The sequence below is a fragment of the Pogona vitticeps genome, chromosome 2 (genome assembly GCF_051106095.1).
Source record: "Pogona vitticeps strain Pit_001003342236 chromosome 2, PviZW2.1, whole genome shotgun sequence".
NCBI classification, from domain to species: domain Eukaryota; kingdom Metazoa; phylum Chordata; class Lepidosauria; order Squamata; family Agamidae; genus Pogona; species Pogona vitticeps.
The window spans coordinates 88,880,076-89,024,254 of NC_135784.1; the positions used below are offsets into that span (position 1 = coordinate 88,880,076).

The 144,179-nt window shown below is 41.4% G+C and overlaps 1 long non-coding RNA gene across 4 annotated transcripts; it reads right to left on the reverse strand.

The window, feature by feature from the left end:
* Positions 1–58,348: 58,348 nt before the first annotated feature.
* LOC140704444 (uncharacterized) lies at positions 58,349–108,483 on the reverse strand. 4 transcript variants are annotated; one of them, XR_013541815.1, is made up of 6 exons: positions 75,289–84,975; positions 72,368–74,786; positions 70,844–71,152; positions 70,119–70,153; positions 68,002–68,104; positions 58,349–59,408 (listed from the first exon to the last, which is right to left on the reverse strand). It is a non-coding gene; the product is annotated as an uncharacterized LOC140704444 (long non-coding RNA). The 4 variants fall into 4 exon arrangements; XR_013541816.1 differs by having other exon boundaries at positions 70,119–70,157; XR_013541817.1 differs by lacking the exons at positions 72,368–74,786; positions 75,289–84,975 and adding an exon at positions 105,582–108,483.
* Positions 108,484–144,179: the final 35,696 nt, after the last annotated feature.

The window sequence follows — 144,179 nt, forward strand, 5'->3', positions numbered from 1 at the left end:
GTGAAAAACAACAGTTTTTAAAACTGTTCCCTTCCCAGAAAGATCTACAGGATCTACAAGTTTCTGAGGTACAAACAACAAAAATAAACTTCCATCAATGAGTTTTGAGATCCCTCCCTTCACAACAACATTTCAAATTTGATATAACTCATTTTTGAGAAAATAATCTGCCGACTCTTACTTTGAGAAGACATTATCAAGCATATTAAATACAATAAAAACTATTATTGTTTTGTTTTGTTTGAAATATTTTATTTGTAAAGAATACTACAAAAGGAGGGGATGGGACAGAAAGTCATTATTTGTCCTAGAGAAAGCAGCACCATGTCCTTCACTGAGATTCAGGGTGAAAACCTGAGATCAAAGACCACTGCCTTCTGATGTTACACTGGTAGGGCAGTCAAGGATAGGAGGAGGAGAACTGGGGCTGGGCCAATGGAACCAATGGAACCAACTGGCCCAGGAGGTGGTGAGTGTGTTCCAAGGCTTGCGGCATTCAAAAGAAAATTGGACAGCCCTCTGTCAGATCTGCTTTGACTTGGATTCACGCATTGAACAGGGAGTTGGAATGGATGGCCTTATAGGCCCCTTCCAACTCTACATTCTATTATTCTAACCAGATAACATGCCAATGAAGAGCTAGAAAGTGGGCTTTTCCCCCTGCATGCAGACATATAGGAATATAGCAACTATAGCAGTTGTTATCATTCCTGTAGGGTTTACATCTCATGCAACCTTCCCTACAGCACTCTCATGTCTGGGGAATTTTGCCAGGCCCTACGCTGCTGCCAGATATTGCTCAAGGCTCATCAGTAGCCCATAGTTTTTGTCTTTTCCCCCCAGGGCCTGCATCATTGTCAGCTGGTACTGTACAGTGAGAAGGCTCATTAATTGTGGTGCTAGTCCTCCTCTCCTTGCCAGGCTGCAAATGGCACTCTGGCCCATGTGCATGAACCCACACATTCTCTCCACAGTCTCTTCTCCATGCTCCTGACTTTTTGGCATACCAACACTGTGCAAGTGCAACACATTTACAGACATGTTTTCACTGATCTAGTGAACCTGGTGGCACCTGAGAACAGATGGAAATTGATAGCCAAACTTTAGAGCATCTTACATGCCAAAATCATAGTTTCGCCTCCTACAGTGCTGCTTGGCATGTGATCTTCTCTCCACCTGCAGACTTGAAGAAGCAAACCAGTTCCTTGACACCTCAGCTAATGCCTTGACACTTGACAACTTAAAGGCCAATTCTGAGAAAGTGTCCTAGTTCCCAATGTGTTTGGATTTGGAACTGTTGCCTAAAAATGAAATGTGACCCCAAAAAAGAGCTGTGGCCCAGATGGCATTATGAAAGAAAGGTAATAGAACCCTCTGGCATGGTCTGGCAAGCAGCTCACTTATGTAAATCTTTTATTATTGATATTATGTATACACCTATGTGTATATATACATGCACTTTCAGAGCAATTGGAATCCTATTGGGCACCAACAGAGTGTAGGGCCCTAATGGCACATGTGGAGAATTTCCTGCTTGCACAACCAGAAATCCACCTTAAGAACAACAATTTTAAATTTGTGCTAATTGTGCTAGCAATATAAAGTAAAAAATGACCCCACAATTGTTTTTCTCTGGGCAATTTCATTGAAAAAGATTGCAGCCTCTTAACTCCTGCAGCTGGAGAAGTCCACAGTCCCACTGTAAACATGAACTAGTAGTGAGATGCTGGGAAAAACTGAAGGCAGCAGGAAAAGAGTAAGGCCAAGCATGATACGAATTTACTCAATAAAAGAAGCCACAGTTCTGACAGCTCTCTTCAAACAGGCCCCTGAATTTCCATCTGTATATTATGATGGAAGTCAAGACAAGTAGAGAAAGCTTCCTGCCTCAGATGTTTTCCCTCCCATGTTTGAGGAGTGACAACTAGGGAGGAAGAACTATCATGCACATCATTTCTGCCCTCCATACATTGACTTTATGTAGTAGTAATGTACTGTAGCTAGCAATGGATCAATAGATGGATGTAAAAACAGACAGGCAACTAGATTATAGAATCATAGAATCATAGAAAAGTGAAGTTGGAAGGGGCCTACAAGGCCATTGAGCCCAACCCCCAGATCAACGCAGGAATACAATCAAAGCATATCTCCCAGGTGATTATCAAAGTTTTTCTTGAATGCCTCTGGTGTTGGAGCACTCACCAACTCCCGAGGTAACTGGTTCCACTGTCATACTGTTCTAAATGTTAGGAATTTTTTCCTGATATTCAACTGAAATCTGGCTTCCTTTGACTTGAGTCCATTGTTGCATGTCACCAACCATCACACGAGGGAACAGTAATGCTAGACACTGAACTATCAAATTCACTATGAGATTTCTTTAACATGAGAAGAAAAGCATGTAATTTCTGGGAAGCAATGGCAGAAAAGAGCTACTACTGTGATGTCCTACTTCTGGGCTTCCTAGAGGTGTATTGTTGGCTATTATGGAAAGTAACAAGCTGGACTCTATGAACCTTTGGTGTGATCCACCAGGCATTTTCTCATACTCTTTTTATGTTATTGAAAAATAGCATAGGAATTCACCCTCAAACTTGTCCTTTGGTGCTTCTCCATGGAAAAGCATTTCTACAGCTGTGAAGCTGAAAACTCCTTTGTACCTACTTGCACAGAATTGGTGCTAAGATAGCACAGTCAAGAAAATGCTGCATGTTGACCTTAGAGACATGTGGAAATTAATGGGTGTTGCCTATCCTTTCCTTAATGTGAGAGCTAGACCATGAATGCAGCGTGTTCATGGACAGTGTGGGTCATCATTTGGAGTCTTCACTGTTTCAAGCTTGATCAGCATCTCCTGCTTGCAGCTGACATTTTTTCTTTAACAATATTCATATTATTCACATGAGGAAAAAAATGGAAATGTAGAAGATGTGCAAGTTTGCCCCCTTGATGTAACAAGCTGCAAATGAAGTGACACTTTCTCATCTGGTCTAAGTGCTTGGGAAGTCTCGGTGCTAACAGGTACATGTTAACAAGGAACATGTTCATGTCACGTTGCTAAGTATTTTTGGGTGGCCGGTCAAGCATAGCTGCCTTTCAAGCTGCTTCAAAAAGGAGAAATATTAATAAACTCCTGGCAGCATGCAGATTTGATTGAATTTCTTATGGATCACAGCCTGCCCGCAGCAGTGTGGCGTACCTGTCAAACAAAGACACTGTTCCATAATTGTTCTTGATGCATTGTGTGCTAATTACCATTGCTGAAAATAATCTCCAAAGATTATGGCAGGCATCATAAATAACAAGTCGGCAGTTCGACACTGCATTATGACAGAACCTCAATCGCTCTTATCTTTTACTGGAGTGGAGCTTAGGCATTAGTGTTACTAATGAATCTTTTTCATTTGTACAAGTGATGTTTCCATTTGACAATGACATGAACATAAAGTGTAGGTTAATTTACTCTGTTCCGAAAGGTTCATTATTTAACCTGACGCTGAGGACAAAACAATGTAGTGTAATAGATGGCAAATAGAAATTAGTGGTGATGAATTTTGCCTTTTAATGCTCTTGAATTTAGTGGCATAAGCATGGCAGGAAAACAGTATGCCAATTTGCCAGCTCAGCCACCTTATCTGGTCATGTCGTGAGGGAAAATGTCCTACCCTTTCACAAACTTGCCCTGATAACTTGTAAAACTGCAACGGATTTACAGTAACATAAAAGGCTGCTCTGTACTAACAGCCAGACACTGTCACTGTGTCAATTTTTATCAGATTAGCTGGCATTAACACTGTATCACCAATTGCTTTACAAGACAGTGGATTGAATTGGATTCAGGTAGCTATTAGAATTGCCAATTTAAACACTCCATTGTGTCTAAGCTTTCAGCTACCGATACAGAAGAGTTGGTCACACTCCTGGCAATCTTCGATGCATGTACTTCTTGCAGCTATGGGAGTATCCAGGCACTGTAGCTCAAACTGTAGACTAGAACTATACAATAAATTACGGGAACTGGGTTGAGGACTGGAACATACCAGAAAGGGTGACACTTTTCTACATAGTCTCCTTGAGACATGTGTAGAATGGTTGTTAATTAATTCTGGAAGCTCTGAAACCAGAGCAGGTGAACCTTTGGTAAATATCCCCCTTCTTCACAATTATTGGCTTGGTGGATGACCTACACCAGGAACTGGACAAGAAAAGTGTGTCCCTGTTGGTTCTGCTGGACCTCTCTGCAGCTGTTGATACTATCAACCATGGCATCCCTCAGACTCATCTCTCTGAGGTGGGACTTGGAGGCATTGTTTTACGGTAGCTCTCGTTCTTCCTGGAGGAGAGAACTCAGAAGGTTGTGCTGAAGGACTCCTGTTTGACACCCTGGCCACTGTCCTGTCCTTCAGCGTTCTGTTTTGTCTCCTATATTATTTAAGATTTACATGAAACTGCTGGGAGAGTTTGTCAAGAGTTTTGGGTTTTGCTGCCGCCAGTATAAATATTATCTTTTAATTATGCAAGCCACCTTGTTTCCTTTCAAAGGAGAAAGGTGGGGTAAAATAGTTTAAATAAATAAGTAAGCAGTAAATAAGAGTAAACAAGAGCTTCTTTCCTTTTTTCCTCTCATCTTGCTATCTTTGGGGGGGGGGGTGGAGGAGTCTTGCCCTGTAACACTTCCTGGCCATGGGAAAAGGATCTGTGACAATCCCCAGGAAATGACAGACAAGCTCCAGGCTTACTTACAAGGAGACATATTGTTAGCAACATACAATAATATCTGCCTCCAGATTCCTTTGTGTTCCCAACCCATAATGCAGCTTCCACATCTTTTGTCCATCTCTGAAGTGTGGGAACACTGGAACAGGTTTAACTACACAACATGGAAGACGGCAAAATGGAAGACAGACAGCTTCTCTGATTACCTGACACAAGATGCCCACAGAGAAGAGAAGCTGTGAAAAAGGAGGAGGAGAGTCTTTTTCATGAAGTGAATTTCACTAGGCCACAATATGATAATATATGAAGCACTTCTACATGACTGATTGATTGATCTTTATTATGGTCACTGACCAGCAGATGTATTTGAATATTAGTATAACAGAAAAATACATTTCAAATATACAACCTGTTGCAATGTGATGCAATTTTATAGAATCTTCATAGTTTCACAGGACTGAAGAGATCAATAAACTTTGTACCACCTCCAGGTTCATCCTAAGTAGTATGGCATGTAAAGTATAAGATGGCCAATACACAACATTTTTAAATAGCTGCCATTGCTTTAATCAGTGCAAGGAGGGAATAGCGACACTTCATTGCTGCCACACAGAACTTCACCACCGATTTAGTTATATCAGATTTCTTATTAGAGAGTGAGAGCACAACATAAAATTCTCTGGAGCTCCCTTAAAATTGTTGCAGTATGGGCTGGAGCAGATCCCTTCGAATATCTCGATAGAAGGAGCATTTTAAGAGGACATGATCAACACTTTCAATCTTTGCCTCGTTGCAAGGGCATGCCCAATTAGTGACTGGCAAACCTTGGTATCTACCTTCTAATAGTCTAGACAGAAGTACATTAAACATAGCTGACATAAAAGCTTTCTTAAATTTGGGGATTGTTATTTTGATAGATAATGGGGCATTCCAAAGGTACTATTTCTAAATACACTAAGTTTGTCCAGCGCTGCTAAATGTTCTTGGAGCTCGACATCCCAGATCCTCTTTTTGATGGCTGCCTTTGCATTAGCATGGCCTGTCACTAACAGGGGCCCTGGGGAGAAGCCTAGGTGCCAAACATGTTGGAGCAAAAATAGGTTTCAAAAAGTAATTACAGATGTGGGCCAAGGCATATGATTTGATCGAAACTAACCCTGCTTCCAAGTATAGTATTCAAGACACACAGAGGTGCTGCAAAAAAAAAAAAAAAACCCTCTCAAAAACTTTGTACTATTTCCAAGGGCTTCAGATTAGAATATGCAAATAGTTGAGCCCCATAAAGCATTTGGGCTATAATTTTAGCTTTGAAGACCTGGATCGCTGACGGTACATATTGTCCACCCTTAGTGTAGGAGAACCTCAATAGCACTTCTACATGCAAAAAGTGCCTTTCATTTAACTAATAATAAGAGTACAGCAATGGGGGAGCAACTAGGAGGTATGCTTCTTGTTTGGGATGTAAATAGAAGCCCCAACAGTGGAGGGGAAAACAACAGAGCTTGAAGACTATGCCGTAGCTGCAAAATTCCTATTGGCTCATGAGTTGCAGCTAAAATTTTGGAAGGGCAACATGTTTCTTTCATGTATTTCTTCACTGTGTGGATTCACAGTTGTCAATGATTTGAGCCCTTAAATCCTGCAGCAGTAAAAGATAGATACATGTTTTAAACAAAAGCTTTGTATCAAATCACTGATTAAGGAAAATGCTTAATTCATGTGATTGTTAATGTCTTTCTCGCCAAGCAAGCAATCCCTTTAAAGCACAGTTACAGTACCTGGAAATGAAACCCGTGTTTGCCTCTCAATGACCAATCCTAAAATAAACATAAGCTAAACAGCACAATGTTGTACAATGTGGTAAGTTTTTGCTAGGACAGTCTCACTTTTTTTAACATGTAGAGTATCACATTTCTGTTGGCTTTCTATAGGGCATAAAAATGTTGAAAGTCTCTATCTAGATTGTGTGAAACACTTCTCATCACTTAGAAAGTGTGCTGTACATGCATTTTCATTTATTCAATTGCACCTGTGAATATTGGTAGGAAAGTCATAAAAATATAGTTATCAACATACACTATTTAAATACTAGTTAATACACTATCATCAATATGGTTTGAATCAAGCAAATATTTTCCCTGTTTGTTGCAGGAGCGCATTCTGCTGTTTTCAAGCTGTGTTATTTATAGTTTGTAGTAAATTAGCTGAGCAATTTGCCATAAATTATGGAGTCATATTTTTAGCAGTGACATATTGTACTGGACAAAAATTGACCTTTCCCATGCCATAAGCAGAGGGAAGGGCCCGTGGGCGCATCCATCATAACCCTGCCTTTTGTGATTTCGTATCACCATTGCATCAGCTTCTCACAGACCATAAACTGCATCTACTCTTGACATGCTATTTAAAAAAACACAAAAAAGACATATCCAACTGATTGTGTTATCTAAACTTCTATCTTCATGTATTCTGGCCTGATAAAACCACAGTAGTTTGTCGTACAGATTCTTATGACATACAGGAAATGTTACAAGAAATATTTATCTTATAGTCACAAGAAGCCTATAGGCATTCTGGGGTACTTGGAGCTTCCTGGCCATTCTATACATGCCTAACAAGTAATCTTCCTGCAGTCCTATACAGTATATGACTAACAAGGAAGACGTCTCTCTGGGAACTCTGTGGAGATTACTCCCAGGCAAGTGGGCATTAAATTGCAGTCTGTTGTTTTCAGTGTATTAGTCTATACCAGGGACACCTCAGATTGGGTGGGCGGTGGGCTAGGTCTAGCCCAGAAGGGCTGTCCCCAGTTCCCATCACTATTTGGCACATTGAAATTGGGCTTATCATGTCATTTGGAGCAAAGTGGGGAGTGGAGCATCAGTATTCCCAGCTCATAAATCATCTTGTTGCACAAAAAGGAGAGGCACAAAGCCTTGAGGGGGGGGAGATTAATCCTCCCCTCCCAACCCTTGCCTTCCCCAGCTCTAGGACAGCACAAGAGCCCTTCATGTAAAATCAGGAGCCACCTGTTAATTGCAGGGTTTGGCCATGAAATCTTAGGCAATGTACCACTGTCAAGCTCTTCACCCTCATATGTGTGTGTTTAGTCGTTTAGTCGTGTCCGACTCTTCGTGACCCCATGGACCAGAGCACGCCAGGCCCTCCTGTCTTCTACTGCCTCCCGGAGTTGTGTCAGATTCATGTTGGTTGCTTCGCAGACACTGTCCAGCCATCTCATCCTCGGTCGTCCCCTTCTCCTCTTGCCATCACACCTTCCTAACATCAAGGTTTTTTCCAAGGACTCTTTTCTTCTCATGAGATGGCCAAAGTGCTGGAGCCTCAGCTTCAGGATCTGTCCTTCAAGTGAGCATTCAGGGTTGATTTCCTTTAGAACTGATAGGTTTGTTCTCCTTGCAGTCCAGGGGATTCTCAAGAGCCTCCTCCAGCACCACAATTCAAAGGCATCAATTCTTCGGCGGTCTGCTTTCTTTATGGTCCAGCTCTCACTTCCATACATCACGACAGGGAAAACCATAGCTTTGACTATTCGGACTTTTGTTGGCAAAGTGATGTCTCTGCTTTTCAAGATGCTGTCAAGATTTGTCATCGCTTTCCTCCCAAGAAGAAGGCGTCTTTTAATTTCAGGGCTGCTGTCTCCATCTGAAGTAATCATGGAGCCCAGGAAGATAAAATTTGACACTGCCTCCATATCTTCCCCTTCTATTTCCCAGGAGGTGATGGGACCAGTGGCCATGATCTTAGTTTTTTTGATGTTGAGTTTCAGACCGTTTTTTGCACTCTCCTCTTTCACTCTCATTACAAGGTTCTTTAATTCCTCCTCACTTTCTGCCATCAGAGTGGTATCATCTGCATATCGGAGGTTGTTGATATTTCTTCCGGCAATCTTAATTCCGGCTTGGGTTTAAGTTGTACCTCATATAGTACAACTTAAAGCTGCACAGCACCATTTCCTGCTGGGAACTTAGATTAATCTTCTGTTCTTCAACATTTCCTGTATCATCTAAGAATTTCCTGTATACACCAAAACTACTAGATTTGGAAATACTATGCATATCACTTTCTTCTTCTAGCTGATCTTTCTGCCTTGTTGTAATGGAAAGAGAAATGCATCCCTTATGACTAAATTGTAAGCTACAAACAATGGCTAAAATCTTGTTTCTGTGGGTTAGGTCTGATGATGTCATCAGTCAGGTAATTTTCTTGAAGCTAAACATTTCCTCCTTCCAATCACAAGGCCTTATGGATCCCAAATAATCTCCTTCATTATCAGGAACCCAATGAGGGCTATGGGATAGAAGGGCAAGTCTTTAAATACTAAAAATCACCAATAGCAAAGTCCTTAGATAGTAAGCAAAAAAAGAGGCATAATCAAAACACTGGTAGACTGTGCAAATCAGAACTGTGAAGCTCAGTTTCTCAGAACTGAACTCAACCATCTGAATTGGCAAATGGCTACTCCAAAAATGAAATCACAAGAGCCATCAAACAAGTAAACAACACCAAATTGAAGAAGAAAAACAGTATTTCTGCCTGATTATTCTTTATTCCTTTTCTTTGCTACCAATCTGGCTACATAGTAATGCAGGGTGTTGAGTGGTCTATGTTAGCTTGGGCACGCCGTGAAAATGGCTGATGGTTGGATTCCAAAAGATCTCTTGTATGGAGAATCAGTGCAGGGAAATCACCCCAGAGGGAGACCACAGCTGCGATACAAGGACATCTACAAGTGGGATCTGAAGGCCTTAGGAATAGACCTCAACAGATGGGAAACCTTGACGTCTGAGCATTCAGCCTGGAGGCAGGCAGTGCATCGTGGCCTCTCCCAATTTGAAGAGACACTTGTACAGCAGGCCGAGGCAAAGAGGCAGTCCCAAAACAAGCAAAACCTGGACAGGGGACAGATTGTATTTGTCTTCAATGTGGAAGTGATTGTCACTCTCGAATCGGCCTTCTCAGCCACACTAGATGCTGTTCCAAGACCTCCATACAGAGCATGTTACCATGGTCTCTTGAGACTGAAGGATGCCTACTAGAGCGGTGGCCTGGGTTACTCCACCTTGGGTAACCCAGGCTTCTTGAACTGCAGCTTTATGAGCCTGCTTACATGTTAAGATCATCTGGAGCGACCTTCCCCTTGGTCCCACCACCTTCACAGATGTGTTTGGTGGGGCCACAAAAGAGGGCCTTTTCTGTTGCTGTTCCAGGTTCTGGAGCAACCTCCCACAAGAGGCTATGCTGGCTCTATCTTTACCGTTCTGCAAGCAGGCAAAGACCTTTCTCTTCAGGCAGGCAGGCAGGCAGGCAGGCAGGCAGGCTTTTCCTTAGTGACTGGCAACCTGAGAGGATTTTTTAAAAAATGGATTGTCGTTCCTTAGTGCATTGAATGTGCATTGGTGTTGTATTCATTGATCCTTTTAGTTTTGTATGCTCATGGGTGTTAGCCTAAATACTATCTTTTACTTGCTGTAAGCCACATTGCATTCTTTTTATGGAGAAAGTTGGGTTAAGAATATTTTAAATAAATAACTCCCAGAACAGAGTGCTGTCCTCTGAAGATGCTGGCCACAGAGACTGGTGAAATGCTAGGAAGAACAACTTTCAGAACATGTCCAAACAGCCTGAAAACCCCCCAACAACTCCCAGAAAGTTGGTTGTTGTAGGTTTTTCGGGCTGTCTGGCCGTGTTCTTGAGGTTTTTCTTCCTAATGTTTCGCCAGTCTCTGTGGCCGGCAACTTCACAGGACAGGAGTTAGAACTCTATCTGTGCTCCTGTCCTCTGTGTCCTGTGTCCTAACCCCTATCCTTTGAAGATGCCAGCCACAGAGGCTGGCGAAACATTAGGAAGAAAAACTTCAAGAACATGGTCAGACAGGCAAAAAAACCTACAACAACCATCAGATCCCAGCCATGAAAGCCTTCAAGAATACAACTCCCAGAAACCTTCACCACTAGGTGTATAGGCCAGGGTTTCTAAGGATTGTTGTCCAAGAACACCAGGACTACCCACGGTTGGGAACCACTGGCATAAAGAATCACAACCACAGGATTTCAACACACTAGATTTAGTACTAAAGGCACAGGGAATTGCTATGTATTTATGCACTTCTTCTGGCACTTCCTGCTTTCCATCGATCACCAGTACTAATTGACCTGGCCTATGGAATTTCATTTCCTTCTTCATCTCTCTTTTCCTTGTTCCAGGTAAAGAGAGTGTATTGCCAGCCTGCTGTGAATTCTGTGACTTGACAAGACGACACCAATGAATCAGAAAATCTAGTGAAATGATTCTTTTCCTTGATGTAAGATGGAAGGACTGGCAATATAGCCAGAATTATGTTGAGCAATCATATAGGGCAAATATACAGTTCCAGAGTCATGTGAAAAATGTACTGCACTGCACCACTACACATCACAACAATGCAAAAGAAACCACAAGACAGTGGCACATATTGCACAAGGCTTGCACTCATTCTCCCATAGTTGCCCAGTGTCCAGGCAAGAGGTACCAAGACATTAAATTATGGGTAATGCAGACCCCTGACCACTAGTCTCCCCCTTCCACCAAACCCAAAGGAGTAAAGAAATGAAGGAGAAGATAAGGCATGAAGGAGTGGAGAAGCAGGACTAGATGACAGCGCAGAGAAGTACAGCTGAAGTGCAAGAGAGAAGCAGAAGCAGAGGGAAAGGCCAGAAGGGACCTACAAAAACAGAGAGACCATCTCATGGAATTAAAGATACAAAATATAAGATTTATTTCAAAATGTCAGTGCAATTTTTGTATAACTATGAAGCAGGAGACTCATCTCCATTCCATTGGAGGCTGCCTTCCTCTGCATGCTCAACCCATGGGATTCCACCTGTGTGCTCGCTGTGAAAACGCCACCGCTGGCACACACAGTGCTATTGGGCAGTGTTGTACTGGGCAGCACCTGTGTGCAGTTCCCAAAAATGCACCACCGTTTGTACTACACTGTCTACCTGCACCCGTCCGCCAGTGGACATTGTATGCAACGTGTAATTAGTACAGAAACAGCATGTGCTGCAACAGGCTGTTTAAAGTCACATATGTGGAGGCTTGTTGTCATTAACAATCTTGTATATAAATTCCATTTCAAAGGGCTTTTGTACCTTCTCATTCTGTAGTTTCCTCAAGCGAATGAATAATGTTTCACACACAGAAAGCAATCTTCTGTTTTATCCTCTGATGAACAGTTCTGAAGATATCTCTAGCCCTCCTTTATCCATCTGTCTATTCCTGAATATTGGGAGAATATACGCATGTACACTCTTTCACTCATAAACAGAAATGAAATAATGCATAAACTGGGAGCCCAAACTTTTCCTGATCAAGGACATAAAAAAGATCTTTAGTGTTTCTAGAGCCCTACTAATAGACTGTCCTGTCTCCAAAGGGAGTCCTGAGATGGTAAAGCTACAATCCATTGTTTGTTTTTGGAGCAAGGTAGAAGAGAGAGCGCCACCTACTGAACAGGAAAGGAAACCTATCAAGGTGATTGCAGTGGAGGCAAAGAAGGAGTAAAATTTAACTTCCATGAATAAAAAAAAAAAGTATCATAGAAAGAAAAGGCATCATTCCAGGACTGATTTGGGCAGCATTTCTACTATGCCTTATTTTTTACTGTGTATTATTCTAACATTACATTCATACCTAAAGGTCAGCTGCCATTTCCTGATGTTTATAACTTGCCTATTTTAATTAGCATCAGGCTGAAACTTTGGTAGGGGAGGTAGGGTCAGCCCAGATGTTAATAGCATGCTAAGAATGCCTTGTATCGGTTAAACTATTCAAAAATATATTAGCTACTAAACACATCGGGATGTGGTTTTGGACACAGCTTTCGATATGAAAGTAAGGAAGAAACTTGTTCTAGGATCAGGGTAGGCTTAAGATGGTATTTGACTCCTGTAAAATTGAATATAATAAACTCAGATTACTCCAAAGCTTGTTGGAAATGTGGTGAAAAACCTGGCACGTATTATCATGTGTGGTGGGATTGTAAATTTGTTAAGAAATTTTGGAAACTGATTTTTAAGGAAATGTGTGATATATTTGGGAAAGATATTGAATGTAATGCTAAAATTGCTTTGTTGTCAATTTTTGATAACATTGATCTTGATTATTACTTGAAGGAATTGATTACTAACTTTATGACAAGTGCTAGAATATTAATAGCTAGGTTTTGGAAAGTCAAAAATGATATTAAATTACAAGATTGGTATGACGAAGTATGGGACATTGCATTAAATGATAAATTGACTATTGAACTCAAGATGAAAAGAGGGGAAATAAGTTCTAATATTTTTATGCTATTTGGGGTAGATTTGTTGAATTTATATTAGTGAAAGGAAAGGGTTAAGCCTCTGAACAATAATCTATACAATTTTGGAAAGTAAGTTTGGAATAAAAATATTGTTCAATGGGGTCCTGTGGGTATAGTGTGCACGGCAGAATTTACTGTATAGCAAGCACTATTATTTGTAGTTTTGTATATTTTTGTTGCTGTATTTGTTTGTAAAATAATTTTTTAAAAAAAGGATCAGGGTAGGGTAGGAATTTGGGGAAGTTACTTTTTTGAACTACAATTTGCAAACCTTAGAGCCAGTAGAGTCCAGATCCATTCTAACTGGGAGATTATGGAGGTTATTGTCCAACCCAGCAATTTTGTCAAGCTCTTGCATAGAATAATGCCCGTGTATTTCCTTTTTTATGAATTGGTTATGGGTAGGCAGGCTGGAAGCAAGAGCAGTAGCATGACTAGATAGAAACACCTTTTAATATGTTTTTAATTGACTTTAAATATGGTGCATAACTAATTGCTAAATTATCCAGTGAATTTTGATTGTATGGAGATGAGCTGATGTGCTTGAAAGTGTATCACAGACTTGGGATCACACCATCATGCTAATGAGATGCTTTCATGACATTGCACATAGAACAAAGGACAACTTAAGTCTCCCATATAATGTACTATATAAACAACTCAAGTGAGTTTGTTCAAGAGACATAATTAATACTGGCATAATCCAATGTCATGCAAGGGAACTTCTGCTACCACCACAAAATTTTCCTTTTCTCTCTTCCTATTCCTGCCTCCCCCAATCTGCTCCCAACCTATCCCCGAATCCATAAAGGTACTTCTGGGAGACAGCAAATCACCCCTTTCTCTGTATTGCTGATGGAACCCATCCTATCCTCACCATAAGGGCCCCTTGTTGGGAGAAATGTGGCATATAAATAATACTAATACTAATATGATTCTACTAAAACAAAAAAAAAATTCAGTGCAGCTATCACGGTTTTGCACTGTTTGCACTATGTGTGCAAAAGCTGTTCTCACAATGTGAACATTCCAGCTGAAATCAGTATTTTGTCACAGGTGTGGGGAAAAAAACATTTTGTTCTCATGAAACTAGCAAGGATTTACTTCTCCATATGTTATAAATCAGGGTGGGCAATTTTGAAGAGTCTGGGGATCCATTTTGGTCTCTATGTCTGGGGCTTCCCAGACTGCCAAGAATGCCCCCAAAATTAAAAAAAGAAAGAAAGAAAACAGGAAGTAAGTAAAAGTCACTTCCTCTTTGGAAAGAACTAGGTATTTGAGAGTGTTAAACAAGACAGGGAGCGTCTGTGACCCATTTAAACTGTGAATTGCCACTCCTGCAAGCTTCCAGGAGCTGCTGTTCTCCTTTTTGGCCAGAAAAAAGAGGGACCGGGGAAGGATTAAAGCTACAAAAGCAGCTCTGCATATGGGCTCTGTGCTACACTTTGCCTACCCTTGCTATAAATAAACATGTTATCGCATGAATACCTTCACAAGGTGGCCATCCTCTCTGGCAAGCAAATATGTCAATAATCAGCTGTAACAGAGCTTATCACACTATTGGCTCCAGCATGCTTTGTGTGTGTGTTGGGGGGGGGGCAGTATTTGTCTTGGCATGAAAAAAATATATCTGAAGCATTATGCAAACTGCTGTATGTACACAGCTTGGAAAACAGACCATGACACATGCACAAGCTTTTAGACAATTGGTATCTTCTCCCATCTCTCAACTCCTGTGCTGCCCTGCTTACCCTTGTCCACTTTAGGCCATGTCATCTCTGCAGCCCTAGTGCATACCACCTACTTCTTCTGTGCAACCTTCTTTTCTGCTTGACTTTCAGCACTGAACTAGAATTTAATTGATTTCCCAGAGGATAGGACCCAGAAGGCTTTGCAAAATACCCCTGATTGACTTAAGGACTCAATCTGGTGATTTGTATTTGGGACTGATTCAGCTTGGGCCACTGTGGACCCAAATACAAACAGAAATTCAGAGTCTTTTAAAACTTCCTTTTTCACCTCGTAGGAACTCCCCCCCCCGCCCAGCTAAGTACATGAAGATTGTCAGCTGAGTCCCTTCCGAGTTGACAATGCTTGATAAATAGCATACAAATAAGACCCAAGGGTTAATATTGAAATTACTACTCAAATAAATAAATTAACAAGAAAAGTAAAAATAGGATTAGGCTAAATTGTTTAAATCAGTGGTTCCCAACTTTTATAATAGCCAAGTAATCTGTCACTCACTCACTCACTCACTCACTCACTCACTCACTCACTCACTCACTCACTCACACACACACACACACACACCATGTCTGCATTTTAATAAGATAAAGCCATCCCTTCTCAGAAAATAGAGGCTTCTTTCTTCCCCAAAGGGCTTGTTTCTCATAAATGCACATAGAAGCTAACTTCAATATTTCTGTCTGAAAGGTCAAGGAAGAAATTTGTTAACAAGGGCTATGAAACATATAAGGTGACCCGTGACTCTCAGAAAACACTTTGCAACCTCTTCGGAAACACTGATTTCAATGGAGAAGACAAATGGTTTAGAACAGTGGTTCTTAACCTTGGGTTACTCAGGTGTTTTTGGACTGCAACTCCCAGAAGCCTTCACCACCAGATGTGCTGGCTGGGGTTTCTGGGAATTGCAGTTCAAAAACACCTGAGTAACCCAAGGTTAAGAACCATTGGTTTAGAAGTGACAGAGACCCAGACTATTTAGAATACTAAAAGTGAAGACCAGCATCTTGAATTGGCTCCTGAAACAGACAGGCAGCTAGTAAAGGTGTTTCAAAATAAGTATCGTTCATTCATGTTGGAAGGGGGGAATGTTTGGCCCTCCTGATAGTGTCATACTCCAATTCTTGCTGGAGCTAGAGAGCTTGGTCAATATTTATTTTATTTTATTTTATTTGTCTAATTTATAAGCAGTCTTTTTCCCCAAAAGAGGGCTCAAGGTAGCTCACAAAGTTAAAAGAGTAAAAATTAAAACACAATAAACAGGACATTTTTTTAAAACCCTGTCATAATCAAATATGCGAAGTGATTAAAAGCATTCACTTTAAAAACAAAGTAACAGCCTGAAAAGCTAAAATCAGCACCCAGGGAATCACTTTAAAAGTTACTTTTAATGTTGAAAGTTAGAACCCTGCCTGAAAAGATGGGTCTTCAGCTGTCGGCGGAAGGATGAAAAGGAAGAGGCCAACCTAATCTCCTGACGGAGAGCATGCCACAGTCTGGGAGCGACCACAGAGACAGCCCTCCCCGTATCCCAATCAGAGGTACCTGTGATAGCAATGGGACTGAGAAGACGGTCTCCTTTGTGGATTTTAAGAGCCAAGAAGGTTCATATGGGGAGATACGGTCTTTCAGATAGCTTGGACCCAAGCCGTATAGTAGCCAAGAATTACAGGAGGCATAGTCCAACAGTGTCCGAAACAGCACAGCTTCTCCAATCCTGACCCTTGTTTCCAGAGCACATCTACTACAAATCACTGTACAGTAGTACCATTTCTGTTTGCCACCCGTATGCTTCTGATAATATGAGTCCTGGCAGATTAAATTATTCAAACTCTGTAAACAGAGACATATTTGCATGATTTATTCAGAGAATGGGTTCTGGAGGGCCCTGTCATGCAATCTGCATGTCTGGAGGCAGTAAATATGCACCAGTTTCAGAACAAAGCTACTTAGATGCTGCTAACTCATCTGACAAGTGAGTGAAACAAAAACAAGATTTAATAAATAAATAAAAATGAAGGCCAGGAACCCTGGTGTCCATACATTCCTTCCAGTTGTAGAAGAAAGTGTTGCTTAAAAGATAGTCAATTGGGAACCAGGAGGTGACTTGAACAGCTGTGCTCCACTTTGCAGATCCCTTAAGGGCAAAATAATAGCAATAAAATAAAATAAATCTCTTACGTTAATGAAAAATGTAACCTTCCACCTGGTTCCTTTAATTTCCATTGGCTCTTTTTTTTCCAGAAGCAAAGCTTTCACTCAAATTAAGACTAAAAGTATAACATTTGCTCTGCTCCTCTCATTAAAGAACAGCAGGACACACATGCAGAGACTCACTGAATTGCTTGGTGCTCCAGCTTGTCTCACAGTCAAGTAATGGCCACAATCCTCACAATCCAAGTTGCCACAGCTTTACACAGAGCAGACAAAACTTCACCATTGCTAGTTTTCCCCATGCTTTTTGGCATACTTTAGTTTTCAAAAGCAGCTAGATATAACCCTATCCATGGATATTGTTGCCCATTTCTTCAGAGTCACACCCATATCAAAGGATGTTGTGGCATCCTAAAGACTTAAGAGGGTGCTCATGGACCTTGGTGGGAGGGTACCTCCTGCCCTGTTGTTCTCAAGCTGTCTGTCTTGAGTAATAAGTATTATACACCTTTGTAGTAGGCAATTTACAAAATATATGAAGGAATGTGAGGCTCAATAGAAGAAAAGAGTTGTCCATCTTTGCTTTATAAATGTGCACAAGCTATTAACCGTGTATACTTATATATTTTAGTATTTCTCCTGAGCAAATCCCAGTCCAGACATAGATATCTGCATGACTTCAAATCTGCAAAAAGCAGTTCTTAGCTATTTTTCCCATGAAGGGATGGAACTGCCATCCTTTTAACTGGTCTGAAGTTGGGTCCTTATCCATGCCAGGCACATGCAGCAGTGAGATTACCTCTTGCCCTCCCCACAAACATGAACCACTTATGACACCAAGGAAATTTGTCAGGGTCAGGAACAGCATATTATACAGCCGGATTAGGCAGTTAAGTTATGGAGACAATTTTTTAAAAAGTCCACTGCTTCAACATGGAAGATGAACTAGGCCCTTCCACTTGCAACCGTTGGAAAATTCTGATACAAAACAAAATGATATGATTACTGCACCAGAAATATCTAGTGGTGCAGGAAGTAGAATTATGGTGTTTGACAGCAAGGCCAAATTTGGTACCCTACAGACCATGAATGTAGCTGGCTGGATAGCTGAATGAGTTGGAATGTTGTTGTTGTTGTTGTTGTTGTTGTTGTTGTTGTTGTTGTTGTTGTCGTCGTCGTCGTCGTCGTCGTCGTCGTCGTCGTCGTTGTTGTTGTTGTTGTTGTTGTTGTTGTCATTGTTATGTGCCATCAAGTTGCCTCTTGAATGAGTCCTGTTGTTAACAGCCCTCTTTGCCTCTTGCAACCTCAAGGCCATGACGTCCTGTACTAGACTTCCTCTCTTCCTGTTGCCTTCAGCATTTCGTAGTATTATTGCCTTTTCTAGCATATCCTGCCTTCATGATGTGTCCAAAGAAAGACAGCTTCAGTTTCATCATTTTTGCTTCTGGAGATTATTGAGCATGATTTGATCGGGGACCCATTGTTTCTGCATGGTGTCTGCAAAGCTGTGTACGTCTTGGGTAAGTTGTGCAGTCCTACAAAAGCACCAGGAAAGGATAGTAAACCACTTTTGAATATTTTAACCTAGGAAACTCTAGAAGGCCCACCAGAAGTCAAAATTAATTTGGTGGCACCTAAGTATTTATTACAATAAATATACAGCTAGATTGTGGTGTTGGTTTATTTTCAATTTTGTTTAATTTGTACATTTGGTGAATGGATCATCTGTACTGACAGACAATCCAAAAATCTAGATAATCAGCACATTGTAATCAATATATTTCATTCTCTTGTGCTGGGAATTCCTTAATTTTATGGAGCCGTTTTTGCTGCACACCGAATGTTGACCTTTGTGAAGCGTCACAGAGGAGTATAGACAATGTGATCACTGACTTACACTGTCTATGAGTGTTTCCCTGTCATTGAGATATGAATGTTGTACGCATCTCCACCTGCAAAAAAGAGAGACGTCACAACCTTTGTCTCATCTTCTACTAATACCTTCTTTGTGCCTTTGTGTCTTGCACAAGTAAAGAGACAAAGCATGAAAAAGAACTATTAGGCATGCTTGCAAATCAGGGAAGAGTTCTGCTCCCCCACCAGCACCACCTCTCTGCTAGCATCCTCTCTGAAATCCGCATGTCACAGCAGAGGGCTCAGCCCTGAGTTATTGCCAAGAGCAACATTTCCCTCCAGACTGTGGGAAGGAAAGCAACCATATTAGAAAATTTATCGAGTATTTCGTTAGATCAATATAAGGCATGATTTAGGAATCTCTGCCCAGGCTCTTTAAATCTATTTAATCAAACCAATTAATAAAAAAATTGCAGAAAGTTGAAGTGTCTCCTCTAAGGTGCATCATAAATATACTCCCTTTACTTAGGCTTTTGATCGTAGCCAGGTAATTAACGGCTTTAGTTAAGTTCAAGTCATTCCCTCATGCTTGCTCCTGGTCATAAAATGCCCAGGGCTACATGTAGCTCATGGATTTATGATGTTTTTCTTGCAGCAAAAGCTTCTCTCATTCCTTCTTCTTTTCTTTAACTTTATGTATCCATTGCTTTTGTAGCTGTCTTGTCAGCCACAATGGCTGACAGGCTTTGTGTTCAATGCAAGATTGACTTTCCGGTTTAGCAATAAGCACCCACCCCATCTCTTTTTTAGACAATACCTAACACCCATTGCTTTCTCTTCCATCCCCATAAATATCAATGAAAGGATGTGAGATGCTTTCCCAGAATGCTCTAGTAGTGGAACCATAGTACAAACCGGGCTTGGCCAAGTGTTGTTAATCAGTGGGGGGGGGGGGGACATCCTCACATCAAAGAGAGTGAACTCAATGGATCATTCTCTACCTTCCTGACCCAGAAGCAAAGGGGAAGAAATGGTATTCCCCAAGAGACCACAAAGGTTTGTAAGTCTTCAGATGTAGTATTTCCAGCCTGACAAGAAAACAAACATGGACATTGCCAGCCCATCAAGGGGAGGTTGTGGGGCTGGGAGAGTTAAATGTGTTTCAGGCTAGGGACAGACAGGAAGAGCAAGAGAGAGCATTCCTTCCCAGAGTATTTAAAGTCAAGATAGCAGTTTTATCGCATTTTGCAATCAAGGAAATCCAGGCTTAGAGAGAGGCAAGGCAGATGAATAGTTTCCCTCCAAACTCTTGTAATATATATCAATATGTGTAGAATGTTGGCCATAACTCTTGGTATTCAGTGCAACAAAATAAATAATAGAGAACAGCAGGAACTGGTTAGTTTGTAGGAATGAGTGAACTGAAACTGAAAATGTTAACAATGAGGAGGCCCCTCTCTCTGCTTCCAATAAAGAGTCAATACTGTTTTACTGGAAGAGAGGTGGAAAAATGAGAATTTAAAGCTAATTTGATTCATTGTTCATCAAGCTGACATCACAGATGGCTGGACTAAGACAATTCTCACCAACTGAGTATGAGGCTTATTTTGCCCCAAGATACAGATGTAAATAACAGGAGATAATGAACTGTTTTCAGGCAAAAAGAATGATTAGAGCTATTTTTATATACAGTCAAAGAAGCAAGGCTTTTGTTGTTGTTGTTGTTTTTTAAAAAAACTCTTATGATATAACATCAGATGTGTGACTTTTCTAGTGTGATGATGAAAGATTGGTGGCCCAGAAAAATGTTGGTTTCTGTGATTCATGGCACCAAGAATCTGTTATTTGAGAGGCCTACTATTCTATCTTGATCCACAGGCTATCAGAATAGACGGATCTAATTAGATAAATGGAAGATAAAGCCTTATCATGGACTTCATTCATTAATTAAACTATTTCTATCATGCCTTATATCTGAACGTCTTGGAGGCATGATACAATTGATAAGGCAGCTGTTATGATAATTAAAAATAATATTTTAAAACTGTCTACATAATCAAACATTCAACATAATCAAAATGATATCCTCCGTCCATCACATAAAATTAAGGCCTCATGTTTGCTGAGGGCGAAAGGAAGGGCCTTCCTGGTGGTTGCTCCCAGGCTATAGAACTTCTTTCTGAGGGAAGCTAGGCTTCTCATTTTCATCCTGCCATAAGGCAAATACATGTCCATTTAGAAATGCTTTAACCACTTACTGACTGGTGAGGAAGGGCCCTTTAATGGTGGGTGTTGTTCTGTTTGTTGTTGCTTTTAAATGGCCTTTAACCTGTTTTAATGTACAGGGGGTGGGTTTTTGTGATGTCACAGAAATGGAGTAGTCCAAAGGGACCACCTGATTGTGGAAACAGGCAAGAGGGTGTAAAATCAATGAATAAGTTCAGAGTCCAAGTGAAAAATGGCTAGCCAGGTAATCTGGCCATTCTGAGGCAGGGAGAAAAATATTTTCTGGCAGTCAGTCAGTCAGGCCGCAGAATGCACTTGTCAGATACATAGCACTTGCTGCAATTCCAGCTAGGGCTTGCATGCTGTGTGACTGTACCCAACTCCATAATACATGGGCAATTTTTCTAGCCCTTACATTGTGGGAGGCGCCCTGCTTTCTCGTGCTGTTATTATGGGAACCATTTTTTTCAGGCTCTGTGCTTCCGGCACTAGGGCAATAAGAGGATGAGTCACAATGGAGGCAGTGCCAAGGGCCTGCTTCAGGCTAGCTGCGTGATTTCCCAAAGAGTTGATAAGTATTATAAGTGGCCAGATCTGTATAAAGGCTGCACTGAATTTGGTCATGGTGTTGATGCCCTTTTTCTTTTCTTTTTTTTCCAAATGTCACCACCTGGTTCTGGTTACTGAATGCATGAGAGGACTTTAAGAAATGCTGTACATTTATATATATGGATAGGAAAGGCCATTTCACGAATCTGTTGGATGGTGGGACAATGAGGGTGGAAGACCACAGGGCATGGCAATGGAAATAAATAAGGAATACTCCAACCGGGAGGGGGTGGAGTAAGAAATGGGTTGCCCGAGATGTTTTGCAATACACAACAATGCCCACTTTGAGGCAGGAAATCTTGGGAAACTCCCTGATCCAGTAAGCTAAGGCAGTTTCAGCTTCTCAGTGTACACTACACACAGGGATCAGATTCAATCTGAAGCTCCCCTGCAAATAAGCAATATATTCATGGCAAGCAAACCAAGAAAAAAAATTACACCAGGTTGTTCTTGTGTGTTATGTGAAGCACTGAATAGAGGGCATAAAGTAAACTCAGTGTTTGTCCTTGGCACAGATCTTGGTGCTTGATCTGTCTTTCCAAGTTCTTTACCAATGTATTCGCGAAGGCTTTCACGGCCGGGATCTGATTCGGGCTCTTTGGCCGTGTTCTGAAGATTGTTCTTCCTAACATTTCGCCAGTCTCTGTGGCCAGAGTGCTGTCCTTTGAAGATGCTGGCCACAGAGAGTGGCGAAACGTTAGGAAGAACAACCTTCAGAACACGGCCAAAGAGCCTGAAAAACCCACAACAACCATTCTTTACCAATAATAATAAAGATATACCATCAGGTCTGAGTCTGGGTGACCCTTTCCAGGGCATAGTAGTCAGAAAAGGTTGTACACTCCTTTCTTCTGGGGGCACTCTGGGATTGTACAGCTTCCACAAGACTCCACAGGCTGGCTCATCTCCTACAAGACACAGAGTGGAATCAAACTCTTGATCTTTGCTGCTCTAACTGTTAGCTAGCCAATTCCTTTAAGGATTACTTAAATATTAGTTAGAACTAAAAAAAGTCATCCGTGGTGATTTTCTGAATTTCACCATGCCAAGAATCCTCACTGATACTTCCCACAAAACCAAGACCATGATTTCATTTTCCCTTTTTTACCCTGCAGGTTTTACACCTACTTTTCTGTACAAGAAAATACAAGCTTCTGTGAATGCCCTTTCTGGTTGATCCTACACAAGATTTCTGCGCAGGATTTGTAACGATCCTACACAGCTTCTTGTTTCTTCTGCCCTTTCCAACGAATCCTAAGAAGGAACAAAGCCATTCTGTATAGGAATGACAATACCTTTGTGCTGTTTGGCATTTTTTGCAGAAAAAAAAATACCACAAGAGATCCTTTGATGAGATCCTTTCCCTTGAGGTTTCTTAGAATTAAAACTAACAAACAAACAAACAAACACTCACATAGAGAAGCCTCAATGTGAAGGGAAAAAAAAGAAATTTTTCTTGGTTTCTCTTCAATATAAGACATTGCAAGATTCACTTTCCAACTGAAAACTTTCAAGCACCTAAGCAAACATATAAGCACCAAATATTAATCTTACTTACTGCAACCTAAAATCTCAGTACAATATTTTTCTCAATTTGGTCTAAACATTTGGTATAATTTCATTATCTTTCACCTGCAAACATCAGGTTTAAATATATGTGTGAGTCTGATGGCAATTTTTAGAGTATATATTTTAATTGCATTTTAATTATTTTGCCTTTTTATTGTACTTTAAATGTTGTAAGCCGCCCAGAGACCTTTGGGTAGTGTGGGCGGCATATAAGTTAAATAAATAAATAAATAAATAAATAAATAAATAAATAAATAAATAAATAAATAAATAAATAAAATAAAATAAAATAAAATAAAATAAAATTAAATTAAATTAAATTAAATTAAATTAAATTAAATTAAATTAAATTAAATTAAATTAAAATAAATAAATAAATAAATAAATAAATAAATAAATAAATAAATAAATAAATAAATAAATAAATAAATAAATAAATAAATAAATAAATAAATAAATAAATGATCTCCCGCTGTCTTCAGGCAATCAAAAGACTTCCGTACTACTGAGGTATTTCAACTAACTGCAGCATATTCCTGCATTAAAACTGGTGTTGAATCTTGATAAAACAGCGGATAGACAAATAACTCATGAAATATTTACCCATAAACCCAGTAATATCTGAATTGAACTATGAAACATCTAGCCAAAATTGGCAGCTGTGGCCAGGTTGTCATCCCTATCATATAAACTGAGATAGTAGAAAAATCTGTTAGTTTCTATACTCTGATCTAAGCCCCAGATGTGCTTTCATCTCTTTCCATATCCAGGAACAGGTAGCTCTTGTTCTACATTTATTGTTATAGGCCCATGGCTAGGCTGAACGTTAGGACACCATTCAATAAACATCACCCACAAAGGCATTCACATTGCCAGTAAAAATGCCTTGCAACATGAACGCCTGGCAAGCGGTGACAGCTCAGCTCTATAGCATTAAAGCCTTGGAAGAGACCTTTATTCTGCTTTTCTTGAATAGCCACTAGTAAATCTGAGGTTTTTTAGTGGGTTACATTCCAAAGGGAAGCCTGTCACCTTCCTTCTGTTCTGACCAGCAGATGATGATGATGATGATGATGATGATGATGATGATGATGATGATGATGATGATGATGATGATATTCCTCCATAGCAGGATGTGTGGTGATATGTTCAGTGCTGATGTCTGAGCTCAACTCTGGCTTCCTCTTGCCCAGCTCATCGTGGAGACCTCGAAACATTGCCCCTTACAAAATCCTCCACTACAATCTATGCCCAGCAACAGGGACAGAGGAGAAGAGCCTTCTGAAAGCAAGGCAACAAATCCATAGCTTTTAAATTATACATAGCTCTTCTCCCACAATTAGTTTCTAATTCAGAAAGACTGCAGACACTGCGACTCCTATATAATAATCCATGAGATCGGATTCACATTTGAACTGACAGACTTTGAAGAACAACATAAAGGGAATGTAAGGAAATCGCCAGTCTTTAACCTTCATCAATACACACTAAGAGAGGATTCCTTTTCCTATTCATCTTTTATTGGCATTTTCCTCAGAAACCATTCACACATTTTTTTCACAATGAGATGGCATAATGATGCCAACTCATGCTGAACTTGACCGTTTTTGTTATGTTGGGTTTTTCTTCACAGTGAGCTGACAGGGTAGAACAATGAGTTGTTCTACTGAGGTTCCTGCAAGCAGAGCCAACTTGTGTGACCCTGGGCAAGTTGCATAGTCCCAGGATGCCCTCAGAAGAAGAGAATAGTAAATCCTGTCTACCTTGAAAGCCGTGAAGAGGGTTGCCTTAAATCAGAGTTAACGTGACTGCATGCACTTTTTACTATTTTCTTCACAATAATTCTGTGCTTACTCAGTGGAAGATTACACTGGCCATTTGCCCCATTACCTATGTCACACTGAACACTGACTAATTCAAATTCAACCCTAGTGACTACACAATGTAAAGATCAATGTGAGGAAGCTCGCTGTGGAATCATCTTTTCTGAGTAGGAGAAATACATGTGTGTTTGTGTGTCTGTTCAACTGGCATCATTTTTGCCTGCTTTCTGTCAGTGCGCAAAGGGATGCTCCAAATGGTATCAGTTCCCCTCACCCAAGTCTACAAACCATATCTTTAAAAAAAAAAAGTTTAAAATTAGTGCAGGAACAGAGTTTTTCTAGAGCACATAGAAGAGCAATTTTAAAAGAGAAAGAAGAGAACATAACACCTTGTTGAGGCAGCTTCTGCTGTTAGAACAAAGTGCCACCTGAGCTCTCTGCCTCTGCCCCTGTCCTGCAGATCTGGACAGCTACCACTACCATGGTTTCCACAGATGATAATCACAGCAAACAGTATTTGCCACTGTGTGTCGCACCCTCAGACTGATACATCAAAAAGGAAAGATGTATCAAGTCTTTTTTTTTCCTTTTCTTTCTTTTTTTGTTTTTTGTTAATAGAAGTCAATTAATAATTTTCTGGCTTGGTTGGCAGTGTGTTGGAAAAATACGCCCCATCTGTCAAGAAGATGAAGACCTTGGAGAAGTTACTTTTTCTTTGGGCCAGAATTCGCCGGCTGTGCTTTCTGGAGTCGGCTGGGAGCTGTAATCCAAAGGAGCAATTTTTTTCCATCCTCTGCTTTGGTTCTGTGCTGGAGCCCATGCTCTGCCCACTGCAAGTACCAGGTTCAGTTCCAGCCATCTCACATTCAAAACGTCAGTGGGAAGTCCCTTCTTGGCTTGAGGCCATAGAGAGCCACTGCAGTTCAATGCAGACAACACTTAGCAAGGTCAACAAATACTCTGACCTAGGATAATGTCATTTCCAAAGCTTCTTACAAAAACATGGCATCATCAATCAATAGACCCCCATCAATCATTTAAAACCATGAGGATGGAGAACTATTCTAGCCCTGCTCCTCCATCATCCCATCTGTCACTCTTCTAAATGTGGAAGGCAATGGATCTGTAAAGAGTCAGTCTCTGCAATCTGCGTGTTGAGGGGTGGGTCACTTGAGTTAGGATCATGGATAATCAAGGGCCACATATAGGTAGAGGATGAGTAGCTTGATCTTGTCCAACCTCCAACAGGAGGAAAAGGAGAAGAAGAGTCTATTGCCAAGGTGCCATTGCCAAGATCACCATGTCATGTTTTATGCCACTTGCCTTCAGACAGTTTGAGACTGAGCCTTGAGGAGGATCTTTGGAGAAGGCTTTAATATGCAGGTAGGCTGTTGTGAAAGCAGGCAATCCATCTTGCATTCAGTCTCAAGTTGCACAAAAAGTTGAGAGTAAGTGCTAACACATAGAATCGTGGCCAGGAAGAGACTGAGAACCAGTAGAGCTAAGTGCACAAGAGGTCTGGCAAATGCTAGTTTTTCACATTATACATATTTGTAGTTAATATATTGATGGCATATGTACTGTATTTTTAAAGTTTTCCTTCAGATTATTCAGAAACAACATCTATAACTCATAAAAAAAGGGCAACTGTATAAATTATTTTGAATTTCCAGACATGCTTAATTCCCAAGGCAATGTTTCAATACTTATTATTTCATTTTCGTCCACTTCCCCATCAACCACCATTCAATGTGACCTCCTGTAATGCATTGTTTTATCTGCCGTAACATATTTTATCAATACAACGTGTAATCATTATTCTTAAGAACTGGGTTAGCGCTTTATTTCTGTAGAAAGGCATCAGCTCTGTCCTAATTAGCTGGTGTTGCAGGGAATGATTTTTGCAATCTGATTGTGTATGGAAGGATATTCTAGACTGAACAGAACAGAGTAGATGACTATTGCACTTTCTGATTTATCTCTGAATTTTCAACAAGGGCCTGTATCGAAGGTGCACACTGCATATTTCAATAGTTATTTGTAGCAATAACTCAGTTGTTTGAGTAATTGCACCACAATTTCAGATTTAACTGTGCAATCCTATATATGTCTTTTCAAATGTGGAATCCCATTAATTCAGTAGGGCTTACTGCCAGTTGGGTGGTTACAGAATTGCAGTTTAAGTTTATTTATTCATAGCATTTTATATGTCATCTTTCTGCCAAGAGGCCAAAGGCAGTTTATAGTTTTCTATATTAAAGCAAATTAATCAATATTATAGAAGATGAAGAAACAGAGTTGTCTTGGGATGCTGGTGTTTTCTCTGGGAGGTAGCCATCACTGTTGACCTGGACCCTCCAGACCCACTGTTCTCAAATAACTTTGAAGAGAGTTGCAACTCCCAGAAGCCTTCACCACCACCTCTGCTGGCCAGGATTTCTGGGAGCTGACGTCCAAAAACATCTGGAGGCCCAAAGTTGGGGACCACTGTTTTAAGGCATGTTTCACTACTGAGAAGATGGTATGAAGAATCTAAACCGTAGGATTAATTCCTTTAATTGCTTGAATTGTAGACAATCTATTTATATTTAGTTATTCATGTTATAAAGAATGTGTACCTTTATTTTTAGTTATAGAAACAGTTACATCTTTTTCACGGGTATTTAAAAAAAATCTTAACTGAAAATTTTGGGGATTGTTATAAAGCTGTTGAGCCCTAGTCAACAGTCATGGCAGAATTCAGTTACAGTTTCTTGTGGGCATAACACTCTACTCAATCTTCAGCTTGTAGGTGTAGGAAAGAGAGACCATATCCCCAAAAGCAATGTATTGTCCATGTGTGCAAGGTAATATTCACAAAAACCCTTGCACAAATGCCACAGAAAGAAACTCCGCATACCCCTTACTGAAGCATACATAGTAAAAATGAGGATTCTGCTCAAAATGAATACTTGCACCATCTAATAATGCTTTGGCATCAGAGTTAGAAAAAAAAGCATATTAGAGGCAGTCTCTTTTATGCACACATCCCTTGATCATGGCATACAATATTATTTTAGAGTCTGATTATTGTTTCTAACACTGCTAGAACTGGAGCATTCACCTCATAGTCACTTGAAATAGCCACGGATGTGGCATGGAATCAAAAGCTTTCCATCACTGAAAATGTTTTATCAAGATATCATGTTCTCTCTGTTCTGTATTCTTAAAGATTGCACCACAAATAGCAAATTTAAAGTGTTCCAATTTAGATATAATTATTTCATTACTTTGAAGCCATGGTTTATTCCCTGGGCGATTGTGAATATTTTATACATAACAAGATATCATTGAAGTTGAGAATTGGCCAGCAGATTATTCACATTTGGTCTACATGGGCTGCATGATTTGCAGAGCATGCCTTTGACACCTTGACAACTCCCATCCCCAACACAATTGACACCACAACATGCTGGACTTTGTAAACTCTTTGGGACCAGCAAGTGGGAGTGAAAGACATTAACAGATTTTTACGTGTACTTTCAAAATGTTTCCACCACTTACTCTTGCGTTTTAGTCTTTCTAGGGGCTTTCCAATTCCCAACCTTTTATTCTGTATCATTGATTTCTATATCATTCATAATATTACTCCTAGCAGTGGCTGTGAGGAGAAGCCATGCACTTCACTAGGTATAATCAGTCCAGACCAGATTTCCCACTAATAAATTCCAGTTTCCTTTCTTTCTTTTTACACCTTCTCAGCAGCATGTCACCAAACTGTCTGTAGAACTGCACTTCATTACCATGGGTCAAAATCTCACTGGGATTTTCCATTGGCATACTCCAAATGGCAAAATTTTTAGAGGCAAGTTGCCTGAATCATTGCAGACATTTTTAGTTGCATACTGAGTTGTACAAACCATACGCAATCCAGGAAAATGTGGGCTGGTTTACCATGATCTGGAAGCTTTTTGTGGTTGAACATTCAGCAGTACACCTTCACCATCATAAGAGGTTCTACAATCTACAGTTCTATCACTTTATCTTTTTATTTTATACAGCATGTAATCAGGAACTGATAATTTTGTTTGACTTGTTTCCCATTATTAAAATGAAATTCAAGATGTCTTCTCAACTTCTCAACGTAAGTGAAAAAGTAGCCTGCAGATCTCAGTATATGTGGGGTGGAAATGCTGAACAGTCCCTTTTGGATCATTATAAAGCTATACACCATTTTTGTCTGTATACACACTTATATAAATATAAATGCAAATAAAAACATATGTAACTTGGTATTACAAAGAGATGGCGTACATAAAATTATCCGCATGTCATAAATATTGATTACTGACCTGGTACACAATAAATCAAAGGACTGGATTCATTAAATCAAAGATTTATGCTGGTAAAAGAGAAACAATGCAATTCATCAATTCCCTATTACAGCCAATGATTAATTAGGTTCTAACTAACTTTGATAGTTCAGACAGTGGGTTCTTAGGGCTCAGTCAGAATAGTGGGGAATGGTTTCTTCTTTTTTGTGCTCTTCCTAATAGTCAGGCTAGCCCTGAGAGTATTTGCCAGGTACAACAGTCTCATAAACATCCAGTCAAGCCTTCAATATTTACCTGTCCTTTAAATGTTTTCAAATGTACATTTAAATATTTACAGTCATAATTAGAATAAAAAATACCCCAATTAAGCTTGTTTTCTCCTAAATCAAGACATAACAGTAAAACCACATAGGCGATAGCTGTGTGTTCTCCAGTGAGACACTTACAGTCAGTAAAAATGTTGAACTGAAAAATGTTGTTGAACTGTCCCCACCCCCAATTCCTTTTATTTTATTTTATTGGAAAGCTTAATCTCTCACATTGCCTTACCATTGTTTGTAGTCCCATTTAGGAAAAATGAAGAAGCCACTTCAGGTGCTTGATTTCTGATGTCAGAAAGGACCAACAAGTGGTTAGTCTTTATTTATTATTTATTCCTGGGAGAAGAAGTATGTGTGGGATGTGTCAGGCACCAAAATCACCTCGAGTCTTATTATGCACTTTACAAATGGTAAACCACTTCTCGGTATTTATTCTGGAAAATCCTGAAAAAGGGTCACTGTAAGTCAGAATTTACTTGACGACACATAATGATGATGAGTAGGTTACTTGAGGAAAGACATTTGGTTCTCCACCTTGAGAAGAAAATATCTGGTACTGGGCTGATTCCTGTGTTTTAATTTGAAGGGATCCTCAGAAAGAGTCATATAACATTCTCATCCTACTGAGCACAAATACTGTATTCTATTAATTTTGTTTTAGCCACAAGAAGCCTAGATGTGGTTAGATGAGAAGAGGCTCTTCAGGATCATGAAGTACTGTAAGACAACAAGCTAACCACTTCATCACAGAAACCAGGAGCGCTAATTAGCAGGCCATCTATCCCTCAGTATGGCTATTAATGTCTTTATGGAGAACTTTGCCCAGCAGAAATTTAGTGACATTTGATTCCTGTGCACATGCTTCTCACTTAATTACTGCAACCCGTTGGTTGCAAATGATAACTTCAGTCTAATGCAGGTTGTTCTGCACTCTGTTGACATGTTGATGTACACTTTATTTAGATAACACAGTTTGAACTAACTGGAGCTCATATAATGGGGAAATGACTTACGACAGAGATAGTTAAGCTTCACACACAGGGGAACACATTTGTACTAGAGGCTGCTTAGAAGAAATGACTGACTGACAATGTCTGGTATAACAGAATTCAGGAAAGGGATATATATATATCCAGGGCTCACCTCATATTTTATTTGTATGATAATGGGAAGTATGTTTGGCATGGTACACTTTTATGCATACTTGTAAGGTAACTGTATTGCACTTTAAACCTAGCAGGAAAATTAACCAAGCTGATGAGGGTTGAAAGGATATGCTTGATATACTCCTACAAAGATACCCACCCTGCCTGACAGTTTTTCCAGAGGAATTCGTACAGCTGTTGTATCTGCAGATATTTGGGAAGAAACATCTCCTAAACTTGCAGATGTTGTGCAATATCCTAAAGCAGGAGGCTCCAAGCACATTCATCTTTGTATGACTCAACACCACCACTTTATCAGCATCGATGTCAAGGCAAGGGATAACATTTGCATTTGCATTTATATCTCTAGTGCTTACATTTGGGTTGAATTATGTAGAGCAGAGCTTGGGGTGGGGGCTGATGGGAGTTATGGTCCAACACCGGTGGAAGGCAAAAAAGGGTGAGGAAGGCTGATTTCACACAGTGAAGTATGAATACTATTCCTCACTTCCCCATGGGCCATTCTAGCTTTGAAATTTTATGTAATATTACTTTTCCCTGAAAAAAGGCACTCAAAGTAGCTAACAGCACTAAACTATTGGTTTAAACATTTAAAAAAAACCATATTTCTTAACCACAACAATAAAAAGCAGAGTTGGAATTATTTGTTTTAAAAATTCCAAACAGTTTGCTTCAAGACAAGTTGTAGCCCATCTGATTATATTTGTATCCTAATAGTTTAAATTATTTGTACATGAGAAAAAGTACACCATCTTTGAATTCTATGGTTTTACCTATCAGGACATAATGAAAATCTTCAGTTCCTTAGCAGGTCTGAAAATTCAGTAAACACACCTTCAGACGAACAACAACACATAACATATTACACCATGCCATGGTTTATTTAACAAAAATAAATCAAAATGGAGAAGCCATGTGTGAAAAATGAATTACACTTTACGATTCAATACTATGTAGAACCACCTTCAGCAGCAATAACTTGAAGTAATTGTTTTCTATATGACTATCAGTCTCTAACATTGTTAGGGAGGAATTCTGGCCCATTCTTCTTCCCAACATTGCTTCAGTTCATTGTGGCTTGTGGGCATTTGTTTATGCACAGCTCTCTTAAGGTCTAACCACATCATTTCAAACAGGCTGAAGTCTGGACTTTGACTGGGCCATTGCAACACTTTAATTCTTTTCTTTTTTTTTCAGCCATTCTGTTGCAGATTTGCTGGTGTGCTTGGAATTGATGTCCTGTTGTATGACCCAATTTCAGCCATGCTTTAGCTGTTGAACAAATAGCCTCACATTTGACTCCAGAATAGTTTAGCATGCATAGGAGTTCATGGTTGACTCAGTGACGGCAAGGTGCCCAGGTCCTGTGGCTGCAAAACAAGCCCAAATAAACACCCCTCCACCACTATGATTGACAGTTGGTATGAGGTGTCTGTGGTGGTATGCTGAATTTGGTTTTCACCAAATGTGGTACTGTGCATTTTGGCCAAAATTTCCACTTTGGTCTTGTCTGTCCAAAGGACATTGTTCCAGAATTCTTGTGGTTTGTCCATATGCAACTTTGCAAACCTAAGCCACGCTGACATGTTATTTTTTTCAGAGAAGAGGATTTCTCCTGGCAACCCTTTCAAACAAATAATGTGTGTTCTGTGTTTTTTCTAATTGTACTGTCATGAACCTTATCATTTAACATGCCAACGGAGGCCTGTAGAATCAGGGTTTTTTAAATAGTTTTTCAGAGCATCTCAGGGTCTGATCTTGAGGTGAATTTGCTTGGATGTCTGCTCCTGGGAAGATTAGCAACTGTCTTGAATGCTTTCCACTTGTGAATAATCTTCCTCACTGTGGAATGATGGACTTTAAAAGACCAATTAAAAGTCCCAAATCAGAAACTGATGGGCAGCAGCAGTTGCTTCTCCGTGACCATTGCTGTTGTGTTTCCTCCTTGTCATTGTTTTAACAAACACCTGAATACTCCAGATCAGCAAACTAATAAAACATTGGCTTTTTAGAGGTGGTCACTCATGCTGATGATCAGTTTCCTCAAGGGCATTTGGCTAGCAGGACCTGGCTGCTACTTCACCTCTTAATTCCTATGGAAGCAGTAAGGGTGAACTTAGTTTTTCACATATGGCTTCTCCGTTTTGGCTTTAATTTTGTAAAATAAATTTTGACATTATGTAATATGTCATGTGTTGTTGTTCCTCTGAGGTTGTATTTACTTAATTTTCAGACCTGCTAAGGACCAGATGGTTTTTATTATGTCCTGATATGTAAAACCACAGAATTCAAAGAGGGTGTACTTTCTTTTTCACATGACTGTATTTGTATTTGTCTGAACAGTAGGGGAAAAATATGAAAATGGGGAAAATAAAGGGCTTTGATGCAGGATGGGGTGATAAACTCAGTAACATCAATTACTGCTTGGCCTCCTTTCTCCTTGCCAAGCTCCTGCATCTCCATGAATCCATCCTGCACTAGCCAGGCCCAGTTGTCAGTCACTCCTGGATCCCCTGAAATGAAAGATGTTGTTCTGAATTTTTAACCTCCAAAACAGTGAAGCAAAATTCAGAAAGCCCTGACTCAATTGAGCACTGCTTCAAGTCTTTCTCACTTTACTTGAAATTTGATCCAAAACTGTCCAATATATCTCCCTTCCCTGACTCCTATGGAAAAATGAGGCCAATTAAAAAGTCCCAAATCATATACAGCTTTGCAGATAAGAAACACCACTTTAAACTCTGCCCAGAAATAGACCAGTCACCAGTGAACGCCCTGGTGCCAGCACCCCTCAACCACCTGAATTAGCTGAGGTTTTTGAACTAGTTTCAGAAACAATCTCATGTAAATTGTGAGTCTTTGCATTTAGGATATAGCATGTGGTCTAAAAGCCAAAACAATAATGAAGTTGCAAACTAACACAGAATGTTCTAAAGATGGCAACATTTTGGTCTGTGAGTGGGAGGGGGGTAATGGTTTAATGAGGTTCAAGGCTTATGCCTTCAGAGTGACTACCATGTCGAATTCTTCTGACAAAAAGGTGATATTGTAACTGAACGAATTAGGCACATAAATTGAATTAAGCTTCTTTTCAAAAAATCTAAGTCTCTCCGAACTCTCAGCTTAGGGGTACAAGAGGATGTGTTATTGTGGTTATCAGCTACAAATCCAGAAGCCTTTCATTTCCCTAATCCATAAGGATCAACTGTCCATCTGCAGCTAGATTACCTTGTGTCAGCCAGCTAATGTGAACGACGAGAGAATCTTATTACAGATAGAAGAATACAAATTGCCTTTGTAGCTGCACAATATCTGTCCAGAATAAGTCTGTTGCGGGTTTTTCACATGGCAGTGAATCCAGCGCACTAAAGGAAAGGAAAATAGTGCTGCCGATGTGGAATTATCCTAGTAACTCAGACCAGAAAGAAATCCTAATACATTCAGGACAATCTCGCATAGACTTGTATTCCAACCTTTTTTCTGTTATATTCCGTAAATAGGATTGTTCAACCAGTCAGTATGAAATGCTGGACAAACACAGCCAGTTTGGACCAATTCAAATCAGATTTGTCCAAATTGGTTCTGGATAGCTCTGAATTAGTGACATGCACAGGACTGCCAACCAAATCTGTACCTGAGTAGGAATGCACAGATCAGTCCTCAGTCCACCCACTGCCATTTTGGAAAGCTTCCTTCTCAACCCTTTGGTGTGCCTGTGTCAGTATTTGTGTGCTTCATGATCTCTGGGAAGAAACCCATTCCCAGAAATGGGGAAATGCAAATAGCAAGACCAACTGTGCAACTGTACCAGGCTCCAGAGTTGGGAGGGATTGTGGAGGAGGGGGTGCTGAAGTACAGAGAGCCCTCTGTTTTATTTCCCACTCTTTTATCCAGGTGCCAGAGAGACACTCTGACCTCATTAACAGAGCAGTTTCCTAAGGAAGCCATAGAGAAAGGAGCAAGAGAAGGGCTATGAGCATAGACCACTATCTTTGTTAAAGGAATACTGAAGAGAACCTGCACATCCTTCAAACCATCTGGAATTTTACCCTCACCTTCTTTCTTTTATTAGCCCTGCCTCCTGTCATCCATCAGCACAGAAAGTAGGTTTACATAAGAAAACATGTTTCTTTCTGTTGAGAGAGAAAGATGGAAGCAACCTTCCAGACCTAGCTCTACACTTTCTATCTTTTCTCTCTCCCCCATTTTCCTCTTTCTCATAGCCAGACTAAATAGGAAAACTGATCATGGGGTTTCACTTCATCTTGTGGGTGAACAGCAGCTTTCTGTCTTCTACGGTCATGACAAAATATTTCTGTTTTGGAACATTTCCTTGTCAATGTAAAGAGGGCACTCATCCCTAGAGTGAATCAGTTTTGGACACTAAAAGAAAGCCAGAGCATGTGTCTCAAAACATTGTAAACTATATGAGAAAAACACCTAGGTGGAGAGGACAATTAGGATTTGCTGATTGATAGCTCTAACTTGCAGACTTGGACAAGAATCCCACTAGCACTTTCTAATCACAGTGCCTGCCATGAGAGATTGAATAAAGTCACTCATGGTACATTTTCAGTTCTGTCACACATTTGTTTTGTTTTTTGTTATTTAGCATTTAGTTCCAGATAGTTAAAAAAGCTGCAGTATTTTGCTGTTGATTGTTATTTTTGACTATCTTTATTCGTCCATGCCTCTTCACTTCCAAACCTTTTGTCTTCAGAATTGGAATAATCTAATTCTTTGGATTAGTAATCTGTTTGTTGTTGTTCTGTGGCATCAAGTTTCCTCTGACCCTCCATGATATTATGGATGAGTGACCTCCAATCAGCCCTTGAAAACTCAAGGCCATGGCTTTTATTGAATCAATTCATCTGATCAAAATTTTGGAAAAAAATAATCATTTTGAGATGTGATGTTAGGTTTGAATTTATTCCTCTGGTGTCAGTTATGTCTTCATTCATTTGGCCTATCAGTATCTGTCCTCAAACCTCTAATCCAATTTGCTAATCCTTTCCAAAACCACTCTTACTCTTCCTTACACCATATATTTGTTACTTAATTAAGCACAGCTCTATTGGTCTTAGTGTTTTAGTGCTCTTTCTAGCCAGTGACACTCTCTTCCTCTCTTTATACAGTACAGTGGTGCCCCGCATTACGATGACCCCGCATGATAATGAAATCGCTTGACAACAACTTTTTGCGATTGCTATAGCAATTGCAAAACAATGGTTCCTATGGGGGTTTTTTGCTTTACATCGATTAGGTCCCTGGTTCGCAAACCGTTTGTTCGCAAAATGATGATTTTTCCAGCTCTGCAAAATGGCTTCCCTTCGCAAAATGGCTTCCCTCCTTCACAAAATGCTGTTTTCTGGACATAAGCTTCGGAAAACAGAGTTTTTAAACAGCTGATTGGCGGTTCTCTATGGGCAGTCTTCACTGAACAATGAGGTATTTCCCCACTGGAATGCATTAACCGGTTTTAATGCATTACAATTGTTTTTTTTTTCACATGATGACGATTTCGCTGTACAGTGATTTTGACAGAACAGATTATCGTCATCATGCGGGGCACCACTGTACTTCCTATGGAAATCAACAGTAGGTGTGAAGACTGGGAATTTTCCATCTGCCAAATTGCACGCTAGAACAGGGTCACAACAAGTGTTCGGGTCCTGAAACCCTGTGTGTCATAAGGTGTATAAAATGGAAAATTAAATTGTCCACTGCCAGCCTAAGGTCAGGCAGGGATCAGTGACGGAGTGCCCAGTGCAACGGCTGACTCACCTGTTGAAGGCGTCTTCAAGCTGGGGTCCGCAACTGCTTCGGATCCAATAGGCCATGGCGCTTGGCTGCCTTCTGCTTATCCGACCCTCGCAAGCTCCAGATTAATGGGCTGCCGAGCAATGAGGCGTTCTCGACATTGACCCTTCGGCCAAAGTAAGTCAGGAGATATTATTATCCCCCTAGAGCTACCCAGCAACTAACCCAGCTTTGATCGCATAGTTGCGATCCCCCCTTTCACAGCACTACCCCCCCCGCAAAAAGAAATTTAGGTAATCTTAACGAAATCAATTAATATAAATTAATTCACAAAAGTGGTTATGGGGAATTGCAAATGTGGCTGAGTAAATCAAATAAAATTATTAATCAGACCATGGAGGTAGCCGATGCTACCTCTCGACACTCCCAAGCAATGTCTTCACAGGCCTCCAAACGATGACACAGTTTGCAACAGCGCAGCTAGCGGAGCTCTCTCCTTCACTGGTGCCAGAAAAGGGAGAGGGTGGGGAGAGGGGAGAATGTCCCTTAAATAATCTGACTAAGAGTCTCACATCATCCGGGGAGGGAGGCAAAGGCGAGCCACGCTGCGGCTCGATCATATGTTCTCAAAAGTCAATGAAGTTCAGGTTTACTTGCCACAGCAAGCTTCAATATATGTCTGAATTTCAGGAAATGACTTTTTGTCCATTGTGGGTAGCTACTGACTGGGACAGAGATTCACCCCAAAATGTGTAGGTGAGATGCCCCCCCCCAAAAGCTACCCCGGAGTCAATGTGATCTCATGCAACTGGGGGGGAAAAAGAAGGCACAATCCAATTCACCCTGCCAAGGTTCTTAAAGCACAATATTCCTAATGACCTCAACATCTTCACTCCTCCCAAAGAGCATAAGCGAAACATATACAGGAGATATGTTTAGAGGTTAGAACAGCCTTTAGAGGAAAACTGTGTTGTAAATTATCACAAAATTTAATATTACTTTTTGCACAATAATAACATGTCAAGTAATGCAAAGATATATTTGAAATACCTGAATAACAGTCCAATATTTTTCCCTTTAAAATATGAAAATGTATGTCAAGAAAAAGAAGAAAGAATGTAATGTAGCTGCATCTTGTATCCATTGATGGGATGATTTACATAGATAGCATTTAACATGCTATCATCATTATCCTATCAGTCTTCTGTCTAACGCAGATGTCTTGAGACAGAGTTTTTAATGTTCTGAAAAGAAGGGGGGTTCCAAAGCAAAATTGTGGGAAATAAGAGTATTGAAAATCAGAGATGGGAACAGCTGAATTTCAAATAGGGTGTGATTTATTTTTTAAAAAAATACATGTCTCCCTTAAATCAAAGAATGAATAGATATACCAAACGTTAAGGATATTGTATATGCATCCATAAGAAAAGGGAATAAATAATGTTAATCGTAGGTACTGTGTCAGCTTTTGGTAGCTTCTCTTAAGTAGGCTGAGACAATATAAGTAACAAAAACACAATTTGGTTTCATAAAGTTTATATGCCATTTCCACAGCATACATGATCCAAGGATCCATGGTCAGAATTCACATGGCTTTTTCCAAAAAATGTTTCTGGGCCTTGGTTAGAATTGGTGCCATGTCACAGAAGAAAAGGCTTGCAGAGCTTAGGCTGAAGAATTCCAGGATATACAGTCCAAAAAGTCCAGGCTCTGGTAGGTTACAATTCTTTATCCCCATGATTTGAATAGCAATGCATTCACTGCACATCTGTAAACTTGTTTATATCTTATGGTATTTCATTTTCCCTTGCTCTCTATTGAGAACTGCTGGCTTTAGTAGCATATGCAGCCATGCAGAGTGCAGCTCTCGAGGGAGGGGGAGCACATTCTGCAAGGGTTCTGTTGGGGGCCAGCGTAGCCATCCAATTTCAGGAAATGGATGGCTCATTGGGTGGGAGTTTCTGGCTACAGTGTTAGGGAATCCATATCTCCACTGTACCTCTCAGGGCATTTGAGGTTGATGCACCTAACATAAGGACCACTAGCACAAAATAAGAGAAGTGTCTCCAAATCAGAAGTAGCATATCACTGGTGATTTCATCCTCTCCCTGATAAGATGACTGTCCCACTTATGCAACTTTTATCTAGCTGAAGATAGTTTATGCAACATCAAACTAAATAAGGTTAATGTTGCTTTTGCAAGTGATCTACATAATCCCAAACCGTGGATATATTTGATATTACAGAAGATTTTCTTATATGGTTTGCTCTACTGGATATGTGATCTCAGCTTTCCTCAGCCAGGTTCCCGACAGATGCATTAATGATAGATTCCAGTTCCCATCATTGTTAATGCTGATTCAGGCAATGGAGGGTGTAGACTAACACATGGGAAGGAGAGCACCCATTTGGGGTAGGCTGTCTCTCGTACAGCAAAATCTTCAATAAAATGATAAAGTAAGGTTCCTTTAACCAATGAATTAACAATTTTGTCTCACTTTTAGATTAGGGACTTATTTCAATGGAGGAAAGCATGCCTCTTTGAAATGTAAACCTGCAAAAATTGGACTAGATTGTGCACTTCATTATGTTTTCGAAAGTCTTTATAAACTAATTCATAATGTGCTTGCTATGGTACAAGTCTAGCATAATATATTTCCATGAAAGTTATCTGCTATGCACTTTTAAAATTATTTTTATATTTTTGGTTTTGTGCATGATACCAGTACAGTGGTGCCTCACTTAGCGACATTAATCCGTTCTGGAAAAAATGTTACTAAGCGATAACATTGCTAAGCGAAATTAAAAAACCCATAGAAATGCATTTTTGTTTCTGATCATGGGGCATTCTTGGCAAAGATACTGGAGTGGAATTGCCGGTTCCTACCCCAGGTGGATTGCGTTTAGTCAGAACTCTCCACTATGACCTGTCCGTCTTGGGTAGCCCTGCATGGCATAGCCCATAGCTTCTCTGAGTTACTCAAGCCCCCTCGCCACGACAAGGCAGCAATCCATGAAGGGGGACAAGATGGACATGATAAAAGACAAAAATGGAAGGGACCTCACAGAAGCAGAAGACATCAAGAAGAGGTGGCAAGAATACACAGAGGAATTATATCAGAAAGTTTTGGATATCCCGGACAACCCAGACAATATAGTTGCTGACCTAGAGCCAGACATCCTGGAGAGTGAGGTCAAGTGGGCCTTACAAAGCCTGGCTAACAACAAGGCCAGTGGAGGTGATGGCATTCCAGTTGAACTATTTAAAATCTTAAAGGATGATGCAGTTAAGGTGCTATATTCAATATGCCAACAAGTGTGGAAAACTCAACAGTGGCCAGAGGACTGGAAAAAATCAGTCTACATCCCAATACCAAAGAAGGGCAGTGCCAAAGAATGCTCCAACTACCGGACAATTGCACTCATCTCACACGCCAGCAAGGTTATGCTCAAAATCATACAAGGTAGGCTTCAGCAGTATGTGGACTGAAAACTCCCAGAAGTACAAGTGGGATTCCGAAGGGGCAGAGGAACTCGAGACGAAATTGCCAACATGCACTGGATTATGGAGAAAGCCAGAGAGATCCAGAAAAACATCTACTTCTGCTTCATTGACTATGCAAAAGCCTTTGACTGTGTGAACCACAGCAAACTATGGCAAGTCCTAAAAGAAATGGGCGTGCCTGACCACCTTATCTATCTCCTGAGAAACCTATATGTGGGACAGGAAGCAACAGTTAGAACTGGATATGGAACAACGGATTGGTTCAAAATTGGGAAAGGAGTACGACAAGGCTGTATACTGTCACCCTGCTTATTTAACTTATATGCAGAATACATCATGCGGAAGGCTGGACTGGAGGAATCCCAAACTGGAATTAAGATTGCAGGAAGAAATATCAACAACCTCCGATATGCAGATGATACCACTCTGATGGCAGAAAGTGAGGAGGAACTAAAGAACCTTGTAATGAGGGTGAAAGACGAGAGTGCAAAAAACGGCCTGAAACTCAACATCAAAAAAACTAAGATCATGGCCACTGGTCCCATCACCTCCTGGGAAATAGAAGGGGAAGATATGGAGGCAGTGACAGATTTTACTTTCTTGGGCTCCATCATCACTGCAGATGGAGATAGCAGCCCCGAAATTAAAAGACGCCTGCTTCTTGGGAGGAAAGCAATGACAAACCTTGACAGCATCTTAAAAAGCAGAGACATCACCTTGCCAACAAAAGTCTGAATAGTCAAAGCTATGGTTTTTCCTGTAGTGTTGTATGGAAGTGAGAGCTGGACCATAAAGAAAGCTGACCGCCGAAGAATTGATGCCTTTGAATTGTGGTGCTGGAGGAGTCTCTTGAGAGTTCCCTGGACTGCAAAGAGAACAAACCTATCAATTCTAAAGGAAATCAACCCCGAGTGCTCATTGGAAGGACAGATCCTGAAGCTGAGGCTCCAGTACTTTGGCCATCTCATGAGAAGAGAAGACTCCTTGGAAAAGACTTTGATGTTGGGAAAGTGTGAAGGCAAGAGGAGAAGGGGACGACCGAGGATGAGATGGTTGGACAGTGTCATCGAATCAACCAACATGAATTTGACACAACTCCGGGAGGCGGTGGAAGATAGGAGGGCCTGGCGTGCTCTGGTCCATGGGGTCACGAAAATTCGGACACGACTAAACGACTGAACAAAAACAAAATGCATTAAAACGCAATTAATGCGTTCCTATGGGCTTAAAAACTCACCTTAAAGCAAAAATCCTCCATAGTGCCACCATTTTCGCTGCCTCTTAAGCAAGGAAAAACAGCGTGTGGCCATTTTGTTTTCCCGGCAGCCATTTTGAAAGCACCAATCAGCTGTTTAAAAAGGGTCACTTTGCCATGATCGCTTCCCCGCGATCATCGCAAAGCGAAAAAAATCCATAGGGACCATCACAAAGCGATCACTTTTGCGATCGCAAAAAGTTAGTCACTAAGCGGTTTAGTCACTCAACGGAGCGATCGCTAAGCGAGGCACCACTGTACATATCTTGGCAATATGGAGCATGTGTTTCTTTCTGCTCAGTGCATCATAATACAGTGTCTCACAGGCTGATCCTTTTCTGATTGGCTATCTTGAGATATGTTTTGTTCATATCAATCAACGTCTGAGCAAAGGTGATGGGCAGGTTTAGTCAGGCAGAACACACATGTGTGGAAAATATAAATTAACTTGTGCCCTCTATTGGTTTGGATAACAAAAATAATAAAGTTAATAGGAAAAAGGCCAAAGCTCATTCTGCATTTGAGAATTATGAATTTAGCAAGATTCAGCTTACAAACTGACTAATTTTAAGTCTCAACAACATCAGTAGTTAAAAGCAAGGCAAAGCCAACCCTCTCATTAGGCAAATTCAGTGTGAAATTATAAGGAGAAAGCATCTGTCGATAGAAGTTGAAATCTGTTAGTGTTGTAAAAGTGTAATTCAGGCATTTGCAAACAAAGTATGTGTTTATCTCCTGGTAAGAAATCACAACACAAAGCAATGTAACTTGCAACTTTGTGGAAACTATGATAATCACATGTCTTCAGCACTTAAAGAAGTGAGAGGTTTTGCCCTCAGACAGGAGATGCTAAGAATGCAACGGGAAGGGATGAAATGGTGGAGGTCACAGTCTCTGTGTTCCAGGTGGAGTGCCTGCCATACCCTCTGTTCCTCTGCTGTTCTCAGGTGTAGCAGCAAAAACGGTGCCATCACAATTGAAGTGAGATTCTTCTGTACTTAAAGTGCCATTTTGGGGGTAAAACATTGTCTTTCATTGTAAACCCTTACAAATCTTGGGCTCTGGACCATGAAGCAAGAGAAATAATCTGCCAAATGGTGGTTCACAGAAATCATAATAGCTAATGGCAGCAGCAACATATCAGGTTTTTTTATGATCCTATCTAATCCTTCTGGTTTTCTACTGAAGCAGGATCATGGTATTCAGTGCCTTTGAAACATCAAGCCCCCCGACTTTTCCATCCTGCAACTTTCTAGCTCTCCCTCTCTGTACTTTCTTAAAAGCGGAACCAACAGATGACATTCAAATGGCAGAATCTTGTGACAGAAATGACAGCTTCAAAAAAAATGAAATGCTATGAGACTGACAAGTATTTCTACAGACTGCTGTGACAGATTATAGTGGAGCATTCCTGGAGAACAATGATCAGTTTTCTAAGGTAGTAAAATTTGCTTCTGAAGGGTGATTGGAAGGGTTAAGTGTGAAATATATCCAGTGATGCAAGTTTCAGCTTTAAAAAGCACAAAGATAGCTATGAACGCCTATTATTGGAAGCCGCCTAGAGTGGTCTGGTAGTCCAGATAGGCGGGGTATAAATGAAATAAATAATAATAATAATAATATTTCTATAACTCTTAGAAAAGTCCACCACATACCTGACTTCCTGAGGCTTTTCTTTCTTTCTTTGTACCAGAAGCACCTCAATTAATAAAGATATGAAATAATTTTCTCTCAGTGACTGGCAACATCATGAACAGCATTTGAGTTGCTAGCATCAAGTCTTCCATAGCGCATGCTGAGGGGCATAGAGCACACTGACATACATGTGAAATCTCCTGTTCTTCTCTGCACTCAGAAAAGACTGTTGATACAATAAAAACCATCCTAGTTTCTTGGGTTCATTTTGATTCTGCCAACTATGATCTACAGCCTATTAAGTGACTCCCAAGTAACCAGTTGTCCATATGACCAAGGGTTAGACTGTTTTGGGGTTCCCTCTGTTTTAGAAAGTGGGTGGTTCTTTCTTCCCATATTATACTCCTTGCATTCTCTACTGTTCCTTCAAGATATTCTGGGGAAAAAAACTTTTAATCTAGTAGGGGTGGCATGGTAGCCAAAGAGTTGATGTGCATTTGATATACACTTCTCTATTCAACAATGCTGAAGTTAGGTGCACCAGACCCCTGTGTAGTTCAAAATCCGTGCACAATTCTTATGCCCCCCAAAATGTAACTACAAAGTAGATACAGTTGATTCACACACATACGCACAGACATAAAAACCTTCCCCAACCTGTGTCAGCCTCTTGGCATGCCCCAGCAACAGAGCCACCATGCCCACCATCAGACTGGGGCCACCATGCCCAAAACAACAAGGGCCTTGTTAAGACTGAGACCCACCTTTCCCAGGCCACTTCTTGGAGATGAACAGCAGCATACTATTTATTGAACATTTGATTGTTTATTTGTTTGTTTGTTTGTTTATGGGGGCAAAAATCTGTGTATAACCAAAACTATGCTGTTTGAACCTGTGCAATTCAAGGGAAAGTGTTGATGCTTTGAGACTTTCATCTCCTTCTCTGTTCATCACTGGGTGCAGTGCCTGCCAGATAATTTGTTTTATCAATAGGGATCCCTGAGATCCAGTAATGGTTACTATACAGCTTTCATAGGTTGAAATTCTGTTGCTTAGGGAAGAAAGTTGTAACCCGAGTAGGCCCATTTAATCAATAGAATGTTCAGAGGAGTTAACTCACCAGATTCCCAGAATTGAGCCACTACAGTCTCACTGCTTAAAATGCCATTGTTGTGAATGGATCATATGACCACGATACACTCTGAATTGTGAAAATGCATTTCCCTATATCCCCGACCACTTATCATGCTACCTGTGAGTGGTGGGAGTTTGAATCCAGGGCACTACATATCCCCCATTCCTCATTTATAGACTCTATTCTTGTTGATATATTTCTCTTCCTTAATTAGGAAATTTATATTGTTCTGTCCACGGACAAATGTATCTGGTGCCTTATTGCATGTGCTGAGCCACAAAATTGCTGACCATTTTGTGACATGTTATAAAACCACAGTAAGTACAAACATGGTGAGGAATAAAACTGCTGGATCATTTTGTATTTGCTCCATAGCTTATGCAATGATTGTTTTTTGTTATTTGGAATCCATTTTTACTAGTGAACTTAGGGTCATTAGTCAGCCCTAGAAACCTAAGTGGGGCAGCGAGTAACCTTCTTACTAATGATACCAGAAAGTTAATGAAAATATGGTGTCTTTCTGATTGGAAGAAGGGCTGGAAATTAGACTAGAAGTGAAGCCAGCAATAATAAATAATAATCATATTCCATCAAGTCATTTCTGACCTTTTCAAAGTTTCCCAGGTAAAGAATACAATATTCAGAAGAGGCTTACCATTCCTTTCTTCTCCGAGATTGTGCAGCTTGCCCAAGGCTATACAGGTTGGCTGTACTTGTAGAAGGCACAGTCGAGAATCAAACTCACAGCCAGATACTTAAACTACTGAGCTAAGCCAGCAAGCATAACAGTTAATTTTAAAAAGTAGAAATTAGAAAGAAGAGGCCCACCTCTAAACATACAGCAATGTTTGATACAAGCCCAATATTCCTGCCGCCCTGTTAATGCAATCTTATCTGGGATGGGAACTCGTGTGAACCTCTTTTTCATGTTTGGAGGGGTGTCATTACTTACCCCGCCATTGTTCCACCTGTTGGTTTCTGTCATGATCCCTTCTTGATTTCACACCTCCTTAATTTCTTCCACCCTGGATTTAGAAAAAAAAATAAGTAAATGAATTCTTTCCACTCTACGCAGTAACCTTTGATTTCTGCTTAATGCTGGTAGAGATTTGAAGTAAACCAACGCTGACATGGATTATGTTTACGGTAATAATGGCTTATCTTTGATGCCCCACCTCAAGCTACCTTTAGTCTGCCTATTCCTGTTTGTCTCGTTATTGAAGAGACTTTCTATGTGTTTATGTGTAAACATTTGCTTGCCTCTGTGTGTATGGCATATGCGAGAATATTTGTGTGTATATACTGTACCCACTTTCCCCTATGGCTCCACCTACCTTTGGTTGCTGTGTTCTCTACCTCAACAATCTCAGTAGCCCTTAGCCCTTGCTCGTTTTTGGTCTCTTCTAGGTTCAGTAATTCTGGTTCTGCCATGCTATTTCAAGGACAACCTAAGCTTCCAAAAGCCATATGGCTTAATTAGAACTTATATTCAAAAGCAGTTTCAAGGCTTTCAAGCTCTTGTATGTGTCAAGAAGAGGACAGTATCAACTTGAGAAAATTTCCAGGTCATTGGAAGCCATTTTGACAAAGAGTTGCGGAAGTTAAATTCTTATTTATATTGTTTTCTCAGATCTATATGGAGGAACATGCTGAAATCTGTGACTGGTCTGGTTATATCTGTTGTTTCTTGAAGATAATAAAAATTCTGGGTCCTGAACTCGATTTCCTATCAGGCTGCCTGGCTGAGACCTTCCTCTTCCAAAACTCCCATTAGTTTGAGGTGATGTAGAAGGAACTCAAAAAGCAAAAATGGAGGTTTAAGTTCCTGGATCGGAAAGGGTGTTGGCTTTGAGGTTCTCAGTTAGAATTTAAAAGCTTGCATTGCAGGAGGTCTGAAACTTTGATTCCAGATAGAATGGCTTCCTGTGGTAAAGGTCAGATCTGGGTGATTGGAAGTTTAACCACAAGGTTTTCATGGCATCAGGACCACCGTATGAATACAGTGCTGTACAAGATGCCACTGGCTATGCTGCGTGTGGAATTTAGGGAGTTGCAGTCCAGAAAATAACACATTCAGCATCTGGGCAGCCCTGACAGAAGTTGGCTACAGATGAGTCATGGGAGTTAAACTAGGTGCCTTGGTACATTTTCATCAGACGTGTTGTTGTTTAGTCGTTAAGTCATGTCCTTCTCTTTGTGACCCCATGGACCAGAGCATGCCAGGCCCTCCTGTTTTCCACTGCCTCCCATAGCTGGGTCAAATTCACATTGGTAGCTTCGATGACACTGTCCAACCATCTTGTTCTCTGGCGTCCTGTTCTCCTCTTGCCTTCACACTTTCCTAACATCAGGGTCTTTTCAAGGGTGTTTTCTCTTCTCATGAGATGGCCAAAGTATTGGAGCCTCAGCTTCAGGATCTGTCCTTCCAGTGAGCACGTAGAAACTATCTGATTTCAGCAGATAGTGGCTGAAATCTCATTGTTTGGCATAGTAACTTGTGCTAAATCAGGCCCACTAAATTAGTGAACATTCGGTGAGTCAGCTCCTCCATATGTTCCACTGATTCATATAGGCCCATTGTAGTTTTAACTCACTGTGCTAAAGTAAGTCACAACTGGAGTTGGCCTTTATGAATCAAAGGCACTTATGGAGGAGATCTTATCAAATCTCCACTAATTCAAAAGTCCTACTCTAGTGCAGCTTACTACACTAAGCAATAGGATTTTGGCCACTGTCTCCATTCATGTTGGGGGTTATCTGTACCAGAAGAACAGGAAACAGATTTCCCTGGCAGCCAAAACAGAACTGGAAATCCTGCTGAGTTTGAGGGCATTCTCCTGAACTATGTTGATGATCCTTTCAGGGATTAGTGCAATGCTTTTCCTGAGCCAGCCGTCAGAAATGCGGAATGAAATTTATGTTTCTGGTAGCTAACATTTTCAGCCTTGAAGCTCCAGCCTGTCTCTTTAAATGTATTATGAATATTATCTGTAATGTATCAAAGTGTCTTCTGCAGGATGGTATAAACTTCAGCAGTACTTATGGCCATAAAGTGTATTCCCCAGGTTTTATTTATATGCACATTAGCTGAATAGGATTGGATCTTTAGCCAGCCCTAGGAATCAGAATAATTTATATGTATCAATAAAGTTCTCTAGCCAGTTGCTAGGTGCAGGGAGAGGCGCAGTAGCTCTATTTAAACCATTAGCCTCTAGATAAATTGAAAATAATTCTCTATTTAGAGGGCAAGATGTAAGACAGTTGGCAGCAGGGGTTCAAGCACAGCAAGGTTATGCTAAAGAGACTTTTAAAATTTCATTTGCTATACCTATGGGACTGAAGACATAAAAATTTAACTTTATTCTTCTGGTATTAAACACAGTCCTAAGGGGAAGGGGAAGGCATGGTGATTTCTAAACTTTCTCCAGCACAGAACTGGAAGGCAGTTCACACACATCTAGTTAGAGCTTCAAAAAGTGTTCTGCACTGTGTGATCCCAGGCATGTGCTAATGACCTGCTGTAGCCATTTGATCTAGGGAAAGTGGTTCTGGAAGCTCAAACCTGTCCTCGGCTGTGACCATGGCATCATATGGGCTTATAGATATAGATGGCTGTCATCTGCTAGGGGATATCTGGACCATTTCTTGTGATCTACCTGGTTTCTCTTGGTTGCTGGGGTACTATAGGTAGGTAGCTTATCTGATCTGGTTGGTAATTTTAGGGGCACTTTGAAGAACTTGTCTTCTCTTTCAGTCCTCAAGCAACAGTTATGGCAGGAGATCTAAATTAGCTAATGTAATGTGATGTATGTGGGGCTACTTTTGAAGACTGCTTCGATCCTACCATTTTTTTTTTTTGTAAGAAAGGAGTTTGTAGAAAATAGCACACCGTTGGAGGGATTTGCATTTGGTTATTGCCTTTTTAGCATAGAGAAAAATGTAAAGTGTCCTGCCAGTTTCACCCTGTCCAAAAAGACAAAGAACAAACAGCGAGCTTTCAGTGATAAATCACCTTCTTCAAGGTTGTGCATCAAGTTCTTGTAGGTAGTTCTAAACTTATATGCCATTATAAATGTCCCCAAATCCACGTGGTTGATGATGTTGTGGCCAGGCTTGCTTCTTAGATGGAGACGGTGCAGTATGCAAGTTTGTTTCAGGTTCTACTTTAAATAGCATTTTGGAATTTATGGCTCATCTCTTAAAATGGAGGACAGTCAGGCAAGAATGTCTTTTTGGCTCCGGGCGAAAGAATTCCCAGGACCATGGCCTGCCTCTAACAGAGTTGGGATTAGGAATTTAGTTAAACCACAGAAAAGTCAATTTAAGCCAAATTAAAGCCAAATGAATAGTTTTACCTGGTGGATGTTTTCTTTAGCATGCAGTACTGCTTGTTTGGTGTCAAGAGGCCTGGAGTACATGCTGGAGTAGTCCTCCAACAGGTCACTGCTTTTCTTAGATTGTAATGCCTTAAGATGGTATAAAGTTTGTGTGATTGCAAGCTGTGTGCAGATGTCAATAAGCCCATATGGTATTTTTAAAAGGAAATGCATCTGCTCGTCTACGGTCCTTTCAGTTCATGGCTCTGTTTATTGTGTAAAATCATACAATTAGATTGTCACCTTTCTGTGCTTGCTTTCAATTCTTTGTAGTCCCTCAGAAGCTGAAATAGAGATGAGTGTGCTGAAATTGCTTTGCACTCTTTCTCTAACATATACAGGAACCTCTTGTGCTGCGAAAAAAGAAACAAGCAAGCCAAGATGGAATTTTGTCTAATAAATTCATCTAACCTGAAACTGAATCGGCAACACAGCCAAAAGGGAGAGCAGTCATTTCTAAGTAAACATGCAAGGCAGCTGATGTAACCAGAGGCTTTCCCCTTTCCCTCCCCACCCTTGCCCCAAGAGGGGGAAAAACGTTGAACAAATAATGAGGAAATGGTGTGCATTAGCATGCTTGCCTTAAAGAAAACTTCCCCAGCAGAGTTCCACTTGCTACTACAGCACTTTGAACATCTCCACTGCTCTTATGCCTCAGCCAAATTAAATCTGTTTTTATTCTGTATCCGTATTCTTCCGTGCTGTTCAGCATTTTCAGAAATATTTGAACGATATTATCTGCAATGTCTCTGGGCTTTGTTATGCTGCATGCATTGTAGTGTAACATTCCTGTGTGATGATTTGCTTGTTCCACCAGACTACTCACGGCTGAAGTAGCCACAGGCCTCAGGGATCTCTTAGCTGGTCAAAGGGCAAGATGTGGTAGAACAAGGAAGGGGGACACAGAACAGCCATCTTCTACCTTCACATACCAAGATTAAAGTATACAGCTGCATCCATCCAGCTGATGCTCCAAATGCAAATAAGTAGCCTCCTTCTCCACAGAAAGTGCCTTCTTGAACTGGGCTGGTGGGACGATGGGGCCTTAGCTTCTAACTGTAGAGATGGATGAGAGGCATGAATGCCAAGACTCTCAAAGAGAGTGTGGTGTTTCTTGTCTCACTATTTCCCACAATTCCTGACATGTTGTAGTGGTGATGGAGAGAGACCAATGGACAACATAATAAAATATTAGAAGAAAGAAGCACTGTAGGTTTAAGTGAACATGGAGTGGCTGAAGAGCAGCAACCAAATGAAGGAACTCAGGAATGCTTCCTAACATCTGTTTTAGCATTTTTATCTGTCGTAACTGCCTGTAATTCCCACACATTTCTTGTTGTGGTTTAAGCCATTCATGCTGGTGTGGGCCAGAATGAATAGCTGAAGATTTTGGGTGTGGGGGGCATGTATAGAAATGTAGGAAGCAAAGTGTTTCCATCTTAGTTGAGGTTTAGCTGATTTAAGGGAGAAATGGTATCAGGCAGACAGTGTTATATCTGATGGTCTTAGGATGGTGTACACTTAGTGAAACAATTGTAAAACTATTTTTTAAAAATCAGCCAAAATAACTGAGCTCACATTAATTGCAGCAGCAACTTGCTTCTAATTAATAAGGTGTTAGTCATACTTCCTGGTCACACACCCAGTTGTTTGACCAGGAATGCAGATGGCGTATCAGTTAACCACAATGTGACTTAACACATTTTAACATATGCATTTGTACATTAACAGTAAGACCCTGACCATAGAAATTAAACATCAAAATGTTACTTTTCCTATGAAAATTTCCAACAAGCGTAGCTTAATTGCTCATTAAAAGGGTTAGTATTTTTTAAAGTGTGCATTCAGTAATACTAAAAAGTCTAGTCATCCTAGCACTGTATCCCTGCCATGTGCAAAGTTGGCTGGCAATGCTACTGAGATATTTGCTCAGGAAAATGTGATCTGTTAATGTGATCTATATCATCCTTTGCCAACAATGCCCATCTGCACAAATGGGACAATCTCTGTGGAAAAGAATTAATAGACATAAATGAGACATCAGAAATAGTAATACATAAAAAGCTCTTTCAGATCACTTCAATCTACCAGGGTACTCATTGCAGGATATAAAAGCTGCAGTACTGGAGAAGAAGCATTACAGAACAAGAATCCAGAAAAAGATAGCTGAGGTAAAATATATATATAGGTATATGCTAGGTACCCATCTCAAAGGATTAAATAATAGTCAAGGGTTCTTAAGTGAAATGTTTCAAATGTGAAATGCTACAATAATTTTGTTATCTGGTATTATTTTCCATAGTTAGGATTCCGTCCCAACTAACCATTGTCGCTTTTTACAGAACAGACTTTCAAAGGTCAAGTCAAGGGTTCTTAACTCATTGCCAAATGTATAACGCATCAACAGTTATGTTGTATCTTCTTTTGTTATCTGTAGCCTGGGGTTCCTTTAGCTACTAAACATAGCCACTTTTTACAGAACAAAGTTTCAAAGGAAAAGAATTGAATATCAAACAGGGATCTTAAGTTAGTACCAGGCATGAAATACCACATTGAACCACACAATTTACAACTTGAGTCTACTAACTAACCATTGTCACTCTCTCTGGAGACCATCAATAAATTATGGCCATGTAGTCCTGCTCTTATGTCTGAGGAAAATAACTTCATCCACAAAATCTCAAATTAAAATATAGCTGTTAGTCTTTAAGATGCCACTACTTTTTTTTTAGGAAAACAGTGTAAATTAGAAGTACTTAAGAAAGATATATTAATGCCTTCTCTCATGCACCCCTTTGTATTGCATAAAAATTATCATTCAGATATGTGCTGATAGACCTAAACTGACAGCAATTTTTCTGAACATCTTTATGTCACTCGTGAAAAGCAGATACAAGTTGATTGTATTCTTGTTGGTGCATTTAGCAGTACATAGCCTAGGAAACCATTTTCCAAGATGATTTCTAGACTTCCTAATATGGCTCTATAATTTATAAAAGCAAGATCAATTATTCCATTCATGGATTTGTGCACAAACTCCCATCCATCCTCACAACAAGCACATGATCAATTAATTGATTTACCCATTGGCATGTTCATTACTCATATATTCCTTATATATTCCAAATCAATATTGATTTTTCCTGTTGGGATCCATCTTTTATTCCCTTGAGGTTCCTAACTTGAAGTCCACTGCACTATTTCTGTTGACTTTACCTTTCAAGCTAACAAACATCATAGAATTTAGATGTTGCCAACATATTTTTAGGCTTGTGAATTTCTGCGAAAGAATCTTGTCACACATGAAAAAAAAAGAAGGATGCTCAGGACACAGTAATGTGTTTCCACTGATGTGCATTGCTGATTTGTGTGATGTGCATCAGCTAAAGTGAATATTCCAAAGTTATTTATTTATTTGAAAGGTTTATATATCAACCTTTAGTCCAGTTTTTTTTTGGGGGGGGGAGTTTACAAGATCTCCTTCACCGAAACAACTTTTTTTCCCTCTTGAACACATTAATTTGCTTTATCATTAGGTAGTTTGTGCTTCAACAATTGGTATATCACTGCTATCTGTAGTTGTTAGATGTTGTCAAGTCAATGGAAGAGTGATCTCCAAAATGTCTTGACCCCAACAGCCCTACTGATTAGGGAGTCAATCCATCTCATATTTGATCTTCTTCTTTTCATGTTGCCTTCCATCTTTCCCAGTATTATTTTCTTTCCCAGAGAATCTCGCCTTCTCGTGATCTGTCCAAAGTGGGAGAGCCCCAGTTTTATCATTTTCACCTCCAGAGATTGTTCAGGCTTGCTTTGCGCTAGGATCCACTTATTCATCTTTCTGGGTATCTACAGAGCTCTCTTCCAGCGCTATATTTCAAACGAATATATTTTTTTTCACATCAACTTTCTTAACTGTCCAGTTTTCACATCCATACATGGTGACTGGGAATACAAAAGTGTGGATAATCATGGTCTTGGTCTCCAGTGAGACATCCTCGCACTTGGTTATCTTTTCTAACACCTTCATTTCTACCCTTCGGAGTCTCCGTCTTCTGATTCCTTGGCTGCCTGCCGTCTCCATTCAGAACCAAGGTATGCAAAATCTCTATCTACTTCATCCTTTTCCAATCAGGTACATTCCAGATGTGTCAAACTACAACTCATGGTCAGCTACCATGGCTATCCAAAGATGGAGAGAGTTTCCATCCTCCATACCTGTAGGTTAGAGTTGATTTGTTAGTGACTTGTTCCCTGAGATGGCAGGACCCAAACCTGAGAAAGGAAAGAGGGTTTCTGGATTGTCCCACAGCTGGCCCCTTGTAATGTCAGAAGGGCAGCTCTCTGTAGTGCCAATAGCACTGCACAGGTAGAGCTGGGAAGACGTTCTGTGTTACTTCTCGGTGAGTGACTTCTTGGCAGCCGGTCAGGTGCAAATGCATGCAGCCGTTTCATGTCACTGTCATCCCTATAGGGCTTCCTTTCTGCATGGCCTTTAAGCATGGGATTTTTGAAATTTGTAAATGACAGCCCCCCAGAAGCTGGGGTAATTCCTGCAGACCTCTGGGGGGCCGCAGTCAACAGATCCCAAAACCACCTTGCCTAATAGCCTTCCTTAAAGTATATATGACACCTAGGGAATTTTGGGGCATGTGAAAGGCTCACCACCAACTCTGAGGAGGTTTTTTCCCCTAAATCATGTCCTGCTGTTGTCTGGGGTTCCCTCCCTGCCTTGCTGTGGAAGTGAAACAAAGGCCACATACATACCTCTACCAACTTTCTCTTCTCGCTCACTTCTTATCTTCTAATGGGCTGACATTATCACATAGAACCACCTTTAGGCTGAGACAAGGGATCTTGAGTGCAGTGAATGCAGAGGGAGCCCAGGATTTAAAAGCCACCTGGCACCGAATTTTCAAACTTTTATTCTCTTCCATTGCTGCTTAACCTCAGATTTCTCTTCCCACTTGGGGCCATGGGAAAATATAGTATGCCCCGAGACTTCCACTGTAGGTACTGAGAGTTGGCAACCCTACTGGTAGAGGGCTTCAGGCTCCTATATTCTCTCTGGCCACAAGGACTCAGCCAGAAACTATTCCATTGCTGAAATACTTGAGATCCTTTAATCAGAGATGTTATAGGCTGGTTCAGGGCCTTCAGTCTTCAAAGTCAGTGTTCCATCATGAAGGTACAGGTCAACCCTTCACCATACTGCCCTCCTCTCTGTCTTTACACTTCTTGTATGGACAGGAGACTATAGACATCTTATCACGAGGGCACAAAATGTGCCCAAGGTTGCTATTTGTCCAAGAGCAATATAATGTATTTGAGTTTTCCATGTTTGACAATTTGGAAAGTTTTAAATACTGCTGTCACAGTTTCTGAACTGAAATCTAAAAAGGATTTTTTTTAATCAAAACAAATGTGCTATTATTTTTATTATGCTTAAAGTCTGGATTATGCCAGAGTTGTGAAGGCGTTTGTCTTGACACTGCTCTAGAAAACTATAGGGGTATTATTTCACTAAGCTATTTGTATCTGCATTAATCAGTGTATTTATTTTCTGCTGTTAAGCAAAGAAGAGGGTGAAATGGTGGAAGAACTAATTACATTTTTCTGTTTCTTTCACATTATGTCATGTTTTAAAATATTTACCTTGACTTTCAGTGACAGATAGTTGCCTTGTGAGTTTTTAAAGAAGTAAAAATGGGATGTAAATGTTTTAACCAGTGTATAAATATAAATCAAAGAAATTATTTAAACAGTTGGCAAAGATAACTTGGCCTAAATTCATAGTCCTCAAACTATCTCAGCTGCTTTGTCTTAATGAAAACAATTTCTGTGTGCAGAAAAACAGAAAGAAATACTTAGTGGACTTAGTGAAACTTTTTAAAAATGATCAGAGTAGTTTGTGAGGCTGATCAATTGCAGGGGTTTTTCTGAGTTTTTTTCCCCTTTACCCAAATTTGGTTATGCTGGCAGTTACATTCACAAGTGACAATTACTTTGACATTAATTTGATCGCTCAACAGCCCAAAAGTGATATAGAATCTCGTAGTCGTTGGCAGTTTGCATTGTGCCGCCCTGTCTACATGGCAACTGTCATCTTCCATTCAGTATAGTAAATGGTATAAAGGAGACAGTCTCCTTAAAAAGTTATAATTTCTTCCAAATGATTGAAGCCCATGGATATTTCACTCTCCCCTGCCCCCTCCCCTCCTTTCAAGATATAGCGCCGTGTAGAAGTATTGATGACAGGTCGTTTAACACCAGTTCTCAACTGAGATTAAGTAATTGTCAGACACATATCATTGGAGACTTAAGGACTGCTTTTGGAAATCATTCTGAACTGTTAAACAATGGGCAAACTTGTTCTTAGATTAGTGTTGATTCTTCTGTGTCCTGTGTCCACAGTTCTGTAACATCAAACGTACTTGAGTGAGAATGTACTGCACATTCAAATCAGCCACAGTTGATTTATATTGGCAAAGATATCTAGATTTTTTTTTAAAAGGCTATACTATTAGAGGCTGATTTAGCAAGGCAGAAAACATCCTAAGCTCCCATTGTTCTATCTTTGTATGGAAAATGTGACTATTTACATAGATTTAGTCAGAACAGATGGTAATGGAAGTTCTATTTCCTATTAGAACTTTAGCCAACATTGAATATTTCTACTTTTACGAATATTTCCAAAGTGAAAAAAGAGTGCATTGACTATCTTTCATTCTGTTTATATCTCACCTTTAACTATAACCAGTGATCAATAAGACAAAGGAAACCTTGTTGAAGAGGAGCAAAGTGATTCTGCAAGGGCCACACCAGGACAAAACTTGCTGAAGTCACTTTTTTTTTACTGCAACTACCATACTGGCTGGGGAATTCTAAGGTTTGTAGTAATTTCCCCCTAAATATTCCACATCAGGGCTGCAGGCAGCCATGTGTAAATAATGACTTTCAGTGTATGCTCTAAACCAGGGGTGTCCAACCTTTCACCTTCCCTGGGCCACATTAGAAGATGAAAATTTGGTTTGGGCCGCAGGGGGGGGGCAGCCCTAGCCATCCTCCACAGCCCCGCTCCAAGCGCGCTTATCGGCAGCTGCGATCTCAGACAGCAGAGGTTGCCAGCTTCAACTCCGGTGGCTTTATGGGGCCAGAAGGGGGTCCACCTATTGACGGTGATGCACAATGCAGTCACACAGCTCCCCTCCCCTCCCCTCCTGCTCCTTCCTTCCTTCCCTCTCCTCCCCCCCCCCCACCATTATGATGTGCCCCAGCCGCATTCCGGCCGCAAGTGCCAGCAGTGTAACTTGCCCTGCCTTCTGGTTTTCCCCCAGCCCCGTCGCCACTGACGCCGAGCCGCAAAGTCAGACCTCCCGCCCCCTGCACGTATTCCCCTCCCCACAGCTGCTTTGCGCACACGGGGGTTTGCATGAAGGGGTGAGGGAGCGCTCACGCCACTGACACGTGCGAGCACAAAGCAGCTGTGGCGAGGGGAGTGCGTGGGGAGGCGGGAGGTCTGTCTTCGCCGCCCGGTCGAGCTCAAGCCACGGACCGGTAATGGGCTGTGGACTGGGGGTTGACAACCTCTGCTATAAAGTGCATGTTCTTTCCTTTTCTGTCCATTCTAGAGCAGGTCCCAGGTTTAGGGTTTGTAGCTCTCAGGGCATAGGGGATTGCCATGTGTCTCTAAGTTTCAAGCAGGAAGACAAATTTGAGGTCATAGAGAACTGGAGATGATGTTTCATGAGAGAGATGTTTTCAAAACCTTCATACAAAAGAAGAGAGGGCCTTCTCTGTTGCTGCTCCCACATTCTGGAACTCCCTCCCACAGAAGGACAGGCTGGCCCACATCTTTGCTGTGCTTCTGAAAACAGATAGGAGACCTGTCTCTTCAGGCAGGCTTTCCCTTAGTGTCTAGCCATCTGAGAAGGGATTTTAAATAGAATGTATTTTCAAAATGTGTTTTTAGTATTAATTTTACTTACTGTTTTTAATATAATACACTATTTGTGCAACTCTTCTTTAATATTTGTATACTTATCGTTTTTAGCTTTTAAATACAGTGGGTCCTCGACTTATGAATGTCCCTATCTATGAACTTTTCGGCTGACGAATGGCTCCGTTCGGAAAAATTGGCATCGACTTGTGAACGGAGCCTCGACCTATGAACGAAAAAAGGCAGGGGGAAAGGGCGGGAAATTCAAATTGTCTTTTTAATTATGTAAGCTGTTTTAGGTCCTTTTTACGGGGAAAGGCAGGGTAAAAACCTAAATAAATAACATGAAATAAAATAAAACCATCTAAACCCATTCCACCTAGCACCACCAAAGTTCAGCATGAAGATCTCTCTCTGTATGGTTTTAAATAACATAGTGGCCCATCAGCTCTCTGCCCGGGTCTTTCCCATGGTTCCTGGTTTTTGGCATGTCCATATGGAACTTATTAAGCTATTTGGAACTTGAGTGTAGTGAGCCATGACTCATGAGTCTACCTGTTAAACAAGCCTTAGCAGCAGTGGCACAGACTTGGGGGGAGCTCCCCTCCTAATTTTTGCCTGCCTCATCTCTGTGACATCATGAGAGTCTACCATCTGGTCTCAAGTTTCAGCCCTAAAATCTCAGGGATACTGCTTACCGGGATATATCAGCCCCTTCCATCACAGTGTGCTTGAGAGACAGCCTCATGAGATTTCAAAGCATCTTCCATTGGCAGCATCATACCAGCAAACTGCCCTTATAAAACTGCATTCTCTGCAGCACAGACGGAATTCCTGCTCCACTAAAGGGTTTCTCCATTCAGTACTGATACATAACCTTTAGATATGAATTACAGCAAATTACAAAATCTTGTAGGCATTATCCGTGGCTTGCCCAGTCACACAACTACAGAAATTTGTTAGCTTTGGACAATTGCCATCTAAAATTTACACTTTTTTTTGCATAACTGTGCATCCGAATTACAGCCAATAGCTCGATAACTGGCTTTCCTCCATGGACTAGTTAAATACTATATCTTTGGTTTTATCTTGGCATCTCTTTCTCATGCTTGGTTATATACTGTATTTCATCTCAGATCATCTGCTGGATGACCATGTCTCCATCTCGCTCTCGAATAAAAATAGTGACTTCCCATCATAATTGTGTGGGGACTGATGATCATCTTAGAACTGCAGAGCTGGAAGGGACCCTCTGGATTATCGAGTCCAGCCCCAGTCAAGGATGCCTAATGGGGAATAGAACTCCCAACCTCTGGCTCCACAGCCAGAGATCTAAACTACTGAGCTAAGAAATTCTGGATCCTCCATTGAGATTTTAGTCACAAATAAACCAACAAAATATTTCCTGTGAACATGTTAGGCATCCTTCAGTCTCGAAAGACTATGGTAACGTGCTCTGTATGGAGGACTTGGAACAGCGTCTAGTGTGGCTGAGGAGGCCAATTCGAGAGTGACAATCCCTTCCACACTGAAGACAAATCCAATCTGTCCCCTGTTCAGCTCCCTGGTTTTGCTGCTTTTGTGACTTCCTCTTTGCCTCGGCCTGCTGGACAAGGGTCTCTTCAAATTGGGAGAGGCCGTGATGCACTGCCTGCCTCCAGGCTGAACGGTCAGATGTCAGGGTTTCCCATCTGTTGAGGTCTATTCCTAAGGCCTTCAGATCTCGCTTGCAGACGTCCTTGTATCGCAGCTGTGGTCTCCCTCTGGGGCGATTTCCCTGCACTAATTCTCCATACAGGAGGTCCTTTGGAATCCGACCATCAGCCATTCTCACGACATGCCCAAGCCAATGCAATGTTAATCATTAAGTTATATACAAACATTTCTGAATGGGACAAGATCATTTTTAATATATAAAAAATAATTGGTTCCACCAGTGTAAGACTGGAAATAATATAGGGTTCCTCTTACATTAACTGTCTCCTTAGGTTGCTCAGATTACTTTTTAAAAGGTACTCATTCCTTTACTCATTACCGTTACAGTTACTCCATCTGCTAAAGTAACTCATTTCAAAATTCCTTGTTAATATATTACTGTTACTAGTGTTTGGAAGATACATCAATGTGCTTGCCCATTCCTTCAAGTGGCCTATTCTGTTTACTGCATGTTGAAAAATATTGTGACAGACATGTTCATAATACTGTACAAATATGATAAATGGTCGTGGTCACTGACAGCAACAAAGTCAGAGGTTGAGTGATACCTCAGCTGGATCACGAAAAAGTGACAAAGAAAGATCAGCTTTCAGGTTCTGCAGAATTCTTCATTAGACAAATTGAAACTTGGCTTTAAAGCAAACCATTCAAAAATTTGGCCATCATATGATGCCTTTGGCTCATGAAATCAGACTGCCAACAAAGCAAGCAGCTTAGAGCTTAGATTCCACACAAAACAGAAGTGACAAAAGTAACAATTCAGCCAATTATGCGAATGATCTTGGCCTTGTTCTCCAGTGACACATTTTTACACTTGATGATCTTCTAGTTCTTTCATAGACTTTTTAGCTGCATCTCATTTTAATGTATAACTGAGCCAAGGTACTGTATATAAAATCTTCCACAACTTTCTTCACTTTCAAAATTTTAGTTAGGTAATCCTTTGTAGTAATGGTATCTGTCTTCTTAATGTTCAACTCCAGTCCTGCTTTTACACTTTCTTCATTCACCTTCACAGGAGTTGTTTCAAATCATTGCTGATTTCTGCCAGCAATATGATGTCATCTGCATATTTTAGATTATGAGAATTGCTTCCAGAAATAATCACTTCCTTCATCTGAATCTAATCCAGCTTTTTGTGTGATACATTTTGCATTTAGACTGAACAGATAGTTGCAAATATGAAGTAAAAATTAATTTAGGTTCTTTGTTCCTCTAGCAAGGTCCTGGAAGAGAAAAGAATAAATAAGAAAAGAAGTTTATCAAAAGAGAGAGATGGTATTGCAAGATGGAGCACTTTGGTCAGAGATTGAAAATAAAAGCAGCTCAATTTGATACAAAATAGCATACGTACTACATATATAGGGTTCTTCCCAAAACAAAACTATTGTGTAATGCTGGTGTGATGCTAGTAACAACAGAATGACAAGTCCCAATTTTCCATAAGCAACCCTGACCTAGAGTTACATGTGTGTTCTGATGTTGTTACTGTTGTCACTTTGAGGTGCCAGGAATATGGTCTTGTAACTCGCCTTACTCTGGACAATAGTTGTCTTTAACAAAGGAAAAGGGCATACAGTGAGTATAATCACCCCATATTCACATGTTACATTTGGTGTGATGTATTGGAATGCTGACACAGTTCTTATTTTGGAAAAAAATGTTACTTCCCCCTTGCTGGCCTTTAGACTCCTGGCCTTAAGTTTGGAACTTTCAGTGTCCTTGCTCATTGTGTTATCTCCTTTGCTGAGGTGAAAGTGACCATTTGTTCAGCTGCGATGCTTAATATTTCTTAACTTTTTTTCTAGAATGGCTCATAAGTTTTCATTATGCGTAGTCAAAAGCTTTGCTACATTCAAGAAGAAGACGAAGACGAAGAGGAAGAAGACGAAGAGAAAGAAGATGAAGAGGACGAAGAGGAGGAGGAGGAAGAAGAAGAAGAAGAAGAAGAAGAAGAAGAAGAAGAAGAAGAAGAAGAAGAAGAAGAAGAAGAAGAAGAAGAATCAAAGTAGTCCTTAAAAACAATTCAAAAGCAAGTGGGGGGGGGCAATACATTTATTAGGCCACTAAAATCTCCTGAACAGGATAGTTTCTGAGACTTGCAGACAGTGCATTATGAGCAGGGTGGGGAGGTACAGAAGAAGCAGAAGTCTCCAAAACGATCAGGGCCAGGTGTTGACTCTCTTGTTTAAAGTTCCAAAGAGAGTCTGTAATCTTGCAAAATCAGTTTTAAGTAATAGGCTTCATTTCTACCCCAGGTAATGTACACATCACTGTCTTCTGGCCTTTAAAAGGGGATTGGACAGATTCCTGGAGGAAAAGTCCATCGCAGGTTACAAGCCATGATGGGGATGTACAATCTCCAGGCTTAGAAGGAAGGTACTTCAAAATGCCAGATGCAGGGGAGGGTTCCTGATCCAGCAGGGCTCTTCTTATGTTCTTATGTTCACAGACTTGGTAGACAAAGAGCTGCCTGTCACTCAGCAAAAAAACCCTCCCAACTGCCTTATCCCAGTTAAGCTAGGAAGTATAGGCTAATTTTCTTTTGAATTTCCTTGGGCTATTCTAGCTTTTGATTATCTGTCTGTCTGTCTGTCTGTCTGTCTGTCTGTCTGTCTGTCTGTCTGTCTGTCCTGTCCTGTCCTGTCCTGTCCTGTCCTGTCCTGTTTGTCTATCTGTCTGTACAGTGGTGCCTCGCTTAACGATTTTAATTGGTTCCAAAAAAACATCGCTATGTGAAAAAATCGTTAAGCGAAACACCATTTCCCATAGAGATGCATTGAAAACTGGATAATCCAATTGGAACGGATTACCATCCTTAAGCGAAAATCCCCATAGGAAAAAACGTTAAGCGAAACCCATTGAAATGCTTTGAAGCCTATTTCAATGGGGGGAAAAAATTCACAAAAAATTCAAAAAGACTCAGAACAAAGCCAAATTAAGTTAACAAAGGTTTTATTAGGTGCACTAACGATTCCAAGCATTTTAAACATTTTTTAAACATTTTTGAATATTTTTAAAATAGCAAAAACGGGGCTGTAAAAAAACGTTAAGCGAAACAAGGGGACCTAAAACTGTCATCGTTAAGTGAAGCATGGTCCCGAAATCGTTAAGCAAAAATCGCCCATAGGGAAAATCATTAAGTGAAGCATAAGATCGCTCCGAAAAAGCCATCGTTAAGTGAATTTTTCATTGTACGAAGCAATCGTTAAGCGAGGCACCACTGTATTTGATTTATATACCACATCATTAGTGTAATGCACTATTCTGGGTGGTTAACAATAAAACCAGGCAAACAAACAAAAGAATAAAAAAGTGAACTTCATTCCAATTTTACATTGTAATGTAACGTGCTGTTGTTGTTTAGTCAATAAGTCATGCCCAACTCTTTGTGACTCCATGGACCAGAGCACATCAGGCCCTCCTGTCTTCCACTGCCTCCTGGAATTCGGTCAAATTCATTTTGGTAGCTTCAATGACAGTAATGTAATGTAGCCACTACCAAAATAACTCCTTAGAAAAAGAGGTATAGGTTGATGTTATGAGGGAATGAGTCTATCTTCAACTATCATTAGAACATCCATTACAACTAGGGTAACAGGCCATTCTCCAAGCCTATAAATCACAGGTCCTGATGCAGTTCTCAATTGTTGCTAATGCTGATTTTAACTGTTTTGAATCTATCCCAGTATTTGCATCCAGACATATAAAGTCAATTGTTCCTAGATGTAGTGGAATGGACAGCTATGTCCATGTCCCCAAGCAGTTTGTTCCTGATCCTTATTGTCCTCCCCTTTTGCTCCTCTTTTCTGCCCTCTTTCCCTTTTTCCACCCACCCCGCCCCCTGTCTATATCCTACTTTCACAATGGCAAAAAGTGTACGACCTTTTGATTTCTACTTATTTACCTATTTTTCTGAATTACAGTTCTCCCGTTTTAAACTATAACAGTTGATCAGCATGCCACTGCCTGCAACCCCATCAGTGTTGCCACCCACTTCTGCTACATAATAATCTGGTTCTAATTCAGTGGTATGGACAGTGGTATGATACCTGAATCTTGTCCACCACCACTCAGGATTCCCCTCTCCCATGGAAAGAAAGACTCACTGCCCTCCCAAGATTATTAGGGAAATCAACTGTTTCTGACACCAGCCATTTGAATAATGCAAGAGGCACCCTGTCTTTTGGATTTTGGTCAGTTTGGTTTGGACGAGAGGCGGGATATAAGGTATTTGTGAGTGGTGTGTGTGTGTCTCTGTGTGTGTCCATGTCTGTGTCTCTGTGTGTGAGCTGCCAATCTCATCCTATGACAACCAAAGTTCATTACCCTCTCAAGATCATTTGGAAATCAGATATTTTGGACATCAGCTCTTTGAAAAACAGGATGAGGGGGAGATATACTGTCTTTTAAAAAGTTTGTCACCCTATCTGAAAAGAGAACACAAAATTTCCCATGAAATCATCACATTTCCATCACCAATGCTGATTCATGTATAATTTCAAAGCTCAAGTTGGAAAAAATAGAAAGGAAAATGTGATATTACATAAATTATAGTCCGACCTTCATTATAAGATGGCATAGTGCAAAAGTAAAGATTGATTTTAAGGCAAAGGAAGCAGTACAGTGGTGCCTCACTAGATGATGATAATCCATTCCACTGAAATTGCTGTTTAGCGAAATCATTGTCTAGCGAAAAGCATTTCCCCATTGGAATGCATTGAAACCTGTTTAATGCATTCCAATGGGGAAGAATCGTCGTTGTCTAGCGAAGACTGGCCATAGGAAAGCCGCTTTGCGAACTGCCAATCAGCTGTTTAAATAGCTGTCTTGCAAAGCTTAGGTCCCCAAAACACCCATTTTGTGAGCACGGAGGGAGCTGTCAAAATTGTTGTCTAGCGAAAATTGGTTTGCGAAGCAGGGACCAAACATTGTCCAGCGAAATTCCCCCATAGGAATCACTGTTTTGCGAATCACTATAGTGATCGCAAAAAGTCAATGTCTAGCGAAAAAACTGTCATGCGGGGTAGCTGTCCAGCTAGGCACCACTGTATCTTATATAACAATGCTATTAGAGAAACAAGGTAGGATGGTTACCAGTGGAAACATACCCACAAAGAAATGTCGTCTCATGAGATATAGCCACAGGAAGCACAAATCAAGACAGTACTAGAGTCTACATCAATAGAGCATGCACCAGTGCACATTGGAACAATGGAGGGAAAAAATAAATCACATGGATGTGTGTGCGCGCACACACACACACACACACACACACAAACCCCCAATAAAAGCAAGCCTCTGATTCTGTTGACACTATTTTTGGCCTTGGGTTCATGTGAACACCAGGCAAAATGCCACCATCACGGTTCCTAAAACAAATGCTCAGATTAGACAAATACATAAATGAGTCTATCTTTGGGTGTTCTGCTACTCATCCAAGACTGAAGAAGCTACTTGGATGAATAGTGAAAGACTTTAATAATAATAATAATAATAATAATAATAATAATAATAATAATAATAATAATAATAATAATAATAATAATAATAATAATAATAATAATAATAATAATAATAATAATAATAATAATAATAAGTATTTCTTTGAGCCCCTGGACCATTCTCTTTCCCAGTTGCCTATTTCCTTCAGGATCTTTCCAAATTTCAGAGCTTCCAATGGATTTTCTCCCTGATTCAGGGCAGAGATGGATACCGGGATGCTACTGGGATCTAATGTACTCCCTTGGGAGCGCAACAACAGTGGGCCATTCCACTACATCTAATGAGACAAAGGCGGGCACTGTTCTTAAGGCCCTTGCTCAGTGATTCTACCAGAGTAAAATATACACGTACATATTTATGCAAGGAGGAGGGAGAGCGTGGCATTGACTTGGTACCTACATTTCTTGCCTCCAAAGCCCAGCTGGATAGCAGGAGTTATAACGGAAAACAGCGGCACAATTAGTTGGGAGCTCTGTAGCTGTCTGCAGCAGACTGCTTGCTCCTGTCTCTCTATAGGTGGTCTCCCAGTTCATCAGTTCATAAATAAGTAATTTGAAATGTGTTCCTAGGGGAAATTTCCCTCCTTTTCTCCTGAACAGACTGTACTCATCAGTTTTCCTGTTCTCAAGGTACCCGGTGTTCTCATTTATAATGGCCAGAGGAACTGTGCTGTTCTAATTCCTGCTTCATTACATCTCCTAATGCTTGTTTTCAGCAGCTTCACAACTCCACATTTTCTTTATATATTGATAAAAAAATCCTTTGCATATATTATTTATTGGCACTTTCATGTCAGCTTTACTGCTGATTTAAATGGAATATTTTTACATACCAAGTAAGGCTGTGAAGTTAGACTCTGGTCAGAGGGTTAGATTTCTATTTAAATGATGGTGCTAGTGGCTTAGGCACGAAGAAGCAAAATCATCCTTGCTGGACTGTTTCTATCATCCATCTTCATCCTGAGTTTTCACCCTGAGATCTGCTCCCACCCCCCACTCCCATGAAGCTAGACTTTAGACAGCACCGGTCACAACTGAAAAAGATACGAAGACTGTATCAAGGGAATATGGGATGTAGACCAAAATAGCACTCCACTACACAATAATGGTACTGTGACTGAGCTCTGGAAGTAGTATATAGAGGCAATAATCACCACAGTTTATTCTTAGCTCTGCCTCTAGTTTATTTCATGTCTTATTGTGATAGGTGTTACTTTCTCCTGCATGCACATTCGGAAAAAAAAAATTCAGGTTCTTTTCAGTCTGATTACACAGAAATTTATGTATTCCTGACATATCTTACGAAATAACAAACCAGAAGAAATTCTCACCCACCAGCACTCATGAAATTCAGTAGGTACCTAAAAGTGAGAAACTGAGGGAACAAAAGTGATGGGCGGTGGGAGAGAGGTGTTCAGGCAATTGTAGAGGAGCACCACAAGAAGGTATGAGGACACAAAGATTTCAGAGTCAGACCTTTAAAAGCAACAAACTCAAAACATTTCTGTATGGATCAACACAGCTTGACAGTTACCCTTTCTTTCCCATTCAGTTTTATGGAGAAAGTGTGTGTGTGTGTGTGTGTTAGTGTGTTTAAAGAAAAAGCATAGCAAAATCAAATGGCAGAGCTTTGAAGCTACAAGCAACAAAGAGCCTGTCCACACTGGCATATAGTTATGATATAAGGTTCCCTGATGACACTGTAAGGCATGGGGGGAAAGGCCTTGTCCACCTGTGTTTCTACTTAAAATGATCCATCCTTCCCCTTTCGGAGCTGGCCTGTATCTTTTTTGCACTGGACTAGGGCATGCAGACTTCTGGGGACCATTTATTGAGATGCAAAACAGCTCTTTGTTCTGCCTTTGTGGATGACTATTTGAGTTAAAATAGATTACACTGAAGATAAGGACCTTTTAAGCACTGGACGGATTGCACTAAATTTTACCATCTGGAAAGACCCATAGTTGCCTTTTTTCTTCTTTTTTGGAAAACGAAGAGTAATGCCGTCACTTTTCAAAAGCAAAGTAACAAATGGGACCATATCTACCTTAGTGTTATTTTTTTCTGTTGTGATTGGGTTCTAATTTTAAGACTGGCAGTTCCTCACCCTTCAAGAAAGTCATCACAGGAGATGGTGCAACATTCTACAATGGTTTAATGTCTTTTAACAGTGTGGTATGAACAACAACTTCCGTGGGTCCAACGGGACCAGCAACCATCGATGTTTCAGGCCGCATCTCATGGAATCCCAGCATTTCAAAAGTGTAACAAGGGGCCATTCCAAACTTCTTGCGATTGATTGGTTTCCACATGAGATGGCTCCTCACAAAGAAAAAGTCCTGCAACATGGGTGTTGAGCTCAACTGCCTTCAGGATGCATCGAGGCAGTGGGTATCGGGTCCAGATACCCACTGTCCTTCCTTATAGTGCAAGGAGAACACATAAGGCCCTTCTGCACTTTGTAGGATTGACTTACATTCTTCTATATCTCCTGCCTCCAGATTTTCCCACTCCTCTGATCCCCAGCTCCGCTTTTCCCTCTTATACCTTCTAGCCCACTCACGTCCTTCTGCTCCTCTGTCATCAATAAACTCCCCACTATTGGCTGCCCTTTTCCCACCACAGGCTTCCTGCCTTCCGCTTTTCCTGACTTCCCACCTTCTCCTCCAAATGCCATGGCTTGGACCATTGAAGGTATTAGTGTAAAGATGGTGCTGAATCCTTCAACCCTAGATGAGTGAGGGAACAGCTCACTTCTAGGTTCAGCTATTCGGGCTGGTTCATCCTCATACCTCTCTAGCAACAACATATTTTAAAAACACTACAAGGAATAACAGCAACCACTTGAAAAATTTCCGCCAACACCATTGTCTTCAAAGCACTAGCTTGACTTATAGGAATGCACTTAATTGCTTGGTTTATTAAACATTTAGACTACCTATTAGCCAGGGTTCTTTGACAGAGGTACAGTAAATTTAAAAATACAAAATAACAATGAAACAATCAGAATAAAGCAGAGCCATAATAAAGAGGTTAGAAACCAGTGTATTACATAATAAAACAAAAGTAATACCAGTAGCAAAAATAAAACAGGACAAAACTCTAATAATACTGAAAGAACTCTTACTAATGATTTTTTTTAATTTGTCACATTGCTCAGCTGAATTTACCTTCTGTTCTGAGCTGTGGGTATGTCAGGAAAGGTCTTGTGTCTGCTAAATTTGAATGCAAGCTAATCCCCAATGAGAAAGTAGTGGACAGATGACGTAACTTTCAAGCGAGCAAAGAAGGCTGAGGAATCAGAAGCATCTAGAATCTGGTTATCATTTGTGATAGAATGCCCTAATCATGCTGGAAATCTGGCTAAACAAACAAGCAAAAGCTGCTATTCTGAAGTGTTTAATAGAGAACAGAATATGGTATGAGGTTGCCTTTCTTGACAAATGCAAAAGCACAACTGTGTTCTGTCCCTAAGCCTGTAAAAAAAAAGAGAGAGAGAGAGAGAGAGAGAGAAAAGTGAAGCAGGAAGCAGGCATGATCAGACATTTACTGATAAGCATGACTCTTCAGAGATACAGCGGCTAGTTTTCCACAGGAGGCGAAAAATGGCTTATTTTCAAGTTTTCGTTGATTTTAAGTTGAGGGCAATCCAATAAAGACATACAGAGATATTGTCAGAGAATGAGAGACGGTATTCTACAGCCGTTTCCTAACAAATCTTCTGGACAAGCTGACTCTGACTCTGCTCAGGATTGACAAGAAGGACAGCTACCCATCTACGTACATAGACACAGGTATAGTCTCTCTCTTTCACACACACACACACACACACACACACACACACAAACGCACACACACCCCTTCCTTTCCCCAACTCATTACTATGCATCTGCTTCCTCCTCTCAGTGCCCGCTGTTACCCCCACAGCACATTATAGGCAAAGCAAGAAGAATGGCTGACGGAAGAAGGAATGTGGAAGGGGTTACTTTGCCCCAGGACCCCCTTATCTAAAGTCCTCCTCAAAAGAGGAAATGAGTTGATTTGCATTTTCCTACTGAAGCATGCAGAGTGGTGGAGGAAGGCTTCTTGTTACATTATACCATAAGATATTCCTGGGTTTGCCCCCAGGCCTGTTCGCAGGCTCTCAACAGCTCTGAAAACACCTGTATGGCTCCCATTAAAATACGCGGCTGCAGACAAATCTTTTCAGAGGCTTTCAAAAGACATAGACTAATATTTTTCCTTGCTTGAGTGGGTTCCCCTCCCTTCCCTTGGTGCCGAAGGCAGAAATTAACCACTGCATGCCCAGGCTTACCCTGAGAGTATCTTCTCCTTATGAAGACTCCAGCCACAGACCGGGTCAAACTTTTGAAGAAGGTGCTGTCATAAAGAGGCCCTCCGATAGTGAACATTTGTTACTGTTTGGATGAAAAAGTAAAATGAAAACTCCTTTTGGAATTGTACTTTTAAAAAAAAATGTTGCTAGAAAGTCACTGCAGGCTAGGTTTGCTCCATTTTTCTAAAAATGCCTTTTAAGAAGCATCTAAAAACTACATGAGTTTTTAGAAACCCAAATATATAAAACCCTATTTTTTCAATGCACAAAAAAAAAATCATATTTCATTTTAATTTTATACAGCTAATAATAGGTCTGTATTTAACTAGCCCATGTGTACAAAAGCTGACTGAATAGCTCGATGGATTACATATCTGGCTGCAGAGCAAGAGTTTGGGAGTTTGATTCCCCACTGTGCCTCGTGAAAGTACAGTCAGCCTGTGTGGCCTTAGGCAAGCTGGGCAGTCCCAGGGCATCCCCAGAAGAAGGGAGTGGTAAACCACTTTCGTTTCTCTACCTGAAAAGGGCAACTATAAGTCAGAGTTAACTTGATGGTACATGATTATTAATATTACTATTATGTGTACAAAACGGTGATAAAAGTGTGCTGCTTATATACTGACCTAATGCTTTCTCTGGGCAGTTTACAATTTAATTATGCAAGCTACATATTGCCCCACCCCAGCGAGCTGGGTACTCAATTTAAAGACCTCAGAAGGGTGGAAGGCTGAGTCCGCTTAGAGCCAGCTAACTGAGCCTGGGACCAAACTCACGTCATGAGCAGAGTCTTCATCGCAGTACTGCAATTTAACCTCTGTGCCATTATATATAGTCTTTGAACAATGAGATCAGTGGAATAACAGTTTTGTCATAATTCAGTTCTACTAGACAACAGGAGAACAAACAGCTTAAACACACCAGAGTAAATCCTCTGTCCTGTTTCATATTTCCTGAGGGGTACCTCTTTCTGAACTTCAAACCCAACTTACTTTCTTGCCCTTAGAAATCTAGCTGCACTCTGTCTCCTTAACAGCTCTTCTACCGTGCCACATGCATAGTAATTAGCTGGGAATAGAGATGCAAACTTTCTGGGATTTTAAAAATCTGGTGAATGGGGAGGAATGCAATGGTGGTGTTTTTGTTTTTCTCCAGAAATTTTGAGAAAAATAGAAATCAGTTAGTCTTTAAGGTGCCACAACATTTTGCCCTCAGGTTTCTTTCTTCTTGTTTCCCCTTAATTTTGTTAATACACACTGTTTATTTTTCAAATCAAACCAAACTTGAACAACATGAAATGAGGTTATTTGTGGTTCACTTCCAATTATACTGCTTGGTATAAACTGAAATCTAAAGATAAAAACGCCGTAATTTTATACAAGCAAAACTGCACGTATACCGTATACTAAAGAAAGAGCTGCAGGCTGCTGCACCTGATGCTATTCTCCACTGATCTACCCGAGATCCCACCCTCTGAGAAGTAACAAATATGTAAAAATAGAAATTCCTTAAGTCCCATAAAGACCAAAATCCTATTGAGTTTTTATGCTGGGCCAACTCAATTGTCAAATATCTTGTTGTTACACTGCCACTGGTTAAGAAGTACAATAGCAGACAGCCACACATTTTCTTAATTTGCCGCAGTTCACCACAGGCATAACTAATAGGAATTTGGCCAAGGTGTATCATTTGAAAAAAAAACAGTCTTGCCTTTACTGGGACCTTCTTCAGTCAGAGCAAAAGTCAGTAGAATGCAGCAAGCAGCAATCCACAAGCAACTAAACCCCCATCCCGTATGCTTTTCTTGTGATAAGGGCAGCGCCCGCTAGGTGCAGAAAGGTATCTTAGTTCTGAGAGTTAGTTTATATGCCTCGGGTAGGGATGTGCTTTAGGTTCAGGAAATCTTCAGAATCCAAAGTGAAGTGTGTGTGTGTTGGGTGGGGTCAGCATTATACAGGAATTGAGTAGAGTAGGTTTCCGAGTAGTGGACAAAGTAATGGAGCAGGGCTCTGGAGAACAGGGTTTGAATCCCCACTTGGTGATGGAATCTCACGACAGAAATGGAACTGGTAAAACCACTTCTAAAATGTCAAACTTACCTTTGAAGCTCTATTAGGGTCACTATAAATCAGTTCTGTCTTGATGGCACAGAACACACACACAGAGAGAGAGAGAGAGAGAGAGAGAGGTTACAGTAGCATTAGGTATAGGAGATAAGCTGTCTCCCCAATCCAGTTTTATACTTTATTTTTCCTTTAATGGCTGCTGCTGGGTTATATTTTTGCAGCTTTTCACTGTGTATGCATTTGTTTTCCAGATGTGAGGAATGGGAAACAGAACAAAGAAGAAAGAAATCATATACTCTGTCAACTGGTGAAGTGAAGTTACTAACCACGGATATTCTGCTGAAAGTGGTAGTTGACAGGACTGAGTTTCACATTGGCAGTCAAGGCCAACATCTTTTTTTTCCACATTCTCAGATTCTTGTTTTTAACAGTCCTGACAAATAGAAATACATATGACTACTTTAAAATGTTTAATATACATAGTGATTTGGTTGTGATCTCTAAGACAAATAATTCAGACCAAGTTCTGTGCCAGTATGGACAGAAATTATTTTCTTCTATTTCTGTAGCCTGTCTTAGCTATAGATCTTCATACTGTGCAGTTCTTGGAATTCTGGGTGTGTTACGCATTGTCTTAAAAAAGTCTTTTACTCATTACAAAATCAAAAATATTATAGCATTCGCCCGCCCCGCCCCCTACATTTTCATACAAAAAAAGTGGAAATGTGTCCTTGTTAGGAACACACATAGGAACCCACCTTGTACTGGATCAGACCCTTCATTCATTTGGATCCAGATTGTGAATTCTTAACTGGCAGCAGCTTTCCAGACTGTCAAGCAGAACTCTTTTCAAGACCTTCTCTGGAGATCCGTGGTTTGAACCACTTCTTGTTGTTTTATTTGCTTATTTGTTTGGACAAAGCACTGACCAGACCCTGCTTAACTTCTGAAACCAAAGTTTTCTGTTTTCAAAGCAGAAAAGGCACAGTGCTCAGGGCTGGTATAACATTTTCCATCTTCATCATGTGCTGGAAAGGTTTTCACTCAGTCACACATGTCAGCAGTACCTGCGTGAGTGGGAGGAGATAGAAACTGAACAGATGAACACTTACTCTTTCTCCCTGGCATATACACATACAGTACTTCTTTTTAAAGTCCCCAGACAGAAACAGTAATTCTGCTTGTAAAGTAAGGGAAAGAAAAGCCACTTTCTTTCTTTTCTCCCTCCTTTTTCAAACATATAGTGTAATTGTAAAGGCTAATTATGAAATAATGTTTAAACCACTGGGACTGAGACAGGAAGTTACAAGAATGCTTTAAACTCCCAGTGCAGCAATAGAAGAATTTGATTAACTAAAGCAACAGAAGCGTCAGTGGAAGTTTTCAGTAAAACAGAGTATTCAGAATGTTTCTTTCTCTCTCATTTAAAAATATTTCTATTTATTAACATGTGGTATATAATAATTTCTGTTACTAAGTCATTAGGCAATGAAACTACTGGTTCAAGTGTACCTTTCTTCATAGTAGTTAGTCCAAAGATACACAAGGGCAATACAGATTTTCCTTAGGGATCATATTAGTGGGTTGAGTAAAGCATGCCCCGGGAGCTATACAAAGCCACCACGAGGCCATTTCTGCAAAGGGGGGGGGGCATTTTCAGTTTCTGAAAGCCTTTAGCATTGGTAGTGTAGCAATAACATCCACACAAATGAAACTGAAAGTAATCTTCACTAGCATTTGTTTTTGATTTCCAATCATTTTGACTCATTTTGGTGCTGATGTGGCTCTTGATGGGTGCTGGGGACAGAAAACTGACCTCTAGATACTCCCCCCCCCCCAGGTTTTTCACCCATCCTATCACATCTGGGTCTAGAGAGATGTCGAATCTGTGGTCATTCCACCACACAAAATGAAGGACTTTTCACAGGCAATAGAAGAAAATAAGTTTGTTACGGATTTGTTAAGACCATAGGAGATCAAACTTGTAGGATTTTAGAGAGGATGGGATGAATGGGCTTCATTTAATGGTCACTTTTAACTTTTGCAATGGAAGGCACTAAATGGAGTGGATGATTTTTGCTACCCCAGACAAACAGGGCCAGCCCCTTTCTTTGAAATTTCCTATTGTAGCCACTAACTTGAAAAGTAATCACTGCCCCATATATTTCCACAGCTGGACAAACTCAAATTGATCTCCAGAGATGGGCCAAAGGCCAGGCAGAGTATGGCAAAGACCTCAGGTGACATATGCAGCAGTGGCGGCAGCACCTCTCTATACCCACCTAAACTATCTTCAAACTAGCTTGCCTTGAAGTTCAATGGAGAAGATTGTCTCAATGTTCCTTTTTTTACTGAAGTAAAATTCAGCTGCTGGCCCAGTTCATTTCTGTAGTAAAATGGCCTTGGGAGAGCTGCCATCTTGTCCTTTGACTCAGACAAGAAACAAATGCTGTCAATCTGGGCACATTCACTACTTCCTGATCCACCAAATCCCAAGCAATCACAGGACTTAATGGGTTTACAAAATCTCACCCCCCATTTGGTTCCCATCGGTATCCTTCAAAACATCGTCGTGATAACAAAATGGCAGTCCTGTGGTAGGAAGGGAGAAGACACATTTTATCTACTGACATCTAATACACAGAATTCCAACCTGCATACCCCCTGGTCTCTGCAATAAAGGAGAGTCAAAGGTTTTGTGGAAGCCAGCGGTCTACCCAAATGTTTCATATCTTCAAAAAGAATCTTCCAGTGGTAGAATCTCTACAAGCTTTGAAGAGTTCAAATGTTATCCGTGTTAAAGAAAGCATAGATTGACTGGAGGCATGAGACAACACTGATTCAGCTCCTGCAGACTCTGCTCTATCATGTGTATAACACTGGAATGCAGGATCAAATCATCTGGGATGCTAAGGCAACTTTAGCATGGAAATAGGGTTATTCTTTCCTATGCATAAAAAAATCTTCAGTAAGGAGATACAAATGTTCCAGTTCAGTTCAGGAAAATTTAATGTGACACAATCTGCTGTGAAATAAAGCAGAAAATTAGAGGTTTGCTGAAGTCTTCATTTAAATGAGGGAAGCCAGGTCTACAGTATTGTCACAGTGATGCACAAACATCAGCGGGCTCTTTTTCTCTTTTTAAAATATCTGTGAACTTTTTAATGTATTCAAAAAATATATGCCGGCAAGGTGATACATCTGGGGGTTGGCCATTTGCTTCAAAACAGAAGACCCAAAATACAACATTTATGTTCTTTCGGTGACTGGCAAAAGATAGCCTCTAAACACAAATGATTTGGGTTTTTGTTTTTTCAGCAGAGAGATCAAACTGAGAAAATGGAGAAACATGGATTGGGGACCTTTCAAAAAAATTCAGGCTTTTCTCAGTGCCTAGGAATGGCTGGCTGGGAGATGGGGGCAGCTTTTGCCCACAAAGGAACGGAAGTACCACCTGTGGTTTATCTTTTGGGCGAAGCCTTCATGGCTGGGTTGACTTGTTCCCTGGTACTCTGCTAATGGGGAAATGACTTCAGTTATGTGTGAAGGGAAAGGGGGCAAAAACTGCTCTTCATGAACACTGGAGAGAATTTGAAGCCTGATTGGCAGATCTCAAAAAGTCTAGAACAGTGCTTCCCAACATTGGGTCTCCAGATGTTCTTGGGCTGCAACTTCCAGAAACCTCAGCCAACACAGCTAGCGGTGACGGCTTCTGGGAGTGTTAGTCCATCTGGGGACCCAAGATTTCTTTCTTTCTTTCGGGGATTATAATTTCTTTCATTTTGCTGCTGTCTGGCCACCCTGCTGCTTCCTGGTAGATTCAAAGAAGAGAAATGAAGGCATCAAGTGGTAGGGGAGACCCAAAACCAAGTTGAGAGGAAGATAAGAGAGAGGACTGTACATAATTCCAGCCAGTCAGACTCCCTCTCTCCTCACCCATTGCTGTGGCCGGCGAACATCCTCTCTTGTGCCCCAAAGGTTACATGATGCTACTTTTTCCTAAAATCATTACACAAAAAATTGAGGGGTGTCTTATACAAGGAAGTAAGATGAGAACACAGAGAGAACAAAACTGCCCATACTTTACCTCTGTAAACAGGGTTCCTTCAATCATGAGGCTTAACTTCCTCCAAACACCAGCCTTATGGAACTGACATCAGCTGAACAAACCAATTGGAACACACCTCATTGGAGGTGGAGCCTGTATGTTCAGATGCAACAGGGACCTATACTTTCTGCGTGTTCTGAGTCCAGAGGCTGGATATTCAAACTGAGTGTTCTTATTTTTTTCGGTTAAAAAAGGAGAAGGAGAAGATGTTCTATCTTCATTGTGTTTGTTTGGGCAGCATCTGAACATGGAAATGCGTCCTTTGCCTCAGGCAGCACAATATTTTGGGCCAAGCAAGAAGGCAAGCTCATTAATCTCCATATTTGCTTCCTTCTCCTATTCACCATGACTTGCTGCCACCAGACAGTATGATGGATGAAGTTTGGATGAAAATCACAAGTGGGAGAGGGTGTGCTTGGTAAGCCTGGTCCAAATTCAGGTTGGCTGGAAATAAGCTGGGCTGTTTCCCAGTCCTGAATAGTGGGAGTACTTTCTTTTTTGCATGAATTATATAAGATTTCTCCTCCGATCCAATTCCGCCTGAGAGAGCTCACCCATTGCTCTCTTAGGCACGAAAGAAGAGATTGCCAAAACTAGAGAGAGAGAAATCCAGTGTGCTGAAATTATAGAGTCATATAGTACTATAAGGCTACAAACTGTTATATTTTCTATTGTCTTAGTAATGCTAATTGTCCTAAACAAAAGAGCTATTTAGACTAATTATTAATAGCAATTGTGGAAAATCAGAAAACAATCTTGCATAACCTGGGCAGCCAGGCAGCTTTATCTGTTACAATGTTAACGAGATTGGCTCATTTGCATATTTACATATTCCCCCCTCACATATGCAAATACATTTTTCTTTAATATGTATTTATTTATTTATTCTCTTTAAAACCTCTGCACAAAATTTGAAAAAAAAAAAAAGATTGTTACCCCAGAGCCCAAGAGTTGTGATGTTAAGTTTCCTATAATAACATCTGTTTGTCGTGTATAAATCCAAACTGTTATGCTTTTTAGCAGTCATTAGTGGAGATCTGTGATTATGGAACTACTCTATGGACCTCCTCTGCATGGAACGGAAGCAACGTGTACCTTATTCATGTGAGCTCTAAGTACCAGATCTGCTCTGGCGTCTTCCGTTCTGCCTCTTCCAAGGAAAATCAGAAAACTGGGAACGTGACCCTAAAGAACAAGTAATATGATAGTAAAAGGGCCAGAGATGGTGAATTTGTAGTCTTGAGAACATGGTTGGATTCTACCAACCCAGATGCCATGACTGATGGTCAAAGTTTATGAGAATTGCACTCCAGCAATATCTGGAGGTCAAGAGCCTCCTCACCCCTCAACAGTGGCCAATACCCTGAAAAGAAAATAAGACAAGGGAGAAGTTTAACAGAGGATCCCATCATTAGAGTGGCAGCATGGAATACAGATATGTACCTGCATCAATCCCAGTGAATTCCAGAGAAAACCGAAAGAGCTTTGTGGGATCCAGGTCTTAAATCCTCAGGTGGCTCTTCCAACATTGCATGTACTGTAATGTTTTACCTTACACCTTGAGCAATGCCATTTAGCAGCAGTTAAGCCCCTGAAGTCCAAAACACAGAGAGTGACATCAGAAGGAGAAGAGCTTCACTAGTATCAGTATTGGGGTGTTTTTGCGGGTTGTTTCCCCTCCCCCCCCCTGCACTCCTTTCCAGGCTGATTTATGGACTGACCGAAGGAAGTTTCTTCTTTGAAAAGGAAAGAGGGTTGGACTTGCATCAGAGCTCAGCATTCCTCTCCCTTCCTCCAGATCCTTCTCCACCCACACACTGGGAACTGGCTGCTTGGACTATCAAACTGCATTTGGAGATGCTCCAGTTTATTCTATGGGAAGAAAGAGAGGGAGCGAGGGGAGGAAAACACTGCTTCGTATTTGCTGATATTTCCAACTCAGTTTAAATCAGCTGTCAGATTGCATCAAGCAGAATTCTTTTATAGTGGTTTTCCATCATTTTTTTATTATTATTATTTTGTCCCCTTCAAACAAACTTTCTCCCCCTACTCCCTGGTTATAAAGTTAATTTCAATCTCTTTGTTCATTCTCCTAATCTGCAAATTACATCCTCCTGTAGCCTGATTACGTACCATTGGAAAAACAGGCCTTCTAAATCTTCTCCACGCACACTCGGCTTCCAGTTTGAATATTCTCCACATTATCTTGATGACCTTAATCTAATTCCCTCCCCCACAACCTGCCCTCTCAAGAAAGCAGTGAATACACGTGCAACATTCAGCATGCTGACCCAGAAATTAGGAAAGCGCAAAGTCCGTTTGAGCTGTACCCTTCTCCTCCACCCTCAAGCCAGTTCCCTTTCATTTTCATTCTCCCTCCTCTGAACTGTCCACTCACAAAGTAGGAAGAAACAGAATTACAGCAAAGAAGGGTCGTGTGGATTAGAGATCTGGGAAAGCCTTTCCTAGGATTTATTATCTTTGATGCAATATTGGGCCATGAGGATACTCAGTTAAGAGACCAAGAGTGAATAATAATTGAAGATCTGGTGACTAGCTAATCATCCTCATCCTCATCTTAGAACTGCAGAGCTAAAAGGGACCTTATGGATCATCAAGTCCAGCCCCTGTCAAGGAGACACAGTGGGGAATCGAACCCCCAACCTCTGGCTCCGCAGCCAGAGACCTAAACCACTTCATTATAGTACAGAATAATTTCATTGGGTACTTTACTGGATTTTTGTGTTTTAATTCTTTGTGGTCAAGAAAATCCTTTTTACAGGACCCCTAATAAATGAAATAAATTTGTTCCATTGTAACGCAGAAAACAGCCCCCCACCAAAAAAAAAAAGTTAGAGAAAATATTGAGCAAAAGGAATATTTCAAATATCTCAGCAAAATGATGGCAATCCTGATTCCTATTATAAATGGGCTACAATGGGTTCCTTGTATCTGTTGGTTGGACATGTGCTGAGTGAGTCAGTGTAGTGGACATACAGCCTCAGACACCTAGACATGTCATAGATCTATTGTTGTTGGATCTTTTGTGGCTGAGCACTATTTGATTCTCTAAGATCAGCACCTTGTTCTGAACCAAGCAGGTCACTCCTTCAACTAAGAACAATGCTGCAACCCACCCACCCCATAACTCAAAAAGAGCTATCAATCTGCAGTCTTTTCCATGTTCAGACTCAATGAGGTTTCTTGCACTGAATCAAAATAAGCTGCAGGCTCCACTCTGTATGTGTGTTTGTGTTCCTCTGTGAATGCCTTCAAGTTTCAGCTTCACAACTCTACTTTCCCAGAACCCAACCGTTCTGGTTTCTTGGAAGCTGCCCAGCAAATCATGAGAATGATGCTCCTGGATTGCTGGTAATTGGCATCATTTATAGTTGGAAAAATGATGTTGTCCGGTTGTCTTCACAACTTTGACTTTCATTCATGATTGATGTTATTGGGGATCAGAATCATTCCCCATGAACAAGGAATTTCTAAATTGAGGTTACTTTTAATAACACCGTGTGTGTGTCATCTGTTTTTGGAACTACCCCCTAAATTGCTATGATTTTGATGATCCTTATATTACATTCTTTTGTTCACAGAGATGGGAAATAGAGTGCATGTTTTATCCTTCCAAAGAACATTTGAAGGTGGTCCCTTGCAGGCTCCCATTACTGCAAACATGCTGCATTAATTATTCCAGAATGAGAGACATAAAAAACATAGGATCAGAGAGTGCTGGTAAAGCTGGTGACAAGAACACATATGCCACCAAAGATGGTTCTACTCGTATTTTTTAAATGTTATTTCTGTGGGAACACAGTGACCAGGAAAAATGTGCACATATTAATACTTTCACAGTGCAGAAATCAGACTGAAAGAATGGGAATAAGTATCATGTGTTCACTTAGCAGGCAGTACAATGCATTAATTCTACGGAATCAAATGATCTGTGACCAAGGTTCTGAGCCTTGGGTTACCAGATGTCCTCAGACTATAGTTCCCAGAAATCCTGGCCAGCACAGGTAGCAATGAAGGTTTCTGGGCGCTTTAGTCCAGGGATTTCTGGGGACCCACATCTGGGAACCACTGAGTGAGACAGTAGAGATGAAACTCTTCCATGATTTGTCTGCTACTGTTAATTAAAAGCAGCTGCCAAGGTGACCATATCGTTACCCCCGTGGAATCGTCCCAATTTAAATCTATTCTGAAGTTGCTATATATCCTACATGGTTAAATGTACATTTACCATATGCCCATTAGAAAGTAGGAGCAAAAATGGAGCGCCACCTCATCCAAATCTCCCAAATACCCTAAAGGCAAAGGTTACTATGGGCATCAGGATAGGGTAGCAGGTTGGGTTGACTTATGGTCTGAACTGGGAGCTTGTGCAACTTAGATTGGGTGAAGCTACACCTGCTGAGTGCTGCAATCCAAGAGATTATCAGCAGAACATAAGACTGATGTAGCTTCACTCAGTCTTCATTACACAGGCAAGTCAACCTAAATTTAGCTGAACCACTGAAGCCGAAGAAGTACTGGATACTTCCTTGTGCCAGATCCATAAACATGGCACTGCTTGCACAACAAAGTGGGAAAAACAAACATCAAAAACTTCTGTCTTGGCATCAATTGCAGTCTATTGGTCCAAGTACAGGTCTAATATTTTTTTTAGTTGAGACTTCTGAGTTTTATGATTCCAACCCTTTTTTTTTTCAAATCTGACAATCACTTCTGTATAGTTACTTTTCTGTACTTCCCATTATATCACACCCTATTGTGTTTTTTTTTTTGGGGGGGGGTTGTGACAGATTCAGATTTTCCTGGCCTATATTGCCATCATGACAACTATAGCCACAATAGAAAATCTCTATTGTCATCGTTTAAACAGTGGTTTTAAAATTCCTGTTTGAAAACTGACTGAAGTGATGTGCAGCTAAATAATGAAATATACCTATTTTTCATGTCTCTCTAGTGTTCATTGTTGCACTTTCTTTGGTCTTTGCCTATTTCAGATATCTAACACATTTCCTTAAAGTCACAAGTGAGAATGTGTGGGGAAGCTGATGGAATTCTGAACCTACCTAGATCTCATGGAAGGGAGCTCAGCCCTAGGAGATTCAGTTTCCTCCCAGGCTGTGGAAGCAAGCCTAAACTAAGATGCTGTTCTAGCTGAAAGCCAAAAAAGAGAGAGAGTTTGGGTGCAAGGAGGCCTCCTTGGAGATATACGCCTCATTGGGAGACAGTGGTCTCCTCAAGGGAGGAAGCTTGCTTGCTTGCTTGCTTGTCTATTACACAGTTCTAGGGACTTGTAAGTACAATGGAACTTAATCCATTCCAGAAGATGGTCATAATTCAAGTTGGTCATAACTCAAATCACCATTTCCCATAGGAATGCATTGAAATGCAATTAATCCATTCCAGTTGTTTCTTTGGTTGTATCTCAAGGCACCGGTCACAAGTCAAAGCATTAGTTCCCATAGGAACTAATGCAAATGTGGTTAATCCATCCACTAGGGGGAGACTTTTTTTAAACCTAAAATGACTTAGGTTAAAAAAGGGGGCAGGAAAGGAGGGAGGGAGGGAACAATGGGGAAAAGAGGAAAGAAAGAAGGTCATCACTGGGGCACACAGATCCCTCAGACAAAGGTTTGTGCTTTTAGGCACAAAAAGAGAGAGGACAATGGGGGGGGAGAGTTTGGAGTCTAAAACACCTTTTAAACCAAACACATTTTAAACCAAACACCTTTTAAAACAAAAGAGAGATCCCCCCACCTTAGAAACACACTAAAAACACACTGCAAGAGCCATCAAAGCACAGAAACATACCCCCCCAAGAATTAAAACAACCCATTCCAGCAGGGACTAAAAAACACATTGCAAGACCCATCAGAAATGCAATTAATCCATTCCATCTGGGAAAAAAAAACCAATAAAAAACATACTGCAAGACCCCATCACAGCATAGAAACATAACCCCGCCACCCAGCCCAAACCCATGGTGCAAAACCCACCCAGAAAAGGCAGTTTTAAAAAGCAAAAAGCAGTACTTTACCAGGCAGTCCAAAGCCTCCTCTGAACACACACTCTCTAACTGCTAGGGTAGAAGAGCTACAAAGAAGCAGCCTCTTCGCCAACCAACAGTTAGCAGTTCAAATTTCCTTGCCTTTTTGCCCACCTTTTTTCTGGTCATAACTCAAAGCTCTGGTCTCAAGTCAAAGCAAAATTTTGCGGCCAGAGCTAGTCGTTACTCAAATTGGTTGCAAGTCAGGACATTCCTAAGTGACGACACCACTGTGCTTAGAGCAAAATACAAAAGCCACCATATAAAGACACAAAACAGCCAACAGCAGCATAATACTTTTGACTCAAATACGAAACAGACCAATTTATACCAATAAGTTCAACTTTGATCTCTAAGGAAACCACATCACTGACAGAGAGCTGCCATTTAAGCCTGTGTCTTAAGGAAAGAGGTACTGCGTGCCACAATGTGTTATAAATCTGCTCCAAAAGGGACTTAGTGCGCTGAACAGAGGTTTCTCCCAGTAAACACATTCCAGATATGTCTTACAAAAAGCTAGTCTTATTCAAAGAAAGAATGTGTAAACTAGTTTTCACTATTTGGGTCCATTTGGGTAAAATTGAGACTTTAGACTTTCAAAAGATAGTAGGATTGAGAACTGCAGCATCAGATAATATTAATGGTAGTCATAATGTTATAAAACAGAGGGGAAACTGGTCTAAGATGTTCACTTCTGTGGGGAAGATAACATGGCAACTTCTCAACAACTATAATTATACAGTGACTAGCATTACCATACAATGCTGTCACAGTGGAGGTGCCTTCTCGATGGCACCATTCATGCATTTTAAGGCATAGTAATAATTTTAAAAAAACATTATTAGTAGTTGCCCAATAATTGTTAGACTCCTTCCCCCTAGAAATCAATCAAAGTCTGGGATATTTCCAGAAAGAGCTGTGGAGAACTCAAAAAAGGTGCGAAGTGAACAATTCTAATCATTCTGACCACAGCCTAGCCACTCTTATATCCCAGGGAGTTGAACAGCAGATTGAATATGTGCATGCAGTATTTTCATTGAAATCAATGGGGCTTTAAAACAGTTTGTCTTTGACAAGTTGTTTTGTTTGTAATGACGTTATTAACCACCATGGTTAATGCAGTAATGTATCGGAACTGAATAGTAGCACTTCAGCTGTAATAATTTTAAGTAGGGGTCACAGCCTCTTACATTTTACAAATAAGGGTTCAGAAAGAATTTCATTTAGTTTGCACATATATACAAGGTTACCACATGGATGCTTCCAGAAGCAAGGGAAAACAGCTGTCCTATGATTTTTGCACTTCTCCACACTCTCTGGTGCAAACTGCCTCAGCAAAAAATTGTGTACAGAACAATGCTCATAGGGGAGGGAAATGTGGAAACAATCATGTGCATATTAACGAAAGAAATGCATGCAAGAGCATTCTATAAAGGGAAGCTGCAAAAAGGCACACACGTGGAGTAATGTACACAAAGACCATAAACATTTCTGTACTGACTTTTTAAAACACTACAGATTCATGCAGGACAAAATAAACTGAGGGATGAAAGCAAACAACAAAAAACGACATGTTAGTCCTAACCTATCTTATAAATATTTCTGAGGGATGTATCTATTAAATATTTCTGAGGGATATATCTATGTATGTGTGTGAAGATCACTGAAATGTTAAAACTTAGAGACACAGAACTTTGTATGGATACTAATGTTTTTCCCAATGTAAATACTCAGATTGGTTACACCTTGAAACCAGTTTCCCCCAGAGTCCCTTTGGTTGATTTCCCCCCCTTCATTCTGAATTATATCAGAAACTGCAACAGCTAGAGAAACAGAATTTTGAATGGATATACTACTTATTTCCCAATTTTAATAACTTTCTTCGTTATATCTCAAAGGTGATTCCTCTATTAATGGTTTCCAACCATGGTTTCCCAGATATTCTTTGACTAAAACTCCCAGAAGCCTTCACCATTACCTGAGCTGGCCAAGATTTCTGGGAATGGTAATCCTAGAACATATGAGGACCCAAGGTGGGGAATGACTGCTCAAGAGCATGGCTTGTTTGTTTGTCCTGAAATTTCTCTGAAATGAAAAGAACTAGAAACTTGAAAGTAAACAGGCGCAATGGATTTCCTAACTTCCATAAATGGATTCTTAAATGGTATCTTAAATCCCAAAGCACTGCCGAACTGCTGATCATTGGCTTCTGGGTAACACCGACCTGATCACAGGCATTTGCTAGACTCTTCTGTTAAATTCACACCTTCTGAATGAGTATGATAGAATAGCAAGCGCAGAGTTCAGAGAGTGACAGTAAAAGAAAGAATGGGGGCAGGCAGGAGAGAGGAGAAAGAACACTGGGATGAGGATGGGATTACTGGGCTTTTAAGACAGGGTGAGTGCTGGGGTGAGTCAGTACTGAGATGAAAAAAGAAAAAAAAGAACTTTTTTAAAAAAAAGTTGAGCTGAGGGGAAAAATAGAGGCAGAGAGAAACTATTGAAGTGGGAGATAAAACTACTGTAATAGGCTTCTAACCTGGGCGAAGGCAGATACATCCACTAGGCGTAAATACTGTGCACATCTTTATTACAGTACGTATTTCAAAACTGAGAAGTAACCGTATTGGCCTTCCTCTTCTTCCCCTTCTCCTTGTCATTCCAATGAAGCTGTCCAAAATTCTGGTGTATTTTTTTACTGGTGTACAGACCTTTAACCACACAGGGCCCACTGGAAACTACCTTTTCTTAGAAAGCAGCGCCATCTAGCAGGGAAAAAGACAAATGCTTGCTCACCGAGCAACAATAAATTAAGCCCTTGGATTGCAAAACATTTTCTGAGAATATATAATATGGAGGGAAAAAAATAACTTTTACTTGGCAATATGTTGGAACATTCTGAGCAGCCTTTCTCTGTGCATGGTTTTTATTTGATTTAGAATTATTTGTCAAGGTGTTTCACAGGGTTTTTTGTAAACTGTCGGTATGTTTGCAACATCTTCATTTAGAAGTGTGGAACTTGTTATACATACAACTCCAGAACACTGTATTGCTTTAATCAGTGATTCAAATCAGAAGCTCATTCAACCATGTTTAATGTGTGCATTAACTGCAGGTGTAAACTGTGGGTCTTAAATCCAATTTCAATCAAAGTTGTCACTTTATAAAGCTATTGATTGTTTATAACAATGTCATGCCGATTCTTGTCAGATATTTTTAGAGTATTTCTCCTCCCCAAGCAGGTGATATATCTGTGCTGCTTAGACCATTGAAATTAATGTTTCACCAATTATCCTCAAAAAATCATCCCATCTCTGAGGATGAACAATGGGAAATATTTAGGAGGAGGGGCAAGAATTATTTGTCACTAAATCTCTGTGTATAGACTCTTCAGCATTTGATCTGTGGTTTCTTCAAGCATAAGAAAATGCTAGAGAAAACGGGTGAATAAGGCTAATCAGAAACTGATTCATATTTTATTCAATTTTTTTCACTCCCAAACAAACCCAAAACAGATTTCCATGGATTCTGGATCAAGTCCATAATTAATTTATTTGAAAAGTTCACACTCTTATCACAGACAATTTGCTAACAGGACCAAAAGGGGGAAAGGGGGGAGATAGTTATTGGATCAATATTTCATTGTGGATTATCTTTGCAGCTGTACAATGCCCAGCTCTGCTTAAGCCGTATAGCCTCACTGAGCTTTTCCAATGAGCCACAAACACTCTTTCATGGTTATACTTGTGCTTTCAGCTTATCAGGTCATAAATATCTGCACCCTTTCCCAATGGTCACGGCAGTTCATACTTCCATTTAATATAAAATCCCGCGGCTGCTAAATCTTGAAAACCAAATTCACCCAATTTCAAATTGTAAGACTTAAAGGAATCAATTATTAGAGACAAAGCAGATATACTTTGGTAAACCAAGCAGCCCTGCCCTTTGTTTCACGAGATATATGTTTTCTTTCACAGTGGCCCTGCTCCCAAATACTCAAATTGATAGAACCTCCGTATTTAACAGGTTCGTCATTTTGAAACTGGTAGCTCAATATAGTCACACGTAGTCTGCAATTCTTTTCCTCTTAAAGAGCTATTCAGAAACCACAGACAACAGCATAGTCCAGCTAAGTTTAAGTGGCTGCTGAATTTCCTTTCAGTACAGTGAAGGCCTTTAAAAATTAAAGCAGAGCCAATACAATGAACTTCGCTTGCATACTTTAACATTGCACATACAACGGCACTCCCATGATATATATACTGTGTATATATATATATATATATATATATATATATATATATATATATATATATATATATATATATATATATATATATATACAGTATATATATCACCCATTCTTTTACTGCTGCTTGACTCAATTACTAAACTTATTGCTTAGCATTTTAATGTTGCTTTATTTATTACATTTCTATGTTTTTCCATAGCTGATGTCTCCTTTGATATAAACAGAGCTAAGAACTTTAGGAAGAGCAAGAAAAAGAAATGAAAAAAATTATTTACGAAAAGCAATCAAAAATGTTTGATTTACAAACAGTGTGTTATGTTTAAACATGCCTGTTTGTCACTCTTGTAAATATATATGCAGTTATAAGAGTGATGAGTGATAAGACAGAATTTTTTAAGCTTCAGCCTTCTTCAGTTGCTCTGGTAAAAGTAGTCTGTTTTGCAGCTAACAATTACAGAACCTACTGTATTTTTCGCTCTATAAGACGCACCTTTCCATAAGACGCACTGATTTTTTAGGAGAAGAAAACAGGAAAATATAATCTGTTTTCTTCGCTCCATAAGATGCACAGACTTTCCACCCCCCTGTTTTGTGGGAAAAAAGTGAGTCTTATGGTGCAAAAAATACAGTATATTCCAAACCAGGTGGATGATGTTACATGTTGTCCTCTAGGTCAGTGGTCCCAAACTTTGGGCCTTCAGATATTCTTGAACTACAACTCCCAGAAACCTTCATCACCACTTCTGCTGGCCAGGATTTCTTGGAGTTGAAGTCCAAGAACATCTGGAGGCCCAAGGTTGGGGACCACTGCTCTAGGTAGCTGACCAGCTTCAGGCCCTTTTGGATGAAACTAATGCCCTAGATACATTTCAATTGGGCTTCAGGCCACGCCACGGTACGGAAATGGTATTGGTCTCCTTGTTTGATTACCTGCTGAGGGAGGCCGACAGGGGCAAAATGTCTCCATTGGTCTTTGTCGATATCTCAGCTGCCTTCGATACCATCATCCATAATATCCTCCTGGGGAGGCTCTCCAAGCTGGGAATCGGTGGTCTGGTGGTTGCCTGGTTCCAATCCTTCTTGGAGGAGAGTACTGCTTGGAGAAAGTGTATTGGCTCTGTGAAATCTAAATTATGGGATTCTGCAGGGCTCGATTATCTCCCCAGTACTGTTTAATATCTACATGAGGCCGCTGGGTCAGGTCATTAGGGGGGTATGGGGCTTCGTGTCATCAGTACACTGATGACACCCAGCTTTACATCTCCTTTTCTCCAACAATAGTGGATGCCATTTCCTTCCTTCAGTGCTGTCTGGAAGCTATATTGAAATGGATGAAGTTGAATGATCTGAGGCTGAACCTGGACAAGACGGAGGTCCTGAGGGTGGGTGCCCTGACATTGGTGGTTTGGGAAATTCCCTCTCTTTTTTGGGGGGGTGACTTTCACCATGAAGAGTGAGGTTTGCAGCTTGGTCGTCCACCTGGATCATGTGCTTACCATGGAAACCCAGGTAGTATCAGTGGTCCGCACTGCCTACTTCCATCTTTAGCAAATTGCCCAGCTGCGTTCCTGTCTTGATGTAGGGGCCCTTACCACTCTGGTCCATGCACTTGTAGTCTTGAGATTAGACTACTGTAATGCGCTATATGTGGGGCCGCCTTTGAGATTGATGCGGAAGCTTCAAATGGTGCAGAACGTGGCGGCCAGACTTCTCACAGGGGTGAGAAAACATCAACATATCTCCCCTACTCTGGCTGCCTTGCATTGGCTGCCTGTTCATTTATTTCAAACTACTGTACTAATGGTGACATGTTGTTGTTGTTTAGTCATTTAGTCGTGTCCGACTCTTCATGACATATAAAGCCCTAGATGGTTTAGGACCTCAGTATCTGGTGGAACGCCTCCTCCCACCTAGATCTACAGAAATCACTCACTTTAGTCAATATGAGTGGCTGAGGGGCCTAACACCAAGGGAGGCCTGAAGAGAAAGAACAAGAAACCGGGCCTTTTTGGCAGTGGTCCCTCACCTCTGGAACAATCTCCCCGCAGAAATTTGTCTGGCTTCCACGCTGGGTGTTTTTAAGAGCAAACTCAAGACCTGGCTCTTTAGGCAGGCTTTCCCTCCTGTCAATACCTAACTTACCTTGCCATCTTCAACTGTGTTAATGTTGTTGTTTTGTTTTATTTTATTATTACTTGAGTGTTGTTAGCTGCCCAGAGTAGACTTCGGTCTAAATGGGAGGGGTACGAATAAATAAATAAATAAATAAATAAATAAATAAATAAATAAATAAATAAATAAATAAATAAATAAATAAATGTATGTATGTATGTATGTATGTATGTATGTATGTATGTATGTATGTATGTATGTATGTATGTATGTATGTTCAGGCTATCCGGTATTAAGGTAACCAGTCTGTAAATCCAGAAGTTTTCCCTCTTTTCCTTTGTGCTTTGGTAGTATCTCTATTCCAACCAAAGAGATGTTAGATAGGCCATGATATTCAGAGTTAAAGCGTTTCAGCTTCTTAGGCAGACTTAAGGTGTTTGAATCATTTACATATGTGTTTGTTGATGTTTTGCTTACGTATTACAGATAGAGAGTTTATGTATCTGTATAAACTGTATGAAGGATTATAAGGAGGATATAATGCTTCTGCTACAAAAAATGAATTGACGACTAGAGATGATGACAAATTAAAAAATGGTGATTTCTTTTGACCCGTTATTTTCAAGGTTAGTGGATCAACTAATATGAATATACAACTATTCTTCGATGAATTGATGGATCAAACTGCACTTTAAATGGGTATAACACTGGGCCCTGATGACCTAGAGGCACCAAATTTGCAGGGAAGCTTCCTCAAACACTTTTCTACAACCCCTGAAAGGCTGGTGAGCATTGGATCACGGATCCCCAATTGATATAGTCACAAAGAGGACCCCACAGGAAAGCTCCCTCCAGGTACTTAGAGAATCCAGTATCACCATGGAGCTTCCTATGTCTTTCCCCAACATGCCTGCCAACTTTGGTGAAGATTGGATATTGGAACTCTGAGTTATTCACCCACAAATTGGGTCCCCACAGGAGAGTTTACCACACGGCACAGAAGCCCATGGCATTGAGGGAATTATATTTAGCCTCAGGAGAATGAGAGGTCCCTTTGGAAGAGGCATGCATGAGGCACTGAGTTTGTCTTCAGCTCAGCACAACATTACATTTGCCAGTGAAGTAGAGTTTGCCCTCAGGAAGACTAGAGGCAAGGAGGTATTTGGCAGCACAGCAGACTTTTTGGCTCCATCAGGCACTGAGAAAGTTGGCAGCAGGAAAACAGGGTTTTTTGGCCGCATCAGGCACTCAGGTAGTTGGCAGCAGCAAAGTACCATGTCTTGCCCCATCAGGCACGGAGGTAGCTGGCAGCAGCAAAGTGGCGTCTCTTGCCCCATTGGGGCACTGAGGCAAAAGGCAGCAGAACAGACTCTGGTCTTCTTCAGCACCATCAGATTTGCCTGCAAAAGAAAGGTTTTTGCCCCCAGGAGGCAACTGAGGTTGCTTGCAACTTCCAACAGCACCAGCAGCTCCATCAGATGAACAAAGTCGGTGCTATTAACAGCAGTTAATCTACGGGGCTGCGGGGCTGTTGGAAACAGATCAGCTCTGCAATCTGAAGCAGGCAATGGGGTGACAAAGATGCTAGTTTAGAACTAGAAAGCTGGGGATTGCTTGCAACTTGGCTGCTGAAACCACCCGGATATGATAAAGACAGCTCTCTGAGGTTTGGGGGGGGGGGGCTTAGACAGGCCGTCCCACTTGGCACGGGTTGAAAACCAGACAAGCTCTGCCATCTGAAGCTGGGTGGTGGGGCGATGGGGCCACACCCAGACAGTCTTTGGGTGGGGCGCAGCAGACAGACATTTTGGAGTATAGCCCAAGTGGAAGGAGTTGCAGGATTAGGAAACCATTCAAATGGCCAGCAATGTTGTTGCCTTTTTGCCCCATCAGGCACTGAGGAAGTTCGCAGCCAGAAAGCAGGCTTTTTGGCCCCATCGGGCCACTGAGGCAAAAGGCAGCCGCAGGAGACTCTGGTCTTCTTCTTCCTCTGGAACATCACATTTGCCTGCAAAGTTAGTTAAGTTTGTCCCCAGGAGGCAACTGAGGTTGTCAAAGCAGCAGCAACAGCAGGAGAATAGGGTCCGACTGCAAGGTGTTACTAACGGCGGTTAATCAGGGTGGCCGCTGGGCTTCTCGAGCGGAAGATCAGCAGTTTGAATCCATGCAATGGGGTGACCTGAGCTCTTGTCCCTTGTTCCTCCTTCTGCCTACCTACTGAGTTAAACTGCTGCTGAGCCACTAGGCTTGTTGATCGGAAGGTCAGCAGTTTGAATCCGGGAGCTCCCGTGGCTTGTCCCAGATTCTGCTAACCTACTCAGTAGGTTGAATGGATTTTAGAGCACTGTGTTGGGATGGGATGGCCAGATGGGCATTGGGTGGGGCAGAGCCTGGCCTTCTTGGCACAGGGATGCCTAGACAGGCTTGGGGGGAGGAAGAGGAAGAGGCAGAAGCAAAAGGAAGCAAGCAGACTCTTGTCTTCTTCAGTGCAAAGATAGTTCAGTTTGCCCCCAGGAGGCAACTGAGGTTGCACAACTGCAGCAACAACAGCAGATGAATAGGGTCCAAGGTGCTACTAACATAAACGGCAGTTAATCCATGGGGCTGCTGGTAAGCTGTGCTCCCGTAGTTTGTTCCATGTTTTGCCTACCTACTGTGGCTGTGGAATAGTTAGGAAGCTGGAATGAACAGTCTGGCACTTTTGGGTGGGTCTGAGACAGGCCCTCTTTGTCACAGGGGACACCTGGACAGGCTGGGGGGTGGCTTGAGATAGGCCTGGTTGGCGCTTGGATGCCCAGAGAGGCTTGAAAGCAGACTCTTGCCTTCTTTGGGAACATCACAGTTGCCTGCATAGTTAAATTTGCCCCCAGGAGGCAACTGAGGTGGCACAACAGCAACAACAACAGATGAATAGGGTGGTGCTACTAATGTAACTGTGGTTAATCCATGAGGGCGCTGGGCTTCTCAAGCAGAAGATCAAATCCATGCAACGGGGTGAGCTGAGCTCCCGTAGTTTGTTCCAGGTTATGCCTACCTGAGGCAGTAGGAAGCTGGAATGAACAGCCAGAAATTTGGACTGAAGCCCGAGTGGACTTTGGAGCACTAATGTAGCCCTTTGAATAAGCAGGCAGGCAGGAAAGACCTTGGCCCGATGAACCAACTTCACTCAGCAGTCAAGATTTGGAAGGCCGTTGGCCTAATTCTTGGCACAGAATCAGCAGCAGGCAAGCCTGAGGCAGCTGGAGAGGGATGCAGGATTTGGGGCCAACATGGCCCAAGGAAGCTGGAATTGATGCCCAGTGAGGTGGGGGGGATGCCCGCACAGGTTGCACATAGCAGCAACATAGAGTGTGGCACTGTGAGTTAAACCACTGAGCCACTGGGCTTGGCCATCAGAAGATCAGCACTGCAGTTTGAATCCATACGACGGGATGCGCTATGTCCCGTTACTTTTCACCCAGCTTCTGCCAGCCTACTGGAGTAATGAATACAGACGAATATGAACGGATTGACGAATAAAACCGACGAAATATTCATCAAGCTATATTCGTCCTGATTTAAAATTTTACAAATACGGATCAATGAATATATGACAAATCAGCTGTATTCATCAGAAAAACTGGCCTGTTTTTATATTCATCCCCATCTCTACTGATGACCAGTCCGTTTCCAGGCCCAATTCAAAATGTTGGTTATTACCTATAATGTTGGTTATTACCTATATGGTCTGGCTCCAGGCTATTTGAAGGGCCATATTTTCCCATATGAGCCTTCCTGGCCCTTGAGATATTGAGAGGAGGACCTCCTCTCAGTCTCACTGCCATAGCAGGCACATTTGATGGGGACATGAGAGAGGACCTTCTCTGGGGCTGCTTGCAGGTTGTGGAATGCTCCCCCTTGGGATCATAAGAAAGCCCCTTCTCTTTTATCCTTCTGCTGACATTTGAAGACCTACCTCTTCAGACAGGCTTTTAATAATCATGACTGAATTAATTACTCCCCTTACCTATTAAATTCAAAGCTAACATTCTTAAAGTTTCAATTATAATTATATAACATCACATCTTCTTTCTGGTCCCATACAATGGAAATCTCCCCAAATGTATCCACAAACAAATCCCAAGCACTTTAGTTTTAACTAATTTATCCAATCCCCCACCCCAAACATCCACAACAACACATAAACATATCTTTCCCAGTCTCTCACTATGGTTCTAATATTCCAACCACAGCTTGCTACCAAACTCCTGGCGGTAGTAGCAGGATCATATTGCAGCTTCACAGTTCTGTTTTATCAATGTGGAATTTGGTTTTAAAGAATAAAAAATGCACTGGGTTTCTCAAACCAGGCTATTAATTTCACATCATATGGAAAAAATCCAATAAACTTTTAGGCATACATATTCCCAAGTTAAAGATGTCATCCAGAGTAGCAATAATGTGATTGTATCAACAAGGTATCTGTAGTTTTCATGTCTGATTTTAAAATCAAACTAAAAGATGGCGGAGACAGAATATTAGTACTGAGTGGTAATACATTCTAAAAGAAGCTGTTATTCCATCATCTTCTCGTACAGTAAACATTCAAACAAAGAAGTATTTTTTTTCCTGCAAATGATCGAGCCGCTGGCTGACAGAGTACAGTATTACCAGGATACACTAGGTGGCGATAACCAGTAGAATTCCCCAGAGAGATGAAGACACCAAGCAATAAGACAGTGTTGATAGCAGAAAAGTTGTATTAACTCAATTTGTTTGTAAAATATATACATACACATACAGCTTTGTCCTTGTTTCCAGTCCCGTAGTCATACACAGCAGTTCCAACAGAGTTCAGGTATAAATCAGGTCAAAGTCCTTGTAAATCAATTCAACAGTCATATACCATATAATTCAGTCCAGCAGTCAGAGTCCTTCTCCCGTATTCTCCACGACGACACAGCACCTTCCACGACCACAACACCACAGAGTGTGTTTGCTGGGTCTGCTTGTTTTATCCCAGGGTTTAGCCAATCCTGGGATTTCTTTCTCAGCTGATACAAGTTTTTGTATTAGCCCAGCTGCATAAATTCTTGTTTTACTTATTTTCTTAGCATTGATCCTTACAATTACTTACAGTCTTTGACTGCTTTATACAAAACTGGATTTAACAATTTCTCCAGGTTTATCTCAAACCTGTCACACTTCAAAAGCGTGGCTCACCTTTGCCTCCTTCCACAGATGTCATGAGACTTCTTAGTCTCACGTGAGCAACTCAGCTAGGAGAGGGGGGAACATTAAGTTATTTAATGGCTGTTCCCACCTCTCCTCCCTCCTCTTCCTTTGCTGGCACCCACCCGCCTTATATTCTAGTGTGAGTTTATCTGATCGCCTTTGGGGCTGGATAGGAATTTATGATCTGTATCCTGATTGGATGAGGGGATTTTTCGCCTATCCCACACTGGAAAAGGTGCATTGGCAAGTTTTGAGGTGGAATTCCCAGTCACACAGGTGCAGATAAAAGAGGGGTTTTTTTTGTGAATCTCATAGCAATCTCAGGTAATGTATAGCTCATCTGAACTCCCAGAGCAGTGGATCGTGCGATTACAGTCCTTGGGGGAAAAGGTGCACTGGGGCCACACCCAGACCAACAGTCAACAAGGAGAAGCTGGCTTGAGGTCCGGGGGTGGTCACATTTGGGCCGGCCAGGTTCTTGCTGTCTTCACGACTGCGAAAACCTGGGACCAGGGACTTGCCCATTTGTTTGTTAGGGGGTCCATTGAGACATCTGTGCTTAAACCTGATTCCACACTATGGCAGGATCCCCCTTTGCCAAAGGACTGGCAACACTGATTATTTAATAAAGCGTGGCCCATGTTTAACCCATAATTCTGGTCTCACATCTTTATTCTGGGGTAAGGGAGCAAATAGCTGTTATAGGTTGTGACTAAGTAGCAGGAAAAATTTGAAGGGATCCACTATGAAGTTGTACTCAAGAGGTTGGGTTTCCCTGAATGAATTCACTTTAGCTAACCACACAGGAGCCAGGAGGAAGAGAGGAGAAAATTGCCAGTCCATATTGTTTGCAGCTTGCTAAAGTAACTCTACAGTTACGCAGGTACTCTACAACACCCATACGGCTTAGCAACCTTGGGAATGGCACTCCCACACCGGGTAACAATACCTTGACCACACTTTGTGATGTCACTTTTCGTCAACTTTATAAAGTCTCCAGCAGAGACTTTAGGTAGAGTCATCATGTCCTCAACAGAGGAAAGCAGCTTGGCAACAGCTCCTCAAAACCAAAAAGTGGAAAAGACAGAAGACCTTTCCTCCAACAAAACAACTGGGGTGAGGAAGTCAAATCTATTTCACTGGACTGAGCAGGATGCTTCCAACATAGTGGTGGGTGAGGAAAGTTTTCTTCCAGGTACGCCTTTTAAAAATATGGTTGTAGGTTTCCCGAAATATCTTATTGGGCATCCTAAAATATACCATTGGTTTTTGGATCCTAAAGGGCTGCTTTAACAGCCTGATTTCATTGCAGAAGTACCAAAAACTTCTGCAATGAAGTGGTAACTTCTGAAAACCAAAAGGTGCAAAAAGCAGAAGAGCTTTCCTCTAACAAAACATCAGGTGAAGTATTCTAACAGTTTGGGGACTGAAATAGGTGGCGGGGAAGGATCACCAGTGACCACAAGTTACAACGATTCTGAAGAAGATATGGAATTGGAGGCATGACACCATCATCAGAAATGGAAGATGAAAGGCAGCTTCATCCAGCACTTTGTCAGCGGCTTGTGCTTAGGAAAGGAAAACTCCAACTTCAAACCCCCACTGAGGTGCCGCCATCATCCTCCATGCTGTGAGGGAACAGGCCAGGTAGGTGGGACTGTTCAGCCCTGGAAGGCAGCCCATGTAGGAGAAGGAAAACTCTGACTTCAAACCCCCACTGAGGCGCCGCCATCAGCCTCCATGCCATAAGTGAGCAGGCCGGGTAGGTGGGACTCGTTAGCCTGGGAAGGCAGCCCATCTAAGAGAAGGAAAACTCTGACTTCAAACCTCCACTGCCTTGTGGCTATATCCACTGATGGAAAAGGCTTCAGGAGTTAACCTCGAGGCAAAATCTGGAGCCGGAGTCCCAGAGGCAGTTCGTGTCATTCTGTCAACTCCTGTGATGTCGCTGAAACCAGTTGTACTGGCTCTTGCCTTTCCATTGTACTATTTAACTTATATGCAGAATGCATCATGCGGAAGGCTGGACTTGAGGAATCCCAAGCTGGAATTAAGATTGCAGGAAGAAATATCAACAACCTCCGATATGCAGATGATACCACTCTGATGGCGGAAAGTGAGGAGGAACTAAAGAACCTTGTAATGAGGGTGAAAGACGAGAGTGCAAAAAACGGTCTGAAACTCAACATCAAAAAAACTAAGATCATGGCCACTGGTCCCATCACCTCCTGGGAAATAGAAGGGGAAGATATGGAGGCAGTGACAGATTTTACTTTCTTGGGCTCCATGATCACTGCAGATGGAGACAGCAGCCCCGAAATTAAAAGACGCCTGCTTCTTGGGAGGAAAGCAATGACAAACCTTGACAGCATCTTAAAAAGCAGAGATATCACCTTGCCAACAAAAGTCCGAATAGTCAAAGCTATGGTTTTTCCTGTACAGTGGGGTCGCTACTTAAGAACGTCCCTACTTAAGAACAATTCCACTTAAGAACAGCTCCATTTGCTAAATTTTGCTTCTACTTGAGAACAAAAATCCAGATAAGAACAGGAAAAAAAAACTTTCCTGCTCTTTTTTTAACCTTAGGTCATCTTAGGTTAAAAAAAAATCTCCCCCTAGTGGTAGAGTACGTATTAACCAGCTTTGCATTAGTTCCTATGGGAACTAATGCTTCAATGTACGAACGCACCTCTACATAAAAAAAACAGCCAGAACGGATTAATTGGTTTTCAGTCCATTGCTTCAAAATTAGCTTCGTCAGAAGTGCTTTTAACAATGTTCCCTGACCTAAGGGGAAAAAAAGAAAAAAATCCCCCTCTAGTGGTAGAAGGCAGAATAGCAGCTTCCCATTAGTTTCTATGGACGGAAAAGAGCAGATACGGATTAAATGGTTTTCAATGCATTCCTATGGGAAATGTAGATTCTACATAAGAACTTTTCCACTTGAGAACCACCTTCCAATACGGATTAAGTTCTTAAGTAGAGACCCCACTGTAGTGTTGTATGGAAGTGAGAGCTGGACCATAAAGAAAGCTGACCGCCGAAGAATTGATGCCTTTGAATTGTGGTGCTGGAGGAGACTCTTGAGAGTTCCCTGGACTGCAAAGAGAACAAACCTATCAATTCTAAAGGAAATCAACCCCGAGTGCTCACTGGAAGGACAGATCCTGAAGCTGAGGCTCCAGTACTTTGGCCATCTCATGAGAAGAGAAGACTCCTTGGAAAAGACTTTGATGTTGGGAAAGTGTGAAGGCAAGAGGAGAAGGGGACGACTGAGGATGAGATGGTTGGACAGTGTCATCGAAGCAACCAACATGAATTTGACACAACTCCGGGAGGCGGTGGAAGATAGGAGGGCCTGGCGTGCTCTGGTCCATGGGGTCACGAGGAGTCGGACACGACTAAATGACTGAACACACACATTTCAGTGATGTGGCAAGAGGATTTGCTGCTTGGGTAACAGCCTATCGTCCATATTATTTTACCCAGGCTTCGTACTCTGGAGAGGACACTCTAGCTTCGTGTACAGCGTCAAAACACTAGACACTGTTCCAAGTCCTCCATACAGAGCACATTACCATAGTCTCTCGAGACTGAAGGATGCCCATAAATGAAGTGTCCCTCCAGGGCTACATCTGAGCTGCCTTGACAAAAGCCTACCTTAATAAGCTACAGAATCTGCAAAGAGCTACCCTAAGTAGAATACCCTCCCCATCTTTGTTGACTCTTGACTATTTCTTCCCATTTGGTCTCCGGTACCCTCTCCTGTGCTCACTATGATTCATAAAGTGACATTAAAATGGGGAAATCCCAGAAGATGATTCCTTTTTTATCAGTTAACCACTTCTAACCCAAACACAAAACAATGGTGAGGGCTCTTTTTCAACAAATATGAATGGTAGTGAGCAGAAAGGGGCATCCTGTAGACTGTCTTGATGGCTGCCATTGATTTTGTCAACATTCAGGATGTCCATGTATTCGCGAAGACTTTCACGGCTGGGATCTAATGGTTGTTGTGGGTTTTTTGGGCTCTTTGGCCATATTCTGAAGGTTGTTCTTCCTAACGTTTCACCAGTCTCTGTGACCAGCATCTTCAGAGGACAGCACTCCTCTGAAGATGCCGGCCACAGTGCTGTCCTCTGAAGATGCCGGCCACAGAGACTGGTGAAACGTTAGGAAGAACAACCTTCAGAACACAGCCAAAGAGCCTGAAAAACCCACAACAACCAGTTCAGGGTATCCTTTTGTGATGGGGTTCTTCATGTTTTGGTGACAGTTCCCTCCTTTTGCCGGGGAAAAAAAGATGGAGGTGATTTCAAAAATTCAACTGGTTCAACTTTATTAACTTCAACATCCGAGTTAACTAAATTGAATGGATCTAAACAGCTTAATTCTGGCAACGTCTCATAGCTCGAAACTTTTGTCCCAGGAATTAACATCTCATTCCTCACATTGGGGCTGGACCAAAGCGCTTGCGATCCATCATTCCTCTCAGTGGGGTACTCCTAACCTCGCATACCATCCCACAACATGGGAGTCTCACCCAGTCCCCTTCTAGAGGTGGAACGTTGTAGGAGGCACTGGGACGGATCACTCTCCTCCCCCCACTTTGGTTGTGGGGGTAAATTACCACAGTCCATTCTAAAAGCGTTGTTCTTTTCTTCTCCACCTTGGGTAACTCTGGATCTGGTAGCAATCCTCTGCCAGTCTTTAAATTGGGAAAGTCTTTTAACAGGTTACAGACCTTAGTAGAAGCTTCTTCTTCCCTTTCAGTCTGTACTGCGCAATCCCTTGTCTCTCTCTCTCTCTCTGTTCCGTTTGAATTCTGAATTCCCACATTCACCTCCTTCTTTTATTACCTCCTCCCATATTATCAAATCCTGCTCCTCCCCTTTCTCCTCCCCTTGATCTTCAGACAAACACACCTCTATTGTCTTCCGTTCTGTCATCCCTTCTTCTTCTATATGTATAAGTATCCCTTCTACACATCCACAAACTTCCTGCTGCACATTTTGGATGGCGGATGGCTCACTAATTCTCTCTCACACACACCTTTGCTGTGTAAAGCTTGGCATCCTTTTTCTTGCTAGCAATGCGAGCACAATATTGTACAGCAATATTGGGCCATTTCCTGGCATGATATATTGCAGCAAGGAAACCTGTAGGTTTTCATTCAAATGATAATGAACGATGATACAACAGACCTTCCAGCCACACAAGCTCTGTTAGCCACACAAACTCCTTTATGGGCTGTTCTGCAGACATTTATGCCAAACAAACTGAAGCCCAAGTGACCTCTGGATGGGATAAGGCTGCGTGAGCAGGGTTTACATGCATCCTCAGGTCCCCACTATCTACACAAGTGAATGCAGCATCCTAACGCCATCCATAACACAGCAGTGGTAGGCTGGTACTCTAGAAGTTACCCAAGTAACATTCCAAGTTATTCTGCAGCTATGTCATCTTTTCCTCCTCAAAACATTTTCCACTCTAGTTAGAAAAAAGATGAAGTAAGCTGTGAGTAAACATAAGGGCTACCTTTAGAGGAGGGTGTCGTTTGGACCCTTGATGAAATTCTATCAATGAAGCTTTCCATAAATTACATCAATCCATAAATAAAGAAAAACAAATCCCCTATCCCTAAGCACCCAAGATTTCAGTAAAGTGATAGTCATGGCAGTGCTTAACCCTGATAACTACCCAGATTGCGTGGAACTGGAAATTTATTTATTTATTTATTTATTTATTTATTTATTTATTTATTTATTTATTTATTTATTTATTTATTTATTTATTTATTTATTTATTGGACTTATATACCGCCCCATAGCGCTACAAGCACTCTCCGGGCAGTTTACAATTTTTTTTTAATTATACAGGCTACACATTGCCCCCCCCCCAGCAAGCTGGGTACTCATTTTACCGACCTCGGAAGGATGGAAGGCTGAGTCAACCTTGAGCCGGCTACCTGGGATTTGAACCCCAGGTCGTGAGCACAGTTTTAGCTTGCAGTACAGTGTTTTAACCACTGCGCCACGAGGCTCAAAAGAGGCACCCAAAGATGTGATGGTGGTATTTCATTTGAGGAAGGGGCTGTTTTACCACACCAGTTGGAAAGGAGACACACACACCCCATTGCTGCTTGGATCACAGATCATGCCTGTAAAGAAGGATTGTTAAAACACCTCCACCAGGAATGACACGCTTGGAGACACTAGGAAGATGTCTCACAGACACTATGTTAGTGGACCCTCAGAAGACTATTCCTCTGTGTGTATTTGGAAAGCATCTGGCGCATTATAGGTGTGCAAGGCATATTAGAGCAAGAACTTGGAAAAATATTTGCTGGAACTACAGTTTGAAGCCAGTCACAGCATTGTAGTCCAAAAAAATAAATAAATTTTCCAAGCTTTTCAAAGTGAAGGTGGAGATAAAAAGTTCACAGTATATAGTATGATAACTAAATGCAAGCGAGGGGGGAAATGATACATGTATGAATCTACTGAGTGCACAGGTCAACTTTTTTATACAAATCTTTTGCAGAAATGGTTGAAAAGGCTCCTCCACCCACCCACCCACCAAGAAAGGTAGCTGGCTACACAGAAACTGTTCTGTTCTTATCACACTGATGCCTCTCTTGCAAGGCAGATATGAAAGCTGATTCTTTAGGAGGAAGGGTTGCGTAGTCGTGAAGCACTTGAAAAACAGGCTGCAGAATATCTAAAACTGCTAGACATTAGGACAGAGAAATCTCTGTCATTCACTCACTCACTCTCCCTTTCTGTCTCCTCTCATCCTTTGAGCATTGCATCTGAAGTGCCAGCCACAGATGATTTATACACACTCATGCATATTATGGGCTACACATAATAAAGAAATGATAGAAATCATATCTCCACAGCTTCAGACAGCTGCAAGAGAGCTGCTGCCAATTTTGTATGACAAGATATTCAGTCAATCCAAATATTCCAGGAGGAACCTTTTGCATTTTTAAGACTACATATATAATAGCTAGATTGCACAAATTTTAAACAAGAGACATCCATACACATTTCCCATAAAGCTGCATGCTGCACAACAGGTATGGCTATCGGCTCAACTGACAACGCTGATGTTACAACTAACATAAACATGTTTATAATATTATTTTCTTTGTACTGTTCTCAATACTTTCTCAGTGCTAAGTATCTCTACAGCCTTTTTTTCCATTTCGATATATTAAAACAAAACGTCTATAAATCTTGCACAAATATAATATTGTGAGAACTTCTTATGCAAGTCTTATTTACAGTTTTTGTTAATTGGATGAAAAAGATCTCTCTGATAGTTCCCGCTAAGAACTTAAGAGGAGACTTGCTGTTTGAGATCAAAGGTCCCTCTCGTCTAAGATTCTTTTCCTGACAGCAGGTAGGCATATATTTCTGGGAAGCTGACAAGGAGGGTGTGAAGGCCTGCCAGCCTAAGGCATTGGAGGGTCACAGTATTCTTCCTGGGAACACAGAAGTCAAGAGATCTAACTCCTCCACTTGGATCTGTTTAATCATCTTACTGAACAAAAACAACAAAGAATCTTGCAGGCAATACCGTAAAGACTATCACTGCATTTTTGTCATAAGCTTTTGAGGTCCATAGCCTCCTTCTTCCAATGAAGGTTTATGCCAATTAAACTTGTTACATCTTTAAAGTGCCACCTATAACACTAATTGTTAGTTTTGCTGCGACAGTGCAATCCTAACTCAAAGATAAGGATGGCTATAGAATAAACAGAAAGCTCATCTGCCAGCAGAAATGTCCTTTTGGTGGCAGGACTCTCTTATGCCAACTGATCTCATAGCTCTGCCAACAAGAGGGGTCTCCTGACACGATTGCTTCGCTGGCTAAGATGTGCCACCAAATGTGCCAAAAAAAAGGAGGCAGACAGGTGAGGGAGGACTCAAATTGGGCTGGATCCAAACCAATTCCAGGCCAGTTATACAGCCATGACACCAGCACAAAAAAAAAATGAACTGGGCAAGGGTAGTCATAAGTCATTTTTGATACCCAAATGCATTGGTGTTTGTATTCCACTGAGCTTCTGAAGAGGTGAAAAGGGCCACCAGCTATTGCAAGCATTGCTAGTGCTTAGTCAGAAAGTGAGTTTTGTAGAGCAAAAATCATGATCTTCATGAAGATAACCACTTTGGGCAAACATTTCTCTCTTCAGGAAATAGGATGCCTATTTATTCTGGCCTTTAGTGATCTAATATTACTCCAACGAGAATGCTTCTGAAAACAGCCACTCCAGAACAATCCTATTAGACTATCAGGATTAGATTCCCCTTTTACTATTAAATTCAAATGAAGGGGAATTCAAGGTTTTTCTGGGGGGAGATAGGCAAAATGGAAATCAAGCATATAAATGAATGTTCTATTCCTCACTTCTCCCTAGCAAACCTCAGAGTTTGCTATTCCTGAGATGGTGAAATTTTTAACTGGTAATTTAGTATTTCAATTTGTATTTAAAATTCTGTTAAAGATTTAACCCTTCAAAGGTGGGTACACAATAAAAGAAATGATGATATAAAACAGTAAAAAATCAAATGAAGCAATTTATGTCAGTAATTACAAAGACTTGTATAGTTTGTTGTTGCTGTTGTTGTTGAAAACACCAGCCACAGTCAAGCAAAATTATAAAAACATTGACTGGTATTATATAACAGATACAAGTTTTAACCCAAAAAATTAGTATCTGTTAAATATTGGTGCAATATGTATGCTGTTCCTATTATTATTATTATTATTATTATTATTATTATTATTATTATTATTATTATTATTATTATTATTATTATTAATTGATTAAAACACCAGGCACAGTCAAAATTATAAAAACATTGACTGGTATTATATAACAGATACAAGTTTTAACCAAAAACCTATGTATCTCTTAAATATCAACGCAGTATGTATGCTGTTCCTAATATTGCCATTTTTGTAGCTCTGATGGTTTGATTTCTGAGATTTGCAACTGCTTATAGTACTGTGTGAAATTTCTTGATATTGTTCCCAATGACTACAGGGACCAGTGAAGTGTGTTTTTTCCAGAGGCGAGATGTTTCAATTCTCAGGTCTCTGTACTTTGTTAGTTTGTCAAAATCTGGATTTTTTTTTAATAACTCCCCCACAAATCAACAAATGACTTTGTTATTCATCACTTCATGGGGGCAACTTCATGCTCACCATAAAATGGTGAGTCGTCCTCATCTCTAGTTAAAACTTGTTGTATCTGTTATATAATAGTAGTCAATGTTTTTATAATTTTGACTGTGCCTGGTGTTGAAGAAGAAGAAGAAGAAGAAGAAGAAGAAGAAGAAGAAGAAGAAGAAGAAGAAGAAGAAGAAGAAGAAGAAGAAGAAGAAGAAGAAGAATGTTCAAACTCCTCACTGGAGCATTTGCAAGATCAATATATAAATACTCAACTGAAAACTCCCTATACCCAACTGAACAGAAAGGGAACTTTAAAACGTCAAGAGGTACAAAAGATTAGCTGCACATTGATAAAATGATAGTGAAGAATGCAAAAAAATGACAAATAAACCATGGCCTCAATAGACTGATTACAAAAAGGCAGTTGATTCATTGTCACACAACTGGATTAACACCTGCCTGGATTAATATTCAGAAGTTCCTCAAGAAAAACATGGGAAAATGGAAAATCTTCTTAAGCACAATCATAAAGTCCATCTGAACACTCACACTGACACTGACTGACTCAGACTATGGCTTCTGACTGTCTGCTTGCTGTCCCTTAGCCACTCAGTATCATACACTTTCATGTTTTCACCATGTACAGAAATATCAGTTATTTACTATCAGTCATTTTCATAACTGATTTTTGCTTTTGTTGGAAAAGAGCCACAAATGAGTCTGGGCCCTGCACTGATCTGAGCATCATGGGATCCTGATTTAAGTGTACATAAAGAACAGATTTTTAAGAACTTCCCAACTCCAGCCACTTCATATAACTCAGTTAAGAAGATGTAAAAACCTCCCCAGCTGACAAGTAAGCCACCCACAAAGAAGCTCGTGACAAGAACAGAATGAATTGAACTTAAAATGTTGTATTAAAAATTGTATCTCAGCCCAGTACTAGTAATGAAACAAATTACTTCGAAATAACAATGTCCCAGCTTCTGACCAGTGCTAGTTTAAGTCATTTAACTGCCCAAGGCAGAAGAGCAAATGCCATTCCACCCTAAAAACAAAATACCATAGTTATTTGCCTGCATCCCTAATGGAAAGAAAAATGACATACACCTGTCCACTTTTCAGGTCAATAAAACACAATCAGATTGATTGAACAACTAATGTTGCTGCTGTTTCACAATGTGTGGGACCTGCTACCTGAGGCAGCTGCTTTATTCTACCCAATGGTAGGGCTGTCACTCGTTAGGCTCTCGAGGGACTGGTGCTCTATATACAGTATTTATACCCATAGCTCTATTAGCAAGTGGTGTTCGGTTTTCTTCTGAACACACCAATTATTACAGTTATTCACAGCATGAGCCAGATATTTACATCTTCCTTTCTTGTAAAAGGAGTGCTGAAATATATAGCACTGTCACAACTGAGGCAATTATTAATGATTAAAGAGAATACTCCTATAATATCCATGCAGAAGACTTTCACCACCACAGGGACTGTTGTCTCGCCCCTTCCCTCTTTGTGCCCTTTGGTTCTTCAATATACATTAAGCTTTCAGGGACAAAAGTCTGCATGTAACATCATGTTCTCCAGGTCACCATATGTAGACCAGAAGAAAGAACTGAAACACAGCATTATAAAGTAAAATGGTGTGGGGTTTTTTTTTTTTTGTAGCACTTTTCAGATCTGACAGTTTGATTTAAAAAAAAAAATGTTGCAAGGCATTATGTTCCAACAGAGACGAGGATTTTTTTAAATGTAATAATAAAGTTAAATATAATAGTTTTAAAGTATAATTCTTTAGAGAGACTGGTTTATGTTGGGCTATCATTTGGAGGAGCACCAGTCATTATTAACAGGAAGCGCAGAGAAAGTGGATTTAAATCACTGAAGTAATAAAATTGGAACAAGAGCTAGCACCTTGAAAGGCATTTGGAGAGAAGATTGCATACAAATGCAATTAAAACGATGCTTATAAAATACTAAGATGTTAATTGGGTTTGGTCCCAGAAGCCCCAGCCATACAGTATGTCAGAAGTTAGCTGGTTTGAAGTTTTAAAAGAGTGGTTTAATTTGTACACCTTGTCCTAATTACAAGGCTTTCTGCAGCCTGTGTATCTGTGTGGTTTATTGTAGCTTAGAGTTTTGTAAAACAAACACACACCAGTTAATTGGGTTATTGCAATGGAAAATGGGGCCAGAGAACTGGAGGCTTTCATGCTTGTGCTCCTTTACAGCTTGTAATGAATGCCCCAGCACCATGTCAGGCTCAACTGATTTGTAAGGTGTGCCGTTTACAACTTGCTTTGTTTCTGACCCCAAACGCTCAAGTGAAAACAAAGGCTGTCATGATACACCTTGGCTGAGTTGGTGGGTCCTAGCCCTCCATCTGGCTTATTTCACATTTTCCAAACCCAAATGGACTCCAAAAGATTTGGACTTTGGCTTTTTCACTCTCAAGACACAAGTAACAGGGGAGGGAATGAAGCCCATGGTTGTTCCAGAAGACTTTCAATCCAGCTGGTGGGACACCTGCCAACACAGAGTGTGACCATATTTGTCTCTCATAAGGCACTAGGAAGAACCTTTCTCATGTCACAACCAAACATGTCTGTGAAGGTAGTAGAACCAAGAGAACACACACACACATGCACAGTTCCTGAGAAGTGTGTGTGTGTGTTCACACATGTCCTGAGAACCTGAACAAATTCATATAGAAGACAGTATGAAAATAACAGGCAGGGTAATAATACAGCTAAGGCATGCTCCTTATTTTAGCTGCTGTTATAAGCACACCGCTACCCATGCAAGCATAGCCACACGTTTCCACTGCTCTCTATTATTAACTGACAATATCCTGGGCATGCAAAAAGATGTATTATTCTATTCCTATGCCCCTAAAGTAATATGAGGTAGGTCCTCTACATGGCATCCAGTCCTTGCTATTCTACCTCTTAAGCTGGGGCAGGGAGGAGCTTATGTGGCTCTTGAGAACACTGGTCTCTCTCTGTGGAGCTCCTGGCAGGATGGGTAAACCCACTTTCCCACACCCACCAGCACACCCAACACACATGTCTATCAGAAGGCTTAGCCCAGTAATTATGTAAAGTAACACCATATGTTTTCACGACATAGCATAATGAAGTGAGCAAGTCTGGAGTCCATCTGTGCCCAGTGACTGCAGAAAGATTCCAGCTTTCATATTTGGACTGTGAGTGCTCCAGCACTGGAGGCATTCAAGAGAAGATGGGACAACCATCTGTCAGGTCTGCTTTGATTTGGATTCCTGCATTGAGCAGAGGGTTGAACTCAATGGCTTTATAGGCCACTTCCAACTGAATTGTTCTATAATTCTATGATTCCCCAAATCCACAAACTGGCAAAGGCACACTCAAGCTCTTAATTCTAAGATTTCAATGAGTAGATCTATCAGTTTAGGTACCAAAGGCAACACCTCTTTAAGATCTAGCAATAGACAGCCAATAGCTAGTGACATTCTGATGATGTGTGTCAAAGGGAGATAGGATGGGTGAAGAAATTTTGTGTGGTAGGTGAAGAATCCCCAGAGATTGTGCTCACTGAATCTGGGGTAAGACTGACAGAAGCAAGTATATATGTGCATATCACAATGAGTCTGCACTGAAGCAGAGAGCTGAACATGCCCTCTTTAAGAAATTCTAGGAAACGCTGGGTCCCTCTAGGTCAGTGGTTCCCAACCTTGAGTCATCCAGGTGTTCTTGGATTGCAACTCCTAAAAAGCCCCAGCCAGCACAGCCCCAATTGGGGCTCCTGCACTGAGAAGTAAAAAATGCTACAGATGATCCATGTCAAACTGATCATACAACCCTTCCTTGCACAAATGGGCATTTCAACAAAATATTGGCGAATATGATACAAGTATATATAACATCTGGAAACATACCGGCTGAAATCCTGTTGCTTTGTGTAGGAAGTCACAACTACAGTAGGTTCACTGAAGGAGGAGTCTATGCGGAGTCAGTTCCTCCATAAATGTCACTGATTCATGAAGCACAGAATAGCATAGAACTGTTGCTATAGCAGAGTATACTATAGGGTAGAGGTGGGGAATGGGCAGCCTCCAAGCCACCTGGGTCCCTCTTGCCCCCTGAGTTTGGCCTTCAGGTACTGCTGCCGCTGTCCTGGCTGCCCAAGTGGCAATGCCACCCTCCTTCCCCGTCCCTTCTCCGTTCTCTTCTTCCCTTCCTGTTGTTTCATAAAGTGAAGTCAACACTTTGTCTCTCCCTTTCACAGGGCTCAGTGGGGCAGGCTTCCTCCTGCACTTCAGGGAGCCACCACAGTTACCGCCAATTGTGTGAGCTAGTGATTTTTCCTCTTTTAAATTATGATGTTAAATCCAGCAGAAGGAACACCCTACTGCTCTTTTGCCTGCCGCATGGTTTGGAGGCAGGAGATGCAAATCTGCTGCCGAAGTGACACAGTTGAGACCTTGTAGGCTACTGGAATGGGAGACTACCTGGGAAGCCACGATGTAAACCATCACTTTGAGACCCTGTATAAATAGCTATTACAGTATTTACTTACCACACAAGAAGAAAAGAAGACTCCTCTTGCCTTACCTGGAGACATTCAGATAAGATTGCCGAGGAAAGAACTTTTGTGTATTAACAGAAATTTGCCATTTCGAACTGAGGCTAAGTCAGACAACAGTCATAAACAGTGTTGTAGCTATTTCAGTCAGACACAATCGCAACACACAGTATGAAGCCAATATGCTAGCACAGTGCCTGGGGATGTAAGTGTGGAGAGAAAGAGAGTCAAAAATGTTACAGTCTCTCTCTCTCTCTCTTTTTTTTTTTTTATTAATCCAAGGCCAAACTGAGACTAAAGCCAAGTTTCTGAAGTCCATTTCCTCTGTCCTGTGCTCTAAACCACATTCTCAAATGACTGTGTTTTTATTCTACCAATGAATACTATAGTTCACACACTCTAAGAATGTCAGCTTCATTTATTTCACTTCTAACGTCTCGCTTGGAAATGTTGGCTTTGTTTCCACTGTTTTGAAAACCAGCAATTACAGATTAAATGGCATTTATTCCCAGTCAGTATATTCCCCTTGAAAACCTGATTTTAAGGAATCAGGAACAACATGAAGTTCAAAGCATAGGGTTCAGGAAAATATTTGAATTGGACTTGGTGGCTCAGGGATACAATATTAGCATTCTTTTTTTGCACTATAGCTCCCAGAATCCATTAAGTCGGCATTGCCTGTTAGAACTTTCCCAAGCTCTGATCCAAGCTTCCTGGTTACTATGGCACAACTTCTACATACACTACTGCAGTACTTGAAATCTATTCAGGCAAGGTCACCCCTGCCATGAGGCAGAGTGAGGCTTTTGCTTCAGGTAGCTGGATTTGAGTTTGTCATTATTAGTTATTTGGTTTCTTATTGTTGGAGAACTGCTTGTTGGGTCTTCTGCTTCATGGGTCCACACAACTTGTCTTAAATGTTGTGTACAAGGCAAGAGAGGTAAAATGGATCTGCTGCTCTGTCCCAGACAGCAAAATATCTTGGATGGATTCTTCCACATCATTATAGGCCCTTTCTGAGCATAGTAAGTGAAGCAGTACAGTGTTCCTTGTCAATAAGAAGCTTCTCCTATCTACTCCTCAGAGGTTCAGGCAAGGCCAGAACAAACCAGACAGAGTCCCCCACTACAACTGAGGGCAGCAGAACAGCTAAGGGGATGCTTATCAGACCAGCTGGCCCAAATGGCTCTCTTCCTATCACACTGTTGCTCTTCAAATCCCAGCTTCCCTGCCTGAGACAGATATCTCCATCTGCCTAATGGTAGGGTAAACCTGCATTACTGGGTCAGACTGCTGTCATAGCCCATGGGATGCCATGAAAAACCTACGACTGCCATCACCAGATCAGATGAGGTATATCCTTGGCACCTATCACTGTTGAGATAGAGCATGTAAACAGTTGAGTTGGTGACAACCGATTCATCAGTTATGGAACCAGTTCTAGAACTGGTGCAAGAAGACCATTGTTTGACGATGCACAGATGGTGACTTTGATCTCATCATGGTGGTGAATTTGCTCCAGGTTTTTCTCCAGACTTTAAAGGAGATATCAATGTGCTGAACTTATTTCAGGGATAGGGCTCAGTGACTTGGATAAAGTTTGGACTAAAACCCAAAGTGCATTGCCATCACCATGCTGTCAGCATCACAAACCTCTACTGGTGTGTAACATTTTATGTACATATCTTGCAAATGATGCCCACTATTAAAAGACAAAAGCCGATAATCAAATCACTTGAGCCTTCTATTATTTTTTTAATCATCTACATCATGGAAGGTTTTAGTACAATAGTTTAATTTAGTGCTCGCTCATTTCATGATATGAATCCAGGCTTATTACTCTTTTTTTTATCAATTCGTATATTATATGATTCAGCCACTCATATAAAAAGAATACTGGAGGTTATAGACTTTTAAAAGTGATTCCCTGTAGGCAGTGTAAAAGATGGTGTCTATTACATGACAGCTTAGTGTTTATTGCTAATTTTGGAGCATTGTTCAGGAACCCATTGAAAGATGACATAGAGAATAGATTCTTTATCTTGTAAAACAGAAAAGTAAAGTAGCAGTTCTCTTTAAGTGTTTCTCTGCAATGTTTTTCTATAATATCACCATGGAGGTTCTATATAACCCCTTTCAAGAAATGTAATAATAAAAGAACATAATTCTTAGAGTACACATAAAAGTGCTACTTTTCCCCCCTTTTCTTTTCAAGGCCTACAGAACCACAGTCTTGGTGAAATCCATTGCTACCTTTGATTAATGACTGGTATGTTATTTAGCAGATGTTATTTTAACTAGAGAGAAACATGGCTTATCAGAGCGATTCTTAAGTATGATGATGAAGTGGGGAAGAGGACTGAAATGATCTGTCATACAGGTATTGACATGGTACAAGATGACAACCCTCATCAGGAATACATAGTTAGGAATGGGAATATTCCTATTGCAATATAGTATAATATAGTGTGCTTTCAATACACTATTTTGTCTCCTATGTTATTTAACATCTACGTGAAACTGCTGGGAGAGATTGTCCAGAGTTTTGGGATTATATGTCACCAGTATGTGGATGACACTGACCTCTAATCTTTCCTTGCCATCTTAATCTGAGGAAGCTGTTTTGGCTCTAGATCAGTGTTTAGTGGCCATAATGGACTGGATGAGGGTGAATAAACTAAAATGTAATCCAGACAAGGGAAGGTGCTCCTGGTCATTCAAAAGGCAGATCAAGTAATGGGGATGCAGCCTGTGCTGGATGGGGTTACACTCCCTCTGAAAACACAGATGTGCAGCTTAGGGGTGCTCCTGGATTTTTCTCTGAGTATGGATGGCCAGATTTTGGCAGTGGCCACGACTGCCTTTGCACAATTAAAACTAGTGTGCCAGCTAGAGCCTTTCCTGCAGAGGTTTGATCTAGCCATGGTGCCACATGCCTTAGTTACATCCTGGCAGGATTAATGTAATGTACTCTATTTGGGGCTGCTTCTGGAAAGTGTTCAGAAACTTCAGTGGATCCAAACTGCAGTTGTCCAATTGCTAACTGGAGCTGGTCACGGAGATCACGTAAGTCTCTGTTAAGGTAGCTCCCAATCCATTTCTGGACACATTCAAAATGCTGATTCTTACCTATAAAAGCTCAAATGAATTGGGTCCAAGCTACCTCAAGGATTGCATCTCCTTTATGAGCTTGCTCTGTGACAAACCCAGACCTACTGGGATATGTCACACAGTTACACTAAGCTGCCACCAACCATTCCCTATAAGAAGTCACACAGACCAGGGATGGATTTTTAAACAATAAAAAGAATAAGGTTTATTTTAAATACACACAGGGAAAATAAAACAATCAGGTGAATAACATAAAGTAACGTGGCTTAGATTCACTCATACATACACACAGTTTGGTTCACACAGAACCTTAACCTAAAGCACAGACCCTGAACCTATCAGTTCTGGCTAACCAACAGACACCTGAACCTATCAGGTTGGTACTCTGACACACAGTAGTACCCTGTCTGACACACAGACTCCCACAACAGCTTCTTCTTCCCAGCTGCTGCTTCGTCACAACCCAGTGTCTCAGAATCTCCCTTAGTGTCTTTTCCACCACACAGGCATCACATATTTATACAGTACAGCCCCTCCTCCTGATGTCCCGCCTTCCACTCCCCATAGGATGGAACTTTCCCTCCAAACCCATGACAGACAGGTAACATCAGTGCTGTATGTAACACCTCCCCTCTTTATAAGTTGTTTTGTAGGGGGAAAGCTAACGTGCTTTTCACCAAAAAACAACCTGGATAAAACACACAACAACAGTTATACATACCATATAATACTTACTTATCCTTACACTCTAAGTTAACCATAGCAATTATGCATTTAAACATTTACCATATACAATACATCCATTTACCTTTATTCATACAAACCAATTTCAAAAAAAACAGGTACATTTAACCTTTGTGTCATCAATATATACACATAGAGTCCATGTTTCTTTCGCCGTCTTCATTCTTCAGGTCTTCTTGATAAGGCGTCAGCAACACAGTTCACTGACCCTCTGACCACCTTCACTTCAAAGTCATAGTCCTGTAGGTTTAAAGCCCACCTCATAAGTTTGCTATTGTGGGTTTTCATTGTCTTTAACCATTGCAATGGTGAATGGTCAGTACACAGAATAAAATGTCTTCCCCAGATGTAAGGCTTGGCCTTCTGGATCGCGTAGACTATGGCCAAACACTCCTTCTCCACGGTTGCCAAATGTCTCTCACCTTTTTGAAGTTTCCTACTCAGGTAGGACACTGGATGCTGGTCACCATCCTCATCCTCCTGGCACAGAACTGCTCCTACGCCGCTGTTAGACGCATCTGTGTAGATGATGAACTCCCGGTCGAAGTCTGGAGCACGCAGCACAGGATAGTTGATTAACGCCTCCTTCAACCTCTGGAACGCCGCCTCACAGTCGCTGGTCCACGGGATGCGGTCATCAGCCTTCTTCCTCGTCAGATCGGTCAGCGGAGCCGCAATCTCGCTAAACCTCGGGATGAACTTTCTGTAGTAGCCCACCAACCCAAGAAATGATTTGACTTTTTTCTTGGTGTTGGGTCTAGGCCAATCACGAACAGCTTCTATTTTGGCCTCCAGGGGTTTTATCACTCCTCCCCCTACCATGTGACCCAAGTATTTTATTTCTGGGCTACCCAGCTGACACTTGCTGGCCTTTACTGTTAGCCCTGCTGCACTTAACCTCTGCAGCACTAACTCCAGGTGTATCAGGTGATCTTCCCAGGTATTACTGAAGATCCCTATGTCGTCAATGTAGGCCACTGTAAAGTCACTGAGCCCTGCCAAGGTCTGGTCCATCAGCCTTTGGAATGTGGCTGGTGCATTTCTGAGACCAAAGCTCAGGACTCGAAACTCATAGAGACCAAAAGGGCTGCAAAAGGCAGTCTTTTCTTGATCCCTGGGATCAATTCTTAATTGCCAATATCCCTTTACCAGGTCCAATGATGAGATGAACCGACAACCCCCTATGGTTTCAATCAGGTTGTCTAGCCTGGGCATTGGGTAGGCATCAGGAGTGGTTACACGGTTTAATTTCCTGTAATCAACACAAAACCTAATGCTCCCATCAGGCTTGTCCACAAGGACTATCGGAGAGGACCAAGGACTAGAAGAGGGGACGATTATGTTCTCCCTCAGCATTTCGTCCAGCTCCTTCCGCACCTTGTCCCTATAGGGTCCCGTTACTCGGTATGGGGATACTGCCTGCGGGGGTGCATCCCCTGTGTGGATCCGATGCATCACTCCCTTCACTATCCCCGGCTTGTTGGAAAACACCTGTTGATATTTACTAAGCAGCATTTTTAGTTCTTGCTGCTGGTCTTGGGTGAGTGCAGGACTGATCTTTACCTCCTCTGGGTTGTATTTTACTTCCCCTCTACCCTCCCAGAAGGGTAATTCCGCTTCCTCACTCTCAGCTGCTTTTATTGCGAATAAAACCCTCTGTTCCCCTCTGTAGTAGGGTTTTAGGGCATTCACATGAACCACCCTCCTTGCTTGGTTCTCCTCCTGCTCTATTAGGTAGTTCAGGTCTGACATCTTGGAAATGACCCTATATGGTCCTGCCCATTTGAGCTGCAGTTTGTTCTCTCTGCAGGGCCTAAGCCAAAGCACTTCCTCCCCTGGGTCAAAGCGCCTCTCTCTAGCTTTGTGGTCATACCATGTTTTCTGTCTGACCTTCTGAGCTTGCAGGTTTTCTGCTGCCAGCTCTAGATTTCTCTTTAGGTCATTCATCAAGGTGTCTATGTATGTCACAACGTCTTGTGGGTCATCCTGGGTGATCTGCTCCCAATCTTGCTTGATCAAATCAAGGGGCCCTTTCACCCCTAAGTGTGCAGCAAACATGTCAGAGTGACCCCTTTGTAAGATCATGGGGCGATACTTTTCAGGTACCACCAGCTGACTTCTGATCCCATCTCCCCCTTTTGAGATATTCCTCAGGGTCTCTCTATATAAAATCCCCTTTTTCTCCAGAAATCTCACTGGGGTTTCAGGTGTTAGCTGGGCGTCAGTCACCTGTTCAAAACACTTTTGGAGAGTGGCGTCTGCCTTTTGCTCCTGTCCAAATCTGCTGTCTGTGGTTAAGGTTTCCACCACAGCTTCTGAACTCCCCTCTGCTTCCGTCTCTGGCTCATCATTATCCCCCTGAACTGTCCCCGTGGTGGCTTGTGAGCGTGTAATCACTAGCACCCGTTTCACATGTTCAGCCAGGTCATTTCCCACGAGCACGGCTGCTGGCAGAGTCGATGAAATCGCTAGCCTCCAAACTCCCCTCCAGCCTTGAAAGTTGACAGGTACCTCTGCTACTGGCAGAGAGATTACCTGCCCCTCAATCCCTGCCACCTTCATGCTCTCATTTGGGATTATAAACTCCCGAGGAATAATATCTGGATGGCACAGGGTTACCTGGGAACAAGTGTCCCGCAGCCCCCTATACTGCCGGTCAAGTATTCCTACGTCCACCCCGGCTGTCTCAAACAACTGAGAATCTGTTTTTATCAGCAAGCAGCGCTTTACCTCCATAAGAGGACCACTTTCCTCAGCCTGATCAGCAGAGGTAGCTGTTCCAGACTGAGTAGTCATGGCAACAGGCTCCCTCTGTGACACTGAGCCTTGCTCTTTCTGGACACAGAACACAGCTTTTGGCTTGGTCCCACTAGAATTCTGAGGCACCATTCCTTTTAGCTGCTTCAATTTCTCACACTCTGAGATTAGATGACCCTTTCCCTGACAGAAATAACATTTTCGGGTGTATTTTGATTCTCTTTCCTCTTGTTTTGGTTTTCCCTCCAAAATCTGAGGTCTTAGTTTCATGTCTGAGGGCTTCCCTTCACCATGGGCCCCTCCCCCTTGCTGGCTTTTCCCTGGTCCCTGAGAGTACTTGCTGTAGGTTTCTTTGGGTTTACCTACAGATTTCCCCTCACCCAAGGGCTTTCTTATTTGGGAAATAAAATCTGCGATCTCTGCGGCTTGTGCCACAGATTTTGGTTTCCTTTCCCTCACCTGGAATTTCAATTCCCCATGCAGGACTGAATAGAACTGTTCCAGTGCTATCAAGTCTTTAAGCTGCTCATAGGTTTCTGTTCCCTCCTGCGATAGCCATTTCTCAAGCAGCCTCACCAATTGGGCCCCCACTTGGGTAAAAGTCTGCTCTGGCTTCTTGGTGAGGGACCTGAATCTTTGTCTCAGCTGCTCTGCATTTATCCCATGTCTTGCAAACACCAATTTTTTAAACTCTGCAAAATCTTTCATCAGTTCCTCAGGCATCTCGGCATAAACCTCAGCCAGGCTACCACTGATTAAAGACCGCATGATGGTCATCTTCTCAGTTTCCCTCACTGAGAAGTCCACAAACGCTCTTTCCACTAAGGAAAAGAACACCTCAGGACAATCTCCCTTGTGGTACACAGGGAATTTCTTCAGGTCAGCTTTAGACAGTTGGCCTCCCTCAGAATCCCTATTGTTATTATTGTTCTGATTCAACAGCTCCAGTTTTTTTAATTCAAACGCCATTCTCTCTCTCTCCATTCTTTCTTCTCTCTCCATTCTCTCTCTCTCTCTCTCTCTAACTCAAATTGCCGCTGTTTCTCTCTTTCCCTTTCCTCTCTTTCCCTTTCCTCCATTTCAAATTGCCTCATCCTCAGTTCATGCTGTTGGGCTATGAGCAATTTTCTAAGTTCTGGGTTCTGCTCTCCTGTGCTGTCACCTTGCACTGAGCCAAATTCATCCTCAGAACCTTGGTCAATCTGGGGGTCTTTCACTTCACTCATATCGGCCATCTGGCTTCGAGTCAAGGGCATAATCCCCCCTCAGAACAGGCTGCTTTAAAAAGTCAAGCCTCAAAATAAAACGACCACTTTTTTCCTTCTTGCCTCAGAACCAGCTCTCCCTAGAGATTGCTGCTGTTCTTCAGCACTAACTTGCAACAGTATCGAGTCAGAGCCTACCCCCCTCTGCTGGGCCTCTCAGCTGGCAAGCTAGATCACTGTTGCTACGCAGTTTTGCCTCAGCTTTTTCCCGCCAAAACTAGGCTGCCTCAGAGCACCTTAATCTAAGTCTCCCCAGTTGGCACGTTCTTCTACTAGCGCACCTCCCCGTGAGGTACACCTAGAAGATTACCTACGCGCCTCAGACTGTCCCTGACTAGACCCCCCTTGCTCTGGGCACACTTGCCAAGGCTTTGCTGGACCGCTGGACAACTGGACCAGTCGCATCCCACACGCTGGACACCAATCAATGTGACAAACCCAGACCTACTGGGATATGTCACACAGTTACACTAAGCTGCCACCAACCATTCCCTATAAGAAGTCACACAGACCAGGGATGGATTTTTAAACAATAAAAAGAATAAGGTTTATTTTAAATACACACAGGGAAAATAAAACAATCAGGTGAATAACATAAAGTAACGTGGCTTAGATTCACTCATACATACACACAGTTTGGTTCACACAGAACCTTAACCTAAAGCACAGACCCTGAACCTATCAGTTCTGGCTAACCAACAGACACCTGAACCTATCAGGTTGGTACTCTGACACACAGTAGTACCCTGTCTGACACACAGACTCCCACAACAGCTTCTTCTTCCCAGCTGCTGCTTCGTCACAACCCAGTGTCTCAGAATCTCCCTTAGTGTCTTTTCCACCACACAGGCATCACATATTTATACAGTACAGCCCCTCCTCCTGATGTCCCGCCTTCCACTCCCCATAGGATGGAACTTTCCCTCCAAACCCATGACAGACAGGTAACATCAGTGCTGTAAGATCATCAGGAGAGGCCTTTCCCTTGGTCCCACCACCATCACAAGTGCATTTGATGGGGACACAGGAGAGGGCCTTCTCTGTTTCTGCTCCCAGACTTTGGAACTCCCTCCAATAGGAGGTCAGGTTGGACCCATTTTTGCCATCCTTCTGCAAGCAGGCAAAGACCGTAATCTTTAGGAAAGCTTTTCCCGAGTGAACCTGCTGCCTGAGTAGAGTTTTTAAATGGACTCTTATACCTTATTGCTTTGAATGTGTTTTTGGTGTTGTTTATTATTTTTAGGACAGTAGTCATTTGATCTTTTTTAATAGTTGTATACTCAGTTTGCTTTGTTAGCTTTAAATACTGTCTTTGAATGATGTAAGTTGCCTTGCATCCTTTTTCAGGAGAAAGGTGGGATAAATGAATAAATAAAATTTAAAAATTAAAACATTTTATAATATTACAAGGCAATAAGGAAAATACATATTAAAACAACAACTGAATAGGGACCATTCAAAACCATCTAAAAACACATTTACAAAAAGGAAAAAGTGTAATAGGAAGTTCCCCAGCCTGGGAGCAGCCACTAAAAAGGCCCTTCTCACATCCTCCCTGGTTGTTCCTGTGATGCTGGAGGTAACAAAAGGTCTTCCCCTGAAGGTCTTAAAACCTAGGGAGGTTCCTGTAAAAAGACACAGTCATTCAGCTAGTATGAATCCATAGGTCATAGCCTGAAATTTCAAATGGACCTGGAAATGGACCAGTGACCATGGTTGTAACAAAGATTTTTGTTTCAATACAATTTTGGTTACTGTCATAGCAAAGATTTTTTTATTCTTCCTGCAATCAGCGCTCTGGGTCAGCAGTCTGGCTACAGCATCTTACACCTGCTGAAAACCTCAGTACTTTCCAAAGACCATCCTTACGTAGAGCCCATTACTCTAATCCAAACAAGATGCAACCATTAAGTGCATAGGCATCAAGTTGGTCAGAGTCCAAGCCTTGAAGACTTAGTTGTAAGACTGCTGTTCAACATCTATATGAGGCTGCTGGGTGGGGTCATCAGGGGGTGTGGAGCTTCATGTCATGAGTATGCGGATGACACTCAGCTCTACATCTCCTTTTCACCAACTGCAGGAGATGCCGTTCTGTCCCTTCAGCGCTGCCTGGAGGCCGTACTGGAATGGATGCAGGAGAACGGGCTGAGGCTGAACCTGGACAAGATGGAGGTACTAAGGGTGGGCCCTCCCACAGTTGGGGATTTGGGAAACTCCCTCTCTTTTGGGGGGGTGACCCTGCCCGCCAAGGATGGGGTCCGCAGCTTGGGGATCCATCTGGACCCGGCGCTCACTATGGAATCCCAGGTGGCGTCTGTGGTCCGTACCGCCTTTTTTCATCTTAGGCGGATAGCCCAGCTGCGGTCCTACCTTGATGTTGGGGCGCTCACTGCCTTGGTGCATGCGCTCGTAATCTCAAGATTAGACTACTGTAATGTGCTCTACGTGGGGCTACCTTTGAGGTTGCTGCAGAAACTGCAGGTGGTGCAGAATGCGGCGGCCAGATTACTCAGTGGAGTGAGAAAATACCAACATATCTCACCCACTCTGGCCGCATTGCATTGGCTGCCCATCCAATTCCGCATCGACTTCAAAGTGTTGATGCTCACATATAAAGCCCTAAACAGTTTAGGACCTCGATACTTGGCGGAACGCCTTCTCCTGCCAAGATCTACCCGTGTCACTCGTGCGAGCCAGGAGGTGAGGCTGAGGAGTCTAACGCCGAGGGAGGCCCGGAAGGAGAAGACAAGAAACCGGGCCTTCTCGGCGGTGGCTCCTCGCCTCTGGAACAACTTACCTCCTGAGATTCGCGTGGCCCCCTCGCTGGGTATTTTTAAGAATCAATTAAAAACATGGATGTTTAGGCAGGCCTTCCCACCAGATAATTCCTGGCACCCTCTTTTTTCTTCTTCTTCTTTTCCCCTCTCCTTCAGCTCTCCCATTCTGTTTAGCATTTCTGTTATGTAAAATTGTTTATACGTATATTTATTGTATTATTTTTTAATGTTGTTAGCCGCCTAGAGTGGTCCTGACATGACCAGATAGGCGGGATATAAATAAATAAATAAATAAATAAATAAATAAATAAATAAATAAATAAATAAATAAATAAATAAATAAATAAATAAATAAATAAATAAATAAATAAATAAATAAATAAATAAATAAATAAACAAACAAACAACTTCCAGAATCCACTAAGCACTGGCTGTGCTGGTTAAAGCATTCTGGGAATTGCAGACCAAAGAAATAACTTTTCCAACCTCAGCTAAAAGGAACTTAAGCTATCTCCACATCGGGGCCAGACCAAAATATTTTGCGGTCTGGAGTTAAGGGTCAGGTGACACCCACTTTCCCCTTTCCATATATAAAAGCTGACCAGACTCACTGCTGAATTTACTTGTTGACGTTCAATACTTGTTGATGGACAGTGTTTCCTACCACACCTAAAAGCAGCAGGGTTATTCAAGTAAGCAGGACAGGCCCTGGCATACTGTGAAAGCTGTGTCCTCAAGCATAGGCAAAAGGGGTCATCAGAAGGAACAGTCTGCAGACTGACGTGGCTGCCCCTGTTACCACCTCCCACCTGAGTCAGTTTGTTCAGTCTGAAATAATAAGTTAAAACCAGAAATGTCATAAGCTCAGATGTACTGCTACTGGCCCTTTGTGTTGCCAGACTCCTGCTGAGCGAGTGCCTACTTGCATCCTCATGCTGACCTTCAGGTTGTTTTGCACATATATTACAAGCAATGACCGCTCGCCATGGAGAGACCATTCACAGCAGCATGGCAATTCTTTTGTGTCCTCTGGTCCACCAAGTATAGTGAGATTTCATAGACTCATAAAATAATTTAGTTGGAAGGGGCCTATAAGGCCATCAAATCCAACCTCCTGCTCAATGCAGGAATCCAAATCAAAGCAGATCTGACAGAGGGCTGTCCAGTTTTCTCTTGAATGCCTTCAGTGTTGGAACACTCGCCACAATTGGTTCCATTGTCATATTGCTCTTACAGTTAGGAAGTTTTTCTTCATATTCAGCAAAATCTGGCTTTATAACTTGAGCCCATTATTGCATGTCCTGCAATCTGGGATGATCGAGAACAGATCCTGCCCCTCCTCTGTATGACAGCCTTTCGAGTATTTGGAAAATTCTATCATATCTCCCCTCAGTCTTTTCTCAAGGCTAAACTTACCCAGTTCTTTCAGCCTTTCCTCATAAGGCTTGGTTTCCAGTCTCCTTATCATCCTCATTGCCGTCCTCTGAACTTGCTCCAGTTTGTTTGATATAGTGAGGAATAACTCCTCTGGTGGCACCGGAAAGGGTTGAAAAGTAAATGCCATACCCGAAAGTGAGCCTGGGTTGTGTGGAAGAACAAACAGGGGAACTGGGGGTGTGTGACAGATGGCCACTGCATTATATTTCTTCTCTTTTGTATTCTTAGGTCATCTAACCTGAGAAAAGAAATTAACAACATGCCTGTGTGGCATACATTTCCCCAAAGAATTTTAATAGCAGTGGCAAAACAATGAGATACTAAAGAAAATTTGGGTAGATTTTTAACTACTAAAATAAAGAAAAAGAAACTAGAGAAATGTTAAGATAACCAAGCATAGTTGCAACATTCACAAAGGGACAGAAGTAAGAATCTGCTCTTCCAGGCACTACAAAGAAACCATCAGGTTCAGGACAAAGTTAACAAGGAGTTGGCTATGACTACAAAATAATTTCCTTTTCATTCAGTATAATAATAGACCTATACCTGACCTTGAAACTTCCCAAAGATGTCACTCTATTGAGGGATTAAAATAGGGGAGACAGTAGAAACAGCAGAGGGCCTCTGATCTTTGAGAATTTCACTCACTTGCCAAACTTTGGGCCATAGATTCCAGCAAATTCAGCGGCAGGTGAACCAGAACTTTGTTTCAAAAGGGTAGGGGGGAAGGGGGCTATTCATCATTCTGAAAAAGAATTGTGGGGTTCTTTTTTTGATTTGTTGTCCCATCTGACTTCCCTAAGAAATCTATAGCATCCCTGTCAAGTTGAAAATGAAACAGATGGAAAGGGACAAATGATAAGAATAACATTTCAATGAAACCACAAGCAACAGAAGAAGAAACTTTTAAAGACACCCAAGCCAAAGAGATAGGAAATCAAGTGAATAATAGTTGCAATGAAAGAAATGCTTTGGAGCAGACGGATCATGAATACATGAAGGATAGATTAGGAATATCTTCTAGACTTTATATATAACTTTTACATCACATTGATGAGGATCGGTGTCTAAGAAGTAAATGAAACAATCTCTGTCGTCAAAGGGTTAGAGTTATCAATTGCAAAATATCAATTGGATTCCAGATATGTGTGTTCCAGTGATGTTACCTCTAGAGAACAACCAAGAATGGTCCACTGATGAATGCCACTGAAATGGAGAAAGAAAACCTGTTAAGTACTCAACCAACAGACATTTGCTGGGAGATGAAAAGTCAGCATGGTGACCATAACTTTTAGTCATGGTTTTCTTAATGGAAAGGAAGGAAGGAGCGCATACTTTCTAAAACTAGTTGTAGACAAGAAAACTGAAAAATTCAGAACCTTTGATCCCACAAAAACTCTAAGAATGTTGTGTCAAACGTGCTTCCAGGCTCTGCTTCATGCAAAAGTCTCTTTCTTCATATAGAGGTCTCAGTGGCTTCCAGGTAGGAAAGGGACTTGAGGGCAAGGTTTTCATGCTTCCCCTCAGTACCCTACTAGCTCTGCACACCATTTCAGGCACAATTCCTGAATTGGGCTACTGCTACTTGTGGAAGCATGGCTGTATATTTCTTTATCTCCGCCAATTGGTCTGCATTGTCATAATATCATCCTCCAATAATAAAGCACATCAGCATTATCGCCTCTGTTTTGCAATGGGTGATTGGAGATGTGGTTGAGGGACAGTAAGACTGGCTGGCAAATGCTATGAGAAGTCTTCCAGGTCCTCTTCAAATTCAGCAGAAAAGTCATGTACCCGGAATAAAATTAATAATAATAATAATATCCTCTTTATTTTATCTTAAAAGAGGAACATGTCATTCTAGAGCACAAACTGGTTTATTATATTAATATAACCAAACAAATAGGTGCGCATATAAAATTTCCAGAATTACTACATACAGAGCATTGCGTGGCATGTTTTTGTTCTAATCTGCAGAGCACCCTCAAACAGAGAGTCCAGGGCTCTCACAGTCTGTGACCTACATTAGGTTTGAAAGTTACGTTCATTACAGCTCTTAAAAAGTGATAATGCTGAGGAAACATGTGACTCTGCACTAGTACACCAACACAGGAGGAATTCAATGTGTAATCTGAAGGTAAGACATTCACTGAGAAGAGCTGCCCCAATGCAAGTGCTGAATGGGCCAGAGGTTTGCTGCTGGCATGCTCATGTTCCAGTGCTCTTGGGATAGTGCAAGGAGAACTTTGCAAAGAGAAATGAGGCATGTCTCGGTGACTTTAAAAGAATGGTGGCAGCTTTTATTTCTTTTTTTAAAATTGTAAGCCACCTTGAGCTCTATAGTTTTAGTGGAAAGGTGGGCTATGGATGTAATGAATCCATCAATATAACTGCTTATGAATGGCGTGGAGGATATGGCATGGCATGTCAAGTCTGCTTGAACATCAGAGCTGAGGTGAGCCCCTGGACTGAACATTCTGGAAGGACTGTTCAGAGCATAATGGATATTATTTCTGAACAGAAATAATGGATTATTGCTTAGCTAGATAGTTACAGGGACATCTAACACTACCACAACACATATAAAACATATGAGTACACTTACACACACACACACACACACACACACATACATATGGAGACTCTTGCAGAGTGCAGGCGGTATACAAGTCAAAAGGATAAATAAATAAAATAAGATACATACATGACATTTCAGTGCCAGGTTAAAACCTTCCTGTTCCAAAAGGCTTTTAATTGAAATAATATCAGCTGTGGGTCTCATGCCAATTTTTAGAGTATATATTTTAATTGCATTTTAATTATTTTGCCCTTTTATTTTGCCTTTTTATTGTATTTTAAATGTTGTAAGCCGCCCAGAGACCTTCAGGTAGTGTGGGCGGCATATGAATTAAATAAATAAATAAATAAATAAATAAATAAATAAATAAATAAATACATACATACATACATACATACATACATACATACATACATACATACATACATACATACATACATACATACATACATACATATCCCGTCTACCTCTTAACATTGTTATCCAAGGTGGCTACCTAGTCATAGTCTTGTACATTATAGTGATAATTTATATTAAAATGATATATACATATACTGATGCTTACATATATTGATTTAAATTAACATAAGCATTTTAATGCAAAAAATCCTCCCTTTTTGTGAGGAACACACACACACACACACACACACCACATATCAGGGTCATGGTGTGAAGATGGTCTAAAGTCTCCCCATTTATACCCCTATGTTCCTCAGCAGTCACTCCTGATCACCTAAGCAATGCCAGAGGAAAACGTAAACTTTCCTCATGATCTTTCACACAAACACTTCTCAATTTATTATCTGGAAGAGAAAAGAGGAGTCCAGAAAGTTTTTTTTTTAAAAAAAATCCATATATTGGACTGTAAATACTGAAGCCTTCCTCCTCATCCTCAGAGTGCTTCTGCAATAGAAGATCAACCTCTTTCGATTTTTTTCCATGGTAGTCGACATGGGTTATTGGATGTGTTCAGTGTTCAAGTAAATGATTTGTATGGAGCTACAAGCATTCATTCAGTAGCAGCTATCATTAATTCAAGGTGTTGCATATATCTCTGAGCATCAATTTTCATTCAGTTGAGCTGGTATAATAAAACAGATGTGCTCCTAAATCACCATTATTTCTTCCCTTAAGTTGTTGGTATATAGTATTCTGGCGAGGGGGGGAGAACATAGGCCTCAGAAACAACTTATTAAAAATGTATACAGCTTATGACAGCCTCTTTCAGAAACATAACCCGTAACTAATTCATGTTCACTTACCCTGCAGATTTCTATTTATAATACTTTACAATTTTCCTGTATTTGTATTATAAATTATTCAGCGACATCAAGGTTTTTATTTTGATGAGGGAATTTTTGATGAATTTGACAGAGTAATTACTTCAGATCCTGTTCAGAAATGCTATGAAAATATTTAATTTTATTGACTCCGATAAATAATTAAAGCTGGAGAGTAGCGGGCATACTTGCATTGCTTATGGCTCCTTGCTTCTGTTTGCTTCTCCCTAATTAAAACAGCAATGTTGCTATGTGCACAATTTTTAATATGTTTACATCCAATTAGGTGACTTTAAAAAATGTACCAAGGAAGTGCAGCCTTACCAGTGGGGGGTTGTTTTTATGTAGGGTCATTCCTGCACTGCCTAACTTCCTGGCCTGAGCGTCAATACTCTCTTTTCCCCTTTTCATGTTTCCAAACATGAAAGATTTCTCATGGCTTCTCTCCCAAAGTTCTGGCAACCCAGTGAGTATATCCACATTCCCTATTGAGGGGTGGGCAAAAGATTGCTTGGGATTTACATGATCACTCAAAGGATTGCAGTTTGTTTAAAACTATCAGCAATAACTTTGCTGTTTTTAAGATTACTGGAATGAAAAAAATTTGGGGTAATTCATAGCCAACTTTGTTTTGAAAGGTGGTTGTTGTTATATACTGTCAAGTCAGCTTCAGTTTATGGTAATCCCTTGAGTGATCTCCATAATGTCCTGTCCTCAACAGCCCTATTCAGCTCTTGGAACAACAACCTGCGGGTTCTGTTATGAAGCCAATGTATCTCATAGTTGGTCCTTCTCTTTTCCTGCTGCCTTCAGCTTTTCCCAGCATTATTGTCTTTTCCCACAAATCTTGCCTCCGGAGATACCGCGGGTTTGATTTCCTCTAGGACCAACTTTTTCATCTTTCTTTGAGTCCAGTGTATCCAAATAATTTTCCTCCTGTACATTATTTCAAATCAATTTTCTTCCCATCAACTTTCTTCACTGTCTGGCTTTCATACCCAGAGTAATCAGGAATACAACTGTGTAAATAATCTTGGCCTTAAATGTAATAATCTTTTCTAATACCTTCATTGTTGCCCATCTGAGCCTTAGTCTTCTTCTGCCGTCATCCATCTTGTTTTGTTTTTCTTTTTACTACAGGAATTAACTCCCCCCCTTCTTCCTTGAATATCTCTTTTCCTTCAATCCACAGTTCTTCTGGTTCATGGTCAATTGAATTTAGTAATGCAAATCTGCTCTTTATGTTGACTTTGCATTCATCAGAAATGTTTAAATTATATTTAAATGCCAGGACTCTTTTAATGCCCTTCTTCAGCTTACTTTAATGTTTGATATTAACAATTCTTGATTATCAGTATCACAATCCACTCCTCATCTTCTTCGGCAGAGAGCATATAGCTTCTCCATCTCCTGTTTCCTGCTTCCAAATACAAAGTCTATTTCTTCTACATTGGTCATCTGGTGATGTCCATATGTATAGTTGTCTGTTTGAAACATTGTATTTGTAGTAAACAGATTGCTGGCTTTACAGAACTCTGTGAGTCATTCTGCTTTGTTTCTAATACTTAGCTTAAATTTTCCAGCAAGATTTGGTTCAGCTTTGTTTCCTATTTTCATGTTCCAGTTACCTATGTTTATAAGCATGCCTTCTTTTGGTGTGTGATCAATTTCCTCCTAGATGTCTGCATAAAAGCTTTCAACTTCATCTTCTTCAGCATCTGTAGTTGCGCACTGCAGTTGGACTCCCACACCACATTACGGTGCGCATCCAGGAGGGTGCATGGGTCATAATACAATTGATGAAAGCATGGACAGCTTGCGTGCTGGGAGTGGGAGGCTCATCCTGCAATGTTGCGGTCCCTGTTATGAGCTATCACTGGACCAATGTTATATGAATTATGGCCATTCAGTGTTTGGAAGAACAAGGCATCTTCTGTACAAAATACATTGCCTACCCTAAGGGAGTAACCAAATGATGTGTGCAGATTTTCTCCTTTTCTAGTCAGTGGTATAAATGAATGTTCACAAATAAATGAATCTGTTCAATTAATCATATTTAAAAGCTTTTCTCAGGGTCACTGATAAAATAAGCCAACACTGACTTTCTCATGTGTTCTCATATAGAAGTCACTTGGTGGCAAAGCACATAAGAAACAGAGTATTGCTTTGAGAAAAGTATGTGCAACTCATAAGGCTGAATAAACTGGCTTGTTTGTTTGTTTGTTTGTTTGCTTGCTTGCTTAATTGCTTGCCTGCCTCTGCCTCTCACAGAGTCTCTCTTCTCATATTCTTGCCAGAGGTAGAGCAAAGATCAGACAAGTCAAAAGTGATTTCCTAGACCCATTGCTTTCCACAGGGGTTTTTGAAATAGGGCTACCAAAGAAAATAAGCCTTTCCTTTTTACTGCAAATAACCCCACAGAAAAGGAGGTAAATAAATAATCAATGACACGTGACATCTGAATACGCATCAACAGCCGTACTGCAAATGAATCCCATGTATTAGACTCAGACTTGAAACGCACCTCTTGGGTGAATTGGAGGCATTTTAAATCAATCAGTGTTACAGCAGCCGTAAGGAAAACACAAAGTTACTTTCTGGGTGGCCTCTCTCAGAATTCTCCAGCCGCCATGGTGCATGGCCACATTGACTGGGAAATTCTCAGAGAGTTAGCCCCAAAAGATTATTCCCCACCCCCAAATTTTAGTCACAATTGGATGTGATTGGTTCCCAAGTATCTGTGCCTGTGTGTTGCTAACAGTAGTAGTGAAACCAGGCAGGGAAGCAGCTGTTCGATGCATTCACAAAACATTGGGTAGTTAATCTGATTAAAAGCAAGAGAAGCATGCAAGTGAGGAGGTTTTATTTATTTATTTATTTATTTATTTATTTATTTATTTATTTATTTATTTATTTATTTATTTATTTATTTATTTATTTATTTATTTATTTATTTATTTATTTACTTACTTACTTACTTACTTACTTACTTACTTACTTACTTACTTACTTACTTACTTATTGCATTTATATGTCGCCCATGTAGACACAGTCTACTCTGGGCGGCTCACTACATGTACGATAAATGCAATTTAAAATATACAGAGTTTTACATAGATAAAAACAAAGCAGTATAAAATATAAACCATAGGTTTACAGTTTTAACAATTAATTTAAAGTAAACAGTTCCAAGATGGCATAAATCAAAAGAAAAAAAAATTAGAAATAGAAGTCACTTAATTGACTGAAGGGAAGGCCTGCTTGAATAGCCAAGTTTTCAACTGGCTTTTGAAAATTCCCAGCGAGGGTGCCAGCTGAATTTCGGTAGGGAGGGTGTTCCACAGCTGAGGGGCAACCACCGAGAAGGCCCGGTTTCTTGTTTTTTCCTTCCGGGTCTCCCTCGGCATCAGACCCCTCAGCCGTCCCTGCTGGCTATGGCGGGTGATTTGGGTAGATCTGGGTGGGAGGAGGCGATCTGCCAGATATTGAGGTCCCAAACCATTTAGGGATTTATATGCAATCATTAACACTTTGAAGCCAACGCGGAAACGGATGGTTTGGGAACATTTTAGGGTTGCTTCAGCTACCACAGGCAGATTGAAGAGAAAAGCATGCCACAAAGGAAAGTGGGAAGAGGCCAGCCCCCGTAGAGGGAAGATTCTCCCTTCCTCACCCACGTGTCTCTTTTGCCTTTAAGAGGGGAACCCTCAGCAGTCTTTTTCAATGTGTGCTTCCGGCAGTATGAGGGGGAAACACTCTGGACCCCTGCCATCCTGTCCAGTTTGGTCCTAACAGGCTTTCATCCCGACTGGAATCCAACTTGATTACACATCACTGAGTTAATGCAATCGCACACTTTAATGACACAACTTTCAGGCAGCGGCAAACATACTTCTGTAGCCACCTCCAAGACTTTGTGCAGCAGTGAGTAATGCTTTCTGTCACTAAGCGTTATAGGAGCCCTGGCTGCTCAGCGGGTTTTGTGAACAATTCATCCGCATTGAAATCTAAAATCTTGCACCTGACTGTTCAATTCATTATCAAGCCAAAAGGAAGATGCACTGGCATCAGCCAAACAGAAAACATAAACCTGATGTGACTGCTATTCCAAAGGCAAAAGTAGAGAAGACACCCACCTGCCTGCAACTTTCCTCTGCTCTTTTTAAGGTGGGATCCACAAGCAGCTTTGGAGGGGAGTGAGGTTGATTAGGTACAGTAGATAGCAGTGGGGTATTTCATTCATTCCCGGTAGTCTTTATCTGTCTACCCAGCATCTTTTACTTCATAGTGAAAAAATAGCTAGGGAAGCAACATTTTGAGTTGAAAATTAGCAAGAAAACAAACAAATAGTTCCTTTTCTACCATTCACACAGTGGACAGCAAACCTTTTACCAGTTTCCACAGTTCACTGAACATACACTGCCCAAGGGTTCCAGAAAACAGAAGGGAAAGGACTGTCAAGCAAGTGGCGAGCCACAGCTTTTAGAAAGCTGCCTTCAGCTTGTTGTGCATTCCCAATACAATGGTTTCAGTGCAGAGGAGCTGTCCAACCCAAGAGGATCAACCAGCCATAAAGATTCTCAGTGCATTTCTTGCAATATTTTCTACAGCCAGACATACAGACACTCCACTTAAATTTTTCTACTCTTTCGGTAAATCACCATGAGGGCAGTATAATTATCCTTATAGTCCATCGCTTCCATTTTAGAATATGTACAATGGTTTATTGTTGTTCAGTCGTTTAGTTGTGTCCGACCCTTCGTGACCCCATAGACCAGAGCACGCCAGGCCCTCCTATCTTCCACTGCCTCCCAGAGTCGGGTCAAATTCATGTTGGTTGCTTCGATGTCACTTTCCAACCATCTCGTCCTCTGTCGTCCCCTTCTCCTCTTGCCTTCACAATTTCCCAACATCAGGGACTTTTCCAGAGAGACTTCTCTTCTCAGGTCCACACAGTCAAAGGCTTTTGCATAGTCAATGAAGCAGAAGTAGATATTTTTCTGCAACTCTCTGGCTTTCTCCATAATCCAATGCATGTTAGCAATTTGGTTTCTAGTGTTACATACAGCACTGATGTCACCTGTCTGTCATGGGTTTGGAGGGAAAGTTCCATCCTAGGGGGAGTGGAAGGCGGGACATCAGGAGGAGGGGCTGTACTGTATATATATATATATGTGGAGCTTGTGTGGAGAAGGAGAAGAGCTGAGAGAAGAAGCTGGTGTGGGAGTCTGTGTGTCAGACAGGGTACTACTGTGTGTCAGTCAGTACCTACCTGATAGGTTCAGGTGTCTGTATGGGTATCCAGAACTGATAGGTTCAGGGTCTGTGCTTTATTTAAAGGTGTTCTGTGTGAACCAAACTGGTGTATGTATGATTGAGACTAAGCCACGTTACTGTATCTTATTCACTTGATCATTTTATTTTCCCTGTGTGTTATTTAAATAAACCTTATTCCTTTGTTTGTTAAAAATCCATTCCTGGTCTGTGTGACTCCTTACAGGGAATGGTTGGTGGCAGCTTAGTTAACGTGTGGCATATCCCAGTAGGTCTGGGGTTGTCACATTGATTGGTGGCAGCGGTGGGATACGACTGGTCCAGTTGTCCAGTGGTACAGCAAAGCCTTGGCAAGTGTGCCCAGAGCAAGGGGGGTCTAGTCAGGGACAATCTGAGGGCGCGTAGGTAATCTTCTAGGCTTACCTCACGGGGAGGTACGCTAGTGGAAGAACGTGCCAACTCTGGGGACTAGATTAGGGAGCTCTGAGGCAACCGGTTTTGGCGGGAAAAAGCTGAGGCAAAACTGAGTGAAGTAGCAGTGATCTAGCTTGTCTGCTGAGAGGCCTAGCAGAGGGGGGTGGACTCTGGCTGGTAACAGTTGCAAGTTAGTGCTGAAGAACAGCAGCAATCTATAGAAGGCTGGTTCTGAGGCAAAAGAAAAAAAAAGTGGTCGCTTTATTTTGAGGCTTGACTTTTGAAAGCAGCCTGTTCTGAGGGGGGATTATGCCCTTGACTCGAAGCCAAATGGCAGAAATGGGTGAAGCGAGGGAACCCCAGGTAGACCAAGGTTCTGAGGATGAATTTGGCTCAGTGCAGGATGTGAGCACGGGAGAACAGAACCCAGAACTCAGGAAAATGCTCATAGTCCAACAGCATGAACTGAGGATGAGGCAATTTGAAATAGAGAGAATGGAAAGAGAAGAAAGATTAGAGAGAGAAAGAATGAGGGAAAGGGAGAAACAAAGACAATTTGAAATGGACTTGGAGAGAGAGAAAATGGCGTTTGAGTTACGAAAATTGGAACTGATGAACCAGAATAATAATAACAATAGGGATTCTGAGGTGGGCCAATTGTCTAAAACTGACCTGAAGAAATTCCCTGTATACCACAAGGGAGATTGCCCTGAGGTGTTCTTTTCCCTCGTGGAAAGAGCGTTTGTGGACTTCTCAGTAAGGGAAACTGAGAAGATGACCATTATGCGATCTTTAATCAGTGGCAGCCTGGCAGAAGTCTATGCAGAGATGCCAGAGGAACTGCTAAAAGATTTTGCTGAGTTTAAAAAACTGGTGTTTGCCAGACATGGGATAAATGCGGAACAGCTGAGGCAAAGATTCAGGTCACTCACCAAGAAACCAGAGCAGACTTTTACCCAAGTGGGGGCCCAACTGGTGAGGCTGCTAGAGAAATGGCTGTCGCAGGAGGGGACAGAGACCTACCAGCAGCTCAAAGACCTGATAGCGCTGGAACAGTTTTATTCAGTCCTGCATGGGGAACTGAAGTTCCAGGTGAGGGAAAGGAAACCGAAATCTGTGGCGGAGGCGGCCGAGATCGCAGATTTTATTTCCCAAATAAGAAAGCCCTTAGGTGCTGAGGGGAAATCGATAGGTAAACCCAAAGAAACCTACAGCAAGTACTCTCAGGGACCAGGAAAAAACCAGCAAGTGGGAGGGGCCCATGGGGAAGGGAAGCCCTCAGACATGAAACCAAGACCTCAGATTTTGGAGGGAAAACCAAAACAAGATGAGAAAGACTCAAAATACAGCAGAAAATGTTATTTCTGTCAAGGAAAGGGCCATCTAATCTCAGAGTGTGAGAAATTGAGGCAGCTAAAAGGAAATGTGCCTCATGATTTGAGTGGAACCAAGCCAAAAGCTGTGTTCTGTGTCCAGAAAGAGCAAAGCTCCTTGTCACTGAGGGAGCCTGTTGCCATGGCTACTCAACCTGGAACAGTGACATCTGCTGATCAGGCTGAGGAAAATGGTCCTCTTGTGGAGGTCAAGCGCTGCTTACTTGTGAGAACAGATTCGCAGTTGTTTGAAACAGCAGGGGTGGACGTAGGAATACTTGACCATCAGTATAGGGGGCTAAGGGATACTTGTTCCCAGGTGACCCTGTGCCATCCAGATATTATTCCTAGGGAGTATGTAATCCCAGATGAGAGCATAAAGGTGGCAGGGATTGAGGGACAGGTGATCTCGCTGCCAGTCACGGAGGTACCTGTGAACTTTCAAGGCTGGAGGGGAGTTTGGCGGCTAGCGATTTCATCGACTCTGCCAGCAGCTGTGCTCGTGGGAAATGACCTGGCTGAACATGTGAAATGGGTGCTAGTGATTACACGTTCACAAGCTACCAGGGGGGCAGTTCAGGGGGGTACTGTCGAGCCCGAGACGGAAGCAGGTGGGGGGAGTTCCGAAGCTGTGGTGGAATCCTTAACCACAGACAGCAGATTTGGCCAAGAGCAAAAGGCAGACGCCACTCTCCAAAAGTGTTTTGAACAGGTGACAGACGCCCAGCTAACACCTGAAACCCCAGTGAGATTTCGAGAGAAAAAGGGAATCTTATATAGAGAGACCCTGAGGAATATCTCAAAAGGGGGAGATGGGATCAGAAGTCAGCTAGTGGTACCTGAAAAGTATCGCCCCATGATCTTACAAAGGGGGCACTCTGACATGTTTGCTGCGCACTTAGGGGTGAACAAAACACAGCAGAGAATTACACAGAATTTTTACTGGCCTGAAATAGGGAAGCAGATCAAAGAGTTCTGTAAACAATGTGATGTGTGTCAAAGGCAGGGGAATAACCGCAACAGGACCAAAGCAAAGTTGTGCCCTTTGCCTGTGATTGACACTCCGTTCATATGCATAGGGGTGGATATTGTGGGACCTTTGCCCAAGGCCACAAAGAGGGGGAACAGGTTCATTCTCACCATTGTGGACCATGCCACGAGGTACCCTGAAGCCATACCCTTGACTAACATTGAAACTAACACAGTGGCAGATGCCTTGGTGGGGTATATGTCCAGGATGGGATTTGCCTCAGAAATAATCACAGATTTGGGCGCATCGTTCACATCGAAGCTCATGAAACGCTTATGGCAAATCTGTGGAATTAAGCACAAGGAAACCACTGCCTATCACCCTGAAAGTAATGGGTTAACTGAGAAGTTCAATGGGACTCTAATGCGCATGATTAGGGCTTACTTGGCAGAGAATCCAAACAATTGGGACCAGAAGCTGCAATCCCTTTTGTTTGCTTATCGATCAGTGCCACAAGCCAGTACCGGGTTCAGTCCGTTTGAACTTTTGTTTGGGAGAAGGGTGAAAGGGCCACTCGATTTGATCAAGCAAAATTGGGAGCAGATCACCCAGGATGACCCACAAGACGTTGTGACATATATAGACTCTTTAAGGAATGACCTAAAGAGAAACCTAGAGCTAGCAGCAGAGACCCTGCAAGCTCAAAAGTTCAGAAAGAAAGCTTGGGATGACCAGAAAGCCAGGGAGAGGCACTTTAACCCAGGGGAGGGAGTGCTTTGGCCTAGGCCCTGCAAAGAGAGCAAGTGTCAGCTGGGTAGCCCAGAAATAAAAGACTTGGGTCACATAGTAGGGGGAGGAGTGATAAAACCCCTAGAGGCCAAAATAGAAGCCGTTCGTGATTGGCCCAGACCCAACACCAAGAAAAAAGTCAAATCATTTCTTGGATTGGTGGGCTACTACAGAAAGTTCATCCCGAGGTTTAGCGAGATTGCGGCTCCGCTGACCGATCTGACGAGGAAGAAGACTGATGACCGCATCCCGTGGACCAGCGACTGTGAGGAGGCGTTCCAGAGGTTGAAGGAGGCCCTCATCAACTATCCAGTGCTGCGTGCTCCGGACTTCGACCGGGAGTTCATCATCTACACCGATGCGTCTAACAGCGGGGTAGGAGCAGTTCTTTGCCAGGAGGATGAAAATGGTGACCAGCATCCAGTGTCCTACCTGAGTAGGAAACTCCAGAAAGGTGAGAGACATTTGGCAACCGTGGAAAAGGAGTGCCTGGCCATAGTCTACGCGATCCAGAAGGCCAAGCCTTACATCTGGGGAAGACATTTTATTCTGTGCACTGACCATTCACCACTGCAATGGTTAAAGACAATGAAATCCCACAATAGTAAACTTATGAGGTGGGCTTTAAACCTGCAAGACTATGACTTTGAAGTGAAGGTAGTCAGAGGGTCAGTGAACTGTGTTGCTGACGCCTTGTCAAGAAGACCCGAAGAATGAAGACGGCGAAAAAACATGGACCATGTATATATTTTGGTGACCAAAGGTTAAATGTGCTTGTTTATTAAACATGTTGGTTTGTATGAATAAAGGTAACTGGATGTATTGTAAATGTTATTGTTTAAATGCCTAATTGATATGGTTAACTTAGAGTGTAAGTATAAGTAAGTATGGTATTGTATGTTATTATATAACTGTTTTAGTATGTTTTGGATCCAGGTTGTTTTTTGGTGAAAAGCACCTTAGCTTTCCCCCTACAAAACAACTTATAAAGAGGGGAGGTGTTACATACAGCACTGATGTTACCTGTCTGTCATGGGTTTGGAGGTAAAGTTCCATCCTATGGGGAGTGGAAGGCGGGACATCAGGAGGAGGGGCTGTACTGTATATATATATGTGGAGCTTGTGTGGAGAAGGAGAAGAGCTGAGAGAAGAAGCTGGTGTGGGAGTCTGTGTGTCAGACAGGGTACTACTGTGTGTCAGTCAGTACCTACCTGATAGGTTCAGGTGTCTGTATGGGTATCCAGAACTGATAGGTTCAGGGTCTGTGCTTTATTTAAAGGTGTTCTGTGTGAACCAAACTGGTGTATGTATGATTGAGACTAAGCCACGTTACTGTATCTTATTCACTTGATCATTTTATTTTCCCTGTGTGTTATTTAAATAAACCTTATTCCTTTGTTTGTTAAAAATCCATTCCTGGTCTGTGTGACTCCTTACAGGGAATGGTTGGTGGCAGCTTAGTTAACGTGTGGCATATCCCAGTAGGTCTGGGGTTGTCACATCTAGTTCCTCTGCCCTTCAAAATCCAGCTTGTACTTCTGGGATTTCTCGGTCCACATACTGCTGAAGCCTGCCTTGGAGGATTTTGAGCATAACCTTGCTAGCGTGTGAAATGAGTGCAATTGTACGGTAGTTGGAGCATTCTTTGGCACTGTCCTTCTTTGGGATTGGAATGTAGACTGATCTTTTCCAGTCCTCTGGCTACTGTTAAGTTTTCCAAACTTGCTAGCATATTGAGTATAGCACAACAGCATCATCTTTTAAGATTTTATATAGCTCAACTGGAATGCCATCAACTCCGCTGGCCTTGTTGTTAGCCATACTTTCTAAGGTCCACTTGACTTCACTCTCCAGGATGTCTGGGTCAAGGTCAGCAACCACACTATCTGTGTTGTTCAGAATATCCAAATCTTTCTGGTATAATTCCTCTGTGCATTCTTGCCACCTCTTCTTGATGTCTTCTGCATTGGTGAGGTCCCTACCATTTTTGTCCTTTATCATGTCCACCTGTGCACAAAATTTTCCTTTCATATCTCCAATTTTTTTGAACAGAGCTCTGCTTTTTCCCTTTCTATTATTCTCCTCTTTGGAAGTCTGTGTTCAATTTTCTGTAACTTTCCCTATCTCCCTTGCATTTTGTTTCCCTTCTCTTCTCCGCTATTTGTAAGGCCTCATTGCACATTCACTTTGCTTTCTTGCATTTCCTTTTCTTTGGCATGTTTTTTGTTGTTGCCTCCTGTACAATGTTACGAGTCTCCATCCATAGTTCTTCAGGCACTCTGCCCACCAAATAGAGTTCCTTAAATCTGTTCTTCACTTCCACTGTGTATTCATAAGGGATATCGTTTAGATTATACCTGACTAACATAATCAATCTCATTTCCATATTGCCCATCTGGTGATGTCCATGTGTAGAGTCGCCTCTTGTGTTGTTGGAAAAGAGTGTTTGTGATGACCAGCTTGTTCTCTTGACAAAACTCTATTAGCCTTTGCCCTGTTTCATTTTGAACTCCAAAATCAAACTTACCTGTTGTTCCTTTTATCTCTTGACTCCCTAATTTAGTATTCCAGTCCGCTATAATGAGAAGAACATCTTTCTTTGGTGTCAATTCCATGTAAAGTTATGTAGTGTGACTTCACAGGAGGTTTACAAAGCAACTACAGTGTTACCTCGACTTGAGAATGTCCCTACATAAGAACAATTCGAGTTAAGTACAGCTCCACTCGCAAGAAGTTACTTCGACTTGAGAACGGAGCCTTGACTTAAGAACTTAAGAACCAAAAAAGGGGGGGGACTTTCCTTCCCTTTTTTCGACCTAAGTTCACCATAAGTTGAAAGAAGAAAAAATAAAACAAAAATTCACCCCCCCAATGGTAGATACGGATTAACCAGCTTTGCATTAGTTCCTATGGGAAGTAATGCTTCGACTTAACAGTGCCTCGACTTAAGAATGGAAAACAGCAGATACAGATTAAATGGGTTTGATGCATTCCTATGGGAAATGGTGCTTTGATTTAAAAACATTTTGAGTTAAGAACACAGTCCCAATATGGATTAAGTTCTTAAATTGAGGTACCACTGTATATGGTTGTGGGAATCCATGGCAGAGAAATCTTGACCTCCTAATTGTTGCCAGGTTTATGATGACAGATTAATCATCATTTATTTTGAATCTATTTTCAGATTAAAACAGGCACTGTATCTTCTCCAAAGGTAAAGAAATACAGTGGTGCCTCGCACAGCGAGGTTAATCCGTTCCGGATTAACCCTTGCTGTGTAAAAGCATCGTTGAACGGGGCAAGAAAACCAATTGGAACACATTAAACAGTGTTTAATGCGTTCCAATTGGGCTGAATACTCACCGTTCAACGATGCTTCCGGGCGGCTGGCAGCCATTTTCGCGCTCTCCCCTCACTGAACGAGGGTGCAAAAATGGCTGCAATCAGCTGTCTGGCGGGTCCAAAATGGCCGCTGGAACAGCCGAAATGGCCGGCCGCAGCATTTTCGCGCCCTTGGTGAGGGGAGGGCGCGAAAACGCTGCGCGCAGCCATTTCGGCTGTTCCGGCAGCGTTTTTGCGCCCTCCCCTCGCTTACCAAGGGCGTGAAAACGCTATGCGCGGCCATTTTGGGGTCGCGCGTCGGCCATTTTGGACCCGCCGACCAGCTGATCGGCGGGTCGCAAAGCGAAGGTCGGTAAGCGAACCGCTTACTGACCTTCGCTCTGTGAATTGTGCCCTCTCTAGGTGCCGTTTAGCGATCACAAAAACGGCACTGTTGCGCGGATTCGTCGCTCTACGGAGCAACTGTTCTGCGAGGCACCACTGTATCCTGTAGATCAGCAGCAGCACATGATCTGAACCAGGAAGAGATTTTCTTTCCACTGCCGGAGGAGGTGACCCATCTGCTTGTTCCACAAGCTGCTCTGTGCTCTAGAGCACTGGTTCTTAACCTTGGGTTACTCAGGAGTTTTGGACTGCAACTCCCAGAAGCTTTCACCACCAGCTGTCCTAACTGGGGTTTCTGGGAGTTGCAGTTCAAAAGCATCCGAGTAACAAAGGTTAAGAACCACTGCTCTAGAGAGTGCCTCAACAGTATTACAAATACATAAAACATCAGAGACTGCACAGTTTGTATTCGGTAATTCTCATGGCCGGACCATGGTCCAAACACAGGAGGGAATCTGGTGGGGGGTGAGGCGCTAACCCTGCTCAGAGTGTGGGTAATGTCATTGCATGTTGATGGGTTCTTTCTTTCCTTCTTTAGAAGCCACTTTGGTTTTTAATCTTTAAAATATTAAAATGTAAGACAAGGTTTTTCTTTAAATTAAAAAAATAAAGAAAAACAACTGTCAGATAAGATGGAGCAGTGACAGGTATCATACGCTGGAAGAATGTAAGCTGGCAACAGCTATGGTGACATGTCACTTTTTGCTAACAAGCATTTCATTATCTATCTATCTACCTACCCATCTGATTTCTTTGCCAACTTTCTCCCAATAATGGGAACCAAGGAGGTTTACAAATTGTTTTAAAAATGAAGCATTAAAAAGTAAGTTAAATTATTACATTAAAAATAGTTACGCACACTGTATATTAGTATTAAAATAATTTGTTAAAACTGATTAAAGCTTCTTAAAAGCAGATTGAAACACACATGGATCATACTGCCCAATTAGCTGTTACAAGTGGATCTGAAATGTAGGATCTTCATCTGTCACCAGAAGGAAAAGTAGGAGGGGCAACCCAGCATCCCATGGGAGGACTTTCTACAACTTAGGGGCAGCCACAGAGAAGGCCCTCCATCGTATCCATACCTAAGAGGGAAGTGGACTGAGAGAAGCACCCAAAGATCCTAAAAGCAAAAAAGGTTCATATGAGATACAGGCCTTCAGATAGCCTGGACTCAAGTTATAGGGCTTTATAGGTCATAACTAGCACATTGAACTAGGCCAGGAAACAGACTGGCATCTAGTGAAACTCTGTAACAGGGGTGTTATATACTGTGTATAAACAATTTTAAGCATTACTATTTACAAATAAGGATTTTTGAAAGCATTTGCAGCCTTTCCAAGCTATGCGATTTCCTGCTACATGAAAATGAATCAGTTCTCTTCATCAAACATCTGCAGTGTTTCTTGCACCTGATTTGCTGCAATGCTGACAACTCAATGAATCAACTACAGAATTAGAAGCACCCAAGTATCAGCTCGCACATTTTACTCTACTAGGTCAATGATGACACTTTGTACAGTATTTGATAAAAAATGCCATTATACTATTCTAGGTTCTGCAAATCCAGGTTTTGTTGAATCATCCTGAATCATTTTTTTGCTACTGAAGATTTCAGTTTAAAATTAGACGGACGGACGGACGGACGGACGGACGGACAGACAGGCAGAGAGATAGATAGATAGATAGATAGATAGATAGATAGATAGATAGATAGATAGATAGATAGATAGATAGATAGATAGATAGATAGATAGATAGATAGATAGATAGATAGATAGATAGATAGATGGATAGATAGATAGATAGACAGACTGTTAAGTACTTGGTGTCATTTGAAGTAGATCTCTGGGCCCCAGTTTAGTACAATGAGTAGTAGGACCACCAAATGGAGCACAACAGCCCTATTACATTTTGAAGGGATTGCATGTCATAATTTAAGAAACAGCTGGAGCTGTGGGCTAAACCGCAGAAGCCTGTGCTGCAGGGCCAGAAGACCACGCAGTCGTAAGATCGAATCCACGTGACGGAGTGAGCGCCCGTCACTTGTCCCAGCTCCCGCCAACCTAGCGGTTCGAAAGCATGCACATGCGAGTAGATAAATAGGGACCACCTCTGTGGGAAGGTAACAGCATTCCATGTCTAAGTCGCACTGGCCATGTGACCACGGAAGATCGTCTTCGGACAAAACGCTGGCTCTATGGCTTGGAAACGGGGATGAGCACCGCCCCGTAGAGTCAAACACGACTGGACAAAAATTGTCAAGGGGAACCTTTACCTTTACCTTACCCCCCAAATACAGGACCACATGCAGTAAGTAAAATAATACATATTAATACATATATAAAAGAGGACATCCCTGATTCTCTATACTCTTTCTTTTGTTGTAATTGTTGATTTTATTCTCTATGGTTATCAATTTCCCTACAATTCTCCCCTTCTGGGAACCGAAGACAATGTACAAAAAATAACAGTTCGGAAATAGAGTGGCAAGCGTGATTATGGCAGAGATTTGGAAACATTACTTCTAGAGCTACAGCTGTAGAATCCCAAGGAACTGTGGAACAACCTTGCATATGTCTCATTTAACACTTGGGCCTGGGGGAAGCACGATCTGCACCTGCTACTAACTTAGAGGGGTTCTTTCCCCACATCTTGAGACCACCCCTCCCTCCCTTCTTTCCTTCCTGTGGCTTCTTTTGTCAGCTGCCTCTCCTCCCTCTTCTGTCTTCTGCTCTCTGAATGTAGACCTGTGGAGATGTCGCTCCACACTATACAAAGGAAAAGAACAAAAAGCATGAGTTGTAAGTAAAAGTGTTTTGTTTTGTTTTGTTTTGTTTCTTTAACCAAGAAGCATCCAGACTGATTTCCCTCCTCCCTCTTCCAAGGGAGAGTGTGAGACCGAGCAGATCTCACCCTTTTGGTCTTTTTTTCTGCATGAAAAGAAAAGATCAAATTCCAAAACTCCTCCAAAAGCAACATGGGTTGGGAGAACCTGGGAACTATAAATCCAATAAAGTAACTTTTCCAAGTTCTGGATTTTTAATATTATTTTTATTACTGTTGAGTATAGGGAACACGTCTGAGTCATTCCTTTTCTATTTATTTTACCATACGATTTATAGGCAACTCCACTTCAAAAAGATTTGGGAACGGTCCACAACAAATTAAAACTCAAGCACAAAGGATTACAGGAAAAAACAAACCCATCAATAAATCTTGGACTGGAATTTGCTTTTTAATCAGGAAATGTTTCTTTAAAAAAAAAAAAAAAACCACCAGTCTTCAGCAGAAGCCAAATATGGAACAGTAAAGCTGCATGAAAGGGCATTAATTAAAGTTCCTCTTCCCAGTTCTTTCCAGATAAATGTCCAGCCCATGTGGCTGACAGCAAGGAGATCAGCACACGCCATAAAATGAGGCAGGGGCTATGTATGGACCACAGGCAAACGACTGCCCACCTCTGGATGAGAGGGACCTCTCCATGGCTGAAATTTTCTTCAGGTATAAATGCATCTGAAGTATAAATCTCTTCCTTGATGTGGTGAGGGGTGAGGGACTCACTTGTTTTAGAATTTTCATGGAGCAATATCTCTTGGATTCTTTTGGACTTAGGAGACCCTGGGGAAATAGATCATTTTATTCCCCCTTTAAAGGGAAAGTCTGCAATTTATTTCAAGAATACTAACCTTTGGTGGCATCACCTGCTCTCCTCTGTTAAAAAAAAAATTGGCCACAAGTCTGGAGAGGATCTGTCAGTCATTGTCAACAATACTGGCATAGAGGTATTGATGGTCTGATTTCATCTGATGTAATTTCCTAGTTCCTCAGAAGGGTTTAAACCATCAAGATATTCCTTTTAATAAATTATTTCCTAGAATCTCTTGAGGTCTCTTTATCTTTTCCTCCTTTGTTTTCTTTGTTTGTTTAGTTCTACCCAATAGTTTGTTGCTACATTCCAACTCAAGGAAGAGAAAGAAGAAAAGGTACCTATTTATTTGTATTTTTATCTTTATCCTTCATCTTTTGGTCATCTGGAATTCTCAGTGATGTAAGAATTTTACTCACAAAGTAATTGGGGGGGAAATGGGTGGAGTCTACCTTGGGCAAGTAGATAGATCATTTTCATGCCTGTGGTGGACGAGCAGGCCAATGTCTTTAGGCCCACAAACCTCAGCAGCTAGTCCCTGAACAGTGATTTTGCAGAATCTCTAACTTCCATCACTGGAAAGATTATTCCCTAAACCAATTTTACATTTGCATATTTGCTTCCTAGCACTTTAAAGAGGCCCATTTAGTCTGTCACAATGTGATTATCCTTTCTAAACCACCTCTTGTCCATTACGAGGGAAATAAGCATAATAGAAAAAGCAATACACAATTTATATTTTAACACAAGTGCTTCTCTCCTCTGAGAACAAGCATATTAACTGTGCTGTGGTCTCCTGTGTCATTTGCATTTCCTTCCCCTCCCTCTTCCCCTCCTTTTTTGCCTCTCTCTCTCTCTCTCTTCCTCATATGTGTGTGTGTGTGTGTGTGTGTGTGTGAGTGAGTGAGTGAGTGAGTGAGTGAGAGAGACAAATGGATAAAACAAATGTAAAAGTCTCCAATATGGAAAAATGGGAAAAAAGGGAGGGAGGTTAAAAAAAAGGAGGGCCCAGGGGAAGTGCACACTTAAGAGTGCAAGAAACGTAGCATGCACATCTACCATTCCATAAACCATGAAGGAGTAACAAGGTGTTACTGAGATATAAAGATGTAGAGAAATCTCTTACACCATATATATTAAAAGGATCTTTTTCTAATTTCATTTGGAGTCACCAGTACAGATAAATAGCAAAGCATCAGCACTGGTTAGAGGGACCACATTAATTCACAACCAAACACATGGGGAAAGAAAGGGAAAAGAGCAGGAAAATGGGATTAAGGCTTGTTGTAAATGAGTAGCATTGGGAACCAGATGGCTTTTCTCTGCTCCTAATATCTCCTGTTTATTTCCCTTTACAATGACATTATTTTCACTCAGTGCTCCTTCTCGCAACCCCGAATAAGGTTATCATACATTATTAGACAGAAAGTACCTTTCAAAATCCCTTTTCCATGTACTCCACCCACGTATTTTTCTTTTTCCAAAGGAATTCAGCAGAATGAATAAATGTGAGACAAATTCAGTGAGTCCTTTTGATCACCTTGAAGGCAACAACTCAAAACTTAAAAGGGGCTCTCATGTGAACCGGAGTATCTGAGGTTTTCAAAATGCTATGAGCGGGTGAGCAGCTAGCATCATAATGGGTGCAACGTTCTCTCAGGAGTGAGATCTCAGAAATAAGGATGCCACCCTTGATGTGGGTTTTCTTGTCATCTGTGAGCCATAAGCATCAAAACAGATATCTGCATGGCTACATGGATATTTCAGGATTACATGAACCATAACTGCTGAGAAATGGGATAATAAGCCCATCAGCAAAAAAGAAGGGAAATTAGGTCCATGTTTTTATTCCATAGATCCAAAGTTGTAACTAGTGAGTGCTCTACAATTAGGAAAACTGATTAATGTATGTTTTTTTTTAAAAAAAAGCAGTTTTGAAGAGATAATTTACAAGTCAAACATCTGCTTGTTGTACATAGTCACTTTATTTCGGCAATGAGTAATACTTTTTACTTACTTTTAAAAACTATATATAGCACGTACTTTTAAGAGGCCTGGTGAGAATACTATACAGCATTTTTCAAGATTTAGACACCCCCCCTTATCAGTCTTAAGTTTTTTTTAAAAGTAAAAAAACAAAAATAATGCATAAACAACAAGCAATAACACAGCAAGTTGTTTTGAAGTATTCTACTGTGTAATGTCAAAAACACTTCAAGTGACAGAAAGAATTTACTGTTAAAAATTAATGTTCCAAACTATGTCAAAAATACTCCGGTCATGATTTATCCTTTTTGTTAGGCACAACTAAAAGTTAAAGGCAGCTGGTTATTAAAACAGGCAAATCCTCACCCAATGAAAGCATCTGAATATCACAGCAAGAGCTTCCGTTACTTCTGGGAGTTTGAACATTTTGTTTTGGTTAGTCATTAGTTTTCAGGACCTGAGCACAGGATTTGTTTGAAAACTCATTTTGCAAATCAGAAACATTGCCTCAGTTACTTTTCTCCAATATTAATGGGCTCTCAGCCCTAATTGTGAGCTACAGTATATCACAGAAGTGAGTACACCCCCTCACATTTCATAAGTATTTTAGTACAGTATATCTTTTCATGTGACAACACTGAAGAAATGACACTTAGCTAAAATGTAAAGCAGTGAGTATACAGCTTGTATAACAATGTAAATGTGCTGTCCCCTCAAAATAATGCAACGCACAACCATTAAAGTCTAAATCACTAGCAACAAAAGTGAGTACACCCCTAAGTGACAATGTCCAAATTGGGCCAAAGTAGCCATTCTCCCTCCCTGGTGTCATGAGACCCGTTAGTGTCACAAATCTCAGGTGTGAAGGGGGAACAGGTGCTATCGTTCTCACTCTCTCAGACTGGTCAGTGCTCAGACCATACGCCACACACTGCTTCAAATTGGGCTGGGCTGTCATCCCAGAAGGAAGCCTCTTCTAAAGATGATGCACAAGAAAGCCTGAATATGGTTTGCTACAGACAAGCAGACTAAGGACATGGATTTCTGGAACCATATCCTGTGGTCCAGTGAGACCAAGATAAACATATTTGGTTCAGATAGTGTCAAGTGTGTGTGGCAGCAACCAGGTGAGGAGTGCAAAGACAAGTGTGTCATCCCTACAGTCAAGCCTGGTGGCGGGAGTGTCATGGTCTGGGGCTGCATGAGTGCTGCCAACACTGGGGAGCTACAGTTCATTGAGGGAACCATGAACGCCAACATGTACTGTGACATACTGAAGCAGAGCATGATCCCCTCCCTTCGGAGACTGGGCCGCAGGGCAGTATTCCAACATGATAACGACCCCAAACACACCTCCAAAACGACCACTGCCTTGCTAACGGAGCTGAGGGTAAAAGTGATGGACTGGCCAAGCATGTCTCCAGATCTAAATCCTATTGAGCATCTGTGGGGCATCCTGAAACTGAAAGTGGAGGTGCACAAGGTCTCTAACATCCACCAGCTCTGTGATGTCGTCCTGGAGGAGTGGAAGAGGACTCCAGTGGCAACCTGTGAAGCTCTGGTGAACTCTATGCCAGAGAGGGTTACGGCAGTGCTCAAAAATAATGGTGGCCACAAAAATATTGACACTTTGTGCCCAGTTTGGACATTGTCACGTAGGGGTGTGCTCACTTTTATTGCAGTGGTTTAGACATTAATGGCTGTGTGTTGTGTTATTTTGAGGGGACAGCACATTTACACTGTTATACAAGCTGTATACTCATTGTATTTGTGAAGACTTTCACGGCCAGGATCTAATGGTTGTTGTGGGTTTTTCGGGCTCTTTGGCTGTGTTCTGAAGGTTGTTCTTCCTAACATTTCGCCAGTCTCTGTGGCTGGCATCTTCAGAGGACAGCACTCTGTGCTCTGGTGTAGTTGGCTTGGGAGTGGATGCTCACTGCTTTACATTGTAGCTATGTGTCATTTCTTCATTGTTGTCACATGAAAAGATATACTAAAATATTTATGAAATGTGAGAGGGTGTACTCACTTCTGTTATATACTGTATCTATAAATTCTGTTTCTAGCTTAGAGGCTAGCACTTTAAGGAAAAGTTACAGAGAGAATGCAAAAGCCTGCATGGGAAATAATTCATTGAGTCCTATGACACTCTCTTCCTTGTATGCAGATCTGGGCCCCATGGGGATGAGAAGTGCATTGTGTCTTTTGTCATTTTTAAGTAAAGACATTTTTTGCCAATTTCTTCTTGCTATTTTCTCTTGCCAATTAGACATTGAACATAAGAAGAGACCTGCCAAATTGGACGAGAGCCTATCCTTCCAGCATCCTGTTTCATGCCGTGGCCAGCTGCAAGCAAGACATGAAGGCCATCGCATTTTGTTCCAGTTGTTTCCCAGTAACTGAGGAAGGAGGTCTCTGAAACTAGAAATAACTTATGCAGATTATGACGTGTAGCCCCTGTCAGCCTTATCTTCCATCATCTTTCTCTGTTCCTTTTGAAAGCCAGAACTCCAACTCACCGCATACACTGTATTGTACATTTTATTGCACGTTAAGGTGATACCCAGTGTGGTGCAGCAGACAGAGTGACAGATTAGGACTGACTAGGACTGACTCAGCCATGGAAACTGACTAGGTTTCTGGACCTGGTAAAGGTAAAGGTAAAGGTTCCCCTTGACAATTTATGTCCAGTCGTGTTCAACTCTAGGGGGCGGTGCTCATCCCCGTTTCCAAGCCATAGAGCCAATGTTTTTGTCCGAAGACAATCTTCCATGGTCACATGGCCAGTGCGACTTAGACACGGAACACTGTTACCTTCCCACCAAGGTGGTCCCTATTTATCTACTTGCATTTGCATGCTTTCGAACCGCTAGGTTGGCAGGAGCTGGGACAAGGGACGGGCGCTCACTCCGTCGCGTGGATTCGATCTTACGACTGCTTGGTCTTCTGACCCTGCAGCACAGGCTTCTGCGGTTTAGCCCACAGCGCCACCTTGTCCCACTGGACCTGGTAAAACCATTCTTTAAATATCTCACCTACTTTGAAAGCCCTGTTAAGGTCACCACAAGTTGGTTCTGACTTGACAGCACATAATAACAACAAAAGTACATTGTATTTGTACTTTGCTCTGGAAGTCCTGGTAATAACAACATATTTTTTTCCTTAACTGCTCCAAGTACTACACACTTGATCATCTTTCCTTTAACCGTTTAGGTTTCTCCAGTATTTTTACCCTCATAACTCAGGTAGAGGGCAGAAAAAGAGAAGGCTTCACCCACACAGTTGGCTTTGTCAGTTGACCGCAGGTTGAGCCAAAATTTGAACCAGAGATGATCAGGTTATACTTCCCAATACTGCCATTTTCTTTACAAAAGGAACCTGTAGGTGCATCAGTCCCATTGCCAAACCCAGGACTGTAAGAAGCTGCTTTCAGAAAGAAATACTGAAATGGCACAAAAGATGATTCCCGCGAAACATTTTTTTTAGACTAAACTAAGCAAAGCAATCCCATTTTTAAGAGAAAGATGTGACTTTAATGGCATGCAGGAAGAGATAATGATGATTACACCTTCCTTGGGATGAAACCTTCATAAATACAATGTAAATTGCATTATACAAATGCAAGAAATAAAGATTCAAATCCAGAAGAACAGTGAGCAAAGAGATTTGGATAAAACAAGGAGGGGAGGGGGAAAATGTTTTGTGTCATTTTTAAGTGAGGAAACTGTAATGAGCAAAATTTATTACCTTCAACTTTGGGCTGTGATGTGTAATTGTTAGCCTCTGCCGTTTTTTGAAGGATGCGTCCGGTGAGATATATGAGATGCCACCAGCTCTGATTTGGATTACAAGCTGTGTTTGTGACCTCGCTTTTCGATTATATTAAAACACTGAAATCAATAACAGGGCATAGCTTTCAAAAGTGATAATAAAACACCCTAAAATATTGCAGAATACTTCTGTAAATAATTTGCTTAGCATACTTATGTTAAAAAGCTTGTCGGTTAATGGCACTGTGAAAAGCTCTAAGAGAATATGCCATCGCATTTAGATTTGATAAGACTCTGGCTATTTAGGGTCACTGAGGGCTACACTCTGCACCCAAGGAAATCATTATTTTTTTTCTTAATAAATAAATTACTGGCCTATATTTCAAGTATCACTCAAGCTTGCTGGTATCAAGGGCTTAAATAATAAATAACAAATAGCTCAATTCATTTATTAATAATAATGCATCTCCCTCTCTCTCACACTCACTCTGTGATCTTAATATATATCCAGAGCAACCTATTGACTAGTAGTCATGTGAGAGGACAAATAGCTGGGCCACTGGGAACATTTAAATTTTTCCAGTTTGAGAAAACTCCATGGAAGCTCTTGACAGCATGCTTTACGTTGTCAATTTGTTCAGGCATTGACAGTGTCGTGATTGGTGAGTTTCAAAGCCACAAAACCACTT